This window comes from Carex rostrata, chromosome 1 (genome assembly GCF_964058835.1).
Source record: "Carex rostrata chromosome 1, lpCarRost1.2, whole genome shotgun sequence".
NCBI lineage: Eukaryota > Viridiplantae > Streptophyta > Magnoliopsida > Poales > Cyperaceae > Carex > Carex rostrata.
The window spans coordinates 9456898-9599036 of NC_135918.1; the positions used below are offsets into that span (position 1 = coordinate 9456898).

The window sequence follows — 142139 nt, forward strand, 5'->3', positions numbered from 1 at the left end:
CCCAAGGACACGGAACGCGTATCCACTGCATTAACTCAAAAGAGAATCTTTTCAGTTTAATGCATGTCCCGCCGTTTGATCAGGACCGGGTCTTTTAATATTAGTGTGGATCTCAATCGGACGGTTCATATCTATTAACGCACGGTAGGTTAATGCAGAGGACACGAATTCAGGACACGTGGACCTTTTCAGATATGTACGGTGAATGCATTAAGAAAATTACATGGCACGGCTGCTGCGAGCTTCGGCACGACACGGACACGGACACGGATCTGTCGTGTCGACGGATTGACATGCTGTTGGAACTTGGATGTGCTTACTCGAGTGTTGAACTTTGACTCGTAAGTTGTGAGGTACGACACGGAAAGGAGTGTCAACTAAATTATCATCATTAAATTGATTTATACGATATTTTACCATAATGCTACTCTTTACCATAATTTATAAAGCATGTTACTGCTGGTACCGTACCAGTATCCTATAATCTTGGTAGCGCACATAAATAAAACATTAAAACACAGAGTACTATACGGAGGGCAAATGTGACCAAACACGAGGTGAGAAATGGGACAGTACAGAACAACACAAGTCGGCACGGGGCCACGGGTAAGTGTGTGTGACCAAACACAAACAATTTTATTGTTTGGATTCGGATAATTGGGAGTTCGAAGGCCTCGTGCGTGGCAACTTGTGATTACCATATATTTTTCCATCGATCACGATCCGACGGCTCAGATCCAGTTTGCACCTGAAAATATTACATCCCCACATAATTGTTCTATAAAGTCCATTTTACCCCTCCAAATGTTATTAAATAATGATTATATGCGAGGTAGGGGAGTGAAAAAGTTATTAAAATTACTAAATAAACCCCACTGGATCGAATTTAATGGCTATCTAGTTTATTGATTTTTGTCTCTTTCGTCGTCTAAGTAATGATTATACTATTTCTATGAATACCATGAGGCGAATTCAGAATTTTTATCAGAAAGGGACAAAAAAATAACGAATCTGATTTAAATATTTAATCGGGTTCAAACCCATTAGCTAATCGGATATTAGATAAAAAAAACAATGCTCTAGTTTCTAATTTTCAATGCTCTGACTTTTAATTTTCAATGCTCTGACTTTTAATTTTCAATACTCTGACTTTTAATCCTAATTATCAATTAGAATTCAACAAATTTATTAAATTTAACATTAATTACAAACCAAAAGTTCAGAGGAGGGCAAATAAAATTTCAAAGGGGAGCAAAGTCGAACTGAACCTATCAATTTGTATAAAACTTCAAAATTCAAGGAGAGACGGTTGCCCCCCTGGAGTACACTGGGTCCGCCCCCAAATACCACCCCCATATTCATCAATTAAAACTAAATTCTCTCAAGCAAACAAAGCTCTAACAGTCCTCCGTTCTTATATTGTGTTCTTATATTAAGCACGTAGATTTTATGATCTTCTATTTTTATACTAAGTATGTAGATGTTCTGATCCGCTAACGACTGTGATTAAAAAATAAATTTTCGTATTGAATATCAGCCCTCTAATCAAACAGTATACCTTTTTATTGTATGTATCTTTTTGATATTTTTCTAGTGTAGAAGTCTAATTATTATATGTATCTTCTTGATATTTTTCTAGTGTAGAAGTCTAATTTATTTAGACACGTATTCACCACATGCAGATGTCATAATTTCTTCATTTTTTTTAATTCTTTTTCTAAATCCCCTTATTTGATTGTTTGATAATCAGTTTGTTTCCATTTTTAAAATATCATCTAAGGATATATATTCACAGTTATAGTTGAAATTCTTAATTTCGTTGTATATTATTTAAGGATATAGATCCACGCGTAATAGCAATAGGGAGTACAAATCCACATTAATAGCAATAAAGATACGGATCCACGAATAATAGCAATAAGAATCACATATCCACACTAACAGCAAAAAGTATACAAATTTTTATACAAAAGGACTATAATAAAATAGTAAAATAATAACTTACAATATTTTATTATAATAGAAAATACTACACAGAGTCAATGTTTGTATGAATTAAAAATCCTCCAGCTTATTTTCTATAAAATACTAAATTATGAACTTGCTCTTTATAATGTCTACATTTTAATATATTTTAACATTATTCATAAATATTATTGAATAATTATTACTTTTGTTAGTTTATTTTTATAATTTTTTTTATTCTCTTATAATATATTTTTGTTGCAGCGAACGATCTCAATTCCAGTCTCACCATGGTCAGCCTTAGAAGTCATGCAGCAAGAAATTTGAAAGGTTCCCGAATCGAGAGCACAAATCCATAATAATAGTAATAATATTTTTTTTGAATTCGAAGTTCAAATTAACTAAATATCACTGCACAAATGTAGGATTTTAGAGAAATGACATGAACGCGTCTCCAGTTGATTCTTGACTAACAAATTAAATATCAATTTTTAAATTTTCTATGAACACTGACAAATTTTCTAATCTTAATTTTGCCTTAAATGTAGTCCGTCTCAAGTCTGGCAAACAACGAGGAGAAAAAATAAAAACAAAAATATTGTTCACTTCAAAACCTTCAAATTATAAAAATATTATCTCGAAATTTGAAATTATAAAAACACTACTTCAAACTTTATTAATTTGTAATTTTGTCACTTCAAATAATTAATGACTAAAATTTTCTTCTTTTTTCTCCTCCTCCTCTTCTCCTGCGGCTGATGTAATTTGAATGAATATATGGTATAATTTGAAAAATGATTGTTTGATAGAATGCATTTGCATTGTTTGCCATGAAGTCTGGTGAAATTGAACATGAAGTCTGGTGAAATTGAACATGCATTTGCATTGTTTGATAGAATGCCTGAGAGAAATGTTGTCACTTGGACCTTGATTATATCTGGGTTGGTTCGGATTGGACGGTACAAGGCTGGGCTTAATTGGTTTCTACTCAAGATGTGCACTTATGAGCAATGCAATGATGGTGTTTGACGAAATGCCTCAGCGGAATTTGGTTAGTTTCGGGATACTGCTTCAATGGATTGTTTGAATCAACCATTCAAGTTTTTCATCAAATGATGCAAAGTGAAATACAGCCAAATGAACATACTTTAACTAGTGTTTTAACTGCATGTGGGTCCCACCTAAGGCAAATAACTGACAGTGTCTACTGTGGTTCTGCCTTAATCGATTTTTACTCGAGAAATAACGATCGAGCATTGCAAGGGTTTTTCTATAATATCTTCATGCATCAAAGGTGACCGATTTGAAGATGCTCTGAAATTTTTCAATGGAATGATTTTTGAGAATCCATCAGGCCAAATGAGTATGTACTTTCGGCTGCTCTGGGGGCTTGCAAATATGTCAATGTCAGAAAGCAGCTTCACAGTTTGGTTATAAAATATGTTTAGTCGTGGCAAAATTATTTGGAGGTAGGAGGAGAAGAAGAGGAGGGTATTTTAGTCATTAATTATTTAGAATGGCAAAATTATAAATTAATAAAGTTTTGAGTGGCACTTTTACAATTTCAAATTTCGGAATAATATTTTTACAATTTGAAAGTTTTGAAGTGACAAATAACTAACTTTTTCTTGTTTTAATGTGCAAAATCGTTGTCAATTTTATTTTAATTATTCGTAATATTTTTGGATTTTAATACTACTTTATCATTTTTTGAAATAAAAAAAATACAAAAAGCACTTCTAGTCTCGTGACATAATTTTATCGACGCCGTGTTTTATTTTGGCATTCTTTTTTTTAACACATACACTCGGAATCATAGTGACAAATGAATTATTCGGGTTCGGTTCAGCGAGATCAAAAATTCGTGATTCGGGTATAATTCGGGTATAAGTCGGGAATGATTCGGAATTATCCGGATCAGAAATCTCATTCCTGCAAGGGAGCAAAAAAATAATTGTTCTTGGAAAAATTCAAGAAAAATTCATGAATAATTCGTAAAATTTGGGAAAAGTTAGTAAAATTCGGGAATTATTCGGGTTTAATTCGGTCAACCGAATAATTCGGTGTTCAGTTCGGCATCACCCCAAAAAAGAATTAAACGGGTATAATTCGGATATCTTGTCACTATGCTCGGAATCTATAGCAAGTGCTGTGCTTGTACGACACGGCACATCTGAGTGATACTCGAGCGCCGACACGTACAGATATACATGATACAAGTATACAACACAAACTGTGAAGTGATATTATTTTTCCCGGAATTTTTATTAATATTCATTTAAAAAAATTTGGAGAATTCAAAAAATATCAAGACCTTCAATTCAATATGAGGCCCGCAAATTGAATTGAAGGCTCCAAAATTTAAATATCAGTATATTACAGTGTATTTTTATATTTTTTGATGTTTTCGTATTTTTGAAATTCTCTATAATTTGCAAAAAAAATTTACAGTGGTATTAATAAAATTTTCGAATTATTTTAATTATTAATAGTTGTAAACTTGTAATTGAATGTGTGAACTCCAAAACTAGTCCCAGGCGCGTGTCTGAGAAGAATTATCTGAGCTAAGCTAGTTTTCTTGCATTAATATTTTGTGCTCATAGATCTCTCAAATATGGAAATTGCTAATATGCTATGTGTAGCATAGAGGGTCTTCGTGCAACGGCTCAATATTTAACTTTTTTAAATTTTAACAGTCGATCCGAACCGTTCATCTTGTTCTCCATATTAATATGTGTTTAGAGACCAAATTTATATTTTTTGAATTTTTTTTACTATTCTTTTAAATTTATTGAAAATCGCTATTTTTTATAGTCCAGATTTACTGAAAACAGCGTAGCAAATTTATTTCCTCCAAGCTGACGACCGTCGAGAATCGAGATGTACAGAGCGCCACAATCCTCATCGGCCATGTACAAGTCTCATCTGATGGAGAAGGTTTTTTTTTTTAATGAAATTCCTCACATTCTAAAATCATTTAATTTTAGGCCCTGTTCGGCTGCACAGTGGGAATGGGAATAGAAAAAGTTTGAACTAAAATTTACTGTTCACGTGGGAAAAAAAAATTCAGTCTGAGTGAATTTTCATTTTCCCACGTGAACAGTAAACTTTAGTTTGCAGCCGAACAGGCCCTCAATCATTCCTATTATCCTTCTCTATCGGATTTGTTGCTGGTATTGGATTGATGTCTAAAGTATCATTTTAGAGATAGGATTTGCAAAAGGGAAGGATGGTACCAATCAGTGTTGTCAAAAATATCCGTTTAGGCCAATAAATTGGTCGATTAGTCGTTAGCGGTGATCAAACTGTCACATATTTTTTCGGTTAATCAGTCGATTATTTTTTATTATTACCGATTATTCTCGATTATCTCCGATTAATCGCTTGGCGATACACCGTCCATCCGACGACCGCATACCATTATTTACAACACTGGTACCAATATCAGTTTTTTTTTTTTTTTTGTCTTCTTTCCAGGTAGATGTTGTTCAAAAGAGGAAACATTTAACAGTTTGGACCGACTATTTGGACTTTAAAAATTGAAAAACTAATTAGTTGCATTATAACTTTAGAACAAACGTTTTAATATTAACAAACCTCTATATACTTATATTTATATGGAGATAATGAATAATATGATATAACTTTTATTTATTGCTCATATATATTTGTTTAGTGGCATTTTTTATCTACAGTACGTACCGTATTCGGAATACAAATAATTTTTCATTTAGTTTATTAGATACAACCGTACAAATAAGAATAACCTTTTCCGAGAATATAATAGATAAGAATATGAAAATACTTTCGTTTTTGTACTTATTGACCCTCCTACTTCATACCATAGTCATAAGATTCGCGAATTAAATCCGAATAATTCTTTTTTTTTGTGATGCCGAACCGAACGCCAAATTATTAAGTTGACCAAACTTTGACCGAATTAAACCCGAATAATTTGCCAATGTTACGAATTTTTCTGAATTTTACGAATTATTCGTGAATATTTCCCATAACATTTTTTTTTTTGCTCTCTTGCAGGCTGAAATCTCTGATCTCAAATAATTCTGAATTCTGAATCATTCTCGAATTATTCCCGAATCACAAATTTTTGACCTCGCCGAACCAAATCTGAATAATTTATCTGTCACTATGCTTCAGGCTATAGCTGAGCCTGTTAAAAGACCCATTACATAAATATACTATTAACGACGGTATATAGAAAATCAGAGATCCCTTGACCTTCTCTTCACTTTGTACTCTCCGCCTCGACTGTATTTTACCCGTCGGACTCCCCGAGGTAGCCACCGAGCTCTCTCTCTCTCTTTTCTTCTCCAATCCTAGTTTCTGCTCCCAGATTCTAGCGCTTTTTCTCGCAACAATGCAGTCTTCTCTGTCGCTTTCCCTCTCTCTTTCCTCCCCTCTCCCCACCAAAGCCAACCCCTCTATTTCCAATTCCATCCGTTTCTGCGGGTTGAGGCGGGAAGCTCTCGTCTCCAACCTCACACAGCGGATTCAGCAATCTCGGGTTTGGGTTCCACGAGCATTGCCTTCGGCCAATGGCAGCTCCGCTTCTGTTAAAGGAGGATTTGATTACGATCTTGTCATAATTGGCGCTGGTGTAGGCGGTCATGGGGCAGCTTTGCACGCTGTTGAGAAGGTATCCCACTTTCTTTCCTAATTTTTATTGCTTTTGCTCTGATTTTGGTTTTGGCTGGGTTTCAGCATGTACTGCTATTGCAGGGTTTACAGGGTTTAAGGGATTTCACTAATTAGTGCAAACTCAATCTTTAAAAGAGGTGATGAATATCTCTTGCCAACTTATCTCTGCAGCAATAAGTTATGCAGTATTTTGAACCTTTTGCTTGAGCTCTAATTGGTAGAGTTTAGATATGATTTTAGGAGATAAAGACTTCTGTTAGATTTCCCTTTTTACTCCTTGTTGTTTCACCAGGGTAAAAAATAGAGCTTTAGTTTGAATCCAGTATTTTCAGAGCTGATTTGAGGGAGTAAAGTCTTAAAGTAGAGATGATTTAGTGACTAGCTTGTAATTCTGACAGATTCTGGACACCTGTTGCAATTGGAGCTGAGCAGCTCTTTAAAGTATCCAATCCATAGTAACTGTTTTTGACTTGTGGTACTTCACAGGGTCTCAAAACAGCAATAATAGAAGGGGATGTAGTAGGCGGTACATGTGTCAACCGAGGATGCGTACCATCCAAGGCTCTCTTAGCTGTCAGTGGCCGCATGCGCGAGTTACATGATGAACACCATATGAAGTCACTCGGTTTACAGGTAAATGGCTTTACAGCGACTAATTAATAAAAACTTCATAGTTTTGGGACAGTACATGAACCTTATATGTACTGCCCAGTAGGATACTTCCCTGCGAGACCTACCATTTTTGCTTGACATTCGCTTTCCTTTATGGGATGGGATATATTGGCAACCATGACAACTGACATCGAAATATGTCAAAATAATAAATGTAGATTATATATATGTTATTTATCATTTAGATAGATTGTTTATCAAGTGTGGTATATCTGACAATCTTTTGGTGAGCAAATGTCGATAAATCTAAACCGTTGATTCTAAATCACTTGATATTTGATCAATTGGTTGAAGTATCAAAATACACGACCATTTAAATCATACAGAAGTTATTTACAACTATGTATATATTTTTTATAAGCGATTTGTTGGTAGTCAGTGTTGTCAATCAAATAAGTTTGTTGTAACCTATCCCTTCCTTTGTTAACTTCTGTTTGTACCAAGATATGTTTCCAAGTATTTCTTTCTCAAGTGGTTGTATTATTTAAAACTAGTGATATAGTTACATCATTAATAGTCCCTCTTTCATGATTTATTGTTTTGTGCCTGCTAGGTGTCATCAGCAGGATATGACAGACAAGCAGTCGCTGATCATGCAAATAATCTGGCATCTAAAATCAGAAGCAATCTGACTAATTCAATGAAATCATTAGGTGTTGACATTCTGACTGGTGTGGGTACCATTGTGGTAAGCTTAACACTTCCTTTTTTCTTTCCACCTAAGGTTAACATATAGGTTGGTTCGAGTACATTTCTGGTGCCAAAATGTTACGGAGACATACTGGTGTCAGATAATTCTCGGTACTGGTTTGAAACCATGTCAGGAAGACACAAATTTTTGTTTTCTAATAGTAGTCATTACTTGTAAAGGTTCAAAACAAGTATTTTTTATATTTAAAAACCTGCCAAGAATAGATGAATTTGAGGAGGTTATTGATACTTCCATTATTCTGAGCAAACTTTTCAGGGTCCACAAAAAGTGAGATATGGAAAAGTGGGGCTCCCTCAGAAAGAGGTCACTGCACGGGACATCTTAATTGCGACTGGGTCCACACCATTTGTACCAAATGGCATTGAAATAGATGGTATCTTATTTTTGATTGTATGATTTTTTTATGTTTTCAACTTCCTATGCCATCGCAATAATAGTCTACACTTGAGATTAGAAGCATTTCAAAAAGAGAAAAATAAGCAAAAGTTGAGTCAAAACTGTTATAAGAACAACACTCCATTTCCCAATAGTACCAACACATCTGGTATTATAAAGACAAATCCAGCAAAAATGGTAAAACAAAGAGCTTCGTTTGAAGATCAAGATTTTGCATTGGTGATTTATAGGGAAAACGGTATTTACAAGCGACCATGCACTTAAAATGGAGTGGGTACCCGACTGGTTAGCTATAGTAGGAAGTGGCTACATTGGTCTCGAGTTTAGTGATGTCTACACAGCTCTTGGTAGTGAGGTCTGTTATATTATCTGTCTTTTTGCAAACTTCATGTGATATCTTGCAGTACTTGCACATAACAACCAATATCTGTCGGCTTCTCTACCGAGACAACAATTTTTGTCATATTTATAAATAGCTAAAAGTGCATTGCTTTCAATATTGACAATTTTGCTCCTACAAATATGATGTTTGCTTTTAAATTAATCCAAATAAGCTAAAAGTCAGAAAAATATCGGGGTCTGAGTATGTTATGCAGTGAAATTGATTTGGTTTTGTTGAGATCAAAATTCTGTTGCAAATTAGTTAGTTTTAAATTACCTGTAACTCCCTAGTAATGGAGTGTTATTTGCAATTAAGTGTTGATGGTCAGTTGCAAATATGACCATGTGAGAAATATAGGGTCTTTTAGGCAAGCAAGGTAATTTTTTTTTTTTTAAAGTGCCTTTGCTTCTCATTTTCTATTATTTCTTTTACTTACAGAATTGCATTTTTCTTTCCATGTCCTTTTGATATTTGAATATCCCCGACTCCTTCCCTCCATCCCCCCCAACCCCCACCTCATTTACCAACTATGCACTTCCCTGTCATAAATCTGTCCAATCATTTTATTTATTTGATTATTCTTTTGGATAGGTTACATTTGTAGAGGCTCTTGATCAATTAATGCCAGGATTTGACCCCGAGATTGGCAAGTTGGCACAAAGAATTCTCATAAATCCTCGCAAAATCGATTATCACACTGGCGTCTTTGCTAAAAAGGTACACTCATGTCCATTTCTTAGTTTGATTATGAAGTTATTTTTTACTCAAAAAATAATTATATTTTTATTATTTTAATTCTGAATAGATTACACCTGCGAAGGATGGGAAGCCTGTCCAAATTGAGCTTATAGATGCAAAAACAAAAGAACCGAAGGAAACGCTAGAGGTGATTATTGATGCTTTCACGTTTCTTTAGAAAATAGTTATGTCACGAGCAGCAGAATAACGTTTACACCCTTGCAAAATGAGAATATCTCATATGCCTTTTTAGAAGTGAAAAAAGTAATCGGACATGTTTCTCCCCTCTAACTTCCTTACAAGTACCAAAAGCTCTTCTCTTTCCTCACTTGCACATGGATGAAAACAAAAAGTTAGGAAAGATGGCTAGTTTATGCATCTTTGGAAAATTGTTGGGAAGAGAGGCGAAGAATGACTATTTGTTGAGGAGCCTGTGTGGTATTTTCCTATTGTTTTGTTGGGGTATGCACATTATATTGCTTTGCAAAAGTAGATCTGATATATTACGCATAACTGAATGTGCATTATTACATTTTGAATAAATGCAAGGCATGATCTACCCTCACTCTGTCAAATAAAAAAGTAATATATTCGTAATCATTAAGATAAATGGAAAAAGCTCTAACATGCGTTCCTGGTTAGTAGATTACATTGCTTAATTTGTAATTTACAGGTAGATGCAGCACTAATTGCCACAGGAAGGGCTCCTTTCACAAAAGGCCTTGGCTTAGAAAATGTAAGCATCTCGACTTTCTTCTTATCTTTGATCGCGTCATCTTTTTACAATATTCTGAGAAAAAAAAAAATGTGTCACTACTGTTAAGTATAGCCCAAGTGTCACCTATATTGTTCTTTGAGTGAGTCTATGGTACTATGCATATTACGATTTGGCACCGTGCTACGGCTCTATATTAGAGTTTTCAAATCCTGACGGTCGATCCGAACCATTCATCTTATTCTCCATATTAATATGTGTTTGGAGACCAAATTTTACATTTTTTGAAATTTTTTTACTATTTTTTTAGATTTATTGAAAATCACTGTTTTTGGATGGTCCAGAATTTTCAGATCAAGTGATTTTCTAAATATCTAAAAAAATAGTAAAAAAATTTCAAAAAATGTAAAATTTGGTCTCCAAACACATATTAATATGGAGAACAAGATGAATGGTTCGGATCGACTGTTAGGATTTGAAAACTCGAATATAGAGCCGTAGCACGGTAACAACCCGTGATATGCATAGTACCATAGGCTCACTCTTGTTCTTTTGCTCGTGTGTGCCTTTTTTGAACTAATTTTCCTTTTTTATGCATTGTCTTTTAAACTGGGATGAATTTTTAGTTATCACGTACTCTTCTCTTAGAATATAAAATCGAGTTGCTAACTTGAGTGCATCTCAGATAAATGTGGTCACACAGCGTGGCTTTGTACCTGTTGATGAACGGATGCGAGTCCTTGATGCTAACGGCGATTTGGTATCTTCTTTCCTCCTTTTTTTTTTTCCTTCTTGTGGCCAACTTAGTTGAAATGGATTGCACTATAACCTTGAATATTACATATTGGATTGAATAACTTGGAAACGGAAGGAAAATTTATTAAACACTTAACCAACAATCTCAGTTTCAGCTGACGCATACCAAGTACTGTTACCAAATCATGCAGTTTGACCCATAAAGACTTAATTCACGTAACATTCCAAATCTAACTAATGAAGGTCTTAATTCTGCAACCAAAGCTTAACTGAGATCAACATGTCTACTTGGCAAACACATTTGTTATCATTGGATTACTAAATGTTGTATAGGTCCCTCATGTGTATTGCATTGGAGATGCGAATGGGAAACTGATGCTTGCTCATGCTGCCAGTGCTCAGGGCATTTCTGGTACTTGCTTTTCTTTTCACAATCATATACTTTCTTCCGAAAAAGAATTATTGTCGACTCCAATGCAAAGTCTGAAGTAGGATTCTAGGTATGCAATTAATGTTTTAACTTTTAACCATGATGACCTTGGTTTCATGCTTATAAAGGTTGATATCTAAATCAAGAACCTACGCAAAATATGAACCACAAGAAAAATGTTGAAAGCACTCAAATGGAGCCGTGTCTGGGCCAGCTTGAATTGTACCATAAAGGAGGCCCTAATTTTAAACAAAATACATGTCGAGATAAATAGCCGACTAATATTCAGAACTGGCCAGACTAGCGCTGTTGAGATCAGAGATTGTAAAGCTTTGTCCAAAGTGATATTCTGATGTCAATTTTCTTCTAATTATCTTTTTACAGTTGTTGAGCAATTGACAGGCAGGGATCATGTGCTAAATCATTTAAGCATCCCAGCTGCTTGTTTTACACATCCTGAGATAAGCATGGTTGGCCTCACTGAGGTATATACACATTTCAGACCTGTCTTTGTTCGAAAATTGCAAAAGGCCCATAGTTTATCTGATTATCTCAGATGGGCCCTTCTCCTGTCATAATTTGGAAAAATAAATCCCTCCTTTAGTCATTGATGAATTTTAGGAGTAGATTATAAATGAAAGATTTTTTTTTATTGAATGGAACAAGGACCTTAATTTCTTCAATCTTGAATCTGTGCATTTAGAGTAAGCCTGGCAGTGATTTTGAGGTTTCATATTATCTCTTTCTCATTGTTTAGTAACAATCTATAAGTGAAAATCTAATTTCTGAGAAAGCAGAATACTGTAGGTACATTCCTGTAATTCCTTAGTAAAGTAAAACATCTTATGCAAATATGGAAATGGTTGTTATCATTAATTCTCTCCTCAATCAAGACTTCTCATGTTAAATGAAATATCAATTTTTCAGCCGCAAGCAAGGGAGAAAGGTGAGAAGGAAGGCTTTGAGATTAGTGTTGTTAAAACTAGCTTTAAGGCGAATACAAAAGCTTTGGCTGAGAATGAAGGCGATGGTCTTGCTAAGGTAATTTATACATATATATCCAGCTATTTGCAGTATGTTGTTTGTGCTGGTTTGACTTTTATAGCATTTACACTTATATAAATGTTGATCTAATTACCTCTCTTTGTCAGCATTTGCAAAATAAATAATGATTTCTTTGTAAAGTTTAGGGTATTTCTTGCAAAAGACCCATTAATAATAAATAAAAGTACAGGAAAGAAAAAAATCAAGCACTGACAAGCACCACGAGTCTAATTGGATAAACAAATATTTTCAAATAAATGAACTACTGTTACTGGAAAATGAAAATTACAGATAATATAGTGTATAATTTATCTTTATACAGATGATATACAGACCCGACACAGGAGAGATTCTAGGAGTACACATTTTAGGCTTGCATGCAGCTGACCTCATCCACGAAGCCTCTAATGCGATGGCTCTTGGCACCAAAGTCCAGGTACATGCACAATTATTCTGGATTCTCATAATTTTGGGAGATACTTTCTTTTCACGATTTAAGTTTTTGGGGCATCATTCTAGTCCATATTTTTTTCTGGTTATTTTTGTCACTGTGTGACCTCGACAGTTGTTTATCGTGACATCTTGGCTTGTACTGAAAACTACTCTTAAGTACCCTTGTGTCATGGTAGAAGACAGTGGTATTGATCCAAACGAGAAAAATGAGAAATACAAGAGAGAACAATGTAACTTTTTGGCAAATCTGACTGGTACATAGGTTGAGTATGGATCAGAGAACTAAACGGTACTCTGATGTTTAACGTTTTCTTTTAAAACTGCTTGCTGTTGTTGTCCTTTTTCTTAAACAGGATATAAAGTTTGCGGTGCATGCCCACCCAACCTTGTCTGAAGTATTGGACGAGCTCTTCAAAGCTGCCAAGGTCTGAGCTACCTCCTGTAGTTTTATGGTTCAAGATATGCACTGGTATACTACTGATTGTTATCTGAAGAAGTACCATAGAGACACCAGTATCTACTGTTACCAAATCAGAAGTCATGTAACTAGCCAGAAAAACTAGTCCAGCCCATGCAAGACTGTTCAGTTATGAGACTAATTTGCTACTTTACCAATTGTAAACTGACTTCTTTACCCATCTTTGAAGCTGGCAATTATAATTTTATTTTCTGACAGGTTAACATCGGTGTATCTGTAAATGAACCAGTTGCAGTATAAATGTGATGAGCAATCTGAGAATAACCATCCTTTGGGTGCAATATTTTCCTTATTTGGTGCAATGAGAAGCCTCCTATTTGTTTCCTAAATTAGGTACCATTCTTAGCTGATGATATTTGTGTCTAGAGAGATTAAGAGAGAAAATGACCTACCATTTCATGAGATTTCATGATGCGATTTTGTATTTCCTTTTTTGCCCCAACAGAACTGACGCTCAGTTAATACTATCAGTTTTATGTAATAAATTTCCTCATGTTTTGCTGAAAGTTTTGCGTATTGACAAGTCAAGTCTACAGTACAGGTTATTGCCTTGTGCTATAACAACAGGTTCTCTCTGTGAATAATTTTTTGGATCCCGTACGGAATTTAAAATGCTGATTAATTGTAGCCAATGAGAAATTATTGTTTATCCTTGTGTTTGTTGAGAATGGAAGAAATCCTAGTACCTAAACCGAGCACATTTTATTGGTTTGAATTTTGAAATCGAGGTTATAAACAAAAGGATTTAAGAAATCACAGAATTCGAACTAAATCAACCTGTCGGCGGGCTCACCACCCAACTATTCAGAAATCAACACGTAGCATAGTAATCGGACTATAATAAGGTTTAATTAGTTCTAATTGATCACAAGCAATCAAGGTTGATCCTTAATGCACATGTACAAAAAGGAGATCGGTGGGTTTTTTTGTAGCATCTTTCTTATGGCAACCTGTGCAATTCCACAGTACTAAATAATATTAAGCCTCAAAAAATATCGTTTTTTTTTTCATAAAGAAAATCAACTCTGTTAACCCTTGATCATTTTGAATTATGCAAAGGAGTAGTAGCCTAGTGGGTCATATATGCATTAATTTAAGGTGAACCACACATATGATTACGGCACGAGGCCACATAAGATCAGCACCAAAAGGTTCATTCCTATCCTCTCCATCTATCCATAATTAACGTGTTAAATTAAAAGACCTGTGATGGGTTTCCTGCTGGGAAACAAAAGATTAAGAGGACTTAATCAAGGCACACAAAGGCACCTCCTGGTGCCGCGTGGCATGTGGTGGTATACCATTTGTCAGTTGTCAGCATCGTTTAGCTGGATTGATGTGCGAGCAACCCAACCTAAGTCCACAGCAAAATATAAACAAAGCAATAAAAGGAGAGGAATAATCCAGAGTGTCTTTTTAAGAGAAAAAGAGAAGAAACTGAGAGGTGGCATGGGGGTACGAATATAAGTTAGCTAGTACCGGTGCATGCATAATTGCATATAGACCCAGGATTTTCGTCATGGCAGCAAAAAAATATCGAATCAGGTTTAAATAAATTATCGGATTTAAATTCAATAACTAATTGGGTACTCGATAAAAAAATAATACTTTGACTTATATTTTCCAATACCCTGACTTATAATTTCTGATGCTTTAACTTATAATTATAATTACCAATATAATTCAAGAAATTTATTTTGATTTTAACACTAAATTTAATCCAAATTACAAATTAAACATTCAGAGGGTAAAATTTTTTTTCAGAGAGGAACAAAGTCGATCGGTACCGATAGATCATCACTAAAACTCGAAATTCAGAAAAGAGCGACTCCCTCATGGTTCTATACTGGTCCGCCCCTGCTTGTCAAAGGAGAAAAGGATGTATATTTAGACCAAGAGCAGACAAGGAATTGCAAGGGATTGAGAAGGAGAGGAGCTGGGGTGGAAGTTTAAGGAATCATGTGGCTGCATGTGCTTCTTATGTTAGGAGAACATGCCCCCTCTCTCAAGCAACCTGTTGTACCTCATGCCATATTGCCACCTCTCTCTCATCCTTTTAATTCATTCGCTGACATTACATTAATTTCATGTTGGTTCCACAACTTAATTCCTTTTTTTTTTTTTCTTATAGAAAAGAAAGAAGAATTAATAATTGTCCATGCCACCTATAGTTATCCAATCAATCCTATAAGAACTCCCTTAAAGCTCTGACTAATTATTACTTACTACCACTTCCTCTGCTCCTCTCCCTTTCTCTTTGTTCTTGCAACTAGCAAGGCACCAACTAGCTAGCTAGAATTTCTTGAAAGGCACCTCTTACAACATGGTATCGACGACACGTTCTCTTTGTCATAGGTCGACAAGGTTCAATCAAACTCGAAACACCTCAGTTTTGATTCGAGCCATGCAACAAAGTACATCGTCGACATCCCTTAGAAGAAACAAGCAAATCATGGCAAGAAGCAATTACATTGGTAGTGTCATTTCTAGACGACGTGCAAAACAAAAGACGCAAAGGAGGAAGCTAGTTGTAAAAGGATCTAGAAAGGCGAATGTCTTTCAAATAGTTAAGAAACTTCAGAAACTGAGGCGGCTGGTGCCGGGTGGCAACTCGGACTCGACGGAGATAGATGATTTGTTTTGTGCAGCAGCTGATTACATATTGACACTTCAAATGAAAGTGAGGGTTATGGAATATATGGTTAGCATGTTTACACCCCAAGATCCTGATAATTGAGAGACAAATTAATTAATTAAATCACATTTTGTGCTTGGAGAGATTGATTATATATTCATTGGTTGATTCTTTGTTTTTGTTTGTTTCTTTATGAACTTTAGATTAATTTGCATGACCATGAAAAATTTGGAATTCATGGAGGTTACAACTTACAGCCTTTTGAGAGGATGTTGTAATTTGTACAGCATTTGAGAGAGATTTCTCACCGTTAGGGCTCATTCTTTGTTTTTTTTATACATTTTTGTACTTTATATTGTTTGCATTTTGCAAGTTAATTTCAAGAATTAATTATTTATTCATCATGTAAGTTTTCTTGTTGAAGTGTATTTATATCTATGTTTTGATATACATAAATATATATATATATATATATATAGGGTCTGTCTAAATTGCTGCTGGCAGCATTTCAGCAGAGGTGCTGCCGGGGCTATATTTAGTCGTGTGATGTCCAAACAACAAATCCAAACCGTTAGATGTTTAATCTATATTATAACCTACTTGGAGACCAAATTTTACATTTTTTGGAATTTTTTTACTATATATTAAGCTGGTTTGAAAACCGCTGATTCCAGTAAATTTCTGCAGTATTGAAATCAGCGGTTTTCAAACCAGCTTAATATATAGTAAAAAAATTTCAAAAAAATGTAAAATTTGGTCTCCAAGTAGATTATAATATAGATTAAACATCTAATGGTTTAGATTTGTCGTTTGAACAACAAAAAATAGAAAAAACAGTGGCAGCACCGCCGGCAGCAAATTAGCCACAGCCTATATATATATATATATAGAGAGAGAGAGAGAGATGTGCTATGGTGCATTGCAATGCATGGAGAGGTTTGTGCATTGGACCATAAATCTAAAATTCAAAATCCAAATGGCCGATCCAAACCGTTCATCTTGTTCTCCATATTAATATGTGCTCGGAGACCAAATTTTACATTTTTCTGAATTTTTTTACTATTTATTAAGTATTTTACAAAATTGTTGATCCAACGGTGGCTGCTGATTTTACTGTTTTGTTAAGCCACCGTTGGATCAACAATTTTGTAAAATACTTAATAAATAGTAAACAAATTCAGAAAAATGTAAAATTTGGTCTCCAAGAACATATTAATATGGAGAAGTACAAGATGAACGGTTTAGATCGATCATTTGGATTTTGAATTTTAGATTTATGGTCCAATGCACAAACTCCTCCATGCATTGCAATGCACCATAGCCCATCTCATATATATATGATTTACAAGGTGGAGAACATGCATGCACGTGATTATTTGTATACAGAGAAGCAAGACACTAGCCTTGCATAGTTTACAGTTGCATGTGCATTGGATTTGGCTAACATGTATTAATTCACTGGTGAACTGAAAAGGCTGAACTGGAATTAATTAACGGCTACCTAATTAACGTGCCAACATGAAATTAACACACTTAAATTTCATTTTGACGTACCATTAGCAATTAAGTGGCTAAATTATCTTCTGAACACATGCAGATATACGCAATTAAAATCTCACACATGCATTGACATTATAATATTGTGTATATATCTATTTATTTTTCAAATATTGTTTTAGCAATCAACCTCCAAATTAAGATAATATGAGGCAAACTTTGAAACAAAGATATATTTTGGATGCCTCAACTTCGAAATTAAGAAAGATAATATGAGACCAACTTTGAAACAAAGTAAAATATTTAAGACATCGAAAACATGAGATATTTGAACCATGTTCTTTCTACACACGCTACAAATTAATAAGAACCTCAAAAGAATGACACAGCTATGAACTAATAATTTCCTACTACAATTAATAATATAATCATTTATTGCGGAAATATTTCTCGGAAGCTTAGCTTTTGACGGTACGGAAGAAAAATCCAGATATATATATATATGAGTTAGGCTGGGGTGCTATGGATAGCATAGTGGCCTCCCGTGTTACGGTTCAATATTCAAGTTTTCAAAATCCAAACGGTCGATCCGAACCGTTAATTGTTTAATCCATATTGAAATGTGCTTGGAGACCAAATTTTACATTTTTTGGAATTTTTTTGCTATTTATTAAGATGGTTTCAAAATCGCTATTTTTATTAAAATTCTGCACCACTGGAAAACAGCGGTTTCAAAAATGCTTAATAAATAGTAAAAAAATTCCAAAAAATATAAAATTTGGTCTCCAAGCACATTTCAATATGGATTAAACAATGAACGGTTCGGATCGACCGTTTGGATTTTGAAAACTCGAATATTGAGCCGTAGCACGGGAGGCCACTATGCTATCCATAGCACCCCAGCCTAACTCTATATATATATATATATATATATATATATATATATAGAGTTAGGCTGGGGTGCTATGGATAGCATAGTGGCCTCTATGCTACGGCTCAATATTCGAGTTTTCAAAATCCAAACGGTCGATCCGAACCGTTCATCTTATTCTCCATATTAATATCTGCTTGTTGATCAAATTTTACATTTTTCTGAATTTTTTTACTATTTATTAAGTATTTTACAAAATTGTTGATCCAACGGTGGCTGCACAAAACAGTAAAACCGTTGGATTAGCGATTTTCAAAGTGGCTTAATAAATAGTAAAAAAATTCAGAAAATTATAAAATTTGGTCTCCAAGCAGATATTAATATGGAGAATAAGATGAACGGTTCGGATCGACCGTTTGGATTTTGAAAACTCGAATATTGAGCCGTAGCATAGAGGCCACTATGCTATCCATAGCACCCCAGCCTAACTCTATATATATATATATAGAGAGAGAGAGAGATGGGCTATGGTGCATTGCAATGCATGAACCCTTTTATGCATTGCACTCTAAATCATGGATTTAAAGTCCAAACGACCGATCCGAACCGTTCATCTTGTTCTTCATATTAATATGTGCTTGGGGACCAAATTTTACATTTTTTGGAATTTTTTTACTATTTATTAAGCAATTTTGAAAGTCGCTGATCTGATGGTCCAGAAAATTTTACTGTTCACAGCAAAACAGCAATTTTCAAAAATGCTTAATAAATAGTAAAAAAATTCCAAAAAATGTAAAATTTTGTCTCCAAGCACATTTCTATATGGATTAAACATCTAACGGTTCGGATCGGTCGTTAGGACTTTAAATCCGTGATTATAGTGCAATGCATAAGGGGGTTCATGCATTGCAATGCACCATAGCCCATCTCTCTCTCTCTCTATATATATATATCGGTTCCAAATTGGAAGTAGCTAGTTGCTCACAGTTAAAGTTTATTTTAGTGTGACTCTGCTTAATTATATATATATCTCCATTCTATTATTAAGCACGTTGGGTGTCCGATCCGCCAACGGTTATGATTGAAAAATTAAATTTTAGATTTAATCTCAACCCTCTAATCAAATAATATGTCTTCTTTTGATTAAATGCATCTTTTTTACGTGTAGAAGTCTAAATTTAGTTAGAGATGTACTCGCCACACGAACTGTCACACATATTGCACACGATAATTGGTGAATTAAATTTGAAGAGACTTCCGGTTTTAACAATTTTGCTCTTGGTTTCCTTATTTCTCTTCTTCATATCTCTACGATGCAATTATTTGATCTTTCCAAACAATTCTTTCTATATTTTCGACAATAAATATGGAAATTATCTGATCTTTTCGAATTTGTGGAGAAAATCAAGACTATAATATAAATCCTATAATGTTTTGTGTTAAATTCTCAATTTTGTTTCTGTGCCATTATTAAAAATATCACCCCAGGCAATTCTCAACTCAGGGATATGATTGAATATATGCTTTATTCAAGTCAAAACTTTCTCCAAGGATCACAATTCTGTGAGTTCCTTTTCTTTATTTTTTTTCAATTGATAATCAATGTTTTTTTAAGAGAAATGTGGAGGCCTTCCATTAACAAAGACACCAGCGGTGTCAGTATTACAGAGCCATATTATTTCCAGTGATTTAAAAGTAATAGATAATAAATGAAAATTATGAAATAAAACAATGTGAAACCAGCAAAAACTCAATATCTAAGGTTGAATTGAACCATCAACAATGCTTTTATTTCTGCAACAATCTCAATGCTAAGCAATCCTGGTGTTTTGAGTTCGTCTTTCGAAATTCTAATACAATCAATGTTATTATATATCTTGTTTGTAAGTCCTATAGATTTCAATAGCGACAATAACAAGAAATACAAAGTATATCCAATTTTTATTGCAATTAAGAAAAACACTCAATTGCAATTAAATATACACTGTCAAATTTCCTTTCCCAATTCTATAATATGTGGAAAGCTCAATTAGGCCTTACTTTTTATATAAAGTAATTAAGCCTTAAAAAAATGCTCAGTTTAAGAAAAAAAAATGTGAGTCTGGGATCGTTTGGTGGTATTGTTGGTTTTTTTATAGTTCTCTAACTTTATTTACAGGAGCCCAGCATGAAGTGGGTTGACTGGTAAAATAACAAATGTATTTTTCAACCTAAAGGAGCTTCAGACCTTGTACAAATCAAATCTGTACATTGCTTGCATCCATTTTTTTATGTTATATTTGATCTGTTTGTAGATCAAACGATCTTGTCTTTGTTTTCTAAGTGTAAATAGTAAGGAAAAATACATTTCTATGATTTCATGAATTGAATAAATTAGAATATATTTTTTTCACCATCTGTATTTAATAAAGAAATAAAACAATTATTAGTTCATATTCAGCTTCAAATTTAGTATATATTTTTCATGAGGAAGGTTTCAATACCTTATATTTTTCATACCTCATTATACCTCATGTTTTATATCTTCGTTTTCAAAGCTTTGTCGATCTGGACCTCTCAACATGATATCTATACTAAAATATGCTTGGGATGAAATTTTATAATTTTTGAAATTTTTTTACTATTTTTTAGATAGGTAAAAAATCACTGTTTTTGAATCATATAGAAATAATTATTTTGTACCTGTCTTAAAAAATATTAAAAAAATTTCAAAAAATATAAATTTCATCACCAAATATATTTTAATATAATTATTATTTTGAGCAGTTCGGATCAACAATTTGAAATTTGAAAACAAAAATATAAAAAATGAGGTATGGAAGGCGTTAGGTATTGGAACCCTCCTCATTTTTTATTTGTTTTTGTAAATAATTCTAAAAAAAAAAGATAAAATAAAAAATTGTGTATGCATCGACATGCAAGAAAGGTTGTTGAATTATAAGAGTTGTTGTTATTTCTTTTACTGGTATTTATTATTTACCTCTTTGTTCAATTTTTACGTTAAATTTTATAATGTCTCCGTTGCAACGCACGGGCAGGATACTAGTTTGTGTGTGTGTCTATATATATATATATATATAGACACACACACACACTAGTATCGTGTCCGTGCGTTGCAACAGGAGTATATTATACGATTGAATAGAATACGAAGAGATATTTTTATTTGACATTCACACGAAATTAAGAAAAAAATATATTTAAATGAAAATAAAAGACACAATGATAAAAAAAACAGAAATTCAAATAATAAATAACAATAAAAGAAACAACAAGAAATGAAAAAAAATATCAAATATAACATAAAAAAGTGTCTTGAAGTATCATTGTAATTTAATATCTCCTTTTCTCCATAAGCAAGACATGTCATTAAACAATTTAGAGGATAAATAATCTCTAAAGAAATAAAATTAGGAAAGACATGATTAAATAATTCAAATAAGGATTTTCTAACATATATATTCTTGATGAAAATTATTTTAACAATGTCTATTTCTCTACATATCATTTTCTCAACACGAAAGTTCTATATATTCTTCATTTCCTCTCCATATTAGAAAATATGATTGTTTCCATCACCACAAGATTTTTTTTTTAATGTAAATATTAGCACAAGATCTTATATTCATATACTCATAAAGATACAATAGCCTTAAACAAAATTCAGAAATATATGATTGTTTCTACTTTTATTATCGAAACTATAGAGGAAGAGAGAAAATGAAACGAAGGAAATGAAAAAAAATAAGGAAATAATTTAATTGCAAGAATTAGAGATAATTGTAAGAATAAATAAGGAAACAAATTGTTAGGAATTCATTCAATTTTAATTATGACAAACCATGTAGCAGTTTGTGTGACGAGTATATTTTTAACTAAATTTAGACTTCTACACATAAAATAGATGTATTTAATCAAAAGAAGACAGATTATGTGATTGGAGGGCTAATATTCAATTTGAAAATTCATCTTTCAATCTCAGCCATTGGCGGATCAGGACAACTACGTGCATAATATAAGAATGGAGATGATATATATATATATATAGAGAGAGAGAGAGAGAGAGATGGGCTATGGTGCATTGCAATGCATGGAGGGTTTGTGCATTGGACCATAAATCTAAAATTCAAAATCTAAATGACCGATCCAAACCGTTCATCTTGTTCTCCATATTAATATGTGCTTGGAGACCAAATTTTACATTTTTCTGAATTTTTTTACTATTTATTAAGTATTTTACAAAATTGTTGATCCAACGGTGCCTTAACAAAACAGTAAAATCAGCAGCCACAGTTGGATCAACAATTTTGTAAAATACTTAATAAATAGTAAAAAAATTCAGAAAAATGTAAAATTTGGTCTCCAAGGACATATTAATATGGAGAACAAGATGAACGGTTTGGATCGGCCATTTGGATTTTGAATTTTAGATTTATGGTCCAATGCACAAACCCCTCCATGCATTTCAATGCACCATAGCCCATCTCTCTCTCTCTCTCTCTCTCTCTATATATATATATATATAGAGTACGGCTAACGCGCTTCCTCTAGTATATCAACAATATGCTTCCGGTCTCTAAAATCTATTGAATCGGTTTCAAATGAAAAATCCGAACGTTCAAACCAATCTTCTTAAGAAGAGCTTCGTTTCCATACAAAAAAATTTAAGTTTCGAATTTATTTACTATAAAGTCAAGCGGTCAAAAAATGAAGGATTTTGTGCGCATTTTAATGCACTATTTTGCTCATTTTTTGACCGCTTGACTTGATAGTAAATAAATTCGAAACTTAAATTTTTTTTGTATGGAAACGAAGCTCTTGTTAAGAAGATTGGTTTGAACGTTCGGATTTTTCATTTGAAACCGATTTGATAGATTTTAGAGACCGAAAGCATATTGTTGATATACTAGAGGAAGCGCATTAGCCGTACTATATATATATATATATATATATAGGGTCCGACTAAATTGCTGCTGGCAGCATTTCAGCCAAGTGCTGCTGGGGCAATATCGTAATTTGTGATGCTCAAACAACAAATACAAACCATTAGATGTTTAATCTATATTAAAATATACTTGGAGACCAAATTTTACATTTTTTGAAATTTTTTTACTATTTATTAATCTGGTTTGAAAACCGCTGTTTTCAGTGACAAACCAGCTTAATAAATAGTAAAAAAATTTCAAAAAATGTAAAATTTGGTATCCAAGTAGATTTTAATATAGATTAAATATCTAACGGGTTGGATTTGTTGTTTGGGCATTACAAATTACGATATTGCCCCGGCAGCACCTCGGCTGAAATGCTGCCAGCAGCAATTTAGTCGGACCCTATATATATATAGCTTATCTGATTTGTCACTCTTCTGTCAACTACCTATTTAAATTAATTGAGAAATTCTTTCTATCACCACGATATCATCTACTTAAAATCATTAATTATATATCTCAAGAGATGGGCTACGGTGAGTTGCGAAATAAAGCGACTATTTTACTTCACACTCATATTTTGCGATTTTAAAGTTCAAAACGTCGATCCAAACCGTTCATCTTGTTCTCCATATTGAAATGTACTTGGAGACCAAATTTTACATTTTTTGGAATTTTTTACTATTTATTAAGCAATTTTGAAAGTCGTTGATCTGATGGTCCAGAAAATTTTACTGTTTTTTACTGTTCACAGCAAAACAACAATTTTAAAAAATGCTTAATAAATAGTAAACAAATTCCAAAAAATGTAAAATTTGGTCTCCAAGCACATTTCAATATGGATTAAACATATAACGGTTCGGATTGGTCGTTTGGACTTTCAAAATAAAAATACAGCGTGAAGTAGAAACGCGTTTTACTTCGCAACTCACCGTTGCCCATCTCTATATCTCAATATCATTATATATCTCAATATATGGGTTGATAATTAATGACACATCGAAAATGAACACCTTAGAAAAAAAGAAGAAGATGATTAGTAACAGTGCTAATCTTTGCCGAGGATTCCTGAGTGTTATGGGTGTATTTTCATATGCATTATTTAGAAGTGTTTTAAACCAATTAAGTATATTTTGTAAGGCCTTGGCATCTATTGCCAAGTTTTTTTTTTCTTTTTCTAAATCTTCAAAGTTTAAAGCAGTATATACCGCAAAGGAACTGATATGATTGATGCACTTTTTAGAGTATGTGATGATACTTTTAAGATTACAAGTCTAATTTATGTATCTTTTAAGATCACAATGTATTTTTTGTATTTTTGTATTTTGTAGAGTTAGCAAAAATATAATTACGTACAAGTATTTGATGATATTTTTAAGATATTTCATGTTGGACCGATCCAGTTCTGTACATTGAATTGGTTGCAAATACAATTGTTAACGAATCTAATTAATGTTTTCAATTCTGAGTTCTGACAGTTCCATCAATTGCACAATCATCCATGCATACATAAACTATGATGCTTAAAAGACAATAATTAAACCATTAGTAAGAACTAAGAAGTGAGATTGTCATTTATGGAACATGTAAAAAATCATGTCTTCAGTTACAAAATTGTTAACTAAACATACACCTAACATAAAACTAATATCCACATCCACATATCTGATGCCTGACCTCACATCGCTCATACAAAATGTATCATTTCATCTCATACAAACAAAACACCAAATAGAAAATTATTCAAACCGCCAGATCACACAGATCAGATCATACCCAGTCAAATGTCATACCAGTAACAGTAAGCAAACCTAAACCTAACATGAAACAACAACTACCTCTTCTTTGATGGCCTCTCATCACCATCATCATCACCATCATCATCATCATCACTATCATCATCACCATCATCATCACCATCATCTTCATCATCTTCATCATCACTATCATCCCTACCCATCAGCCTGAGGATCTTTCTCTTAGAAGCACTGGGCCTGGACCAGGACCATCCAGTAGCAGGGGCTCGATCTTCTTCTTCTACTTCTTCTTCATCATCCTCTTCTTCTACTTCTTCCTCTTCCACTTCTTCCTAATAAAACAAAATACCAACAAATATATATAGACGTTAATAGCTTGTTTAGCAACATGTAAGAAAATTTTATATATAGAGTGGAATTAATATATATATAGATGCAAATATGGTTGAGAAATTGTTCATCAACTATAAAGAACTCAGAAACAGCCTCTGATATTTTGTATCATTTCCCAACGATATTGCTAACAACTTAACGAACACAAATGATTTGTATAAATGCCCAAAATTCGCATCCTTTGACATAAAAAGGGCTAAATTCTCACTTGCAACAAATCCGAAGCTAATTTGACATTTAACCGGGGTTGAACAGAATCTGATACAAATTTGAGGGGAAAGAACTATTGAACAGAATTATGAGATAGATACCTCTTTGCATCATTTTCAAATACCTCTTAAATACATTTTAAATGGAATGAAAAAAAAGAGAGGCTGGTTTTGGATCAGGCGGACGTGCAAATATCAGAAACAACCTCTGGATAAATTTATTTTGCATCACATCCAAAACAATCTTACAGAATAACGCACAAAAGAAGCAAACTTGAAATTATTAGCAAAATTCCTTGAACAGGCTATATACTTGCGTAAAATTCACACACTAAACTATTCAAATCCTAAGGTAAAAATTATCACTAGTCGATTTTCATCAATAAAGTGAAACTGTCTCAGCAAAACTTGATAGATTGCAAAATATCAGAAAGCAGAAAAATTGATACCTCTTCTTCTTCTTCTTCTTCTTCGTCTACCTCAGCATCCTCCTCTTCAACTTCCTCCTCCACGTCATCAGCCTCATCTTGCCCATTCTTTTTCCCGTCAACAATCTTGATTTTCTTGCCTTCCTCCTTCAAAGCGGCTTTCTTTTTCTCTTCTTCAACCTCTCTCTCGTTTTTCTCTACATCAGTTGTTCCCTTCATATTAAAACCCTAATTTGTTTCAAATTTTTCGATTTATTGATTTTGGCTCTCTCAGCTTTGGGGCTAAATATAGGCGAAGAGAATATTACACACTTATTGGATATATTCCGATGCTTTTGTGACTACATTTGTGGGGTTTTAGAGACAGGAGAAACGCAACTGCACTCGCTTAGGGTTCTAGCAACATGGTACGATTAATCTGGACCATTAAATTAAGAACAATCCCTCGGATCGATGACTTGGCGCACATCGGAAGGACATAACAATAGATATGCATTAATGTACATCATATCCTCTGCATTAATACACCTTTTATGTTTATCTACGAACCGTCCGATTATAATCAGGAACAATCCGACCCCGTCTGCAATGTACGGAGACCTTTAATATTCGTGCGTATTATAATCAGACTGTACAGATCTAAACTCAAACGGTGGGTTAATGCAGAGGATATGAATTCGAATTGTGGCACCCATGCAACAAGCTTCCCGATGGCAATCCCCGAAAGCAATCATAAACATTCGGTGCAGAAACGATTTCTGATTGGGTCCCACGTGAAGTAGAACTGAAATTTTATGAAATCATGCACCAAGCACATACAAGAACGGTTTTTCTTAGGAAAAAACGGAACAACAATTAGTTATTGCTAGGGCTGACGTAAGCAACAATTAGTTTGGCTCCCCTATAACATACAGCCATACATGGAATCCTTGGTTTTCCCAATAACAAATTTAGAACATTCTTGTTTCAGCCATTTGACCAGATGCTTCATATGATTACATGCACTATTATCTTGTAATAATAATTTTCTTCCCTTAGATATGTTGAAAACATGTTTTAAATTTTTGCCTATAAATAGGCATGGAGGGACAAAAATGTAATTAAGCCAGCACCGGGAAAGAGGCGGTGCAACTGTAGAAATGAGGTCTATCATAGACAGATTGCACCTGGAATGTACCAGCAGATGACAGAACAGGTATGTACTGTGTATAATTTGTGTGTTTGCTCTCTCAAATCTTTATATTGTATGGGATTGCATTTTGTCTTATTTAAATGAAGCTAGCCTTTTGAATTATTGCAATTATCATCCCTACGACAGTATGCCTGACATGCATGTAAGTTTCATGATTTTAAAGAGTTGTAAAATCTTAAATTATCCTCTCTACTGGTCTTGAATTTTCATACTGCTTCAGTCAAATTAAATAGTACTTTTGACTTGATTCTTATTCAATCAAGGTAGAATTTTGTTGAGATTTATTGTATGTTTCGGTATTTCGGATTTTTTTAGGGTCCTTTTGGTAAAAATGATTACAGAATAGTTTAGGAACTTGAATGAAATATGTAACACCTATATAGACCCAAAGAGAACCAAATAATTAATACAATTCATTTTAGAACTATTTTACTATTTTTCAATTAATTTGTCAACAGAATATGCTCGTTTGAGCTCCAATATAATAATTCAGGTGTAATTACATAATCATGTGGTCTGCTTACAAATTAAACTTTGCTGTGTTGTAGGAGGTTTTGTTCTATGAATATGGAAGCCTCATAAGAATTGAGTTGTTTGATTAGTTTGTGTTGTGGGCCAAGAGAAGCTTAGAATTGAGGCCCAGAGCTTTCTCGGCCCAAAATAAAATGAAAATATTTTCAATTTTCACTTCCCTCCTTTGACCCGCGCAAGCACCCAATCGTAAAAAAAAATGGCTCTTCAATTCCCCGCCTCCCAATTTGCTTCCACTTATAACCAAATTTCATCAATTTTCCCAATTCAACTGTCACCTCTTCCCTCTCAAATCCATCCATCCTACAAATAACCTCTCAGTCTCAAGACTCAACCCATCGACCATGGCTCTCTCTTGACAAGGAAAAAGAAAACATCATCGCTCCTCCTACTGCCTCCAACGACATCAGCTGATCAATACCAGAAAGAGAAAGAGAATCAGAATTCCGCTTGAAGACATCACACATTTGTTCGATTTCAATGCTCCTCCTCTCTAAATGGTGAAGCGGAGGGTTTTCAAGCCGGTGAAGATGACTCCTAGAGTTTGTCTAAGGAAAGAATTCAGATAACGACAACATCGATCTGTCTCTATTTGTGTTATTTAGTTAGTTAATAAGACTAATAGATTTGGAGAAGAAAGGCTGTTTTTTTTTTTTTTTGGTAAGAATATGGATTCATTTGGAGAAAAGATAAGATAAAAGATAAAACCTTTTCCTTAATTTGGTGAAGGTTATGCACGTACAATTGAAATTGTTCATAAAAGTGTTTATCAAAATGTGATTTTTCACTTGATTACTTGAAAATTGAGCCCTGATACTATTGATAGGCATAGGCCCCGTCAAAAAGTTCCTTCCCAATCTTTCTACATCTACTTTCATTCAAAAAATATTCTGCTCTAGTTGTCCTCTCACCTCCACAGTGACAATTGAATAATTCGGGTTTGATTCAGCGGGGTAAAAAATTTGTGATTCGAAAATAATTTGTGTATAATTCGGAATTGATTTGAAATTGATTCGGAATTATTTAGATTAGAGATTCTAATCCCACAAAGGAGCAAAAATAAAAATAAAAAATGTTCTGGGAAAATTAAAAAAAAATTCGTATAATTCGAATTTTTTTTGTAAAATTCGCAAATTATTTGGTCAAAATTCGGTCAATTGAATAATTCAGCGTTCAGTTCACCATCACAAAAAAAAAAACAAATTATTCATAAATCTTGTAGTTATATGCTCACACCTCTGGAGTATGGACTTATAAATTTTCCCCTTCATGTTTAAAAAAAAAAAAAAAAAAAAAAAGTAGAAGATGGAAGTCATAGAACATTCATTTATGGAAATAGTAAATTGTGCATTAAGACTTAATTATTTTCTTTAATAAAAATGAAAATAAGTTATTATTTTTAAACATTAATAAAATAACATGTGACCGCTCACTTTGAGAGCATTGCTTTTAGTTATTAAACCAAAAATGCATTCTCAATTTGTACCATCATGTTAGTTTATAAACATATATTGGGCTTCGTTTCCAATATAATATGATATAAAAATGTCATTAAAATTTCTCGAAATCAAGTATAACATAATAAGCAAGTATGACGATATGATATTTAATAATTCAAATTTTTGCTAGATATGGATTAATGGATCTATGTTATATGTATTATGTTTTACATAATTTTCTATTTAGATCATGGCCATTCAATCAAAATCCGAACCAATCCAGTCAAAAAGAGAACACATGGGACCGCCTTAATAGTCGTGTAGATTATGATTGTATGGTCCAGATCCAAACAAAAATTTGAGCGTCCATCCCTGTTCGACCCATTTCATACTAGTATAATTTGAAGGTATGTTATTCTGACATTTTTCCAAATCAATATAAAATATAAATCGAGGATTATTTTAAGGTCAGTGTGTTGGGTTCGGGTCGGATATATTCGGGTGCTGTAAATCCGACTTTTAACTTGGGCTTGTTACTGTAATTCGTAAGGCTCAAAGAAGCCCATATTATATGATAATTAGGCCGTCCATCCAAATTCACATCCTCTCCGGTAGTGTAAAAAGGAATTTTTTATAATTAGTGGATCCAGAACGTTCTTTTTAACTTTGAATGAATCTCAAAGTCCTATAATACTGCTCCCTGTGCTTGCCCAATTCTCAAAGCGCCTGAGAATAAATCTCAAACCGTTAAATGAAGAGAATCTTTTACATATATTGGAGAGGATACTTGTAGCTCATCCAACTTAAGATCTGAGTCTGCCACCGACATGGTATAACCGTCCTGGGCCCCACAGGAGCGAGCGCCGCGTGACAAGTATAGGGTATCATTTCATGACGTCAGCCCTAGCCGCATCCATATTCGCTTCTGGGGTACTTGGTCTACTATGGATGCTCCGGGAGCACAGAGTACCCTCATAATTATGTCTCACTTAATCACGGGACCCAGATCAATGTGTGATTCCAGGAGTCTGAAGCAGAAGTAACGCCCGGCCGCTTACGTCTGCCCTAGCAATAACTAATTGTTGTTCCGTTTTTTCCTAAGAAAAACCGTTCTTGTGCTTGGTGCATGATTTCAGAAAATTTCAGTTCTACTTCACGTGGGACCCAATCAGAAATCGTTTCTGCACCGAATGTTTATGATTGCTTTCGGGGATTGCCATAGGGAAGCTTGTTGCATGGGTTCCCCAATTCGAATTCATACCCCCCTACATTAACGTACTGTTTGATTTTAGATCTGGACCGTCTGATTATATTTCGCACGAATATTAAAGTTACCCGTACATTGCAGACAGGGGTCGGATTTGTCCGGATTCAGATCGGACGGTTACTAGATAAACACCAACGGTACATTAATGCAGAGGATGTGGTATCCCACAAGTCAGTGTAGATGGTGTGTACACCGCAGAGTTCTGTGCATATCTAGTGTTATATCCTTCTGATGGGCGCCAAGTCATCGATCCGAGGGATTGTTCTTGATTTAATGGTCCAGATTAATCGTACCATGTTGCTAGAAGCCTAGAACCCTAAGCGGGTGCTGTTGCGTTTCTACTGTCTCTAAAACCCCACAAATATTGTCACAAAGGCATCGGAATATATCCAATAAGTATTTAATATTCTCTTCGCCTATATTTAGCCCCAAAGCTGAGAGAGCCAAAATCAAAATAAATCGAAATTTGAAACAAATTAGGGTTTTAATATGAAGGGAGCAACTGATGTAGAGAAAAACGAGAGAGAGGTTGAAGTAGAGAAAAAGAAAGCCGCTTTGAAGGAGGAAGGCAAGAAAATCGAGATTGTTGGCGGTAAAACGAACGAGCAAGATGAGGCTGATGACGTGGAGGAGGAAGTTGAAGAGGAGGATGCTGAGGTAGACGAAGAGGAAGAAGAAGAATCTGGAGAAGAAGAGGAAGAGGGAGATGAGGTATCAATTTCTTTTCTGCTTTCTGATATTTTGCAATCTATCAAGTTTTGCTGAGACAGTTTCACTTTACCGATGGATATCTACATGTTATCGGATCTAATTTAGAGCCGAGTTTTGCAATCTAACTATTATTTTCTAATTGGAAAAAGCTATAGAAAATCGACTAGTGATAAATTTTTACCGAAGGATTTGAATGGTTTAGTGTGTGAATTTTACGCAAGTATTTTGCCTGTTCAAGGAATTGCTACAAATTAAATTTATCCAGAGGTTGTTTCTGATGAGAGGTTTGTGTCCTCTTCATGTGCTGGATATTTGCACGTCAGCCTGATCCAAAACCAGCCGTTTTTGTTTATTTCCATTCCATTTAAAATGTATTTAAGAGGTACTTGAAAATGATGCAAAAAGGTATCCAGAGGTTGTTTCTGATGAGATAGCAGTCTCATAATTCAATACCTCTTTCCCCTCAAATTTGTATCAGATTCTGTTGAACCCCGGTTAAATGTCAAATTAGCTTTGGATTTGTTGCAAGTGAGAATTTAGCCTTTTTTATGTAAAAAGATGCGAATTTTGAGCAATATACAAGTAGAGTTAGTGTATAAAAATTACTTGTCAAGTTGCTAGCAATATGGTTGGGAAATGAATCAAATGATGTGAAATATCAGAGGCTGTTTCTGAGTTTATAGTTGATGAACAACTTCTGTTCATTCTAATCTGATCCCGCAACCATATTTGCATTTTCTTATTTTCATTTGGTTGTAGGTTTTGTTGAATGTGGTAACAATCGCATCCTTTTTTTCTGAAGATGTGTACCAAAAAGATAATATCTGTGATGTTGCTAAACAGTTATTAATGTCTCTATATTTGTTGGTATTTTGTTTGATAGGAAGAGCTTGGAACAGATTACTTGGTGAAACCTGTGGGTCCCGCAGAGGAAGAGGAGAACTCGAGTGATTTTGAGCCTGAGGATGTTGAGGATGAAGAAGAGGAAGAAGAGGAGGATGATGAAGAAGGGCCTGGTACTGGAGGGTCCAGTGCTTCTAAGAGAAAGAGATCTGGGGATGATAGTGAGGATGGTGATGATGGTGATGATGATGATGATGATGATGATGGTGGTGGTGGTGGTGATGATGGTGATGAGAGGCCATCAAAGAAGAGGTAGTTGTTGTTTCATGTTAGGTTTGCTTACTGTTACTGGTATGACATTTGACTGGGTGATCTGGTGGTTTGAATAATCTTCTATTCAGTGTTTTGTATGAGATGAAATGATTGATTTTGTATGAGCGATGTGAGGTCAGGCATCAGATATTATGTTAGGTGTATGTTTAGTTAACAATTTTTTACTCTTAAGACATGATTTTTTATAGTTTTGCCTCAAATCTCACTGTACCAATAACTATTAGTCGTATATTAGTATTTAGACAGAGAGATTATGTTTATGTCTTTGCATCAAATTTCCGGTTCAAAAGTTGTTGTTCCTTTTATTTATAATAAAAAAAAGGCACATTCCAAAGTTCGAATCCAAAAGTCTAAAGAGAAGTTATAGATCGGTCATTCGAAATAGCTCTTCCTAAACTTCATAAGTTTGTGTGTGTGTGTGTGTGTGTGTTTTTTTCCATTGAGTTACTTCACTTATGCATGATTGGTATAATCATCTAGACCTATATTGCCATTTGGTATTTAGGACGCGATACAGGCCAAAGGCTAAAAAAAGTTCAATTTTCTGTCAAAACGCATGTCTTTTATTTTAGTTGAAAAGGTTACAAAGTAACTGTTACATAAGAGTAGGTAACGAGTGTTTGTGAAAATATATAGTTAAACAAAATTAAAAACACAGGGATTTGTGCATCTTGTGGCATTTTTGCTTAATTGAAGTGATAGGAGTTTAGTGATGATTTTCTTGGTACGCATATCACAGTTGATAAGGCACTGAATTCAAATCAGACAGAATTGACTCGACCGGACAAGAACAATCCACAACAGTCATCTCTAAACAGAAAAAGAGGAAGAAAGATACAATACATCAAACTAAAACTTGAATGGCGAATTGAGAGAAAAAGAAATAGAAAAATAACAATCAAAGACATTTATTTCTTCTCAACACTCAATTTTAAAGACCTAACCGCTCAAAGTAAACAAATGCAAAAAAAAACACAAATCAACTTAAGAGAGAGTAAGAACAACTAGTCAAACAAGATGCAAAGACACATGCTAGTTTAAAAAAATGTCGAAAATCATCGCCTAATTGATAAATTATGAAGACGCTAGCGAAATTGAGAAAAAAAGTCGACAAAAAAAAATTAAACACAAATTGGATTCATTCTACTATTCCAACTTGAGAGAATGTATTTATTTAAATAAAGGGGGAATTTCACATATATCCCTCAAAAACTTCAAAATTACGTATTTCTTTCTCTAAACTTCAAAAACTCCCATATTTACCAATTTTATTGTATTTTATATTAAAACTCATTCTAAATTTATGAAATACCTATTGTACCCTTCATTAAAAGTATAAAACACTGTACTGGAGATGGGAAAACCATGGAAGATACACGGTTAAATCATATTACCGGGTGTATGAGACATGACCACATATTATAGACCAAATAGCTAGCATATCGTGCCTCAAAGCACATTTGCGAGTTATGATATTTGGTCGGCTCATGCCTAAGAATAGAATCTTGACTATTGACAATTTAGTCCTTAGAGGATGGAAATTGGTTAATAGGTGCTGCCTGTGTAAAGAAAATACAGAATCGGTCTGTTCAGTGACAAATTCACGATACTGGTTAGGCAAAAGTTGCAGGAAGCTAAACCAACGTTGCGACAATACAGCTTCTTTCATCAGGGACAATACTGCAATGCGGTGTTAAGATAAAAAATGCAAATGGTTAAAACTAAAAGGGTACAATTGACAATGGTGTTCAACATATGGAAAGAAAGATGCAAAAGAATTTTTCAAGACAAACAACGAACAAAATTGCAATTGGCAAGGGAAATCATGCAAGAAGTTGGTCTTTGGTTTCCTGAGAAGTAAAATGCACTATTTGAAAACACTGGGTTCACTTCATTTTTTTCTTTTCTTTAGTATTATCTTACAATGGCTTTACTTTCTTGTTTTCCTTTTTTTGTTTAGTTTTTTCTGGTATATTTTGATCATTGTACATAACTTTATTACATCTTTGGTGTAATTTTTAATCAGAATCTGGGAGCCTGACTCCCTTGCTTCACTTTTAAAAAAAAAAGTATAAAACATCCCATCGAAATCAAATTCAAATTTGAATAAGATTATTGCGTGTTCGCTTTAAGTTTGTGCTAATCTAGCTCGCACAGATCTCAAAGCAATTTTGATCCGCATGCATCACATTAAGATTTGTGCACATTGCTGCAATATTCGTGCTGATCTAGCACATACGGATCTTAAAGCAATTCAGAAGGTCGATGAACCTTCAGATTCAAATTGGAGTCAAATGGATGTATTATGCTTTTTAACAAAAGAATAAATAGATAAGTATGTAAGTTTTTGAAGTTTAGATGAGGAAATATGTAAGAGTGATGCTTCTGTGCATACAAGGACCTATTTGTAAAATGAACATATTTTTACTTTCAAAGTTCAAACAGTCGATCCGAACCGTTCATCTTGTTCTCCATATTAATATGTGCTTGGAGACCAAATTTTACATTTTTCTGAAATTTTTTACTATTTATTAAGATGAGTACAAAAAATATCAAATTCAGACCATTGAATTTTGTACCCATCTTAATAAATAGTAAAAAAATTCAGAAAAATGTAAAATTTGGTCTCCAAGCACATATTAATATGGAGAACAAGTTGAACGGTTCAGATCGACTGTTTGAACTTTGAAAATAAAAATATGTTCATTTTACAAATAGGTCCTTGTATGCACAGAAGCATTTGCCAATATGTAATTATAGTATTTAAAGGGGGAGATAGTAATTTTGAAGTTTTTGAGGGGTATATGTGAAATTCCCCCTAAGTTCTATTCCAGTCGAATACAAATAGAGGAGCACCCTTTATCGATTCAAAACCCGTCTGAATTCGACATCTCTCTCTCTCTCTCTCACAATGCAAAACCCGTCTCCATCTCCGTCCCCGGCAACTTTGATCGGAGCTCCGAGCAATCCAACAACTCAAACTGGAGCTACGACCAACAAGGCCAAAGCACCAGCCTCAGCGCCTGCCGACACTTCTCTCAAGCGCAAGCGCGGTTTCTTCCAGAAAGATCGTAATTCCCCTTCCTTCCTTCCTTTTTTTTTTTTTTTTTTCTAGATTTTGCAACTATTTGGTTTAGTAGTTGCCAAATCTCTTTAATTTCTATCATTAAATTTCTTAGACTTTTGTGGCGATGGATTAGAATAGTTTACGAGATTTGGGTTCCCAATTCAACATGCTGATTGCAATTTCTTATGAATGTTTTCTAAAATTTAGATACTATTCTGTTGAAAAGCACAATTTCTAATGCATCTTGTATAAACCTAGAGTAATATAATATTGGTCCCTGTCTAGAGGAATTCTGGATAGAAGGGCATAGAAAGAGCATAAAAGGAAAGATTTGAGAATTACTTGATGTAAGTGTCTCAAAAGGAAATTTAGGATAATTCCTCCATAGTTAGTTTTATTTCCAAGTTATATTTGTATTTTCTCTATGATAATTACTTGATAGCATACAATAATATTATAATTTTGCAGTACAACACTTGATGTATGGCTTTGGAGATGATCCAAATGTAAGGATTTCTAATCTCGATATCATTTACATTTACTCTTAAGAAAACACAAGAAACAATTGTGCCATTAACTTTGGGTCCGGATCCCCTAAAGTAACCCAACTTTTGGGTTTTGGATCGGGACCGTCCGATTCGAATCCGTCTCTTGAGATCGCCTCGGGATTCGGATTCGTTACTCGGGATGTGTGCGCTCCACTTCGGATGGATTGTCGCAGATTCGAATTGGACGGTCCCGATCTAAAACCCAAAAATTGAGTTACTTTACTAGATCTGAATTCATAAACTTTCAGAGCTGGTACTGCTGTGGTATTGATGCACCTCTCATATTTGTGAAACAACTATTAAGATTCAGTTAAGTTTTATTTCTACGGTTGTTTAAGCCAGCTTTATTTAGTCCCTAATTTTCAGGAAATATATCAAATTACCCATTTATTACTTGGTTTAAGTGCTTGATAATACTGCTGCAAATTTTGTTCCAGCCTCTGCCAGAGACAATTGCATTAGTGGAGGATATAGTTGTGGAATACATCACTGATTTGGTACTATTTTTTTCTCTTCTTTTCCTTGTGATTTTAGTATATTTTCGAAAGGAAGGGAAGCTCATACATAAATGGAATAGGGAATCAGGTCAAATAACCTCTTGTACTATACCCAGAAGAGATTAAATCGTGCTACTAGTATCTATTTTTAGTGTCACTTATTTAGCTGCTAAACTCTGGTCCTCAAAACTCTTAGCCAGCTTTGACTTGAATTCTGATATTGTAAAATACTGTGTGTGAAACTGTGAATTAGGTTCAGAGTCATGACTCATGAGCTTAGGGTATAGTAAATTTTTATTACAAATAGCCCTGAAAATTGAGAAATATTTTGCACAGCCCCGCAGAAATTTGAAAAGATCTGTGTGAGGGCAGGTTTGCCATGCGCACTTCTTGAACAAAATAGGGTGGCGTAATGGTGTATGTTTAAACTGTTTTTCTATTGCTTCTATGGTTAGATAAGTGAAGTTGCCCAAAATATTTACTTATTGCACTGGTATTGCATGATGAATTATTTGAAATTTCTTTTAGTTAGCGTTAATTGCTATCAAATAATGTCATCTGTCAGGTGCATAAAGCTCAGAATGTAGCATCTAAGAGAGGGAAGCTACTCACTGAGGATTTTCTTTATCTTATCAGAAAGGTACTTCTATTGATCTATAAGAAATATTTTTCCTTTTTTCATGTATCTATAAAATTGTTGAACAAACGATCAATAATTTGTAAAGAAAGGTTTTGTGCCCCTACAAAAGCTCAATAAATCAGGCATATCCTATTCTCTGCATAATAAGAGTATCTATATGCTCCTCAAAGCAATGGAAAATACCAGTTCCACCTCTTCTAGCATTGCATCCTTTCGTATATATGTATGTGTAGGTCATTTTTAAGTTTATATGTGTATATACATATTTTTTTTTACAAAGAAGTCTGTCTTTTACTTGGATTTTTTTTTTCTGATTTCATCCCTCTTCAAAAATCCAGTATTTATGTTTTATTTTATTGGTTAAACAGGATTATCCAAAGCTCCATAGGTGCACAGAGCTGCTCTCAATGAATGAAGAGCTTAAAAAAGCAAGGAAAGCTTTTGATGTCAGCGAAGAAAACCTCGCAACTGCTACTGATTAAAAGGACAGAGATATAAAGCTACTGTTACTGACAGAATTTTCTAGCTGGGAGATTTGTATGGTGCAGCGCACTTTCCAGAAACTTTTTTTTGGTGACCATGACAGTAGTTTTTTTTTTAAAAAAAAAAAAAAAAGTTATCTAACTGGGCTTGTCAGAGATGCAAGCCGCAACACTGATCTGTAGTAATTAGTATAAACACCGCTCTTGATCTGTTGGAAAAGTAGCTTCACTCCTGGCCTAAATTGCTGTAGGCTGTATGTTTCTATTATTGCTAGGAACACAAATGATTATAGAACAAACATACTCTATACAAATAATTCCAAACATTTAAAAGAAAAACAATGTCAGACTACGGTAAGCCCAGGGTTTAATGTCTCTTCAGAGGGTAATCAAAATAGAAGCAAACTCAGATCATTGACCTGGCAAATCACCGGCCTGTACCAAACTCAGGCCATGGCTAACAGTAGTACCAGTTTACTGGCAAACCAGCAACTAAGTACCAGTTGCAGCTAACTGCACTAACCACATATTTTGTACATATCACAAGACATTGAAAGAATGAAAATAGCTTGTCAGAAGCAGCAAAGTGCAATTTAGCCCCCCTATTTTTTCACATTTTTGTCAGGCTGCGGCTAATAGCAGTGCCCAAGCAAGCTAGTATCTGTTCCATCTCAGTTGTCTTCAGTAACTCACCGGAAGACAATTAATTGAGCAAGGCTCCTAAATTTTATTATATAACGGATTGGAAACAAAATATTCTCTAACCAGAGTCTAGCAGATGGCTGAAGTAATTACATCTGAACCTCTATGATCATGTAGCCTATTTTTAATTCGTAGTAAATACTCTAAGCTATCTAAAAGACAACTAATATTATTATGATGAGTAGAATTAGGGTGTTTCTAGGTTCATCCAAGTCTCTTTGTGAATTCAACTTCTAAATTTATCGGATTAACTTCAAACGACGAATTCAAACCGTTAAAATTCTTTTACCTCACGAATAATGTGTCTACATGTGAAAATTTTAAAGTTTCATTTCTTGGCTCTATGTAAAATTAATTCGAAATTTTAAAATTTTCACATGTAAATGCATCACTCGTAATGTAAAAGGATTTCAATAGTTTGAATTCATCATTTAAAGCTAATCCAATAGATTTTAGAGTTGAGTTCACAATTATTGGTGAATTTAGGAACACCCTAGTTATACTCTTATTATGAAATAAAAAAAACCAATGCATTTCTTTTGCTTAGTAATGTTAGGAAAGCATAAAATTACTTGCGATTCTATTAAAATAAAATAAAATGCTTCACCAATAAGCATTGAAGATTGATGAATAAATTTCCTGGATCTTGCAACAAATGGTTCGTATCCTATATAAAAGAAATTCTAAGTTTAAAGACTGTAATGGAAACATGAAACATCCATCTCCTCGGCCAATCAAGCCCGTGCTTAATAATTTGTATATTGACGATATTAAAATTGGAAATTATTTTCAAGGGTTTACGCAATTGATAATTTAAGTAATTAACTGCTTGATTGCAAGAAAATCTCGATTGCGGTTACTCGACTACTATAAAACACATAACACGTACACTCTTCAGCATGTCCCTTCATATTGTATGAAAAAGAAAAAATAACATCTGAGTTCCTACAATATCCAAAATTCTCTTTTCAAATACAACAAAAGAGAGAACTACTACCCAGCTCCCCACAGACTATATCTGAAAAAATTCCATGTGCAGTACATGTTTTCTTCTTCTAAAGTTAAATTTGTTTTTCTTTTCTTTGTTTTTGTTCTTTATGAAAAAATAGCCTTAATCTTCGATTTTTGATCTTCAGAAAGCGATTTAGGGAAGAGAACCTCAAATGTCACATACAAATCACCTTTTTTGTTGCTCTGGTACAGAGGCATACCTTCTCCTTTAAATTTTCTTACTTCTTTTGGCTTTGTGATACCCTAAATTAATAATAAAATAAATGTTGATTAGGACTAAAATAAAAACTTGGAGTTCTAGGGAGCAAATTGCAAATGGTAAACCACACATACCAAAAGGAAACAATGGTCCAACAAGAAAATTTCATGTGGAACACCAATAGAACCATGTCATGTATAACAAAAAGAACATATTTACCTTCTGTAGTTGTATTTCAAAAATTGAACTATTTACCCAGCATATTTATTCCTAAAAATGTGCAATTGGGAGAAATGAAGGCATATATGCAATTGACCCCTAAGAATTGCAATATTACCAATACTGCACTTCTTACATAACCAAAAACAAAAGAAATTTAACAGGCAAAATTAAATTGTAAGTGGTTGGTTAACATTTTTAATGTTCTTTTTTTTTTTTTTACTCTAATAACAAAAGAAGCAGAACGTAGAAGGTACCTGAGTGCCAATTTCTACAAAGTGCCCATCAAGATGCCCAAGTTTTTTCTCAAAACCAACTAGAGCTTGAAGCTGGAAACCAGAAATGATAAGATATACCGCATCAGTTCAATTAAAATAGACAGACGGGGTTTTGACAAATCCTTACTGTTTTATTTTGCATAGCAAAGTTGGTAATTAATAAACAAAAAAAAATCCCATAATATCAAGATTCAAGAACTAAAAGCCTCTTCAGGATAATGAAGAGACAGTACCTGTTGTTACTTTTTCTTTATTTTTCATGAAGAGAGCCTGGAGTGAAACTTTTGATGATGTCTAGGGCCCTACTTGAATTCATTTAGTTTTAATAATCTAATGGCTCTTTTTTTATAGTAAAAACTCCATAACTGTAGCCACAACTAATTGAGATAATTCATTTCTAAAAAATGAGCAATTATGAAACAATATGATACCAATGAGATAGTGATGGTGGTGTGTAGGTCGTTGCCTTCTCTCCTAAACCGGTGATGTGGTGCCGTTCTTATTCTGAACTGAAAACAAAAAGGGATACAAATAAATCAATATTATTTCTCAGTAATTAGAAAAAAAAACTAACTAATAACTTTACAAAGTTCACAATGGTCTGATCTCATATATAAAAAAGAAACCTTGAGATCGCCAGCTTCTCCGTCAACCTTTGGCTCTCCATCTTCATAGAACAAAACCTCCTACAACACAGCAAAGTTTATTTTTAAATTCCAAACTCAGTGAATATGCAAGGAGTTATAAGCAAAAACTAACATGTGATCTGCATTTATAATTTATACATTAATTTTTCTGCTCTCATTTGTGTTTATTGTAGGTTCTTCTTTTGTTTATATTCATCCGGCCTCCTATCTAAGCATTCATTTATGTCATTCATTCAATCATTCAATAAAATTCTTTTTGAAGTTCTCATCTACATGAAATTTGTTCATTTATCACTTGAAACTATTTTTCATGTCATTAAGCATGTACAATCATAACTTTCAATGCTTGTAACAAGCAATTATAAGGAATTATGAGAAAGATGAGGTACCAAATTAAAAATTCACTCCATTCATTTTGTGCTTCTGTTTTCATGCTTTATTTTTTAATGTTTGTTCAAAATCTTCTGATCAGACCTTAACCATATGTCACCCGTTTATTTACGATGTATTTGCATTTTACTGGCATAGATATTTATTGCTTGCAACAGATAAAAATGACGAAAAGTGTAGTTAACGAAATAAAGATTAGGGTTCTTTGCATATATAAACTACCCAATATTTGTCTGTTTCTGTATTTCAAACTCAAAACTCTTTACATCTAGAACTATTTTTTTCAAGATTGCAACATTGGTAACTCTTTCCATCAACTTGATGATACATTGTTTCAAGAAACAAAGAGAAGTTTATCTAAACTAAATTTTGAACTTAGTTTAAGTGAGAGCTGAGTCTGAACCTGCTATCTAACGGACTTGTAAGAGTTACAAGGATGATGACATTTTGAAAAAAAAAAAAAAACCTAAATATCACATATTTTATCAATAAACATTGTACAGAACAGGAACTAATAAACTAATGACTGAACAAATAAATTAAATAATTAGAAGTTCTGTTGTACCTGACCATCTTGCATCCCCTTCTCTATATCAACTGTGATAAAATTACCTTCTCTCTCAAACTTTACATTTGGGCATTGTTCACACACCTAAACAACAAAAGACACATTGAACAACCTAATCAAAATTAAAGTATACAAATAAATTGACAATGTGTTAGCAGAGATATAATAAATACACTATGTTTCTCCGAATAGCCATGTGATCATACAAAAAGAATCTACATGCAGTGTTCTCATTATTAGCATGCAAGCAGACCACAGGATTCTGTAATTACACCTAATTATTATATTGGAGCTAAAAGGAGCATATTCTGTTGACAAATTCTACCTTGATTGAATAAGAATTAAGTCAAAAGTACTATTTAATTTGACTGAAGCAGTATGAAAATTCTAGACCAGTGTAATCAATCCTTACTCATTACATCTTCCAACCAAAGTTAGCAGTCGGTTTGCTTCTTGAAATATTCATAAACAGTAGAGAGGATAATTTAAGATTTTACAACTCCTTAAAATCGTGAAACTTACATGTCAGGCATACTCTCGTAGGGATGATAATTGCAATAATTCAAAAGCCTAGCTTCATTTAAATAAGACAAAATACAATCCCATACAATATAAAGATTTGGGAGAGCAAACACACAAGGTATACACATTACTTACCTGTTCTGTCATCTGCTGGTACATTCCAGGTGCAATCTGTCTATGATAGACCTCATTTCTACAGTTGCACCGCCTCTTTCCCGGTGCTGGCTTAATTACATTTTTGTCCCTCCAAACCTATTTATAGGCAAGAATTTAAAACATGTTTTCAACATATATAAGGGAAGAAAATTATTATTACAAGATAATAGTGCATGTAATCATATAAAGCATCTGGTCAAAAGGCTGAAACAAGAATGTTCTCAATTTGTTATTGGGAAAACCAAGGATTCCATGTATGGCAGTACATAGCAGATAAAACACAATGCTGGACTGGCAGTATGTTACTTGGGACATATAATTTTCCGAAAATTCCAAACTTTGTACTAGTATACAGGAGCCAAACTGCAAGTCTTTTTTTTTTTTTTTTTTGCTTGAAAAACTGCAAGTCCCACTGAAGGTGTATTGCTAGATGTGCAGTCAAAACCTCACGGTTTACTCTTAAATTTTTTAAAAGCAACTATTTTGACTAATATGACATATAATTGCTGTTCAGGAAAAAGAAAATAAAATCAATAATAATACCTTCAAGGTACCACCCATGTAGAGATCTTCAAGAGTAGCTTCCAATTCAACAATGACATCATCTCCTTTAGCAATTACCTCTTCTTCCTCTTCCATTCCACCGCCTCCTCCAAAAAAGCTGAATATTAAAATAATATTATATAAAACCAATTGTCCTTATAATGCTACAATTGACCTCGCAATAATGCATGTACTGTCAAATTTCCCAATTTAATCAGTGTCAAAATAGTGCTACAATTGACACTAATAATAATGCAACCCATGATTCTGTATTAAGAGTCAGATATAAACCTATTTTTATTGAGGTCAGATAATAAAAAACAAAAGTACCAAATTTTATTTGAGATTATAGATCAAGAAATGGAATGTAGAATTATGCAAAATCATAACATTTTATAAAATATAGACACAGACAGTCCTGCATAAACAAATAATATTGGCGAATGCAAGAGACTTGAGGACTGCAGACAAAAAAAGAAATGATAAAAGAACAAAGCTGTTACCTGCTAAATATGTCTTGAACATTCATACCAGGCCCCCGGGACCCACTGTTAGCAAACTGCTTGAGACCCTCCTCACCATACCGGTCATATATCTTTCTTTTCTCTTGATCTGACAACACCTCGTATGCTGAAAAATCACAACCATCAACCCGACTTTAATTTTGCGTGAAGACTAATAAGTATGAACAGGAAAAGGCAGCATGGTATATCTCTCTTCTCTTGAAATGACAGTATCAAAAGTTAGTTTGTCGTCACTAAAAATAAATAGGAAAAACTAGTATTTTGCAAAGCACCCCACATAACAAAAGAGGTATTCAGTACAGAGTTGTTAATAAAAGTACAGCCAAGTTAGGACCATGAAGAAGACCCTATAAACTATCCATTTTTCCTAATTTGGAAGTTTAAAATTATCATACATCAACCAAATTCAACAACTGCGACTTATGCACATGAAGGCAAGGAATAGCTTAAGTGAGGCTTACATCTAGGAAAAAGGTAAATTTAAGTATATAGCAAATCATATGATCGGTTTAATTAATTACTCAGTTAATGATGCAAACCACACAAAAAAAAAAATGATCTACATACCATTACTAATTTCAGCAAATTTTTTGTTAGCCTCCTCATTTCCTGGATTTTTGTCAGGATGATATTTCAGTGCAAGCTTCCTGTAGGCTCTCTTGATCTGTTCCTCAGGTGCGCCTTTTGATACTTGAAGAATATCATAGTAACTTTTCCTACAAAATAAAAAAAAAATCATCAAAAATCAACAAATTATAAACATAGAATTAAGAATTAACTAAATGCATTAGCTTTCAGCTTAACAGCACAATTTATTGGCAAATCAGACATTTGCGTAAATCAGTTTGACACCTACAACTGACGCTAGCTACCTGCCAGAAAGCAATAATCACACAATTCACAAAAATGTACATAGATAGTGACATTGGAGACAACATACCCTTCCGAAGCGATAATGTAATGCAAAAACAGTGTAGAGAGAAGCCACAGCCCCGATCTGTAAAGAGCCATCAAATCTGAGTTCAGGACACTTAATTATCCAAAAATCTGAGTTTGATAGTCTGGAATAGTTGCGCGATTGAAGCTAGGGTTTCGTCATATGCGAGGGATTTTTTCTGATGGGGTTTTTTCTCTCTTATTTTTCGACTTTGTTTTTTGTCAGTGCATAAAACTTATGTTTGGGAAGTGAAGATCGCAGGGGAAGAAGAGAAGTGCCACGTCGGAGCTACTTTTCAATGCGTGTAATAAACCAATGAGAAAGGAGAAGATAGGTGTTTTGGCCAATAAGAATTCGCCGCGTGTTACAATTTGTGCTTGTTTGGCGTAAGTGAAGTCGTCGGAAGACGAAAAAGTCTTCTGGATTTTCTGTGCCATGGTCCTGTCTCCTCGGTGAGAACCTTGTCAGAGATAGTACTAAGAGTAGTGTTATTGCTCGAGTATAGTTTGTGTGGGTCCTAATATCCAGCGACTTGATACAGTTTCTGGATCAGGACCGTGGAACAGAGAATCGGTATTATAACTTTCGTTGAGACTTGTCGCCATTCGGCAACGTATGCGGTATGCTGCCGATGTAGAATTGTAAAATTGAGAATGATCAACTAACTCTTCTAGTTTATTCCAATTATGTTAGGTAAATTTAACAATTAAATTAATAAAGTGAATATTCATTAAAACAATAATAAATAATAGAAAATGATTATTATATCTTTATTGAATTTTACACCATGTTGTATACTAACTAACACATAATTAAAATGCATATTTATTTTGTGAATGCAAAATTTAATAGATAAAATTATGAAATAAAAAATAATAATACAGTTAAACAACAGAGTGTTTTACAGGAGATCATAACGTAACTACACAAATTATAAATAGCATCTCCAGCTATTCATCAGAATTGGCAGTGCAATTCATAAAACAGTAAATGAACAAATGTTTAGGGTACATTTGGAAAATTGTTCTATTCATTTTTCTCTAATTTAGCCAATTCTAACTGTTTAGGGTACATTTGGATGAGAGTTAGAATAACGAAATTTGAGACTAGTAAATAAGAATAGAGAAAAAATAGTGATTTTTAGATTAGTGTGAAAATAATGCTATTCGGATTAGTAAAATTGTTGTTTGGATTGTACATTTGGAATAGTGAATAGTTGTAACCGATAAATAATAGTGTTAATAAGGTACTATTTAAGAGAAAATATAGATAAGTGGGGTCTTAAATGAATTGTCACAACGTGAAGATAACATAAAGTAGTGTCAATTTTGTCATTTCGAAAGTGTGTTGACGAAAATCCGAGAAATTATCATTTTTTCCTCTCTCTTTACATTTTCGAATGGTAACTATTCAAACATTTATAAAGAATAAAAAATAGCAGCTATTATGACTATTCTGAATAGCAAAAATGTCGTTTGATGCACATTACTATTCCGAATAGCCGCTATTCTATAATAGCATTTATTCTTGACACATCCAAACATAGCCTTATTAATAGAAATCTAATTTCCTTTAATTTCTCTATTTTGCACCGGCCGAACAGGTCCAAAAGAGTTCAACCTGTGAGGATCTGTTCATCTGAAATCGGTAGCTAAATAATTAGCAATCAAAAATTTGTATAATTTTCTCCTAAATAATTCTAACTTAAATCTAATATTCACAGTGCATTTAATTGTTATGATATTTTTTTGAAAAAGTTTTTTTTAAAAAAAAAAGTTAAATGTTATGATATAGATATCTAAAATTAATGGTTTAAATAACGATTATAGCGATATAGCAGGACGGTTAAAAAAAAAGCGATTGCACTAAGTAGCTAGCTATAGTGCCGAAAGCTAGCTATATATCGCCCATAGCGCCATAGCTTTTAGGGTTTGAAAAAGCTATAGCTAGTTATTTAGAGCACTGTCTAAAATATATCATTCACGTTACGAATTTATAAATTATAGTTGTATTTGATATTAGTTAGATACTAAGCTGTATCGAATTTGTATTAATTTATAATTTAATTATTTATCGTGAAATCATTGAAATTTCGGTACTAACAATTTTAGTAAAATATTAAGTTTTAAAAGCAATTCGAATTTAATACACACTTCATTTAATTATATTTTCTAAGTATAAATATATTTTAAGTAGCTATGTGTATCGTAGAAGTTATATGTATGCTTTTTAATACTAACAACAGAGGTGTAGCACAGTGATTGAAACATATTCTTGTGGAGGTTTCTAGGTTCGATTCTGAAGAGTAGAAATTAGAATGCGTGTACACGTCTACGGACTTATGTTAAAAAAAAAACAAAAACAAAGGTTTTCTCAGAAAAATTATATTTATTGAGGACATAATGTTGTTTGTGTTAACACAGTGTTGACATAACTGTTTATATCAACAAAAAGTCACATTCATGTCAACATAATGTTGCTTGTGTTAACAGAATCTGTTCAGCATAAAATTCTTCATTATCTAACATAACATAATGGTTCAAGTATATTTTTGTTTCTTCACTATGCGTTTATTTTAAAATTTTACCGACTTAAAATTTAAAACTTAAATGTCAAAAGAAAATTATTAGACATGATGAACTTTTTTTTTTTTTTTTTTTATGTACATAGACTATGACATTTCAATTATCTTGATTGTCAACAAGAAGTTGTAAAAATACACCACAAATAATTTATAGATAATAATTTTTGAACTTACTGATTCATATAAAAAAATTGATATTTTTTATGTATATGTCAAAGGATTAAATAACGTTTATCTCGTCACAACGGAATGGTTAAAAAAACGACGCTATGGCCATATTGCGCTGTTAGAGCGCACTATAACAGCGATAGCGCCGTAATTTTTGTAATCCAAAAATATTATAATGATGCTATAGCGTGCTATTTAGTACCCTCAACTATATGTAGATAAAACAATATAAATCTTACATAACGATTTTATTTTGACGTATAAGTTTTGAAATATTTATTATTAAAAAAAATGTGAAACTACGGTGAAAACATTATTTCAACTCTCCTCCGTTAAAATTTATCAGATTTTTAAGATGCCATGATTTACATCATGGAAAAAAAGTCACTGTTAATTTGTAATCTTTTTTTTTTATTAAATTTATTAGTGCCCGTCAAGAACAGGGCAGAATTTAATATGACCTCCTCCAGTAACAAATAGTGTATTCGAAAAAAAAAAGCAAAGAAAAAGAAACTGTCCTTTTTCTTCGAATGCATTTGAAATTTTTTGAACGGATGAGGAATTGTGGAATGCATATAATATTTCCTGTATTTTATCCTTTTTATTGTAATATTGGAACAGAGCTAACATCTCCTTTGGACGAGGGAAATATATGATTTTCAGATACTATCAGGACCGTTCGTTCTTAATTGAATGATCTGAGCTAATCTAGATAAAAAGTTAAAAACACAGTTTAATTGTTTCATGAATAATGCCATTTAATTACAAATTACAACAGTAACCCGAACGGTTAAAAATTCAATATATAAAAATATGTTTTATATCAAGTGGTGAAACTTTAACGATATAAAATTAGTAATTCTTAGTTCATAGTTATTATTGGCTAAATTCTATATTTATTTATTATTTAAGTTGGGAAATATAGAAAATGGGTTACGAATAGACCCGGTCTAAACGAACCCGTACCCGAAAGTACAAAACCATTGTCAAGCTTTTCCCACTGGATCGACAAAGAAAGAAGAGGAAGTCCGTCTCCGTGCTAAGTAATCCAATCCTTCGATCGAGAGCGAGAGCGAGAGAGAAACAGAGAGATGAAAGAGATAGACTTAAACGAGTCTACGCGGCCAGTGGAGGTCGACCATCGCATCTCTTTACCGTACTACTACCGTATCGCCGACAACCTTCTCCGACAGGTGTCTCCCATCCTCTATCTATTCATCTCTCCTTTTTCTTTTAGGCAGTAAAAGCAAAATTGCAACCCCATTCAATACTGTAATTGCCTACTCTGTACTGGTATAGGAAGGAAATTATGAATATTTTCAGTAGTCATTTAATCCACTAGCATTTAGTTCAAATGTCCAGATCTTTCTTCTCTGTGTGTATCCAGCTTTAAAATTTTTATAAGAATTTTGTTCTTTCAGTCAGGTGTGAGTCTATTCTTTTTAACCGAAGTCATAAAAGTAAAATTTAGCAAAATATAGCAGGAAAAGAAAAACATTTCCTTCCTTGCTTATTTGGACGTAATTGTCACATTTTTTCCTTTCTCGGAAGAATCATTTACCACTTATTATGTGTACTGATACTATGTCATTGGGTTAATTCCCTGTGTCTGTACTGACCAAGCTTTTCAAGGATTTATACGTATTAAGCTGTCCTGTTGTCTTTTAATAAATTACAGCAATATTTAGTATTGATTTGATTACTTTGTTTTGTTTAATAATATAACAATGGTTCCATTAAATTGTTCTCATATCCTCAGTTTAAATTTTTATTTAATTACAGGCCAAAATTTACCGGGAGGAGAAGAATCTTATTGATCTATATATTATACTTGTCAGATGTTCAAGGTATTAGTTAAAGCTTAGATGTCATAGCGTGCATTGTTTAGTCCCGATTCTGTTATGCTCCTTTATGATACTGAAATTTATGTTTATGCCTCCCAAAACTGAAAGTACTGCCCACGCCTCTCCAAAACCTTGACATCTATAGTAAAATTGGGACAAAAGGGGAATAAAATAGCATTTCAGTAAAAGCTCTTTGGAGCGAGTAATGGCAGTACGTGACCAAATACGTAAAGGTGAAGAAATTCATATAATATCGCTTAAAAGATAGTGTTCAAATATCTGAGCAACTATTGGATGTATTTTATGGGCAATTTGGAAAAGGACTTGGTTATCGGGAGCTAGATGAGAGGGGGTTTTAGAAGGGTAAAATTTGATAATTTTACTGTCTCAGATGCAAGCACTTTGATCAAATTGTTGCTGCACTCGTTTCTGTATGGAGTGAGAGAGGTCACTCTCTCAGAAACCTTTAGCCTGTATAAAAAGCAAACAGAACCAAATTTAAAGCTCATGCCCTTTTAGTTAATGCAATTCCGGTAGGCATATTTTAACTTGCACGATTCTTATGTGTGAACTTTCTCAGTTTGTTATGTGAGACTATACCTGCACACCGTGACTATGGGACCTTCAAATCAAGAGAGAAGTCTATTTTTAGAAAGGTTGGCATCTTCTTTGCTAATTGCACTTCTGATTGATATGGTATTTGATACCTCAATTCTTGCTTAAGGTCAATGTTATCAGAATTAAGTCACAGTTACCAGTAACCAGGCAATGAACTTATGTATGGACCCACTAAGCTACAATTTTGTAATCTGACATGCAAATTAGCCCAGAAATAGCAACCAAAAAGTAGGGCTGAATGAAATTGGACTCGAATGAAAAAATGAACAATGAAATTGATGAGTATTAATGAATTTTCTAGAAACTTCTGGATGTTATAAGTGAGCTGGAAACCATAAAACCGGCAGTTCATCAACAGATCAACACACACAACGAAGCGATAAAGCTTCGGAAAGAGACTCCTTCAAGTCCTAGCAGCAGCACTTACACTTCTACTGTCTCTAGTCCCCAAAATTACCAGGTACATACTTTGTGCAAATCTTTCTTTGTAAGAAACCAGTATATGATAATATACAACATATCCTCCCGTGTCTTCTTTTTACAAAATAATGCCATAATTTTTAATTTTGTATAACAAAAATTCAGACATATGCTGGAAATGTACATGGCAGCTCGAGCAAGCAATCTCTTCATTTAAGGAATCAAGTGGTTCCTTTGGATCAATTTCAGAGACTGTACGTGTGTTCTTTTCTTTTTGAAACCTAATATAATTTAAGGAGCCCAGAAACACTGGTAGGTACTGGTTTATGTGAGTACCAATATATTAAGGGACTGGGACAACCATCTCTTCATTCGGCAACATACCAGTACACATATGAATCAATAATTTTGAACCTGCACAAGTTGGGTAGCAGTTGATCTTAGATTGATATATTTATATGGTTTAGCACCATCAGTCAGGTCTGTTGCAGGTGCAGACCAGCCTAATTGCAATTTACGAGCTCATGAATGTTGAAGAATGCTATATAATTAAAAAAAATTAACTTTTCAGATCAATAAATATGCCTTATCCAAAGGAAGAAACGCTCTCCAGACACTCAATATTAGGTCCAAATGGGCTTCGAGGTAGCTGGACAGGTCCAGTAACTGGTATTAGGGTATAATTCCTTAATTTTTTTTTATTTGTACTCTCTTGATAGTTTCTTATATCTCGTCTTTTTGTTGGCTGAATATTTTTTGCTTGATTTATATGTCCCATAGGTCCAATATCCTAGCAGTGCTGGATTAACCCAGATTGACGTATCAGGGTAAGGAATCTGTGCCGATAATTTCCATGACTGATTTTGAAACACACTAGTACACCACATGGTACTGTACCAGTTAGGTATCCTTTTACTCAGGGACCCAGGCTTTTGGTAGTATAATATGAAGTTCTGTCAAATTAAGGTTTCAAATTGCCCCTTAGGTTTTCTTGCTATTGGCATCTTTTGCTCTTGCACTGTAACAATCATTACTGTGAGCACTCTTTATGCTTACATTTTAGTAATGTCATGCCCTCTAGGGTCCTGATGGAACTGGCATTTACATTTGAACAAGCAAATAGGATAATTACAAAAATATTGCACCAGTAGCTCCTGTAATGTTGGTAAAGTTAAAAAACGTAGAGAATAGAAAAACCCTACAGGTCCTTTTTTTTGCTTTTTTAGTTTACTTCCCGAGAGCTACAAACAAGAGGGGTTGAAACCTGATACTGCTCCCGAACTCCCTCCTGGAAAGAGCAACTATGATATCGAGTCAGTTCTATCTCTAGATGATGGAAGATGGTCCTCTTCCCCTACAGATATCTTGCAAGAAATGGAGACAGCAAACCACCTGAACATTCGACAGCCTTCTCCCCCTCCAGTTCGGGCAAAGGTGCAGCAAGTATCCAGTTTTATCCCTCCAGATCGGGTTGCCGATCCAAGGCCTGGGCCCGCTTTGTCTGACTCTGGTCGGTACCAAGATCTGCATGTGGTATGCTATGATTAAAATGATTTATTTAAATTTTTATACTGTACTAGTCTGTGTATTGATGGTATGCATGATTAACATGACTAGTCAGTAACTCGGCACCAGTTGTCATACAAAAAGACCACTGGATTAATTGAAATTGCTACTCTTAATCATAGCATTCTATGTAGCACAGTCATGGACACAAGTGTCCTACATGACATGAAACGACAAGGCATGGCATGTCATTTTCCCTTTCATCAAAATGGCATGTCATTTTCTGTTTAATTCCTTTTGGGGTTTGGGAGTGTCAGTGTCATGCTGGATATGGACATGACACAACTCTAGAAGTGGGTGCTTTACCTAGGTAGTAGCCTATACTAGTGTTAGTATAATCATTGCCCTTTTGGTAATGAACAGTACTTCACTATTAATTGTGAGAACCTTATATCTGCACCGTTCAATACCTGTGCTTGTTAGGTTTGGAAACAAGAGTGCCTGGTTTGATTGGGTTGTGGCCTTGTGGAGTCAGGTTTAAGTCATTTTGGGTCCAGGTCATCTTCTGCTGTGTGTGTGTGTGTGGTGGGGGGGGGGTTTCTTTTGGGTATGGTCATTTTTAGGAAACGGTTTCAAGTCTCATTGGGCTTGGGTGTTGCATTTTTTGGGGTTAGGTTCATTTTTTTGGTTTCTCCCGAGGAGACTTGATTTGGAGTTGCATTTTTCGATTTCAAGTTTTGCTTCAGTTTATTGGCAGTCAGATTTTTGGATTGTTTCGCTGGAAGGGCAGTCTTGAATTTAGGTCAGATCTGTTTCAGGTCACAGTTCAATCGTGATCGAGCTTGTCTGATTCCAATCAGGTCAGATTGGTTTTAGATCATGGTTCAGACAAGACTACAGATCAGTTGGTTGCGGTTTCATTTGTCTGGGTTGGGTAGAGATTGCTAAACTTTTGAAACAATTGGATTTAGTTGGGGTTCTGCAAGAGTTGGTTCAGAAACACTCTAGTTAATTAGAAACTCTAGTTTATTGTTCTGTTCAGTTCTATAATTTTGCATCTTGTGTTCCTTTTTTTGTCCTTTTAAACAGCCAGTTAAGTTAATGGAGTGCTTTCTGAGGGTGGCGGAGGCTAATACTTCAAAAAATTTGGAAACATGTGGAATTCTTGGTGGTTCTTTGGTAAGAGTTGTAAATGGAAAACAATTATTTAGTCAAAAAACTTATATCAGAATATCTTTTCGTTGTGTAGCTTTTTTAATCTTCATTTTCCTTGACCTTTGTTTTTATAATGTAGAAAAACAGGACATTTTTAGTGAGCACTCTTATAATCCCAAAACAGAAAGCAACATCTGATTCTGTAAGTTTTTACTTTTAAGAAGTTAACTTTTAGTTGATCCAACTTAGACAGCTCATATATTCTATATATAATTTTTTTTTTTTGCTTATGTTTGGAACTCATATCTTAGTGTAATAGTACTGTTATTTGGTTGCTTGCCAACCTGTCCATACTTCAAACAAAAAATATTCTGTTCAATTATTCTCACTGAGGGTAGTTCTATGATTCTGTTCAATCATTCTCACTGAGAGTAGTTCTAAAATTATTCAAGTGGTTGGACATCTCCCGGTTAAATTGAGAATAAGCTAAAACTAACTCCAAGAAAAGTATTTTTGGCATGGTCACCATCTCATTCCTTCTGCAATTTTGTGCAAAACAAATCCAGAAAACAAAAGAGCATGTTTTCACCATGTAGAAACTTAATTTTCAAGCGATTACATTCCCGAACAAAGCCCAAAGAAGGGCTAACTTTCTTGATCTTCTCCATGCAAATGTCCATACTGAGTTAATTTTTTGCAAACTGTAGTGCACAGCTACAAATGAAGAGGAATTATTTGAAGTTCAAGATAAGAATTCCCTTTTTACACTTGGCTGGATTCATGTAAGTTTATTTTCTGTTTTTAAGAAAATTGTATTTGCATTGTGTCCCCTTTTATTTTCTCCCAGTCTTTAGATACTCTAGTTCTGGATATTATATCCTTTTGTAGTTTTTTCTTGCCTTGTTGGGCAGGCCTGGTAAATATAAATGGATGCTTAAGACTGCTGAACAATTAAGGGAATATCTGAAGAATTGAGTTTAGGTTAAATTGGATGATTGAGGGTCAGTTTGGGGGGGGGGGGGGGGCGGTGTCATTTGCCCTTTGCGAGCAATTGGGATGTTGAGAGCTAGATTAAGGTTCACGTGCATTGTTGAGTGTTGATTGGGAATAATATTAGCAATGATGTAATATTATGGCAAATCTGGTGTAAATTTGGTTAGGAATTTGAGAATTGAAACATTTGCAGTATAATTTAAGGCTGCTTAGCAAAATTGAGGGCTGAATTGAGGTTTGCTTGAACAATTGGCTTTACAGGAACAATTTGTAACATTTTATTAATTTGTTTGTTTATTTTCTTCTCATAGACACATCCTACACAGACATGTTTCCTGTCATCAATCGATCTTCACAACCATTATTCATATCAGGTAAATTTTAAATTCATTTTTATTGGATGTTTTCTAACTTAATTTGTTGTATTGAAAAGTCTAGTTTATTATTCTTTCTGTATGTGTAGGTGATGTTGCCAGAAGCAATTGCAATAGTCATGGCACCAACTGATACTGAGAGGTATGCATTTTTGTGTCGGTATTGGGCTTAACTTATTTTGCAATGTACAATAGTGCAGGGGCACTACCTGGTACTAGTATTGTGTTATTGTAGTTATAAATCACTACCATCACCTTTTCTTTTGTAACATAGCTATAATATCAGGTCACCAATTACAATGTTGGTACGATGTTATCCATGTCATGATATCAGTCTGGATAATAAAGAAAAGAAGTTTGCAAAAAAAAAAAAAAACTCATGAAGAATATGAGGAAAACCCCACTATAGTTGAGAATACACATCATAAATTAAACAAAGATCATTATTATTTTGAATAAGGATTCTTTTTTTTTTTGTCAACTTATAATAGGCACGAAATTTAGTTTCTAAAAAGAAACCAGGAAATTTTACCAATAAAGATAGTTGTTTGTCATTTTCTTGATAATTTTGGTGGAATTTTGCAAATCCAATAAAATAAAATAATTCAAATACATTATTACTCTGACAAGCTTTCTTCTTATTTTTGTTTTTTCCTGTTCTTATATTTGGGTACACAGAAAGCATGGGATATTTCACTTAACAGATCCCAGTGGCATGTCAGTCATGCACGACTGCCAAGAAACTGGGTTCCACCCGCACGAAGAACCACTTGACGGAAACCCAATATATGAGCACTGTTCCCATGTTTACATGAACCCTAATGTCAAATTTGACCTAATTGACCTTCGGAATTTGTAAATGAAAATGTACTACGTATGTATGGATGGATTTTAAATTTGCGGCTTGATACTTGTTTGAACAGAGTTGTTTGCTGTTTGTTTTGTAACTTCATACAACTCTATGGAAGCATGTGTATAGAATTTGCTGAAATGTATCATGATCATTATTAAAGGTTATAATTTATTCTTTGTTGCAAGATCTCGAGGAACTTGTTGGTTGAAATTCTTCTCCAAATAACTTGGTCGTTTGCTATGTTGCAATGATATGTTATGTATATATATCTAGGTACACTTTCTTACATTTACAGAAATATATGCTCATATGAAGTTGATGAACTAATTTCGAATATTTTATGTGAGGAGGGTTCAAATGCCTTCATCATACCTCTATTTTTAAAAACTTAAATAACTCGAAGTTTAAAACTTAAACGTCAAAATAAAACCGTTAGATATAATCTATGTTATTTTCTCTCTTTGGTCATAAAAAATTATCACATTTTGATTTTTTGTTTATGTGAATCAATAAGTTAAAAAGTTAACGTCTAGAAATTATCCATATTAGTATACATTTTTACAAGTTCAAGATGACAATCAAAACAAAGTTGAAATGCTATAATTTTTTTATACATGCATAAATAAAATGATATAGTTCATATTCAATGGTTTTATTTTGAATTTTAAGATTTAAATTTTGAGTTATTAAAGTTTTTAAAAATGAAGACATAATGGAGACAATTTTTAAAAAATTGAGGCATTTGAACACTCATCTTTTTTAATAGAATAAAAACTTTCATACTATAAAGTATTAGACCAATTGTTCTTCGCTTGTGAATTCAGTTGGGAACACAGAGACGAGGATATTATTATTCTTTATAAAATTTATGATATAAATGCCGAGATGTGCTTTGTTCGGAATTATATGTTCCTATTGCAGTATTGTATATTTAGTTGGGCTCATCTATAAGCCCATCCCATCGGCCCATTACCCATAATCAGTATCACTATTCAGGCATTCAGCGGAGCTGGAACGCAAGATCTCACTTAGTCCCACAATAAGAATAGACTGCGCCGTGGACTCCCTAACGCCTTATATAAAGGGAAGCAGCGTTCCATTGCAACTCATACCTTTCTCGGCCTTTTGGCTAAGATCAAGTGTAGTATCTGTTCTTATCAGTTTAATATCTGATATGTGGACCATGTGTTCACAACGATATTAAATTTATTTTTTGTGGGGGAGGGTCCACCACAGTAGCTTGCTACTGGGGCCCTCGAGCGTCGCCCTTGTGCTGCACTATTGCATGGGCCTGGCGCACCCCAACCAAAACTAATCTAAACTTTTATTTTTGTATTCGAAAGGATTTATAAAAACAAAGTTATAATTTTTAATTTTTTATACAACTTATATTTTAATCGAAATGTATACATGCTTTTGTTATACACTTGTTTTCCAAACAATCAACTTGCTGAACTTTATTTCTGATTAACATAATGTAGCGCCTTTTTTTTTTTAAATTTTAATTTTGCCAAATTTGCCCGGAGTAGGGGTGAGTAAATCGCTCATAACTCGTGAGCCGCTCATAACTCGCTCATTAAAAGTTCGCCTAAACTCGCTCATTTATCCGCTCATTTAAACTCGCTCATTAACAACTCGCTCATTTACTTAATGAGCGAGCATGAGCATGACCCAACTCGCTCATAACTCGCTCATTAAGCATTTGCCACATCTAATCCTTGCTACATTTAATCCTATGTAATTTTGTGTAGCATCAACCTTGTCTCATTAAGATTGATAAATAGTAAACATAGTTTCATATTTGATCCTGTGTAATATAGTGAGCATAATGTAACATTTAATCGTGTGTAATATACTAATATTCATAGTTTCATATTCATTTTTTTTTGTAAATCGGTAGAACCAAAACCTCCGCCTAAATCCCAAAACAAGTAATAGTCATAACAACTCGCTCATTTAAATAAATTATGACAATTTGTTGAATTTTGTTATGATGACTTTTAACAAATTTTGTTATGCATGGGTACACTATATAATTTTGTTATGAGTCATAAGTCATAACTCGTGAGCCGCTCATAACTCGCTCATTAAAAGCTCGCTCATTTACAACTCGCTCATTTATCCGCTCATTTAAACTCGCTCATTAACAACTCGCTCATTTACTTAATGAGCGAGCATGAGCATACCCTAACTCGCTCATGCTCGCTCATTAATCACCCCTAGCCCGGAGGCTATTGCATAGTCCCTTCAGAGTACAATCGCAATCAGTTCCAAATTAAATCACTATAAGCATAGAATAGTGGTTCTACTAATTGCATCTGTCTAAGCTTCGATAACGTTGTCATAACTTCTATCACTGATCTTCACTAAAAATTGATTTGGTTCCAGGTGGTGTAATAAATGGAATAATAAGCTTCCCAAAAAGCAAGGCACCATACATAGAGTAGAACTAGGGTGTTCCTAACACTGAATTTGAGCTAGGATTATCAACATCTGTTCGCTTTCTTGTATGACATACATTCAAGAGTAAGGCTTGGGTGCTATGTATAGCATAAGGTTATCCGTGCTACGGTCTCAAAAACTTATCGTATAAACTTCAAACTTTGATTTAAGTAGCTTAATAAATTGGTTATATAATAAACTTATAGAATACTAATTTTTACTTTTTTTTAAGATTTATGAAAGATGGTAAAAAATAGTCTAAAATATTAATAATTTTCTTTTGTTTTTAGGTCATCTTTCATAAATCATAAAAAATAGAAATTTTTTTTTTCAAAATAGTAAAAATTAGTAACTTACAAGCTTATTATATAACCAATTTATTGAACTACTTAAATTAAAGTTTGAAGTTTATACGATAGATTTTTAAAGCCATAGTACGAAAGTCCTTATGCTATCCATAGCACCCAAGTCTTACTCTACATTAAGAGTACAAAAATTATAACTCCGTGCTATTTATGTACTGATCAATTATTAAAAAACAACCTCAATTTTTAAGAAAATTACAGCAGGACCTCAATATAAACTCTGAGAAAAATCAAAGCATGATGACGTAAAAATAAATCATAAATTAATAATACAAAAGAACAGAAATTACCTTTTGCTCTTATAAAAGTAAGCCAATTGGTTATATATTTTATTGGAAATTTTACATTTCCCAAATAATAACGAGAACCCATATCCAATGTATATGTAAGACTAATTATGAGAAATATGCAGAAGTGAATATTCAGTCGTATACTAGGAATAGTTGTACAATCATGTTATTAATAATCATTTATATAATTAAATAAAGTAAATTAACAATAACATAATACATATTAATTATTATTTCTTAATAAGGTTTTTGCTCACAAAATTTATAAATCAATTAAAAATTAAATTAGGAAACTGATTTTACTGATGTTTAATTTTGCTTAAAACAAATTACAAATATTTATTGTTTATAATTTTGTAATAATAAAAATTATAGTTGTTTATCAAATATTTTGGATTCATTTTTGATATAACAACAAATACTATTAATTAAACTGCAATTTAAATAAGTTAATTTAGTTATATGTAACGAAAAAAAATTAGCTCTGACTTTGATTTTTTTTTTCTCTCATCAATTTGGAATGAAGAATGGATTCCAATTCCATTTCATACAGGCTCTTATCCGAACATTTGGATATTTTGAAATTTGCAAACCACTTCTGATTCATTGAAATTTTGGACATTTTATCCTACTTAGCCCAAAATCTATAACAACAAGTCTTGGAACTTTCTCCATTCATTGCTTCAAAATAGAGGCTTCCCTCATTTATTTATAAGGGTAAATTTTACTGGAGATCACTAAACTTTGTCCTCTGTCACGATTTGATCTTTCCATAGCCACTAAACTTTTAATTTATCTCAATCAAGTCACCATATAACTTTTTCATTCAAAATATTAACAAAAATAGTCTCATTCCATTCAAAATATAACGGAATATGCCCATTTCATTCAAAACTTTAACGAAATATTCTCATTCTGTTCAAAATACTAACTAAAAAGTAATATTTTATTAATTTGTTTGGATATAAAAGTTATAGGGTGATTTAATTGGAACAAATTAAAAATTCAGTGATTATAAAGGGACAAATCAAATTTGAGTGACCAATTTGTAACAAAGGACAAAATTTAGTGACCTCCAGCGAAATTTACCCAATTTATAACATACCTCTTGATCTCCTCTTCCTCTTATCTAAAGAACAAACGAGAAAAGAAGTGCCTTTTTGTTCCCGGGACTATTGAAGAGAAGCAAAGCTATTTCAACATCAGAAAAGAATAATAGAATAGAATTTCAACATGAGATGAACAAAATATTATGATATAATTCCATTGACACGCAAAGCCAGCATACAATATATTTAAAGCCTAACATCAACATTTGATCCAGATTTGATCATAGAAAAAAAAAAGAAAAGGCGCTGGTACATTATGTTCATCTGGAAGCCCATCCCATCGGCCCATTAAACCCATAATCAGCCTCCAGGCATTATTCAGCGTTGTGCTCAGCATTCAGAAGCGGAGCCGGAACGCAAGCACTCACTTAGTCCCACAATAAGAATATACTGCGCTGTGGACTCTCTAGCGCCTTATATAAAGGGAAGCAGCGTTTCATTACAATTCATACCTTTCTCGGCCTTTTGGCTAAGATCAAGTGTAGTATCTGTTCTTATCAGTTTAATATCTGATATGTGGACCATGTGTTCACAACGATATTAAATTTATTTTTTGTGGGGGAGGGTCCACCACAGTAGCTTGCTACTGGGGCCCTCGAGCGTCGCCCTTGTGCTGCACTATTGCATGGGCCTGGCGCACCCCAACCAAAAATTAATCTAAACTTTCATTTTGTATTTAAAAGATTTATAAAAACAGGGTTATAATATAATTTAAAACTTGGTTGGTGATTGTTTCAAACAAGCAATAAGTCCCCTATAATAAAATAAAAAGCAAATAGTTTGTTTCAAACAAGCAATTTTTTATCACATTTCTAGATAAAAATTCTCTCAATTTAAATGTCTTCTAAGTTTTAGATGAGGTTATTTAATTGAAGCCGATTCAATGTTGGACCAAAAACAAAAAAGTATCTTTAGATATTAGAGACTTGGCAAAGCTCAGAGAAGTGATGACAGTGTCCTCGCAGGATTTCATTTGTGATGTTCATGTTTTGAGCCAACAGAATGACAGAATAAACATAAAATATAAATATACATACAAATTAGCTTTTTTCTTTACTTTGTGAATAACAATAAGCATTGCTATTAATTAATTAATTAATTAATTGCACGGTTAGTGTCATAGATTGCCAAAGGAACTTATATTATTATTGGTTGTATTAAGTGGATTCAACTTGGATTAAATCTCTAATTATAAATAAATAAATAATTCATTCGCGTAATGAAAAAGAAAAAGAAAAAGAGAGACTTATATATGTTAATTAGTGTTTATTTGAAATTAGGCCATGCTAATCAATATTTTCAAGCAACATCTGTTGACTACGGTACGTAATATTTTCAAGAAAACACATACTGAGATTAAAGAAAATAGATACTGTTTAGAGAAAATTTCAAGAAAACAGTATTGTAATGTTCAATAGAAAACTTCATGCGTACCCTACCCTGGTTTATAAAATTGACAAATTTTGCGCAAAAAATATAAAAAAAGTATACCAATTAGATAAGAAAATGAAGTATACCAATTCAGTTATTTCGAATGCTTATTAGGAGCACCTAAATATAATACCCATTAATTGTTACTTAAAAATTAATTATTTTTTTGGAGTTTTAAGACGTACACGAAATTTGGTCTTAAAATTTGTTATTACTGCCATTCTTCAAATAATATAAAAAAGAAAAATGTGGCAGCTCTCTCTTTTCTTCACACACACACACACACACACACACACACATATGTAGATCAGGCAGAGAGCAGAGAACAACACCTAATATATAGCCATAATTCAGAGAGAACTATAAGAAGGAAAAAAAACAGAAAAAAAGAAAATGGCAAGATCTGAGGTCTTGATAGCACTAGCTATAACTGTGTTTGCTGCTCTGGCATTTGCCGACGATGCGGTTGTGCTGACACCAGAAAACTTTGACGAGGAGGTCGGTCAAGACCGCTATGCTCTTGTCGAGTTCTTCACTCCTTGGTTCGTCTCTCTTGACATCTCATTTCAATAATATTAATTTCTCAGTTCCAAAATTCTCTTCTTCTTAATATGTACTGGTACTGGTACTGGTGCTCTTTCTTTTAAACACACATGAAATGAGACACATCTTTCTCTTGTCAAATATTAATTGAATTATAGGTGTGGACATTGCCAGAAGCTTGCACCAGACTATGAAAGGCTCGCCTCAAGCTTCAAGAAATCTGATACTGTTTTGATTGCCAAGGTTTTCACATTACAAAAGAAATAAAACAACAGAAAGTCTCATTCGTTTACAATTTTATACAGTACTTAAAATAAATGACATTAAATTTCATTTTTTTTTCTAAATTTGTGTATCAATTGTAGGTTGACTGTACCGAATACGATGATTTGTGTGCCAAATATGATGTAACAGGATACCCCACAATTCATTGGTTCCCTAAAGGATCCATGCAACCCAGAAAGTTAGTTTACATCTGATCTCTTTATCTACATTTACCAGATTAAATTTGTTAATCTGTTCCGAATTTAATCCAAATTGATTTATTGATATATAATTTCAATCTGTCAGTGGCCTTTGTTCCCAAAAGAGGGGCTTTTGATCAAACTTTAATTGTAATGAAATTCTATGCAATATCTGAACATCAAATCCCAATTAATATTGAAAATTCTTTGTATAATTTTTGTGCTCAGGTATGAGGGAATAAAAACAGCAGACGACCTTGCCGATTTTGTAAATGCTGAAGCAGGTGATGATAATTCAGTAACTGAAAGCTGGTATATATAGTAGTTGTTTGATTGTTTGATATAATTGTGTTACTGTTTGCTGACAAGTTTGTAATTTTTGTTTTTTTATCAGATACTAATGTGAAATTGGCATTTGCTCCTTCCTATGTGGTAGAACTCACCTCAGAGACCTTCGACCAGGTCGTATATGACGAAACAAAAGATATACTTGTGGAATTTTATACCCCTTGGTTAGTACATTCTTTCCATTTTTAATTTTTGAATTTTGCCAAACCGTCTTTCGAAATTCAGAATTTTTATTTTGTATGACAGGTGTGGTCACTGCAAGAAATTTGCTCCTGTAAGTTGGTCAGTTCTTAATTTATCTGCTCATTTTAGATATATTAATCATTTGATTAATTAAATATTAACCTTTATGAATGAATAACAGATATATGAGAAGGTGGCCTCGGCTTTTAAGCTGGATAAGCATATAGTAATTGCTAATGTCGATATTGATCAACACATGGCCTCTCTCTCTCTCTAGCTAGGTACTTCATAACATGATGACAGTAAATGTGACATAGCAACTAATGATCTGGTACGATTTGTACAATGGCAGGTACGGCGTGAAGAAGATTCCAACATTGAAATTCTTCTCAAAGGAAAACAAAGAAGGAGAATTGTTTGAAGGGGAAAAGGAAATAGATGATGTTGTCGAATATATCAACGAGAAATGCGGTACCAGCCGTGACTCAGAAGGTCAGCTCACCTCACAGGTAAAACTAGCTCTCTCTTCTTTTCTGGTAAATGACTGTTCTTTTTTGCCTTAAGAAATTGAAGGTGCATATTTTAATAAATGAAAGAAAGTAAATACACCCTCAAATAAAAAAGAAGAAGAAGATGAATTTTAAGACAATAGAATTCTGTAATTTGTGAAATAATTACCAAAATGCCCATACACTGAAGCATCTGTTGCACATTTGTAACTGTAAGTAGGCTGGAATTATAGAGAGCTTAGATGAACTGATAAAAATGTTCGAATATTCAGTTATTATATTTATAGAACCTATTTATGGAATTCCTGTTTGAGTAACCTATTTATAGAACTTATTTATGGAATTCCTGTTTGAGTAATCTATTTATATAATATATATTCATATATATTATTTTTAGAGAAAGGTTGCAGGAATTAGGTACCTATTTATGTATTAACCGCCCACTCATCCCCACTCATATCGTTGATGGATAGAATGAGTGTTGGGTATAAATAAGAGTTCTGACTGATCCTCTCTCTGCATATACTCATATACAACCATTAAAGTATTTTTTTGCTCTCCATCAGCAAAAGTGAAACAGAGGGAGAGAGAGAAATCGACCCGGCGCAACCTCGAAGGATCTAGGGTTTGCGATCATCGTTGAAGTACTTGCTTGTTGTTCATAATGAATACTAGAGGTACGCTTATGTATTACGTTTTAATTTAATTATAGTATTTAATGTAATCTCATGTTGTTTCAAGTTCTTGGGACCTTTAATGGTCTTTTGCTCTTATGATGCATTTTCTAATGCATAATTAAAGATGATCAAAGTGCTTATGTTCATGTAGTAATTCTACTTACATGTGGTATCAGAACCAGGTTGGAAACTTCATAATATTCATTAAATTTCTGTAATTAAACTATTATAGATTAATCTATAAAATTAGAACTTATAAAATTGATAATCCCCAATTGAATTGCAAGTTTCCGGGGAAGTTAGGGTTAGACTTGAAAGAATTGTTAATTTATGTTAATTAGGGGTTTAAATCTCCATTAAAGATCAGAGCAATAATTTTTTAGAAAATAATTCAAAAACTGAATTTAACTTTCACGATCGTAGTAAATTTGAATGATTATTATATGCGATATAATATTTAATTATCATATAGATATTGAATTGAATTGCGTGTTAATTCATAAGGCATTAAGGATACTCCCAAAGGTAGGTCCCCCGCCCTTACGATTAAACACATTAAAAGTGCAAGCAACTTCCGTTATTATGTAAATTGTGTATGCCCAAAGGTAGCACAATAGAACACCAACGAAATTGCTAATTAAAGTGCTTCAATAATGTAGTTTTATTTATTTTTTCTTTTATTTTATTGCTATCGTATTAAATCATGAGACATTAAGTATACTCCTAAAGGTAGATACGTCGCTCTTATGATTTACACATTAAAGTTGCAAGTAATTTACGTTATTGTCAATCGTGTATGTCCAAAGATGACACGATGAGACACCAATAAAATTACTAATTATAGTGTTATATAATATATATTAGATATATTATATTATTAGGTTGTAGATCTTAACTTGTTAGGATCTAGTGTTATATAATATATATTAGATATATTATATTATTATGTTGTAGATCTTAATTAGCCCCAAAGGGTGATTAGGGTTTATCTTACGTCACTGCTCCTAAATCTGAATTAATATCTGAATTAAAGTTAAATTAGAAGATTCAAAGCATTAACGTACATCTTCTAATATCTCTTCCAAATTATACTTACATGAAAGCCTCCTTGCCTCTTAAAGTGTTCTTTCTTTACTATCTCCCTAATAAATGTTAAAATAAGGATAATTACTTAAAGTTTAACTAATAATAAATAAGAGAATTTTTTTTTTTAATTCAACAAACTTAAAAAAAAAAAACCTCAGTAAGAGCTGTTGTACTAACTTAAGAATGAAGCAATGCCTAGGAAAGTCGGAACTCGTAGCAGAGCCAAATGCTCCCTGACTTTCCTGGTTGTGATTTCAAGACTTAGACAACTGGCCGAACGGGTTATGAAAATAAATAAAAGGATATTAAAAGTTTCACGTAAGGATTTTCTTTAGTTTCTTGTCATATTGTCAAGTTTGATCTTAAAGGTAGATGCAAAGAAGCTTTATCCTAAAGAATTAGAGTAATTAATTTACAAAATAAGATGAAAATATCTATTTTATAATTACCACTTGAAATCTAATCATTCTTCATAATTTTTCTTAATAAAGGTTTCACTCCTGCCGGTGCCGGATTCGCATCAATGGTTCAGTCAGTTGTGACTTTTAATGGACTCAACTTTACAGAATGGCATGAACAAGTGCAGTTTGCACTTGGGTCAATGGATCTTGAGGATGCCATCCTAATCAAAAAGCCCGCTGCTCTTACTGACTCTAGCAGCGCTGAAGAAAGGGCTCTAATGGCCGGTTGGGAGAAACATAACAGAATGGCATTGATGTTTCTTAAGATGACTGTGGCAACTAATGTCAAAATTTCGCTTCTGACTGCTGAAAGTGCCAAGGACTTTTTTAGAAAGTGTTAAAGCACAATCTCAAAGTGCTGATAAGAGTGTTGCAAGTACGCTAATGTCAAAACTGACCACCATGAAATATGATGGCAGTCTTACTATGCACCAGCACATACTTGAGATGACATCCTTAGCCTCAAAACTCAAGGGTGTCGGGATGACCGTGGAGGAACCATTTTTGGTTCAGTTTATAATCAACTCTTTGCCTTTTGATAAGTGGAAAGTCTTAGAATAGTCTTAGCTTTGGTAGCTCATTATGACTTATCTTTAAGTGTGTTGTAGTTCATTTGGAATGGTCCATACTGATCAAAAGGCAAAGAGTTGATTATAAACTGAACCAAAAATGGTTCCTCCACGGTCATCCCGACACCCTTGAGTTTTGAGGCTAAGGATGTCATCTCAAGTATGTGCTGGTGCATAGTAAGACTGCCATCATATTTCATGGTGGTCAGTTTTGACATTAGCGTACTTGCAACACTCTTATCAGCACTTTGAGATTGTGCTTTAACACTTTCTAAAAAAGTCCTTGGCACTTTCAGCAGTCAGAAGCGAAATTTTGACATTAGTTGCCACAGTCATCTTAAGAAACATCAATGCCATTCTGTTATGTTTCTCCCAACCGGCCATTAGAGCCCTTTCTTCAGCGCTGCTAGAGTCAGTAAGAGCAGCGGGCTTTTTGATTAGGATGGCATCCTCAAGATCCATTGACCCAAGTGCAAACTGCACTTGTTCATGCCATTCTGTAAAGTTGAGTCCATTAAAAGTCACAACTGACTGAACCATTGATGCGAATCCGGCACCGGCAGGAGTGAAACCTTTATTAAGAAAAATTATGAAGAATGATTAGATTTCAAGTGGTAATTATAAAATAGATATTTTCATCTTATTTTGTAAATTAATTACTCTAATTCTTTAGGATAAAGCTTCTTTGCATCTACCTTTAAGATCAAACTTGACAATATGACAAGAAACTAAAGAAAATCCTTACGTGAAACTTTTAATATCCTTTTATTTATTTTCATAACCCGTTCGGCCAGTTGTCTAAGTCTTGAAATCACAACCAGGAAAGTCAGGGAGCACTTGGCTCTGCTACGAGTTCCGACTTTCCTAGGCATTGCTTCATTCTTAAGTTAGTACAACAGCTCTTACTGAGGTTTTTTTTTTTTAAGTTTGTTGAATTAAAAAAAAAAATTCTCTTATTTATTATTAGTTAAACTTTAAGTAATTATTCTTATTTTAACATTTATTAGGGAGATAGTAAAGAAAGAACACTTTAAGAGGCAAGGAGGCTTTCATGTAAGTATAATTTGGAAGAGATATTAGAAGATGTACGTTAATGCTTTGAATCTTCTAATTTAACTTTAATTCAGATATTAATTCAGATTTAGGAGCAGTGACGTAAGATAAACCCTAATCACCCTTTGGGGCTAATTAAGATCTACAACATAATAATATAATATATCTAATATATATTATATAACACTAGATCCTAACAAGTTAAGATCTACAACCTAATAATATAATATATCTAATATATATTATATAACACTATAATTAGTAATTTTATTGGTGTCTCATCGTGTCATCTTTGGACATACACGATTGACAATAACGTAAATTACTTGCAACTTTAATGTGTAAATCATAAGAGCGACGTATCTACCTTTAGGAGTATACTTAATGTCTCATGATTTAATACGATAGCAATAAAATAAAATAAAAAATAAATAAAACTACATTATTGAAGCACTTTAATTAGCAATTTCGTTGGTGTTCTATTGTGCTACCTTTGGGCATACACAATTTACATAATAACGGAAGTTGCTTGCACTTTTAATGTGTTTAATCGTAAGGGCGGGTGGTGCGCGCAAAGCGTATGCACAAGTTTCAGTACAAAGATGTACTTTTTAAACCTTCAACACACGTTTGAGTTAAATTGCAAGTGCACAATTATATCAAAGTAGTATTTGAGGTGTCGATCCGCAGGGAGAATGTTTAATTACTATGCTTAAACCTTAGTAGTAAATTTCAGAAAATAAAATAAAATAAAGTGCAATAAAAGTAAATGAGGGGGGGTTTGTTCTAACAATTCCTAGATTTGGGTTCAATACCTGAATAGAGAGTTTAAAACAATAAAAGTAAATGAATGAAAAAGAATTGATTTGTTTTCAAGATTTAGAGATCTAGGGGTCTTTGGTCTACAATCCCTTGCTTATTCTATCTATTCGGTATTTGTTTGAATTCATGTATGATTTGATGAGGTTTCTAACCTAAAATGTTAAAAAGGGTCACGGTCGTGAATTAATAACGTGCCTAGATAACTTCGGACTTCACGGTCGTTCTTCACCCTAATTATCTAGACCCATTAAGCTCTTGTTAGCCTATATTGACTAATTACTTAATCAATATAGGTGTCCTAAGTAGGGGTTTGACTTCACGGTCGTTCTTCACCAAACCCTAACCCTTAATTTCTATAGTTCCGGTTATAGGTATCAAAGTACGGTCGCTTCTAACCTAAAACCTAAGATATTTGTGTTCATAATTTGGTACTCTCCTCTCATCCTAACTTCTTTGGATCTTTTGCCTAACAAACCGATTCCAAAGCAGGACTACAACGATTTCAAGTACTAAACTATGTAATCAACACAAATGATAAATCACAGAAAATAACAATCAAATCCCATAAAACAATCATAATAAAAACAAATAACCGAATAAAATAGAATTAAACAAGTTCATGCATTGACCTAAACCCTTAGAGAGAGATCTACTCCCTCATGGAGAGATCCATTACAAAAATTGGCAAAGTAAGAAGAAATGAAATAAAGGAAGTAATTACACCCTTTGACAAATCAAAAACCTCTATCTTGCCGACTTCTTGCTCAGGAAACCCTTCTTCTCCTTGCTTGAAAGCTTTCATTTTCTCCAGAATTTATCGCTAAGTATTGTGTATAGAGAGAGAATGAAAGAGGAAGGGATGATGTGTGGAGAGGGAGAGAATGAGATGAGGATGGATGGGAAGAGATGATGGATGGGATGAGATGAGATGCCTTCTTTTATAGCCAATGATCATGCCCAATTAAGAGGCTAGGAAGTGGAGTTAGTGGGTGCTATATTTGGATTGTTTCTCAGGATGTCTTGTCCATGTTTTGCTGTAAAAACGTGTCCATCATGCGCCAAAAATAGAAACGCTGTCCAAAAACGTATATTTCTGGCTGTCTGCGAGTTTAATGCATCCGACCGACTCCAAATTTCCTTTTTTAGTTTCTCATGTTGTAGATCTTCTTCCTAGCTTTCCAAAAAGTGGTCGCAAGCCTTAATCGGAGTTACGAGTCAAAAGTTATGGCTATTTTAAGATCAGGCTCCCGTTATGCTGACTGCTACAGTGCGTCCGCACTGCTACAGTACCATCCGCACTAGGATCCGCACTGCGTCTTCACCATCTGCTACAGTGCGTCCACACTGCTACAGTATCATCCGCACTAGGATCCGCACTGCGTCTGAACCACCCGCACTGCGGTTGCATCGAGATCCGCACTAGGCTCGGACTTTTCCTGTGCGACCAGAGTGCGGCTGCATCGCGATCCGTGCGTCCGCATCGATATCCGTGCATCCGCACGGATTTTGATGTATAGCTTATTATATCTTTTTAAAATTGGCGCGCGTCCAGAAATCCATCTAAGTACTTATTTTGGCCATATCACAAACTGTGTGTCCGCAATGAGTAGTTTCCTTCGGTTTTCTTCATTTTTCTTCATTTCCTACAAATTAAAACCAAACAAACGCAGTAACTTGATCCAAGGTGTATTATATTCACTTTATATTCAAAATACAAGATATTTGGTGTTATTTCGTAATAAAAATCAGATCGAATATGTATATAATTTAGGCCTATTAAATTCCCCCAAGCTTGAACATTACTTGTCCTCAAGCAACATCTAAACTTAAACTACAATTCGATCTCTAATTTAACCCCATATCAAGTATATTTCTTCAATTGAAAAATTTGTATGACCTTGACAAAATTTAAAAATCTCAACGTAAATTTTTACAAATCTAAAGTTCAACCCTTGGCTAATTATGCTTCACCCCACAATTTGATTACTCTAACTTTAATTTCCTTAAAGATTTAGAATTTGTAAACTTCGGGTATCTAAATTTAATACAAAAAATGCACTCTTATTTGCGAAAATTCTTTAAAAATCCCTCAAGCTTGGATCCAACTTAGGTTAGAAAGTCGCGGACTTCATGTGTTGATACATGCAAAAGTTTTGGAAAATTTTTGAGCTCAAAGACATCCCGTGGGATTGTACCAGTACTCTTTTTTTATTACTTTGGGAGATGAGCTCAAAGGCATCCCGTAGGATTTATTGTGCCAGTACTCTTATTTATCTCCATCTTTTCTTTTGTTTCACTTTGTTTTTCATTTTCATATATCATGAATACACACATCCCTAGGCATTAAATCATACCCATGGATATCCCGATCTTTCTAAATCCATTTTTCACAAACAAGTTGCATTTTCAAAAAAATAAATTTAAATCCTAGGTTTCCAATTTCTTAAACCTTTATTTCCACAAAGTTTTTCGCCAAATTATGTGGTTAGTTCAAATTATTCCAAGGGTATTCCTAAAAACTTATAAAAATTTGCACTAAAATTTCTAATGTTTTGTCAATCACTCAAATTTATCAAAAATTTCCTTTTTGCCAATTTTTAACACAAAAATTAAACATGATTTTATACTTTATGCATTTTCAAACAATTAAGTCCAATTATGCAAGACTCTATTTTTCATAACCTCATAAAACATCTTGACAAATTCGCAATTTCAAGCAATTAAGTTCAAAATCACAAATCCTATTCATGGTCAAGTAAAAATAAGGTTATAAATCCTAAATTTTTGAAAAAATAGATCTAAATTTCATGCAATGCAAGATACAATTTCTTCCCATCCCCCAAGCTTAAATTAAGCATTGTCCCCAATGCGTAAAAATAAACAAAAGTAAATAGGAAGAAACATGGATTACTCTATTGGCGGAAGGTGGTGGTGGTGCGCCTCAATGCTTTGGTGGAGGATCGGGAGGACGGCCTCCCCATTGCTTTGTTTTGTTCAACTTCTTCTTCTCGCTCCTGTTTTTGAATATTTCCATTAATTTCATGGATTTTGCTTTTGTGAGCCAAGCTTGTTTCGTCTTGTCGACTTCTCGAGGTTTGTCGGTTTCAGATGTTGCCACCGACTTCTTTTGCACAAATTCTCTATTAACCTGTGAAATTTCTATCATGCAAACTGAATTTTTATTAGGAGGTATCAATGGCTTATGAAAATAAAATTTTTCTTTCTTCTTCCCAACGGAGAAAGAAAGCTCCCCCTCTTTGACTTTGATATTTGCACCTGCAGTTGCTTAGAAAGCTCGACCTAAGAGAACGGTCGAATGATCATCCGTTTCAATGACAACAAAATCTGCAGGAATCTTAATCTTACCAATTTTCACAACCACATTTTTCAAGATACCAAGTGGAGATCGTGTCGTCCCATCAGCAAGAGTTAGTGTCATATTGGTTGGTTCTAAAGTACACGACTCAAGTTTGTCATAAACCGATTTAGGCATGAGACTAACACTTGCTCCTAAATCACACATTGCATTTTCAATTCTAGTTGTGTTTATAGAGCAAGGTATCGAGAAACTACCCGGATCTTTCATTTTGGGAGGTAAATCGGTAGAAAAGATTTCGCTACATTTTTCATCTAATATCACATGTTTACTTTCCTCTATTGTGCGCTTTTTGGTCAAAATTTCTTGTTGGTCCAGTTTATGCTTCACTAACCTTTGGGGAAAGGGTACAAACCTGAGTGGAGGAATATACTTAGGAGTTTCAATAGATTTTACCTTGGCCGGGTTGGAATTACCCGGTTCTTGAGATTGATTTGATGCCGGTGTGCTTGCATTGAGAGGAGCCGGAGGCGGTTGTGTCTCCTTTGGTGGTTGTTGTTGCTCTTCTATGCTCAGCATCTTCGATCCTTGGTATTCCGTGCCGCTCCTCAAGGTTATGGCATTTGCGTACTCCCTCGGGTTGATGTCGGGCTTGCCCGGAAGTGTCCCTTGTTGACGAGAGGATGAAGATGCTTGTTGTGCTATTTGTGTTTCTAGCATCGAGGTCTTGGTGTCTAAGAACTCAAACTTCTTGGTCAAGTCCCTCAAGGAATCCGAAACTTCCGTGTTGGTGTTCCTTTGATATGCCGTAAAGTCGCTTACTTGGGTCATCAAGTCTTGAATCATCTTTTCTATGTTGCTATTTTGAGAGGTTCCTTGATAAGAGTTTTGGTTGGGCCGGCTTTGGTATTGGTTGGAATTGTTGTTCTCGGTCTTCCACTTGAAGTTCGGATGGTTCCACCTGTTGTTAGGGTTATAAGAATTTGAATTGAAATTATCATTTTGCCTAACCTTGTTATAGATTGGGTCGTTCCTCTTATCTCCCTGATTATAGAACATAGCGTTTGCTTGTTCTATTTCGTCCCCTTCAATAAGGACTTGACACTCGGCGGTGATATGGGTCACCTCTCCACATATGCCGCATGGAGCCTTCTTCGTCATAGATTTGGCACTGTGAATTTGTGCCACTTGGTGTTGCAAGGCTTCCATCTGTGTTCTCAAAGCGGTAACTTCATCGACCTTCACCATGCCCGGTGTGGTTTGGGCTCGTGCCCCTCGCTCGGCCGTCCACTCCCGTTGGTTGATTGCCATATCTTCAATCATTGCCATGGCTTGTGCCGGATCCATTCGTGACATGTTACCCCCTGCAGCTGAATTTAAATGAGTTTTAGTTGCTATTGTGCAACCCCCATAAAAAAATTGAAAGAGCAACCACATGTCAAGGCCATGGTTAGGGCACAAGCGTTGGAGCTCCGCCCATCGATCCCATGCCTCAGTTAGAGACTCCCCCTCGGCTTGCTTGAACGTCGTGATCTTTGTTCGGAAATGTTGGGTTTTGGATGGAGGAAAGTATTTTCCTAAGAATAACTTCTCCATGTCGTCCCATGTCTCTATATAGTCACGGTTGACAGTCCTTAGCCATGTTCTCGCATTGTCTCGGAGGGACAAGTGGAAGCATTTGAGTTTTAGGTGGTCGAGATCATCTCCTTCTCGAGCAAAAGTGCCACAATGCTCTTCGAAAACCGCCAAATGGGCATGCGGGTCTTCGTTTTGGGCTCCCCCAAACTGACTTTGGCCGAGAAGGTGGATGAGAGAGGGCTTGATGTCGCGTGGATCTTGGCCATGAGGAATGAAACCGAAACGGGGGCCTTGTTGACGGTTACGACCATTTCCGTTGTTGTTGTGGTTGTTGTTCCCATGGTGAGATTGTTCGTCATGGTGGGATCTATGTTGGGATTGGTTGTCTTCGTTTTCCATGCTTCGATCTTCTTCTTCTTCAAAATAAAGCGTTCCTAAAGGGGTTCTTCCAAAGTTCATAGAACGCTAAAAGAATTAAAGTTAGTTCTCAAATAAAAAGAAAAAAAATCTGAAATAAATTTGTAAAGTAAAAACTTAGTATTTAAACTATACTCCCCGGCAACGGCGCCAAAAACTTGGTGCGCGCAAAGCGTATGCACAAGTTTCAGTACAAAGATGTACTTTTTAAACCTTCAACACACGTTTGAGTTAAATTGCAAGTGCACAATTATATCAAAGTAGTATTTGAGGTGTCGATCCGCAGGGAGAATGTTTAATTACTATGCTTAAACCTTAGTAGTAAATTTCAGAAAATAAAATAAAATAAAGTGCAATAAAAGTAAATGAGGGGGGGTTTGTTCTAACAATTCCTAGATTTGGGTTCAATACCCGAATAGAGAGTTTAAAACAATAAAAGTAAATGAATGAAAAAGAATTGATTTGTTTTCAAGATTTAGAGATCTAGGGGTCTTTGGTCTACAATCCCTTGCTTATTCTATCTATTCGGTATTTGTTTGAATTCATGTATGATTTGATGAGGTTTCTAACCTAAAATGTTAAAAAGGGTCACGGTCGTGAATTAATAACGTGCCTAGATAACTTCGGACTTCACGGTCGTTCTTCACCCTAATTATCTAGACCCATTAAGCTCTTGTTAGCCTATATTGACTAATTACTTAATCAATATAGGTGTCCTAAGTAGGGGTTTGACTTCACGGTCGTTCTTCACCAAACCCTAACCCTTAATTTCTATAGTTCCGGTTATAGGTATCAAAGTACGGTCGCTTCTAACCTAAAACCTAAGATATTTGTGTTCATAATTTGGTACTCTCCTCTCATCCTAACTTCTTTGGATCTTTTGCCTAACAAACCGATTCCAAAGCAGGACTACAACGATTTCAAGTACTAAACTATGTAATCAACACAAATGATAAATCACAGAAAATAACAATCAAATCCCATAAAACAATCATAATAAAAACAAATAACCGAATAAAATAGAATTAAACAAGTTCATGCATTGACCTAAACCCTTAGAGAGAGATCTACTCCCTCATGGAGAGATCCATTACAAAAATTGGCAAAGTAAGAAGAAATGAAATAAAGGAAGTAATTACACCCTTTGACAAATCAAAAACCTCTATCTTGCCGACTTCTTGCTCAGGAAACCCTTCTTCTCCTTGCTTGAAAGCTTTCATTTTCTCCAGAATTTATCGCTAAGTATTGTGTATAGAGAGAGAATGAAAGAGGAAGGGATGATGTGTGGAGAGGGAGAGAATGAGATGAGGATGGATGGGAAGAGATGATGGATGGGATGAGATGAGATGCCTTCTTTTATAGCCAATGATCATGCCCAATTAAGAGGCTAGGAAGTGGAGTTAGTGGGTGCTATATTTGGATTGTTTCTCAGGATGTCTTGTCCATGTTTTGCTGTAAAAACGTGTCCATCATGCGCCAAAAATAGAAACGCTGTCCAAAAACGTATATTTCTGGCTGTCTGCGAGTTTAATGCATCCGACCGACTCCAAATTTCCTTTTTTAGTTTCTCATGTTGTAGATCTTCTTCCTAGCTTTCCAAAAAGTGGTCGCAAGCCTTAATCGGAGTTACGAGTCAAAAGTTATGGCTATTTTAAGATCAGGCTCCCGTTATGCTGACTGCTACAGTGCGTCCGCACTGCTACAGTACCATCCGCACTAGGATCCGCACTGCGTCTTCACCATCTGCTACAGTGCGTCCACACTGCTACAGTATCATCCGCACTAGGATCCGCACTGCGTCTGAACCACCCGCACTGCGGTTGCATCGAGATCCGCACTAGGCTCGGACTTTTCCTGTGCGACCAGAGTGCGGCTGCATCGCGATCCGTGCGTCCGCATCGATATCCGTGCATCCGCACGGATTTTGATGTATAGCTTATTATATCTTTTTAAAATTGGCGCGCGTCCAGAAATCCATCTAAGTACTTATTTTGGCCATATCACAAACTGTGTGTCCGCAATGAGTAGTTTCCTTCGGTTTTCTTCATTTTTCTTCATTTCCTACAAATTAAAACCAAACAAACGCAGTAACTTGATCCAAGGTGTATTATATTCACTTTATATTCAAAATACAAGATATTTGGTGTTATTTCGTAATAAAAATCAGATCGAATATGTATATAATTTAGGCCTATCAGCGGGGGACCTACCTTTGGGAGTATCCTTAATGCCTTATGAATTAACACGCAATTCAATTCAATATCTATATGATAATTAAATATTATATCGCATATAATAATCATTCAAATTTACTACGATCGTGAAAGTTAAATTCAGTTTTTGAATTATTTTCTAAAAAATTATTGCTCTGATCTTTAATGGAGATTTAAACCCCTAATTAACATAAATTAACAATTCTTTCAAGTCTAACCCTAACTTCCCCGGAAACTTGCAATTCAATTGGGGATTATCAATTTTATAAGTTCTAATTTTATAGATTAATCTATAATAGTTTAATTACAGAAATTTAATGAATATTATGAAGTTTCCAACCTGGTTCTGATACCACATGTAAGTAGAATTACTACATGAACATAAGCACTTTGATCATCTTTAATTATGCATTAGAAAATGCATCATAAGAGCAAAAGACCATTAAAGGTCCCAAGAACTTGAAACAACATGAGATTACATTAAATACTATAATTAAATTAAAACGTAATACATAAGCGTACCTCTAGTATTCATTATGAACAACAAGCAAGTACTTCAACGATGATCGCAAACCCTAGATCCTTCGAGGTTGCGCCGGGTCGATTTCTCTCTCTCCCTCTGTTTCACTTTTGCTGATGGAGAGCAAAAAATACTTTAATGGTTGTATGTGAGTATATGCAGAGAGAGGATTAGCCAGGACTCTTATTTATACCCAACACTCATTCTATCCATCAACGATATGAGTGGGGATGAGTGGGCAGTTAATACATAAATAGATACCTAATTCCTGCAACCTTTCTCTAAAAATAATATATATGAATATATATTATATAAATAGGTTACTCAAATAGGAATTCCATAAATAAGTTCTATAAATAGGTTACTCAAACATGAATTCCATAAATAGGTTCTATAAATAGAATAACTGAATATTCTAACATTTGTGGCCGCAACAAATGATGAGAAAAATAAAACTTTAACCAAGATAGAAGAACCAGGTTTCCAAACTAACAGGACCTGCTACCAGGTACTTTCTCACATCATCTCTATCTCCTTAATTTGGTACTATCTATATATGTATATATATATATGTATATATATATATATATATATATATATATATATGAGGAGGGTTCAAATGCCTCCATTTTTTAAAACTTTAATAGTTCAAAATTTAAAACTTAAAAGTCAAAATAAAACCATTGGATATGATCTACATCATTTTATCTATGCACGTGTAAAAAATTATGACATTTTAATTTTATTTTGGTTGTCATCAAGAGCTTGTAAAAAACGTACTAATTTGGATGATTTCTAGACGTTGATTTTTGAACTCATTGATTCACATAAAAACAAAATTGAAATGTGATAATTTTTTATGAGCACATAGAGAAAATAAGATAGATCACATATAACGATTTTATTTTGACTTTTAAGTTCTAAATTTTGAGTTATTAAAGTTTTAAAAAATGGAGGCATGGTGGAGGCACAAAAAATGGAGGCATTTGAACCCTCCTCATATATATATATATATGAGTTGGGCTACGGTGAGTTGTGAAGTAAAGCGACTATTTTACTTCACGCTCATATTTTACGATTTTTAAAGTTCAAAATGTCGATCCAAACCGCTCAACAAGATCTCCATATTGAAATGTGCTTGGAGACCAAATTTTACATTTTTTGGAAATTTTTTACTATTTATTAAGCCACTTTGAAAATCGCCGATCCAGCGGTCCAGAAATTTTTACTGTTCACTCGGATTTTCAGATTTTTCAAGTGGCTTAATAAATAGTAAAAAAATTTCAAAAAATGTAAAATTTAGTTTCCAAGCATATTTTAATATAGATTAAACATCTAACGGTTTGGATTGGCTATTTGAACTTTGAAAATGAACATATTGCGTGAAGTAAAAACGTGTTTTATTTCGCAACTCACCGTAGCCCAACTCTATCTATATATAAATATGCTTGAAAACTAAATTTTACATTTTTTAGAATTATTTTACTATTTATTAAGCCACTTTGAAAATCTGAAAATCCGGATGAACAGTAAAAAACAGTAAAAATTTCTGGACCACTGGATATATATATAGAGTTTGGCTAATATCAAAACGTTTGTTCCGGAACCGTGGTGCAACCAATTAGTTTTCTGATTTTCAAAGTTCAAACGGTCGATCTAAACCGTTAGATGTGATCTCTATAGTGCTTGGAGAATTATTTTTATAATTTTTGGAATTTTTTTACTATTTATTAATCCAGTCTTAAAATCGCTGATTTTAATAAATAGTGAAAAATTTCTGGATCATTGAAAACAACAATTTTAAAACAATCTTAATAAAAAGTAAATTTTTTTTAAAAATATAAAATTTGGTCTCCAAGTACATTTTAATATAGATTGAATGTTAAACGGTTTGGATCAAGTGTTTGAACTTTGAAAATGTAAAAATCGAAGCGTTTATTTCACAGTCTAGGAACAAACGTTTTTTTTTTTTGAGACAAGGAACGAACATTTTAATATTAGCCAACTTTGTAAATTATAATAAAAGCTTACGAAGAAATGTTTCATAATATATATATAGATAGGCTAATGTGTTTTCGGTAGCATATGGGCCGAAATACACACGGTCAAAATTTAAAATTTCAAAATTCAAAAAGTCAATCTGAACCGTTCATCTTGTTCTCCATATTAATATGTGCTTGGAGACCAAATTTTATATTTTTCTGAATTTTTTTACTATTTATTAAGCCACTTGGAAAATTATTGATCCAACGGTGGCTTAACAAAACAGTAAAACCGTTGGATTAACGATTTTCTGAATTTGTTTACTATTTATTAAGTATTTTACAAAATTGTTGATCCAACGGTGGCTTAACAAAACAGTAAAATCAGCAGCCACCGTTGGATCAACAATTTTGTAAAATACTTAATAAATAGTAAAAAAATTCAGAAAAATGTAAAATTTGGTCTCTAAGCACATATTAATATGGAGAACAAGATGAACTGTTTGGATCGATCATTTGAATTTTGAATTTTAGATTTATGGTCCAATGCACAAACCCCTCCATGCATTGCAATGCACCATAGCCCATCTCTCTCTCTCTATATATATACTGTATTCCGTTTGTAAACCTTGAGTGAAAAATGTTCTTTATTATTACTACATAAAAAAAATATTGTCTTTAATTAATTACTGGCGTAACGTTATGCATTTCATTTTTTTTATTTTAAGCTAAAAAGCTTGAAAATATCATTTTCTTATAAATCAAGCCTAAAAAAAAAATGATTACTTTAACAAGTTTTATTTCTTTTGTTTTTTTACGAAATACTACTTACCAAATCAATTACAACGAACTGCGTATATGGAAGCGAAAATCAATGGCAATTTATGAAAAAAAAAAACATCAAACCAAATTAGGCTTGGAAAAAGAAATACAGAAAGGTTTGATACCAAATGCAATTTTAAGTAAGTAAACAACCTAATTTGATGTTATGAATGGTTTGATATCAAATTAAGGACTAATTAAAGGAAAACAAACAAGAAAAGAGCAATAGGCGAGCATGTGATATCTGGGTGATTTCAAAATTCTTTGTTGTTTTTGTAATAAACATATATAATAGTAAACTTTTAAAATTTTGTTGAATATATATATAAATTATAAAGTAGTTTGTGTAGCCCTTGATATAAGCAGAGAACCAATTAGATTTTATTGCTACTTAATTATTACTCGTACTATCTAATTCTTCAAATTGCATTTGATTAAAATAAATAATTAGATTGACATGAGGACTAGAAGGGATTAAGCTGAATTAATTACTGTGCATTATTTTTATTTCTATTTCAATTAAGCAACTTACATAGATTTGTTCAGCATCAACTTCCAATTAAATAGAGAAAGGGGAGGTAGTACAATTGGCTAGGAATAAGTCTTAGAATTGTTGTACCCAAAAGTCGAGAGTTCGATTCTCCCTCATGACTTCGCAACTTCTGCGAAGATTTAAAAAAAAAAACTTCCAATTAAATAGCAAGGAGAAAAAATGGCGGAGAGAAATTAAGATGACGAGGTCTCATATTTGGCTACCACTACTAGCTCTAGTCCTCCTTCTCTTTACTCATTCGGTCATTGCGGTCGACGGTGATGTGGTTGATCTCACGCCCGACAACTTCTACAAGGAGGTCGGTCAGAACCGCAGCACTCTCGTCGAGTTCTTTGCTCCTTGGTACGTACATATATACTCTTTTAGTTCTTCAGGAGAGTTCAAATGCTTTTATTTTTTTATTTTTTTGTATCCATCACGTCTTCATTCTTAAAATTTAAAACTCAAATGTCAAAATAAAACCGTTAGATATGATCTACATCATTTTCTCTATGTACATGTATAGATTATGATATTTTGATTTTGTTTTAATTAGTATCAAGAGCTTCACAAAATTCATCGATATGGATAAATTATGAATGCTGATTTTTCAACTTGCTTATTCATATAAAATGAAAATAAAAAATAATAACTTTTATGTGCATATAGAGAAAAACATAATTTAAAAAAAAATATTAGTAGAAAATTAAAAAGTGGAGGTATGAAAAAAATACAAAAAATAAAAGTATTTGAACCTACCTTTTAGTTCTTTATCTGTTACTGTATACATGACTCATACTAAAATGTGTTATCTTAATATTATATATATATATATATATACGAGGAGGGATCAAGTTACAACAATTTTTGAGTTACAACAAGTTACAACAAATATTTTTTACATTTTCAAAATCAAAATCGTCAATCCAAACCATTAGATGTGATCTCTACAATAAAATGTGCTTGGAGACCAAATTTTACATTTTTTGAAATTTTTTTACTATTTATTAAAATGGGTACAAAATTCAATGATCTGAATTTGACTAGTTTTTGTAATTGGCTGATTCCAAACATGAATCTGGTATATGATATATCACGTGACAGTTATACTGAGAATGGGGTTCCATCACTGTGGTTCGTTCCGAAAGGAAATACAGAGGTAGAAGAATATGAAGAGGCAAGAACAGTAGATGACATTGTCAAATTCATCAATGACAAATGTGGGACAAACCGCCATTCCAACGGTCACCTAACCTCTCAGGTAAAACCCCAAAATCAGGAAATTATATATCCTTTTTAAGCATATATGCACCACAATTAATTAATTTCTGTTTATAATTGAAGAGTATATATGTTATAAACTTGTAATTAGGTTGGAATAGTAGAGAGTTTAGTAGATGCTTTGGTGAAGGAATTTGTTGCTGCAGCAAATTAATGATGAGAGAGAGCAAATTTTAACAAAGATAGAAGAGGAGTTTAATAATTAAATTGTATTTTTATGATAATATTAATTTGTTGTATTTTTTAAATAAGATATGGTAAGGTGTATGTGAAGGTGGCAAAGAGTATGATTGCTAAAGGTGCTGACTACTCAAAAGGTAGAAATTGAAAGGCTTCAGCGCATGTTAGAAAAGGTACCAATTTTTTATACAATAAAAATAAAAAATCTTTCAGTTGATCATCTTTTGTAATTAATATATTTTGCTTCTAAATTGAATTCTAATCCAAATTTTGTATTTTTGTTTTGCATATATTTTGCAGCCCATCAGTCCTGAAAAGGCAGATGAATTTGTCATCAAGATAAACATTTTCTCAACTTTCACTTCTTAATTAATTAATTAATTAATTAATTAATTTTTCTTCTTTTATTTTGAAATTTAGTGTTCTGGATTTGAGTTTAAACAAAAAAATTAAGTTCTTTGTACAATATGTGTTTTGTTCTCTTTAGTATGTAGTATGTACTACTAAAGAAGCTGTATTTTCTTTTTGTTGATTAATTTTACTGTGACGGCCTGACATGACAGGCCTTCTATTTAAAATTAGCTATATATATATATATATATATATATATATATATCTTCAAGTCATTCTTATTGTAAGTCAAATACACATTGAAGAGTTAATTATATAAAAATTTTACGTTGAGAATAAAATTAATCAATTTACGGTATCCATAATATTTACTATAAATTATATAAAATATTATATATAAATACAAAAAGAACATAATAAAAAAAGAGATGATCAATTAATTGATCCTCTATTCATTGTACTTAACTCCACTCCTAAGTACAACAAGTAATTATAATTGAGATTTGGTTTAGTGGCAGATGCAATATCCTCTGTGTAGGAGGTCGCATGTTTAAATACGAATGGAGAACTTAGCTTTCTTGTGAATATTAAATAATTGAGTTATTTGATCTCCAACATTTACTAAAAAAAACAAGCAATTTTATCCAGTATTAATAATCCGAATTTACATGAATAAATTTATATGTAGTTTTTTAAAATTATTAATTATTTTATTTTATTTAGTGTAAAGTTAAGCTGTAAAATATAATGAAAAATAAATGTGTAATCTTATAAACTTATGTTTTTGTGCCAAATTAAAAAAAATTAAAATATAAATACATCATTTGTAAATTAGATTAGTTTTTAAAAATTTAAATTCGTCATTTAAAGTCAATCTAATTGATAAATTTAGAATTAATCAAGTTTAGTAACTACCACTTCACTCATAATAGTTTGTTTAATATGTAGATTTACAATAAAGAATGTGTATAATTAATTGGATTTGTATCTAGCAAACGTTGAACTTAAAACTATATTATGGATCCGAAACAATTTTTAAAAATACATCGAGAGCCGTGTTCATTATATTCAAAGTATAAGAGGTACTTTTTCATATTGTTGACTTGTTTCATTATTTGCTCCTTACTCTATCATGTATGGTACCAGATATCCATACTCAATTAATATTTTATCAATTAGTTTTGAATTAAAAAAAGTAATTTGCTTTGATTTTATGTCACACTCCCGATCCGGAGGTGCGACAACAACCTACCGTGTCTATTTACCATTCAATATATGTAACATATAATATGACATGGATATTTTTATGCATTGTCAATAACATCCATTATATTTTGTCACATCTCAATTTCTTTACAATAATTATCTGACATTTTATAGTGGATGATGCTAGGGATATACTCTTTGCACCCTGTCAAATATAATAAATCCAAATCCCATACGTTTATGTGGCCCTGCTATCAATTATAACCCGTAAGCGTTTCTCTGACTTTACATAATGAACCTGTAACCCACAAGGAGAAACGAGTGAGAAATAATAAATGATTTCTCAGTGCTGATTGCCACTCAGATGATTGGATTAGAAGGAAATCCATATTTAGAATGAAATCAACGTACGAGAAATAAACAGTTCATTTCATAATGACGAATGCAAATGCTCAATAACAATATCCAATTGAACAACAAAAATTACATAAATAAATCAAAACTCTAAGAATCTTATCAGAATAAATGGTTTGGGTCAAAATATTTAAACTATAAAGTTTGATAATGTTTGTGACCTAATCTTTACAATCACTAAGTCTGATAACATTTGATTTTTTAACTTTACAATTTCTAGTCTGTAACACTGACAGATACAATAACTTGTATCTGTCGTGTCAGAGCTTATACCGTTCTAATTATCCTGACAATTTGTTAACAGAAACAATCCGAAATCAGTATTCAATATTAATTCTTTTTCATAATACGAAACAATTTGTTAACGGAAACAATACGAAAATAATATTACAATGCTGTCATTATCGGAATTGTTTAACTTAATTAACAACATTGTAGGAATTGCTTATTCGTTAATTTATCAATATTTATCGGCCCTTAATTGGATCAGAAGATTAAACAGAAAAAAAAATAAAAGAGATAGATACCTATATACAGTTGTACTTGTACAACACAGACTGAGAAAGAAAGAGAGCACAATCATTATAACAATTAAGTGAACGTGAACAAATTAAGCATTAGTACTGTACTGTGCTATTCGAAACTGGTTATAATTCGAGTTCAAGCCTAGCTGCTAAAGAAATTAATATGAATATGAGAGAAAGATAGGCAGGCATCAAGCAGATTCACCAATTTCTAACCATTGAACTACGGACCTTTCTTTTCATTTGAATCCACATAAATATTATAATTTGCTTCTCCACTTTTTCTTAATTTCATGGTTTAACTAACATATTCTAATATATATATAGCCATATAGGGTGAGGGAGAAAATATATAGAGTCGATCAGGAGAGGAAAAATATCAAGTGCCGACGCTGAACACTGAACAGTGAGCAAACAAAAGTAATATAAAAACAGAGCAAAATATCAAGTGCCGACGCTGAACAGAGGAAAATATCAACTGCCGACGCTGAACAGAGAGATTTAATTTGTCTGTTGTCTTGCGAAGAGAAACAAAGAATAAAATGAAAAAAAATGGAATGATGATTATCCACAGGGAGAGAGATAGACACGTACGGTAAAAACAAAATAAATGACAATGAATTATCATGTGGGTCCCACATAGTTATTTTAAAAAACCCTTCAGTTTTCTAATTTTATGGATCAATCCCAAAATTTTGATTAAAAAGTATTAATATTTTAGAATTTCCAAAATAATAACATAACTTTATATCAATCAAACATAATTCTCTTTTAAGGGAAAATTTACAGTGTTCCATACAAACTTTTAAAATAATCAATATTCTAATAAAAACACCATAATAGCCAATATTCTCATAAAAATTTAACTTTCTTATTTTTATCCCCTTTGAATTATTTAACTTTATATTTAATTATTTAAAAAACTAACTGACTAATATGTCCTTAAACTTTGACTGGAGGTGTCCATTCTAATTGTTTCTTCCTCCCTGTGCATCTCTCTCATACAGCAACATCAAGATGTTGCTGGAAAGGAATAATGCGAGGAAAAAATGTTCCTTAATGAAACTAACAGAGATAAAGAATAAAAGTTCCATCGTATTCAATATGTCAAATTTTATCTAATTCGGCACCTCTTTCAATTTCTTCTCACCTAAATATTGCACCAAAAGAAAAAAACAAAAAGTGAAACGAGTAAACAATCAAAATGAAACTAAATGAGACGAATCCAGCTGGAAAGGAGACTGATTTCCTTAGCTCCATTTGCTAATCTCAATTGGCATCACATCAGAGATCTTGTGTTAGTTAATTTATTTTTGCTTGAGTTTCACCTGCATCTGGCTCAGGACTTGATTCAACGGCGGTCTCCAGATGAAACAAAATTATTATAAATGATAGCAATCAAGAGGTAGGTCTAAAATTTAATTCTTTTTCTTGTCGGAATGAAGCTTAAAATTTAATCCTGTGAGAGCGGGTGTACACAAAGGAATTTTCTCAAATTTAATCTCGTGAGCTGTTATGATTAACCTTTAGTTTTAATCACTGGGTGTATATTTACTATTAAGCAATTTGATAGGGCTGAAAATTGGGCTGAGAGAGACGGGATGGAGGAAGAAACAACTAGAATGGACGCCTCCAGTCAAAGTTCAAGGATATATTGGTCATTTCAGTTTTTAAAACAATTAAATATAAAGTTAAATAATTCAAGGGGGATAAAAATAAGAAAGTTATTTTTTTATGAGGAAATTGGCTATTATGGTGTTTTTATGGGGATATTAGCTATTTCAAAAGTTTGTATGAGTACACTGAAAATTTTTCCTAATTTTAAATTATCAATTTCACAGTAATTCATGTCAAATTAACTTAGTCATCCTTATTAATCAGTTCAAAAAAATAATATTTTCATTTCAAATGTTACTACTCACTGAGAAATATATTCAGATAATTCGTATATTATTTTCAGTTATAAATTTTATTATATATATATTTTTATAGTGTTACATTTTACTTGACCAAGGAAGTTAAAATGTTGCTCTTATTTTGTATTATGTAAACTCAAAATATAATTCGTATAAATTGAAAATGTGGATGTGCATTAAAAATTTATTTTGATAGAAAACTCAAAATATTTTGTATTATCAACACATCTACGCATTTAAAATTTACTAGAATAAATGTGGATGTGCATTTGAAATATAATGCTTGATTCAAAAATGAATCCTTGATTAAGAATATATTTCGATAATGCTAAGCATCTACATCCTAGCAAATCAAATGAGTTTTTAAAAACTGTTAACTATCTTTTAAAAATTAAAATTTCTAAAGTTTCTAACTCTCACATCTCTAAAATTTATTTTAGAGTTTTTATTAAATCATGTCAACAACAAATTAAAAGAAGAAATAATAATCATTTAATCAGCATGAAATTTATAAACAGTTTCTTAATAAAAAAATTTAGTGCATAGTTTCTAAATAAGGAACTCTCTCACATAAACTTGAAACTGAATTAAAAACTATAATAAAACTTAAACCGAATACGCATTGATTAATAATAGGGATTGAATTTCTAATGTAATTAAGATAGGATGAGAGAAAATAATTCCGTCATAATATAGGTAGGTAGGGATTGAATTTTAATGAAAATATAAGTATTGTAAATTTGTAATCCATAGGGGCATCAACGAAATATTACCAATGTAATTTGCGACTTCGTGACTCAGTCGCGAGTGCTTTCTTTCTTCGCTTATAAGACACCGCACCGAAGACTTCACATCTCATTTTCAAGTCAGAGACGAGAGGGAGAGGGAGCAAAGCAAGGCAAAAAAATTAGAATAGAAAAAATGGCGACATCTCAGATCTGGATAACCCTTGCTATAACCCTACTTTTCCTCGCTGCTCCGGCGATCGCCGACGATGTAGTCGACCTCACGCCGGACAACTTTGACAACGAGGTCGGGAAAGATCGTGGCGCCCTCATCGAGTTCTTTGCTCCTTGGTTCGTTACTTTAAACCTTAAACCACTCCATCTCTCCCTCTAATTCTATACATAAATATTACCTGATCTGATCTGCCAGTTCCCCGATCCGATCTATAATTCTATTAGTTTCTCTTTTTACCACCATTTTGGTGTTTAGGTCACCTTGAATCAGTTCAACATGACCTATACTGATCGGATGTTCTCATTGAATTTCTGCTTTCATTTAATATCCTTCCTGATTGAATTTCTGCTTGTTTAATTTGGCGAGCTTATCTAATAATTTCATTTCACTCGTCATCCTTAAATTCATTGGCATTTTGTAGTTCTAATTATTATACAAGTTATCTTATTAAACATTGTACTATAGGTGTGGCCATTGCAAGAAACTTGCCCCAGAGTATGAGAAGCTCGGATCAAGCTTTAAGAAAGCTAAAACTGTTTTGATCGGAAAGGTAATTGGTTTCCCAAATCTGAATGGCTTCAATTTTTTTTATTGTACTAGGTGTAATATATACTATCCAGTAAGGTTTTGCTCGTTGTAAACTCCTTTTTCTTTATTTTGATATAGGTGCTTACATTTTCTAATATGTCGCACTAATGTAGGTTGACTGTGATCAACACAAGGATTTGTGTGGCAAATATGGAGTTTCAGGGTATCCCACAATTCAGTGGTTCCCTAAAGGATCATTGGAAGCCAAAAAGTTAGCTCACATCTCTCAAATTTTCACTTCTTTGATTAGATTTATTTTTTTATCATTTTTGTAATCTTTTCCAAATGTGAATCCAGCATTTGACTCTCAAATTGTAGACATGAACTCCTCCGTACTTCTATTTATATACATATACTTGAGTCCCATGAGGGTATTGTAGTCCAATTTTCTGTACATTTAATGTTTTTTTTTTCAATAGCATGACGTCTGCAGGTAATTTTTGTATTCAGTTTCTCAAACTTTTAAGTTTATTTATTTTTGCTTTATCAGGTATGAGGGACCACGAACTGCTGAAGCGCTTGCTGAATTTATAAATACAGAAGCAGGTAGTGTTTTTAGTAATGTGCAATTTAATTATTCCTCAATTGTAAAACTCAGATCTGCAATTAGGACTAGGTCAAGTATAGCTTTTGCATCAATTGTGAATTACTCTTGAAATAAGCTTGATTCACCCTGTGTATCCTCCAGTTGTCACTTTACCGCCTAAGTAATTGCCTTCACTGGCCATATTAGTACAGAAAACTGAGAATGTACTCTTGGATTTTGTTGATTGATTTCATTTCAACAGCTAACAAAACTATAATTATTGTCTTTCTTAGGAACAAATGTGAAATTGGCAGCAGCGCCTTCAAGTGTGGTGGTACTGAGTCCAGAGATCTTTGACCAGGTTGTACTTGATGAAACAAAAGATGTCCTTGTTGAGTTTTATGCCCCTTGGTTAGTACTTTTTTCCTTTTCTTCTTGGTGAATAGGTTCTCATTTGATATTTACACAATTGTGTTAAACAAAAACAAGAAAAAAAAATGATTGCTAGCTGATTTAATGATGTTTTATATGAATGGCAGGTGTGGACACTGCAAGAGTCTTGCTCCAGTAAGTTGATCAAATTACAATTTGACACATTGTATTTCTGTGCACAATCCTTGTTCTTAGTTTGTCTTGTGTGTAATTCAATTTCATCTACCAATTAACAGATATATGAGAAGGTGGCCTCAGTGTTCAAGCCGGATGAGCATGTAGTGATTGCTAATCTTGATGCTGACCAACACAAGGACCTCGCCGAAAAGTTAGTTCTTCTTCCCTCTCTCTCTATCTCTCTAAAATTTGGCAGTGGCTGCCAAGTACAATTTCATTAAATAAACATAAAATTACATCCACCATGGCACATCAACAACATCAACCACATAAATCACTCACAAGCTACCTAAACATCAACAACACACAAACATCAAACAACCCACCAAACACTTCAGATAAGAACAACAACAACACAATGGATGAGCAAAACTTACAACCGTTGGGTCTTAGTCAACCACCTTCTCAAAGAACTCTCCAGCTGTATGTAATTAATTGTCTTGTGTGACCCACATCAACATTGAAAGCTTGTAGATTGATCATTTGGTATGATCTATGATGTGACAGGTATGGTGTGAGTGGGTACCCTACTTTGAAATTCTTCCCCAAGGGAAACAAAGCAGGCGAAGATTATGAAGGGGGGAGGGACACAGATGACTTCATCAATTTCATCAATGAGAAAACTGGTACGAGCCGTGACTCCAAGGGTCAGCTCACCTCTCAGGTAAATGTCAATCTGTCTTTCTCGTTAAAATGTCTTCTTTCTTTCTTTCTTGTCAGTTCATTTTCTTAATATGCTGAATAGTACATTTAGAAAAAGATAAAACATTTCTGATACTTGAGAAAAAGCTCCTATCAGTAGTTTGCCTCATCTATCATCAGAGGTAGCGTTTTTTATATTTGCAACAGTTCATTTTGTTTTACACACTGTTTCTCATTGTAAATTTGGAAAATGGAAACCACATCAAACCTTCCCAACACCCTCCCCCTCAAAAAAATAACTATTATGATCCCAAGTAAATAAAACAAAAAGGGCAGCTTTAAGTTGAAACAAACATATTCTTCAATTCAAATAGCTTGTTATTTGTCATACAACTAAGTTTAATTTAGAACTGGTCTTGTTTGTGAACAAGGTGATGTTTGGTTTTCTGTATAGGAATATTGTATCAGGGAATTATCAAGATTGTCATTGCTAATTTATGTTTTCATGCTGAATGTAGGCTGGAGTAGTTGAAACCTTGGATACATTGGTGAAGGAGTTCTTAGCTGCGGCCAATGGCGAAAGAAAGGAAATTTTGACCAAGATTGAAGATGAGGCTTCCAAACTGACTGGACCAGCTGCCAAGTAATTTTTCTTTTTCTTTTTTTGACCATACCTCTTTTAACTGCGTGTGATAGTAAAAGAGGCTATATTTTGAGAGGGATAAGGGGATAATTTGTAACACCACTCACACGAGATATAGTTATCCCCTTATCCCTTCACTTCATTTCTATCCCAAATATAATTAAATTGGCAAAACTTGTTAATGTTGAATTTGAGTTGCATGGTGTTCGGTCTCATTAACAATATGTGCATTATCTCTTACTGTTGTTTTTTGCTATTATTGAATTTTTGAATATTTTTAAACCAGATATGGTAAGGTCTATGTGAAAGTTGCAAAGAGCATCCAGACAAAAGGCACTGATTATGCAAAGAAAGAAACTGAAAGGCTTCATCGCATATTAGAAAAGGTACCAAAAATTGAATCAAACATTGTCATTTACATGATCATTTTTTTAATTAATGTTAAATTATGATCCTTATATGTGTGTTTTAAAATTCTTGTGCAGTCGATCAGCGCTGCCAAGGCAGATGAATTTACCATCAAGAAGAACATCCTTTCAGTATTCTCTTCTTAATTTGGGTTTTAAATTTTGAATTAGTGTTTTAGTCAATGGAGAAACAACTGTAGAACTTATACATTTGTTGTACGAGTTGTTCTTTCTTCTTTCTTTTTGAACTGTTTTACTAATTAAAGCCCCTTTTTACATGTGCTTATGGGAACAAGAAATAACATCTTTTTTTTGGTGGAATAATTAAGTCTGGGAATAATTTTGTTTTCGTTTTCAATTTTGAAATCCTTACAAGATATTTGGTTTCTTTGAACATTATCATGTCTCATGAGTGTACTGAAACCCCAAGAGAAAGTAGATGCTTAATTTTCTTCATAGTGAATTCGGCTCTTTGACGTTGATTCAGCATTCTTACAATAAACATTAAATATAAGAGTTGTGTTCACAAATCACATATTTAAAAGCGATTACAAGCAGATACATGAAGAGAACGTACAGGAAGCATGATGGCTTGGGTGTTTAAATTGAACCGATAAAACAACTAATCATTAAAGAAAAAACATTACTTTTTGTTAATTTTAAAAAAATTAAGATGGGTTTAAATAATTTGTTTAGTTCAGTCTAATCGGTTTTAAATCAAACTAAGCAATATACATTATGTCATAATTTTCGAAAGCAAAATTTAATGTTTTGTACGGACGGAGGATGTATAAAAATTCTGATCGGTTTAGTTTTGTCGGTTTTAAAAGATGAATCAAACTAATTTATTTAACTGAAAAAATCAGACCGTTTAATCCGAACTTTCTCGATTTGGTTTAAAACTAATTAAACCGGACCGATGAACACCCCCTGTGAAAGAAATATGACTTTCACTCACAATGTATTCTAACATGTACATTGGCCCAATCATATATCTAAAGATGTCAAGCTATCTTTTGATCCTCAACTAAAATGCAGCGCAATTTTTACAAGTAAACAAATTTACAGAAGCAAATATGTTATATGTGACGTTCTGATGTTTTTACAGAAAGAGAAAAAAAAAACAATATTCCTAGTGAAAAAGAGTTTGAAACTTAACCCTCCTTTTTATGCTACCAAACCTATCATACCCAATACCAATCTTACTGTGCATTAGCTTGATTGCTAAGTCAGCATTACCGACCTTTCTAAGCGCATTTATCATTGCCGTTCTAACCCGACCTGGTATCTCTCTCCCTTTCCCAACAATCTCATCTGCCAGTTTACATGCTTGTTTAAATCTCCCTGCTTTACACAACACATTCAACATCTCTTCATATGCATTCTCTACCACCACCCCCATGGGTGCTATTTCATCAAGCACCTTACATGCAATGTTAAATTTCCCTGATAGGCACAGTCCCCTTGACAGAACCCTAAATGCTGTATTGGTTGGTATAATGCCTTTTTCATTCACCATCTCATACCATAATTTGATCGCCTCTTCGTTTCTGTGTTTTGTAAAAAGCCCATGTATCAGCACGGTGTATGTGTAAACTGTGGGGTTGAAACCATCACTTTCCATCCTCTTTGCATGGGCTAAGGCATAGTCGATTCTCCCTGCCTTGACAAGAGCATCTATCAGGGTGTTGTAACAGAGAGAATCTGGCAGAAGCCCGTTGTCTGGCATTTCATCAAATAGTTGCTGTGCTTTTTCTACCATACCAGCTTTGCCAAACGCATTTATCAGGCCGGTATACATGGCTACATTTACCATCACCCCTCCTTCCTTTTCACAAAACCTGAAGTAATGCATGGCATCATCTAACTTACCAGAATTGCAGAGACAGTTTATTACCACACCATAAGTTACTCCATCTGGGGTAAAGCCGTCAATTTTCATTCTCTCGAAGAGAGAAATGGCTTGATCTTCCATTCCACACTTTCCAAATGAGTCAATGAGAGCATTGTATATGGACACATTTGGTTGGTAACCTTTCTTAAGCATTTCTTCAAGCACCTTAAGCCCCTCAAAAGGCTTACCGTCCTTGCACAATCCCGTAATGACCAAACCATGTGCATGAGGATGTATTTCTACGCCTCTTTCTTCCATCTCTTGGTATAGTGATACACATTCATGGTACGACTGGTCAGCATAGTGGCATTGCATCAGAGAGAGAGATGTGACATTATCAGGCAGAACTCCAGCTCTCTCGTACATACCCTTAAACAGTTCTACGGCCTTTGCGTTTTGTCCACTATTGCAATAACCCTTGATAAGGATATTATAAGAGATTACATCAGGCTTTTCATTCATCGAATAAAACACCTTCTCGGCTGAATCAACAAAGCCAGAGTTAACAAGACATTCCATCAAACAGTTGTAGTGCACCAGAGATGGCTCCAACCCAGCACACTTCATCTGTCGCCACACCCATAACAACTCTTCCACCAGACCAACAATTGCTAGGCTCTTCATGAGCTCGGTCGAGGCATATGATGTTAAGCTTAGACCAAGACTTGTCATTTCGCACACTAACTGTTTGATAATGCATCCAGGCCAGGCATCATCATGAAAATGTATTTTGTGAGAGGAGGGCAGGGAAGAAAGAGCACGAATGAGAGAAACATAAGATTGAATAGTGTGATCATAGTCGTAATCCTCTTGGATTTTCGTTCTACTTGGATAATAATGGCGGTGTTGCAAGGACCAGCGAAAAAACTGGAGGGGTCTGTGAGGATAGGAATGGAAGGGAGAGAGGCGGAGGAGGTGAGATTGGAGGGATTCGGGTTTGGATCCGGATCCGGATTGGGGTTGGGGAATGAGGCATGGAGACGGAGAAGGAGAATAGGGGGAACAGGAAATGATTCTTGCTTTCGGGTTTGGTGAGAATATGTGGCGGATCCGACCCATTCTCCACCTCTATTTGCTTCTAACAGCCATGGGTACTTACGAGTCAAAAGTGTTCTGCTTTAATATAACTTTTTTTCCCCATCAGCTGGCGGAGACGAGCATTAAACAGTCGGAGAGACAGGGTAGAGTGGAAAAATGGAACGGCGGAGCCGACTCTGTCACGGAAAGGTGCGGCTTGCGTGTCTCGTGCATGATCATTCGCGTACTGTGATTATTTTTTTTAAATTTAGCACGTCACGTCACGTAAAATATCTAACCACAACATGACACGGCACGTGATCATGCGAGTCACATGTAATTGGGACCATCAGATCTTGACCAAATAGTAAATCTTGAATAAACTAACTTAAATTATGATAAAATCGCGAGTCACACAAGTCACGTTTAATCACGGCACATTTGAATACGGCGTGACTATTCACGTGTCGTGACCATCTCTTGACATTTTGATCACGACACGATATGTGAAAAATTAATTTGATCACGGTACGGCACAGCACAAGATCAAAGTTACGACGTGTTAGTCACAACATGACACTTTTTTTTTTCACTCTATATAGGAGTCCAAAGTGAGTAAATGGTTCAAAAAAAATATGATCGTTCAAACTGATCATTGTTGCTTCCAAAATTTAAATTTTTAATTCTTAAATGCTAATATAAATTTCAAACAAAAAAATTCCCATCATGATCTTATAGATGAGTGATGAGACAAGGTTCTTGCTTCTATTTTATTGTATATTTTGAAAAGAATTAGGATTAAAATATTTTATTAGTTTTGTGCTTCAATTATATTCCACATTCTTATTTTTGTTTTTAAAGTCTAGATAGTTAATTTAAACCGCTCAACATAATCTCCATATTGCTTGGAGATCAAATTTTATACTTTTTAGAATTTTTTTACTAATTTTTTAGATAATTATAAAATAATTGTTTTTGGATGGTTCAGAGTCATATGAAAACAGTGCCTTTGTACCTCTCTAAAAAATTATAAAATATTTCCAAAAAAATAAAAAAAATGGTTTATAAACATATTTAACATGATCATGTTGAGTGGTTTAGATTGATTATTTCAACTTTAAAAACGAAGATAAAGATGTGAGACGTGATTGAAACACAAAATCAATAAAGCATTTTAACACTACTCCTTGAAGACAGAGGTGGAGTTACACTATATGAATGGGAACCAATTGATCCTCATTTAATTTCAAAAATTCTATACTTATATACGATTTTTTGTGTAGTTCAAAATAAAATATTATGAATACTGTAAAATTGACTCTCATTCGAAATCTAGATAGAGAAAATTCTTTATTATAAAAACAAAGATATTAAATAGTTGGATGACTTGAAATCCAACCTTTACTAAAAAGGGACAATTATATATGACAGTAGTTCATTTTCGCCATTCATACAAATTTCATTGCCTAAGACGTACAAGAAATACATATTTTGCATCTGATAGGTACAAAGGGACAATTATATATCATGAATAAAAGAGTTCACATTATTCACAATAACTTCACCATGTAAGAGCAGACACTAAAGCACATTAGAAACATTAATTTGAGTTACTAAATGCAAATGAATCCAATAAGGGAATGCAAAAACTGATTGAAGCTACAAAGATATTGGAAGAAATCATAATATATACTTTTTTGTAAATTGAAAATGATGAACATAGGTAATTTTTTTTTTTAAATAGTACATATGTTACAAATTATACATTTTATTTGAGAAACACGAGAATTTTTTCATATCACTTAATTTATAAACATATAATCACTCAATTTATATATTTTAGAATGTTTTTTTATTGCAAATATTTTTTAAAAATGAAAATAAAATCAGATTTTTTTTTAATAAAACCAATAAAAGGGTTATTACTTTACCCCACTCGTATTTGTTACCTTTATCCTGCCTAAAACGAATAAATAGACAAAACTGATTAGATTTTCAAATCTAATTTCGACAATTGTATAATCAGATCTTTGATTAGTTCAAAATGAGATCAAACACAAACTCTAAAGAATAAAGATGAGGAAGAACCTAGCTGTGAGAAAAGAACCACTGTTAGTTCAAAAGGATCAATATAGCACGAGTTAACCAAAAGTAGAAGAATATGGAGGAGGAGATGGAAGTGAAACAAGATTAGCGATGGAAGTAAGAAGATGACTAGATGGAAGGAAATATTTGGCGAGAATTATTTCTCTTGTGATTAAACGCTTATGTAAATTCAACCATGTTAAATATTAAATGGAAACCTCTATTTGAAACTAGAGAACAATTTGGTCAATATAAATTTAAAAATAATTAAAAATAAAGTTTAATAATTAAAAAGGAATAGGAAAAAATAAAGTTTTTATGAGAATATTAGATATTATGGTATATTAATTGAGATATTGGCTATTTTGAAACTTTTTATGGTACACCGGAAATTTTCCCTATAATATAAATTTCAATATTAATGAAGTCTGATATTTGTCCTCACTAAATTTGTTAATTCTCAATACATTAAAACCCAATACAATTTGACATGTTGTATTAAATATGAAAAATTGATATATCTCAAGAAGTAAATGTTTAAAAATTTATTTTTGGACGCAAATAGGCCGATTTTTTTATTTATATCCAAAAATTAAATTAAATTTCAAAAACTAACCGAACCGGCTGTCAAATTTTAAATCTACCCAAACCGGTTAACCGTTAACCGGACCAAATTTCCGGTTAACCGTTAACCGGACCCAAACCAGGGGTCCGGTTAACCGGATTCATTGGTTCGCTGAACCGTTAACCGAACCCAATTTTTTTTTTTTTTTTTTTTACTTTTTTTTAAAACAGAAAATTTTAAATTTTTTTTTTTTCTATTGAAAATATACATGAAAATTCGTATTTAGATTTATCAAATTTACACCAAAATTTTTTGTAAATCAAATATGAAATTTAAAATTATAGAAAAATACACATACACATACACATACACATACACATATACATATACATATACATAAATAATATACGGTTACCAATTTTTTTTTTTTTTTTACTTTTTTTTAAAACAGAAAATTTTAAATTTCTTATTTTTCTATTGAAAATATACATGAAAATTCGTATTTAGATTTATCAAATTTACACCAAAAATTTTTGTAAATCAAATATGAAATTTAAAATTATAGAAAAATACACATACACATACACATACACATACACATACACATACACATATACATATACATAAATAATATACGAATTTGATATTTCATAAATAATATACGAATTCGTATATGTATATGTATATGTATATGTATATGTATATGTATATGTATATGTGTATGTGTATGTGTATTTTTCTATAATTTTAAATTTCATATTTGATTTACAAAAAATTTTGGTGTAAATTTGATAAATCTAAATACGAATTTTCATGTATATTTTCAATAGAAAAATAAAAAAATTTAAAATTTTCTGTTTTAAAAAAAAGTAAAAAAATAAAAAAATAAAATTGGTAACCGTATATTATTTATGTATATGTATATGTGTATGTGTATGTGTATGTGTATGTGTATGTGTATGTGTATGTGTATGTGTATGTGTATGTGTATGTGTATTTTTCTATAATTTTAAATTTCATATTTGATTTACAAAAATTTTTGGTGTAAATTTGATAAATCTAAATACGAATTTTCATGTATATTTTCAATAGAAAAAAAAAAATTAAAATTTTTCTGTTTTAAAAAAAATAAAATAAAATAAAATAAAATTTGGGTTCGGTTAACGGTTCAGCGAACCAACGAATCCGGTTAATCGTTAACCGGACCCATGGTTTGGGTCCGGTTAACCGTTAACCGGAAATTTGGTCCGGTTAACGGTTAACCGGTTTGGGTAGATTTAAAATTTGACAGCCGGTTCGGTTAGTTTTTGAAATTTAATTTAATTTTTGGATATAAATAAAAAAATCGGCAAATAGGCTGCGCGACACAATTTGTTGTGCTTTGAAGATTAATTGTTGCCATCATTCAATTCAAAATTTAGTGATGCGGTGATCAACAAAAAAAAATGAACTTTGAATTGCACCATAATTATTACAATAATTTTTATGTATCAAACAATAGATCCGTACTTTAAAATTTTATTTTAAATATATTCTAACATTTACCATTTATGTAAAAAGTTGGTCATCTATAAAATGTTTTGTATATTTAACAATATTTTTATCACTCATAAAGCCAAATAGAATAGATTGATTAGTATTACTTTTTGTTTTTATTTTTAATTAAATATTATTCTACAAGATATTCCTTATTCATAACAACAAGATATACAATAGAATTTTCAAAAAAGTTTTCCAAATATTTCTCTTGAAAAAAGTAAACCTTTTTCCCCCAAATGGAAAAAATGAATTTTACAAATTGGATATAAAAGGACAGCAATGAGCCAATGATAGAGAGAACAAACAAGGAAATTTAAGTAAACAAAAAAAAATTATGAATAATAAAATTGGATGCAGAACATCGAACAATTCAGTTTATCAAATAATGTAAAATTTATTTAGTCGCGTCTAATTGATACAATAAATGAAGCAATTTTCTTTTTTGTTCCGAAAGTTTAGGGATGAAAAAGGATCGGATACAGGTAAAATTATATTTGTTTCCGTTTTATTTTTCGAATACAGATATAGATTGGATTGGATATTTATTAAAAATTTATAAATATTATGAGGGATCCAATTACATTCTTTTTTGGTGACACCGGATTACATCATATATTTACAAAGTTCAAACAGTCGATCCAAACCGTTCAACTTGATGGATATGTTAAAATGTGCTTGCAGATCAAATTTTATATTTTTCTGAATTTTTTTACTATTTATTAAGATGGGTACAAAAATTCAACGGTATGAATATAGCGATTTTGTTAAATACTTAATAAATAGTAAAAAAATTCCAAAAAATATAAAATTTGATCTGCAGACACATTTTAACATATCCATTATGTTTAACGATTTGGATTGACTGTTTTAAATTTTAAAACTTTGAAAATGGAGAGTGTAATCCGGTGTCACGGTGTCACCAAAAAAGAGTGTGATTGGATCCCTCCTCAAATATTATTATGAAATACTAAAGCTCATTATCTAATTAAAATGATGAATAAGATAATATACTATAATTATAAATTATATGGAGTGTGGCTAATTTGCTACTGGAAGCACTTCGACCGAGGTGCTTCCGGGGCTATATTAGCATATGTGATGTTCAAACAACAAATCCAAACTGTTAGGTGTTTAATCTATATTAAAATCTACTTGGAGACCAAATTTTATATTTTTTGAATTTTTTTTACTATTTATTAAGATGGTTTGAAAGTCGCTGTTTTTTATGGTGCAGAATTTTAATAAAAACAGCGATTTTCAAACCATCTTAATAAATAGTAAAAAAATTCCAAAAAATGTAAAATTTGGTTTCCAAGTAGATTTTAATATAGATTAAACATCTAACGGTATGGATTTGTTGTTTGAACATCACATATGCTAATATAGCCCCGGAAGCACCTCGGTCGAAGTGCTTCCGGTAGCAAATTAGCCACACTCAATTATATAATATATATCTACTATTTAAATATGAATATTTAAAACTAAAACATAAAATCATACCGTATCTGTATATGTATCAACACGGAAAAGATACAGATATATGTATTTTAATTTTTCAAAATTAAATAAGAATCAAATACGAATCGGATATTATCCGTTCCGTTTTCACCCCTATCAGGACCGAAATGGAATTATCCAAAATTTCAAGAGAATGAAGACAATTAAATTCCAGGAATGCCCCCTCCTATTTTTAATTTTTGTACCGTTTGCCACCCTTAAACGCCGCCAGTAAATTAGTAAAAGAGGTTAAACAATTATATGCCTAAATTTAGAGCTACTCTTTTACAACGGTTAATTAATGGCAACCAAAAGCAACCATGCCGTGCGCATGCAGATTTGATCAAGTCACTCTTTGTAACAAACCACTTATTTTTGGTAAAGATATTAACAGAGTAATTCTGACTTAATGCAGCGCAAGAACTATAGAATCAAAACTACATTACGTATTGTTTGTGCGCTGAATAAAGTTAAAACAGCTCTGTTAAAATCTTTACCCCTTATTTTTTGCTAATTCTGTTAATATTTACATGATTGATATCTATCTGCTATATATACCTGACCTACTATTGAGTATTGACATGCCACAAAGAATGCTTAATTTTCTCTTATAAATTGTGGTCCCAGCACCCCATTCCAATTCCATTTGTAAATTAGTTAAGCCTGATATCTATCTATCTGGCTTACAAAGGGGCCCCACCTTCCATAGGCCCCATTCCAACACGGCAACACCATAATTTTGTATCATTCATTTTATTTCTTTCTTGTAAAGAAAAATATGGAGCAACAAAGGAACAATGGCATGGCCAACAATGCCATCGTAGTCGTTCGCCGCAAAAGTGGCATAAAAAAGCGCGGGCTACAAGCCTTATGGGCAGTCATTTTGTTGCAATTTAAAATCCGAGCTCCCAAAAAGGCGACGATAGCTGCCTCTAAGGGTATAAAAAAGGAGAACACGAGTGAATCATCCGACAAAAGTGAAACCACGTGGAAGGACATCGTGGGCGGTATTCGACCCCTACATCTGCAGCCGCTCGAATACCGCTCCTCTATTTCCTTGCCACCACCGCCTCCACCACCCTCCTTTGATAAAGAGATTTACCATGACGTGTCATTGCCTCCTTCATCCCTAGAGCGTTCGTCCGATTGCATGAGCAGCCGTTATTGCTCTGCCGTGGACCTACAAGCTCTAGACAACACAGAAGGCGCAATTGACGTGGAAGGAGGATCAGATGTTATCAACACGCAAGCAGAGGAGTTCATCGCCAAATTCTACGAGCAGATCAGGCTGCAGAGGCTTCAGTCGTTGAGAGAGAGTAATTCGCAGACCGAAGATGGTGATTAATTGTTAAGAGAGAAATGTTATGATTCTTTTTTTTTTTTTTTTTGAATTTTGATTTTGAGTGGTTTTTGTTTTGTTTTAGGTGAGGATAAAATTGCTGTTGCATAAGTATCTTTTTGATGTTATATATGTGAAAGCTGCAATGTCTTCAAAGAGAGATTGACAATTGGTATATTAATTAATTATGACTTATGAGATTAAGTGATATTATTATTGTATATTAAGAGCATTGGAAATTTATTATTAATAGAGAATTAATTATGCATATTTCTTTGTAAATGTTGGTTTAGTTTCCTACATGCTCTACTTTTTCTGATTCTTGTAACTTCTTTAATTTTGTGAATATTTGATTACTCGGAAAAAAAATGAAAGTTTTACCTCACATCCTTGCGTTTATATATGTAGAATTAAACCATTAATTATCTTGGTTTGTCATCCTTAATAAGTAGAAGGCAAACAGAGAATTGAAACAAAGTTTTCCTTGACTAAAATTAAAAAAGAGCAGAAACATGGCTAATAAAATTGTTAATGATCACATGATATAGAACTTAATTAATTTCTAACAATTAAACTAGGTTGTGCGCATGCTACAATCAATTTCCGGCCGTCTCTGCGGCTGACATCTTACTTAGCCTACTGGGTGCAGGTTTAGCCTCTTTTCCCGTTATTCGTTTACCGGTGACCCGACAACGAGCAGACCCGAACAAAGCTCTCTGTGCAACTGCTCCGGAATAAGGGCTACTGTTGTTGGATTTGCTGTGCTCGGTATTGTGCGATCCTTGATTTGTGCGTTGTTGGCTTGCTGCTGAACCTGCCTCCATTGTTTCTAATTTATAATTTCTAATTTCTATAGAGAGAGAATCGAGAGAGAGAGATGGTGTTGGTTTTAGCCTTGTTTGGTTAATATCATGGTTTCTAGCTACTGTATTGTATTTATAGAGATTAGAGACAGAGCAACAATAAGGTTCGGGTTTCGGGAAAATGGGTAATTGGAAATTGGAAATTGTATATGCGAACCTTTATTTTAGAATTAGATTAAGACGGAAAATAAATACTGACGCTAATTTTAACTCATCATTAAAATAAATTTCAGATTCTTTTGCGAATTTATCCAACTATTTTAAATAACGCAGATACTAATTAAGCTCAATGCATTATTAAAATAAATACAACTAACAATCTGTTTTGTGATATGGAGAGAGATGCTGCAGAAACTCAAAAACCTCCGAATATTCTACTGGTAGAAATAAAAAAAAAAAAAAAATGAACTACGAAACTGGTTTCCGAGACAGGACACGGTAAATTAGGAAAAGAAAAAAATAAATAGGACTTTGATCTTGTTTATGTTTACTGTTTATTTATTTATTTCTTTTCTTTTCTTATTTCATTTTCTAGTTTTCTTTATTTTCAGTTTATTTCTTGTATTTTTTTTTATTTTATTCAACTCAATCAGAGTATTGAGTTGAACTTTTGTATCATTTGACACATTTTGTGTCTGATTAATGGAATCTGAAAGCTTGACTCCTACATTTCTGTTTTTAAAAAAATGAGTAAGTTTAAGTTCGCATTGAAGTAAAGACGTTAAAATAAAGATGCATTAGAATAGAGGAGTTGATTGTGTATTAGGGGTGAAAACGAAACGGATACGGAGCGGAAAGTGGTAAAATCATATTCATATTTCTTTTTTCATTTTTTGGATACAGATACGGAGCGGATGTCAGACAAATACAAATACGGATTTGAATCAAATCGGATATTTATGAAAATAATATAAAAAATATTAAAGTTCTTAATATTTATCTAATTATAATGGCGAATAACATAATTTTAATATAATATATATTAAAATATACAGATAATTGAAACATAAAACTATATTAATAATACATATATTATTTTCGAATACGGATTGAATACATATTGGATATTATCCATACTGTTTTCACCCCTATTGCTATTGGTATGGATCGGATTTGATATTAAAAGATTTAAAAGCTCTGTTTTGTGGGAGCAAATTAAATAGGTTGACAACTTGACATAGATTCCTAGGGATGACACATGGTGAAAAGTTATGGTGGGGGATTGGATTATTCCTTGGAGATCTTGCAAGATAAGAAAGAGAAAGATCCACCGACAAGTGGGACCCACAATCCGGCCATTTGTCATGAAGAAAAATATAACGAGTATAAATATCATGAAATACACAATCATAAAAACAGCAACAACTCATGCTAACACATCTAAGAGATGTGTCTCTATATCTTTCTCTGCTTTATAGTTTCTTTGTCTTTGTTGAATTGGATCATTCCTCGCCGATTTCTAAAGCATTCAAAAAGAAAGAAATACTTTGAGTGGACTATAAAGGTGAAGGGAGATAAGCAAAAGAGAAAGAGGGCGGTCCGGTCCCTAGATTCGGATTTCAATCAGAGAGAGAATCTCGTATGGAATCTGAGTACTTCCCCAATCATCACAACTACCACCTTACCTTCCTAACAAGGTACAGAAATAAAATATGCTATCATCTCACAGGAAAACGACTATATTTATGGTTACTGAGCAAAGCTAGGCTGTGATGTGCTCACCAAAGCACAACTCCAAAAGCATATTGAATCGGCTTTAAATGATAAATTCATGTACTTCACAAGTGATGCATATAAATGCAAAATTTTAAAAGTTTCGAATTCATTTGCTACAAAGTCAAGCGGTCAAAGAAATGAACTTTTTTACAAGTTGTTTTATATATTCATTTTTTATCGTTTCTTTGACCGCTTGACCTTGTAGCAAATGAATTCGAAACTTTCAAAATTTTACATTTACATACACCACTCATTAAGTACATGGATTTCAACGGTTTGAATTTTCTGTTTGAAGCCAATCCGATATGTTTTCGGAGTTGTGCTCACCAAGCCTTCTTAGTGAGCACATCACACCCTAGCTTTGCTCTTATTACAATATATTAATTAATCATTTATAATAAATTATCAAAATGATAAAACTAATTTATAATTATAACTTTTGACATTTAAAATGTAATGCGCATAAAATATGTTAAAATTTCATATAAAATTTCAATCTGAAAAGGTACTCTCGGAATGCAAAGCCCCAAACTACAATACTTTGCCTACTAGGGAGATAATTAAAGTTAAAGTGGAAGAAAAAAAATGGGAAATTGAAAAAAGAAAAAAAAAAAACAACCATTGAAACATCAAATGTGTTTTATTTTTAAGAAGCATTTCCTATAATAAAAGCAAGCAAAAAAAAAAAAAAAAACCAGGAAACAACAATAGGATTTAACGCAAGTTAACTAAAAATTCCTATTAAATTTCTATGTACAAGAAAGGAGCACAGGTGTGTGATAAAATTAGGGAATAGCAACCAAGAAAACTTATAAACTATTGGATCAAAGAGCTAACAATGAAAGAACAAAAAAAAAAAAAAAAAAAACAAGAAGAGGGTAGGAGAGAACTACAATTTGTAGTATATGCCTTTGATGTGTAAGACCCCTGCTACAAGTCCCCAGAAGAGCACCTCCAGCAAAACAAATGCTAGAGTTCCCCATCTTTTTGAGTTGCAGATTTTTTGTAGAGCAGATTCTGTCAAACTTACCTATACAAAAGCAATGATTATGTAATATTCCCACAGAGATTATGTTCCATTAATGAAAGTGATAGTGGATTAAACGTATCACATTCACAAATTTCCTGTGAAAAATGCATGTATATCAAGTTGATATTATGAAAAAAGAAAATTCACTTTCTCCATTTGACCAACCAATGTAGAGCTCTGTTTCCAATATTTGCTCTGTTTTAGCAAACAAAGGCAACTATTCAATACTCGTAAATTTCACATCACATGGTTTCGTGACTATCAAAGGAATTATATATAACGTAAATTCAAGATTATAAAAAAATTCCAATTACAATGATAGTTATAAAAAACTAAATGAGAGAGAGAGTACCAGGTTATTTGAAGGTGAGTGCCAGTAAAATCCTTGTAGGAAAATGGGAAATATTTCTGATGCGGCCAAAATAAATACTATCAGAGCATTCATCCCCATCCATTGAAATATAACTAATGGCGCGGTAAATTTTATAATATCAACCTGAGTTAAATCAACAACAGGGGTTATATGTTAAATATGTAAAGTTATGGAGCACAAATTATGGGATCAATTTACAAGAATAACCAATGATTTGTATTGTACTGAACCAGTGCAGTAGTTGCCCAATGTTTTTGGCCAATGCACCTTAATTGCAAGAAGCAAGTATAACAGACCACAAATAGTGCATGTTTCCCCAAATATGCAAATCAGCCGTAATTAAGACAGAATTGACTTGATTTTACCCACAGTTAACGCTTACGTGTACAAGCCTCTATTTTAACCTACTTTGGTCAAATTAACCCTCAGCTGTGCAAATCATGTTCAATTTATCAGCAATTTTGCAATTAGCCTCAATCCAAAATACAAGCAATAAATCCTCAAAAATTCCCATAAAATATGTGCTATATAAGCGGTCACACTGCTATAAAACCAGCTGATGCCCAGAACCAGAAGAACAGAACATACAAACTTACCATGAAGTATATAAATATTAGCGCAAATCCTGATACCCCGGCAGTAAGAAACATGTAGCTGACTGAATACAATGGCTTGCTAAAAGGCATACCTAACAAAAGTATAATAATTACTGAATTACATGAAGAAAAAAAAGTATATTTGTCTAGTGCTACTATTGAACCTTGACATATGATGCGTGCCCCATTATAATTTGGATTTTGGACATCAGAAAACTGGAGAAGAAAGGGGAAAAAAAAGAAAAGAAAATCAGAAAAAAAGGAGAGAAAAGAAAAAGGATGCCCGGATCACATGTTTGGTTAGGAGATAGGAGATAGGAGATAGGAGAGAGACTGGGGGTTTGGGGCTCAAATAATGGGTTTCGGATATAACTGGATATCCATTCCATTTACTAGTTAAAAAAAATTATTTGTTTCCGCATTCGGATCTTTTCTTCTTATTTAAAAAATATCCAAATTAGGATCTGCGAAATTATCCGCTCTGTTTATCCGAATTCAGATCTGAAGTGAAATCGGAGCAGATTAGGATGGATATTTCCAGATTTGTTTTCAGGCCTAATCATGACTCATGAGATTAGTTGTAAAATTGATTTTACCTAAAAGTTGCACTGCATATGCTAAGATTATGAGGATCAACGAAGAAACCGACCATAGAAGTATTCTTTCAGGGTGTCCCTACAAAAACCAGTAACTTCTGTCATATATACTAAGTGAAAAAAGTAACATAGCACTGCAAGTAACAGCTCTAACTTAAAGGTCTAAACTATTTCATCTGTCGTATGCTATAGTTTTTTCGAAATGACTTAAAAGGCATTTTGAGAGAACAAGGATCAAAACATTTTCATCTTCATAGAAAAAGCAACCTAAGTTCTGCGAGTCCTCGTCAAACAGGAGAAAGAGAACTTGTGTTTGCTTTATTTTTCCTGATTTTATTATTGGTTCCTTATCTTTATTTCATTCTGAGTCTCCCCAGTTAATAAAGCACCCACAAAAATGGAGAAGGAAAAATGAAGAAACTCAGAAGGATAAAGATGGTACAAGTCTGGTACACAAGGAGCTTACAGGCAAGAAATAAGTCAAAATGCTACAAGAGATATCATCTACGTACCTTGTAATGGATGATAATGTGGCCAAAATACAACCCAACAAAGCATGACACTGCTGCCATTATTGTACTGCCGGCAAACAAATCAAGATAATGGTTAGGCAGAAAAGACTGACAAGGTACAAGTGCCAGACTTAAAGGGATCAAAATGTAATTTAGGCCACTCCTGGACAATAATAAAAATCAAATTAGGTACCTACAGGTAGATACCGAACCAGGCAATTAAGTCTTACACCATTACATGACAGTATGGATGAATAGAGTAATCCTCGTATAACACTGAAATGATTTTTACAATCAAGGCATACTCAACTGGGAACCGACATTACAATTTTAATGTCACATGTACAACATCATGCTGATATGGCTACGATTCTTCAATGTCATTTGGATATACATCGACTCTTAAACCTTACACAGGCTCTCAGGTCACCTCAACTAAGCAATCAGACAACAAAAGAGCACAAAATAAACAAACCAAATTAGGATTGATCACTACTCAGCTCATGGTAGATCAATACCTTAATAAACCCTCGGGATCGAATGGTGCCAAGCACCAGACAGGTGCCCCTGAGGGGAGAGGCCCATAGTCAGGGGAGTTGACACTACATTCCTGTCATGAATGTGTAATACAAACAATGTTCATTAGACTCTGTGCTATATTCAACATTGAACACAAGGTCACTGAGGTTGGATTGATCAGTTAATGCTTACATGCAAATCAAGGCTTATTTATCAGGATTAGTTGCACCAATGAAGTGTAGTGTTATTAAGCTTTGTAGCTTTGTTGCCCAACAAAGGGCTAGGATTAGTTGTGTATTGGGGCCTAGTAAGTGCCTGAGGGTAATTGAGGCGTAATTTCAAAATTGAGGGGAAAGGCTTAACTTGTACTTAACAAGGGCATATTTGAAAACATATTATTACTTCCTAGTTTGTTAAGAGATAAAAGAAAACAAAGTAAAACAAGAACCTTAGTTCTTTTATAGACCGGGTGCATGTAGAGATGGTTTTGTCCAAGGACAAACCGGTCTACCAATCCCACTGCATTGCATGGAGGGTCCAGGCTACCTCTCACTCCACATTGCACCTGAAATAAAAAATAAAAAATAAAAGATAAAAATAAAGTTTAAAAACTACAGAAACTGTGACAAATTGCAACAAGTGAAGTACAGCCAATAATATGCACAGTAAAAAATTAAAAAATAAAGCCCAAAGAACATACAAGTACGGTACCGTTTGTCCCTAAATTGGAGAAGTTCTCGCTTTGAACTTGAAATTCCCAATCTGGTACATAGAGGCCCAAAAGCAAGCCAACATAAAGCATAGAAATTATAACAGCAACAGTCCTTCACAATTGAAAAGAGTGGCAGAGGCATAAGGAGGGAGTGAAAGAGAGGAAGGGAGGGAGAGAGAAAGAGAGTCAATTAGATCCAATTTGATTTCAGAAAGAAAAAGAAAAAAAAAAAAACAGAGCAGGTCAATTAGATCCATTTCGGCAGCCTTGGCAGCCACTGCCAAGATTTCAAGAGTGAGAGAGAGAGTCAATAAAATCCATTTCAGCATAATTTCAAATTTACCCTCTTGGGTGAGAAAATATCACCCTTTCAGCCTAGCTATCCTATACCATTTGCTTAAAAATGATGGTTCAAGACATGCTTCCCCATCCTCTGATACACTATAGGAGGACTTCTCATTTTACAATTTATGAGTAGAAAGTCTAAGGTTTTCTAGGGGTATTCATGAAAATCAACAGAGAATTAAGTTAGAAAAACTCACCACAGGAGATAGTATTTCCTGACAAAAGAAATAGCAGAGTCAACCGAGACATTTCTAACGAGCCAAATCTCTGAAATTGCCGCAAGGAAGTATCCTATTGCAATTCTCTAAGTATGATATACAAAGTTAGTAAAAATGTGTTTAGAAGCTTCCAAACAGTCACAGGTCAGGATATTATTCTTATTGCAGCTAGTCAAAAGTTGCTTGGTATTTTTCGACCTTACTTGTAAGACACCAAATAAACGGATTCGGTCTATGTCGACTCCATAAGTCAGATTGTTATGCCCGTGAAAAAACCCACCTAAAGTTGAAGACAAAAAATTCAAAAAAGGCATCAAATTGGTGAAATCCAAGATGAAACTACAAGCATATAATTGATTTCAGTAGTCACTGTTGTTTCCATGATATGATTTGTATAAATGTGGAGTAAACTGAGGTATGTTTTAACCAAACTTGTTTCTTGATTATTCTTCAGACGATATTCGCAGGATTCTATGGTACAGAACTGACATGAAGGCAAGATATCTAAAAGAGAGAAGGAGCTAAGAGAAAACCTTGAATTATCAAGCCCAAAACAAAGAGCTTAATTGTCCTTATAATAACCTTCTTTGTAGCACTTGATTTGCTAGAAATTTTCTGACACAAAATAGAAGAAAGAAAGCAACCAGGTCAAGAAATAAAGTACATTCTCAGGCAAACTAACTAACTGGTACAAATATGAACCAGACCAAAGCAACCGGCACTGATACATGCCAAACTAAAATTAGATCCCCATGTAATTACTAACATACTAGGTAATCATATGCCTGGTACAGTTGCTACTATGCTGGTATGATGACACTGGTACAGAATAACTGACCCTACCTTAAACACAAGTGCAATAGAGACACCGATGATGAACAAAAAAGATGGCATGACATAATCTGCGAGGGTGACACCAAACCAAGGTGCATGATTAATTGACGGAAATGCCCCTCCAGCATCATCCACCAATATCATTATCTAAACATTTTTGAAAAAAAAAAAAAATGTAATGTAAATGAGAATCAATGAATAAAGGCAAAGGTTATTAATTTTGACTAATCAATGAATAGAGGCACATATTTGACTTTTTTCTTTCCTCGTTTAGAATTGGACAAGTGATGAGAGCGTACAGCAACTGTGAGACCACGAAAGACATCGAGAGAAACAAGGCGGGGGCTCTTAGCAGGATGCGTGTCAGGAGGTGGAGATGCGATGGAGGCGGTGGCGGGTTGGTGTTCAGGTGGTTGCCATGGAAGGATCTCGTCGTCGATCGGCGGAGGTGGCGAAGGAGGCGGAGGAGTGGAGGAGATGAGAGGGATGCGCTCTTCATCTCTTTCTTCTCCGGTGGTGGAGACTCGCGCTGTCTCCATTTGGAGTCCAGACTCCAGAGAGAAGCTGGGCAGAAGACGAGGGGGGTTTGACTTTTGACTGTGGGGGAATTTCATGTATACCCTTAAAAACTTTAGAATTATGTATTCCTTCTAAAATTCATTATATAATATTTACCCTTCTAAATTAAGAAAAAAAATCACAAATTTATCCATATAATTATTTTTTTTTATTAAAACACATTTTATATTTATTAAGTACCTATTTTGTTCTTTATTAAAAAAAAAAGATATCTAGCATGTTTAAGAAAAATATCAGTGTGCTAATGATTAGTTTTTTTTAAGACAAATGAGTCATTTCTCTACTTTTGATGCAAAGTATGCTTCCGTACGCACCGAAAGTAAATAAACAATCCATTCACCCTTGAAAATTGACTAATTAGAAGATTGGTATTTTTTTTAAACATGTAAATAGAGTGATGCTTCTGTGCATACAAGGACCTATTTGTAAAATGAACATATTTTTATTTTCAAAGTTCAAACAGTCGATCCGAACCGTTTATCTTGTTCTCCGTATTAATATGTGCTTGGAGACCAAATTTTACATTTTTCTGAATTTTTTTACTATTTATTAAGATGGGTACAAAATTCAATGGTCTGAATTTGATATTTTTTGTACTCATCTTAATAAATAGTAAAAAATTTCAGAAAAATGTAAAATTTGGTCTCCAAGCACATATTAATATGGAGAACAATATGAACGGTTCGGATCGACTGTTTGAACTTTGAAAATAAAAATATGTTCATTTTACAAATAGGTCCTTGTATGCACAGAAGCATTTGCCTAAAAGATAATATGGAGGTTGTTGGAGTTTAGAAGGGTATATGTGATATTATGAATTTTAGAAGGATAAAACATAATTTTGAAGGTTTTAAGGAGTACACATAAAATTACCCCTTTGACTAATGCACGACTTTCACAGAAGGGTCCCATTTGTGCATTAAATTGTGCATTGTGAATATTGTGTTATTTATGAATATATTTATCAGAGCATTAATATCCAATCTCTTCGTCAAAATATTTATTTTTTATTAGGGACGATTCTAGCTTGCATTATAAAAAAGTAAACATTCTTTATTTATCCTTTTACTTTATTTGATTTATTATTAGCCTTATACAAAAAATGATCAATTTTCTCTCTTAAAGACGTGAGATTTTATTTTTTTAACATTAAAGAAAGAGAGATAAGAATCATACTCACAGACATTAAAATTTTAAAAACTATATCTTCATATTTCATAAAAAAAAAATAGAGAGAGAAAAAAAAAAGTGATGCCAACAAAGAGCTAGAGCACCTTAGTATTAGAATTTACTTATTTAGCATATGACGCAATAACTCTGTCCAAAGAAAATTATATAAAAGAAATAATTAAGGTTCTAAATAGCGTACTATAGTATTCCTATAGCATTTTCAGACTATAAAAGCTATGACACTATAAATACTATAGCAGTGCAATATAGACATAGCGTCGTCTTTTTAACCGTTCTGATATGACATGATAAACGCTATTTAAAACCTTTGAAAATAATGCTTAATTTATTAAATGAACTAGTAAACGTCCGTTTAGGTTGATTAATCGCCCGATTAGTTGTTAACGGTGACCAAACTGTCACCGGTTTTTTTTTTTTAACAATCAACTTATTATTTCCGATTATGTCCGATTATTCTCAAATAATCACTTGACAGTACCATATCCGTCTGACAAGCGCATACCGTTATTTACAACACTAACATAAACATGATAAACGATATATTGACTTATGTAATACAATAAAAAAAATTATAATTTTGGACGATGACATTATTCAGGTTTGAAAGCTGATTTTTTGGAGCATAGATCTGTGCAATCTTTCGTGCAGCAAACTTTCTGTCTCTCTGCACAAGTTAAATGATCTGAATTATTGAATTATTGAATTATTTATTAGTAGCAGGCGATAACCTGCTATATTAGTACACTAATAAAGAAGAAATATTGAAAGATATGGCAGCGATTTTCACATAGATACAATATGCTTCATGAGACGAAACTTTATACTTGACAACGTTAATATATGAATACGATAACATTATTTTTATAAGAATAAGCAGAATAATATTTTTTTAACGAATCAAACAAAGATGGAGGAGCACTTAAAGATGGTCAACTGATAAGTTTGTAGACTAAATCTTCCTTTTTCCTTAGTAACATTTTCTTTTATTCTTTATTATTATCACTATTTTGCAATTAAGAAGCCCCAGATCAGATGGCTACAAAATCGAGAAACAAAGTTGGAAGATCATGACTAGGCCTCTAACAAAGTTTGACTAGCGGAAAGAGAGATAAAGAGACAGACAGCTTTTATTCAATCCAGTCCCTGTCTAATTTCGTTATACTATTATAGCCACCTCCCGTCTGGCCTCTTCATCGTCAAACTCAAACGTGCTTTCATACATACACTCTCGTCTCATTTCTCCTTTCTCTCCTCGCATTTACAATAAAAATCTCACTGCATCTCATTTCCATTTTTATTAAATCTTATTACTTCTTTCCTCTTCCTCTTGATATAGGAAATTAATTCCTATATAATACTAGTTATGCACTTGATCGCTCTTTCCTTCGTTTCCGTCTTCAGCTGAACACACTTTTTTGCAATTCAATTCAATTCAGTCTCCGCCATTTTGTGCTACATCGATCGATCATGGATGTTGATCAGCAATGTGTTAAGCCAAGAGAAAGACAAATTGATTTGGTCACAATCAGGGCTCAAAAAGCAAGTTCGGTTTTTATTCTCTCTCTCCCTCTCTCTATTTAAAGTTTACTTTGAACTATCTCCCTTGAGAAAATACAAGCAATGTAAAATTGCTGCATAAATTAATTTTGCTCTGCCTTCTCCTCTTAAACTCAATTTCAGCGGCTATAAGATATGAGGCGGCCACTTGGCTCAGAAAAATGGGTGCTACTGAATTGCCAGAAACACCCTCTGAGGAAGAATTTAAGTTCTTTCTTAAAAATGGCATTGTTCTTTGCAATGTGCTTAACAAGATCCATCCAGGAGCAGTTTCTCAGGTTATATCAACCATGTTACTTCTTTATTTTTTGAAAGTTCTCATTCATGTCCCTGGAAAACATCAGAATATAAATGTCCATCAAAAGCAAGTGAACCATCCTCCATATCCTTCCTCACAAATTAGTCCCTATATTATCTATACATTAAGCAGATACATGTGATATTTCTCTTTTTATAAATAGGGTATTTGTTTTGTTTGAAGTTTTCTAGGGGTGTTGATAAATTATTGTAGTTATTGTTCTACTTACTATTTTGTAATATGTATTACATATGGCCATGTTATTCTTCTTGAAATACTATGTTGCCAAAATTTTTATTAATAGGAAATATAATAAATAAATATCGAAATTGAAGAACGCTTTTGGATTTTTTCGAGATATAGGGAAAACGCGGTGATTAATCACGGCCTCTGGCCGTTATGGTTTATCACGGACAGGATTAGCTATACTAATCACCGCACATATTAACTTTAAAAAAAAAAAAAAAAATTATGTCTGTTACTATCAATCACGGCCAAGCATACTATAGGCAATTGCTATCAATTCATAGGCAATTTCTGTCCGTGATTATCAATCACGGCCAGGATTTGTTTTTTTTTTTTTTTTTTTTAGTTAATTAATAAGTACGGTGATTAGCATCGCTAATCCTGTCCGTGATAAACCATAACGGCCAGAGGCCGTGATCAATCATCATGTTTTCCCTATATCTCGAAAAAATCCAAAAGCGTTCTTCAATTTCGATATTTATTTATTATATTTCCTATTAATAAAAATTTCGGATGTTATGTTGACATAAGATGTGATGTCTACATGTGAAGGTGGTAGAAGAGCCTGTGGGGTCCACTGGACCAGAAGAAATTGCAGCTCTCCGTGCGTACCAACATTTTGAAAATTTGAGAAATTTTGTAGTCGCAGTTCAAGATCTGGGTTTACCTACTTTTGAGCCATCTGATCTCCAACAGGCACATTCTTTTTTTTTTCTTTTTTTTCTTCTTATACATATATTTCCATAAATTTTCAGAAAATTATACTCTGATACTGGTATGGATGTCAGCCTCTCTTTGATTACCAATTTTTTAGGTAACTCAAATGTGGTCTCTGCTACTTACCAGTTTTGCCCTTTTGGGCTCTGGGCAGCACTTGGTACAGCCACTGGTACTCCATACCATTATGTTGTAGATACCTTGTTTATGCTTTTCCTAACTCCTATCTGAATAATTGAGTTGAAAGATACCGATCTCTTCAAACAAACCCAGGCCTGTCTCAAAATACAAAGAACTATCAAAAAGGAAAGAATCAATATTTCTTCTGTTATATAAATTTTACGGTGAATTTTTTTTTTTTTTAATTTCAGGAAGGAACAAGTCTCGGTGTGGTGAATTGCATCTTGGCACTCAAGTCATACATAGAGGTTAATAAGCAACAAAGACCGCTTCCACCCAAGAGCCATGGACAATCTACACCCTCCGTCCAAGGGAGACAAGTCATGCGGAAATATTCAGGGCTTTTTAGGAGTTCCTCTCTTAGAGACTCAAATTTGGAAAAGAACACTATAAGTGTGGATTTTTCAATAAAATCTACGGAAATGGTAGGTAAGATAATTTAATATACATTTGTTTTTTCAACAGCATCGCTGCAACTGCTTGTGCTACCTTTATCCATCCCCCACCCCTCACAATAAGTATTCTGGCATCTTGATTTTTTTTTTCTATTTATTTGTATCAATTTTATATTAGAGCGGCGAGGCCAAGCCAAGTTTATTTAGCTCAAAGAAAGAGGACCTCAAAATAAAATGTGCTTCTTTCGAGTGGCAAAAGAAACAGATTCAGGTAAATAATTACTTAAATTAATATCCTATTGAACTGTTGCTACAGTGGCAGATGTAGCAATAGAGAATGAGGGTCCATTGAACCCTATTCCTTCTCAGAAATTCTCTATCGATGTGCATAGTTATACAAAATTATTACAATATGCTTATTTGACCCCATACTTGTAATATTTTTAAGACTGACCCCCATATTTTTCCAAAAATTAGTAGCTTTTTGTTTATATTGACTCCCATAGTTCAAACTCCTGCCTCTGCCCTTGGTTGCATAGTTTCCACAGAAAACCTTTATATTTTTATATTTGCCCATATGAAACTAGGAATATTATAACACCCGAAAGCTAATTACACTGCATAACTGCCCTTGTTGTGGTTGAATATAACGGGGAATGAACAGCAAAACGGTTGTTTGGAGGAAAAATCCATGAAAGAATCCTGGTGGAGCAACATGCAAATAAATATTGGAAGGTAAACTAGGAAAGTTGCTATATAAATAATTTGAGCAACATGCAAGCAAATACTTGTAGGATCTGAAACATGGTCTTCAAGACTTGAAAAACGGTGTGGAGCATATTGGAAGGCAACAGTTTGAAGATATTGCTAGACTTGGTACATAACCTTCTCAATTTTTACAATTAGTAGTAATTTTTGTTCTTCTAATTATTTGTTGTTTTTATACTGCATATTCTTATTTCATTGAAAACCTCAGAAATATTTCATATATCTTTATGAAACAAGAATGATATCACATTATACCTCTCCGATACGATGTTATTTAGAAAACAAAAATTGCCCTCCACCGTCCCCATGAGTGATAAAAGGAGGGGATCCATTCTTGTTTTTTTCACTCTGTTGAAAAATAAGAGTAGAAGCATAGGGTGCACTTGTATGTTTCATCAGGTTGTACTGGATTTTTTTTGTCTTTTCTGAAAACCGGAATGTATTGTTGTATTTGCTTTTTTGTTTAGGAGTTTGTTTATTTGCTTATTTGCTTTTAGGAAAGAATCTGCATGAGGTTGCCAAAGCTGCATCTGGTTATCAAAAAGTATTGCAGGAGAACAGGAAGTTGTATAACCAAGTGATGGATCTCAAAGGTGAAAATGAGGTGTTTAACTTTCTATCATTAATATTTTTATAGAAAATGATATTTGCATCACAACTTCAAGAGGTCAGTTTTGTTTAAATGCCCCGTCGCTTCATTTGACCAATAATATGAACAGAAATCCTACTGCTGCTGCTTTTTTTTCCTTTGAAAATAATAACGATATTCTTGCCCTGAAGATTAGAAGTTATTAAGTTTTTGTTTATTCACTCATTGTAATAGGAAATATAAGAGTGTATTGTCGCGTGAGGCCATTTTTACCTGGACAGTCCAAGGACCCAAGCACGATTGGGCTGATTGAAGAGGGGAAAATTACAATTGTTACTTCAAAAAATGGAAAGGAAGGGTTCAAACCTTTTAATTTCAATAAAGTATTTTCCGCTTCTGCCACCCAAGGTTGGTAATTTTCCTTTTATCTTTTACTGTAATTATGTATAAAAAACACCAAAGCTTGACTGTTGAAGTTTACTTCTTTTTTAAAAAAAAAATACTGACAGAGGCTGTCAGGTTACAATAAGGCATTTCGCTTATTTCTTTCAGAATTCTACATCATTGTCATTTTTATATGCAAGATTTGAGTGACCCTTGTTATTCGGTGCTTTCCTATATGTGGTGTAGTTCTTTCTAATAGTGCCTATTATTTGTGCATTGTTTCAAGTGATTATACTTTCTAGGCATAGTTTTAGGAAAAATGTTCTTTTAGCAGTAAATAACTCTTAAATGTTATTGTAATAAATAGCTTTCCTAAGTTCTCTGGTTTTTTGGAAGCATAATATGTTACTTTTCTAATGCTTTTAAATTTCCTATATCTTTTTTCTTTTGTAGAAGAAGTATTTTCGGACATGCAACCTCTCATTCGTTCTGTATTAGATGGGTACAATATTTGCATATTTGCATATGGTCAAACTGGATCTGGAAAGACTTATACAATGGTAGGTACCGAATAAAGAGAAGCTCTTATTTGCTTTTTCCAATAAAACCCCATTAGTACATATAGAATAAAAAAACAATAATATAAGTTCAAAAATAAAAAATCTTTCTTGGGTGCATGGCTTAACTTCTTCACAGACAATAACAGTGCATGGCGTTGTTTTGTCTTGGAACTAACTGGAATGGCAATTGCCTAGTAGAAATAAAATAAAATATTCCTTTTCTTTATCACTACTAAATTGTGAATTTTAATCTTGTCTTTTACTTGCTTAATATATGCAGAGTGGTCCTACAGAAATTACAGAAACAAGTATGGGGGTAAACTATAGAGCATTGAATGACCTATTTTATATTGTAGAGAATAGGAGAGAGATTTTTTCTTATGAAATCTCAGTGCAGATGATTGAGATATACAATGAGCAAGTGAGAGATCTCCTTTCCAAAAATGCACTCAATCAAAGATATCCTTCTTTAGCATTCTATTTTGATTAGGGTTCTTTTATTTAGTAGAAAATTTACAAATATAATGATATTATAATGTTGACAAAAATTTACAATATGTAGGCACTTATTTCGTATTTCATTGCATTGATTAATGCTATGCAAATAGGAAAATCACATTTGAGCCTTACTAACCATAGTTTTTGAACGCAAGACACTGAATAAGGACCACCTGAGTACTCCACAGGACATTTAACAGTAATCTAATTCTAAATTTTCCTGCCTTTTGGTTGGTAAGGTCACTCAAAACCTTCTGCATAATCCTTCTATGGAATCTCCTTTACTTTAAAAGTACATTAGAAATAAGGAACAACCCACAAAATGGACTTGCTGTGCCTGATGCAAGTGTAGTTACTGTACAATCAACTGCCGATGTGATAGAGCTGATGAAATTAGGTCAAGGAAACCGTGCAGTTGGTGCAACGGCTATGAATGATCGAAGCAGTCGGTCACACAGGTTTCATAGCTCTGTCTCTTTCAGATTTCTTATCGTCTTTTTGAAGGTTGATGAGTATGTACAACCTGTTTCCATTGATATGCAAACATCAGTGTTTGATACATATAAACTTACAAAAAGACAGGATATCTCTCTCTTTGAAAAATTTGACAAAGGCTGTCCAGGATCTCTCTCTCTGTCTTTTTGGTGTTTTTTTTTTCCTTTTTTCCTTGAAATAATTCCTCTTTATTATTTTTTTTATTAAAACAATAATATCTTTTTTAATTTTCTAATTTTAATGGTTAAACCCTCTCTCTCCTTTCATCCCCTCAAAGAGTAGCATTTCATTCTGACTTGCATTTTACTTCAAATGCTGTAAAAATATTTCACCAACTCAATGAAACTATTTTCATAGTTGCCTGACGATTCATGTAAAGGGAAGGGAATTGACATCTGGCACGATCCAACGCGGATGCATGCATTTAATTGATTTAGCGGGAAGTGAAAGGGTCGAGAAATCAGAGGCCAGGGGAGAGAGGTTGAAGGAGGCGCAACACATAAACAAATCTCTCTCTGCTTTAGGAGATGTTATTGCTTCTCTTGCACAAAGGAGCTCTCATGTCCCTTATAGGAACAGCAAGCTTACTCAACTGCTACAAGGGTCTCTTGGTGAGCCTTTTCTTTCTTCTTGCTCTTTTTTTTTTTTTTTCTTTTTCCTTTGGAACAAGGTGGCTGATGCTGCCAATTTTCATTAAGAATAAGAAATGAAGTTTTTGATAGACAAACTAAAGAGAACATCAAGCAAAGCACCCTGCTTGTAGGACTTGTTGTTCTTAAAGTAGATGGAAGATAGGACCTTAGACCAAATCTGCATAGCCACCTTGTAAAACCCACATTAAAACTCATACTGACTTCATTACGAGTTAAGACTTGTACATACTTGCTGGCACCAAACAATACAACCATTTCTTGGCTTATACAAACTCCTTTTATGAGTCCTCTTAAAAAACTAATTTATTTTGGATTAGTCCCTATATTATATTGCTTGAACGCCTACAATATACAAATCAAAGGGAAAAAAAGAGCATAGAACTTGACATGATAGATAACTAACGGTCTGAATTCAACATGCCTAAATGCTGAAAGTTGCTTGAATTTAGCAAGCCTCTCTCCCTCCTCCCTCTCTCTCCAGTAAGTGCATAAACAAGTACAAAAAAAATTCAATGTGGAATAACGGCTTATCCCTTTAGATGCATGTTTGTAGCTGTTTGCTTGCTTATACTCATGGCTGGAGGCAAATGCAAAGTCTTTTAGAAATTAACCCCAGCAAACTCAAAATTAGGGGGTGGAAGGGGGGAGGGGGAGGAAAACACTAAAAGCATCCCCAAGTACCGTAGTTTTTCATGTTTGGATGCCCCCAAATTTTAAATTTTATCTGGTCGTGCATGACAAACAGCTGTAGGAGCACTGGAGGAGGGATAATGGTTCTGACTTAAAATTCACATGGCAGGAAAACCAACATTAGATTTTCAACCAAGTAAAAATCCAGCACCATTTGCAATAGGAAAAGAATCCTTGTATGTCGTGCTTGTAACAAGATACTTGAGGCCTTGATGCATTGTTTTTTAGATTACACGGTTTTGGTTTGTAATGTGCTATTACTTATTTACTGCAATTTTTTAGGAGGGCAAGCAAAAACACTGATGTTTGTTCACATCAGCCCAGAGATCAATGCACTTGGTGAGACATTAAGCACTCTAAATTTTGCAGAGAGGGTTTCATCAGTTGAGCTTGGTGCAGCACGTGCAAATAAAGAAAGTGTTGAGGTTAAGGGGCTGAAGGAAGAGGTTTGGCTACTTGACCTTTTTTTCTTCTCCGCTAATTGTAAACAAAGTAACAAATATGCACATCAATTGCTGGTCTGCATGTTCACTTGTTCTTTGTGTAATCTGTCTCAATGACCTTAAGTTGACCAAACCCAAGCTTTGCGTGTTCATTCAGTGTGAATGTATATCATCCTTTTTGGCAGGTCCCTTCAGATTAGGTTCAGGCTTTTTGCAAAAAGTATAAACTGTAGTGTAATAGTAATGACGATGTAAACCAATAATGACTGCGATGACGGTGACGAAATAGCAATAGCAACAACACATACAATATCTAAAAGTGAAAATTTTAATGATACTAATGGCATTAGCAAAAGTAAGTAAAACTAATAACTTACAGTGCCAGGTCTACGTGTCAGTGATGATTTATTTATTTTTCCTCCTTTTTACAATATACAATATGGTAGAATGAAATTCATAAATGCACATCGATATCCTTTTGGCCACAGAGTTGTCAATTAGCATACTGTCAAAATACTGAGTTTTACTTTAGTCCCAGAAACTGCTACAAGTTTTGAATATGACGCATTTTCAGAGGGCATAAGTCCTAAAACAATATCTTTGCTTCTATGTATTCAGGTTGCTCATCTAAAGGAAGAGTTAGCTGGAAAAAATAAGGAAAACGAGATACTTAGAAGCATGATTTCAAGTCTTAGGGTTTATGAGGCAGGCCCTACTGCATTATCAAAAAGGAGTCCCGTCATACCACAACTCAAAAAGACCAAAATTATGCAGGTGCAATTTTGCTTGTATTTTTGTAATGAATACTCGATTTTTATCTTGGTTTGTACAGAAGAAATGCATGCTTCAATGCAGGCATGGAACTTTATTTTGTTTACAGGTAATAATTGCATGCACTGCTAGGAATAAATATTTGGGTTTTGCCATATTACCCCCTTCCCAACACCCCCAAGCTGGATAATTATTTGTTTTGTCAGGTGTTCAATCATATACCCGAGGGTCATTTTTTAGGATAATTACTTAATTAGGGTTCCGTGGAACCAGTTGAGGCTATTGAGGCCTATTTCTGCAGTTAATCAAATGTTAGGGCTTAATTATATTACTAAAGGTCTAATTGCATTACATTCAAGATTGATGGACCTTAGCTACCAAATTCCATTAAAAGATTAGATTTTTGCACCTGACATTTCTACCGAAGAGATATGTTTTTCTTTACACACTTATTTCCATCTTTATCAGGCTAAAGGGAGAATTAACCCACCATTGCTAAGAAAATCTAATTCTTACACGGAAGATAAGCTATCTACAGATAGTGATTCTTCTTCTACATGGAGAGGCAGTTCTAGTAGCTTTAATAACAACTATAATAATGCATCAAACAACCAAGAATTGGGCCCAGGTTTTGATGCACTTGAGATGCATGCATCTGATCTTTGGAAGAAACCTCACGAAAAAGTAAAAAGGAGCTCCTCTGACCTAAGGTGAGTCTAATACCATGCCAATCACGACTATTACAGGATATTTTATCATTTTTTTTCAAATGTCATGGATATTGTTTCTGGGGTTGGCTTATGTTGTGCCTGCTTGGCTTTATTTTTATAATCAATTAATTGAATATGTAATATACATATTTTTTTTCTGTTTGCTCTTTTCAAGGGAGTCAAAGATTTCAAGAAACCAACATTTATTGCCATCCCAAAACATCGCAAACGGATCCAAGCAAACTGTGATCCCAAAGGGAAGGCAGGCCAGTACATCTATGGGTACCAGTGTAAAAGCTTTACCTAATAATGGTAAATCTTGGAAATGAGAAATTGTGATATTTTCATAACTTAACAACAGAAATGAGGTTTTAGCACTGCTAGCAACAGAAAAAAGGTGCCACATATGAAGTATAATGGTGCTGCACACTTTCTAGAATTACGCCCTCCTAGTTTAGAAATATTGTACCATCTGTACATTGTATATAATGTTGTACCTTTTTTGTTACATTCATCTTTGCAGTATATTTTCAGTTTTAGTCCTATCTCTTTCCAAATTGTAAATCTCCAATGAGATTTTTGTAAGTTGAAATATACAATAGAAGCTTGCGCATGGCAATTTTTTGAACATCATGTGTGTATAAACTGGAATTAAAGAGAACAATAATTTGAGTAATTAGAATTTCTAAAATTTTGTTTGTATAATACAGCTTTTCTTTGTTGTCTAATAAACAACTCTCTTCAAACTCCAGGCGCACCAAACCAAGCTGATAGTACACCAGATTATTAATCTGACTAGTGCATATCAAACTTCCAGAGATCAAGAAATTCACTGATTTCAGTGCAATTGGTTGGTACTTGGTACAGACCCCTCAACTAATGTATCAAACAAAGCACAATGCTAACAAAAGAAAAAACATTGCTTTAAGCACCCATCTGTCTGCTCACAATTCTAAACCATCAGGCAGCAGGCACAAGATAGGATACAAATAACCAAATAAACACAAATCACAGTAGTTGAATGGCTACTCCTGTGAGGCTAGCAATATTATGATGTAACAGTTGCACTAGAATAAAGTATTATACAAATATATGAAAATATGATTTGGTCATAATACACGGTCCACCCAGTGATGGATATAGAACAATCTGTTGGTTGCGTACGCTTTTAAGCTTTTATTCTCTTATTAAAAAAAAAGGAATAAGATTACAACCGCCTTTTATAAAACCCAATTCTACTCTCCTACAGAGTTTTCAGATCTTCTGTATCAATGGTGTTGAGCCAATCGTGTAGTACACTTTCTACAAGGTGTCAATGGCATCTGCTATTGTGGAGAGAACGAGCTCTTGTACAAAACAGGCCCTCCGAGTTCTCTCCTCTAAGTCTTCTTTTGGTACCAGTGGCTGAGTACTGAAAATTAGGTTTGCGGTGAGATTTGCAGTTTTGCAAAAAATAAATAATTAATAAATAAAAATATAAACTAAAAGGATAACGGAGAAATGCCAACTTTATCAAGATTGCACATGTCTCCTCAGTAACCGACTCAACTACAGATTGATCAGATATTGCACTGGAACAAACAGAAACAATGATCACCGTTAAGCTTCATACCAGTACAGCTATTGAAGACATTAAGTAGGTGGATTTGGCTAGCAATTATACCAGGCTGCAATGATAAAAGTACAACCACGAGTGGCATGGATTGCAGTCTCATTTATACGAATAAAGAGACCAAAATGAATCAGTTGGTACCAGTACACTAATTCCCAACTGAAAAGCTTATAACTTGTACCTCTGCAAATGTTTATCCTCCAAAGAGATCTGAGCAATATCGTCCACATCGAGCTGTCCATGAACATCTTGCACAGATACCGATGCATCATTGGTGTCATCTGCCGCCACAGGTGGTAACAACTTAGATACAAAGGATGACAGTAACGGGTCAGGTCTGGAACTTGACCCATTACCAATGAGAGAATGCAGACTATTGACCTCCCTAATGTTAATGTCCCTCAAATCTTTTCTTGCAAGAGAATTTGTAGAGTATGAGCCATATAGATTGCTCCTTCGGCTTCTTCTCCTCTTTTGAGCGTAAATCATTCATTAAGGAAATCAGACATGACCAAAATACTGGCTTTTCTGGTTTGTTGCAACTTGCATATATCACCCATTTCTTTTCATTAACCCACAAGCTCATTACAGGAATCAAACAGAAAAATAGAAAAGAGAGAAAAGTACATTACTTTTACCATGTGGGTAATTCAGTGCAATGGTCACTACTGAGATTCAAGATTTAAAAAAATCCTTGCCTGTAACTATTCCTTCAATACCTATACTAGTAAAGCCTTTGTTTTGTACAGGAATGGTGTAAGAGCAACAATATATAAATAGAAAGAGAAAAGGATATCTTGTAGAAATTTGCATGGTGCACAACAATATGTCCGACAATATCCGTACCTACTCTAGCTATGCATATTGGACATATCTGCACATGGAAAATATTAGCAACTAGAATTGAAAGGGGGAAAAAATTCAATGGTTAGATTGTATTACACCCGACCTTGATGTGAGTCTCAGTTGCACAGTTGAGGATTGATTGAGAACAAATTGAATTAGAATGAGGATAAAATGCGCATGTGAGTCAATCAATGTAGTACAAACTAAACTTCAATTGATCCTCAATTAGCCAACACAGTACAAACTGGTAAGCTCAATATATATACCAAACTAAGCTTCAATTTAATCCTCATTTGTGCAATGAGAACCCCGTTTGAAAAGTTGAACAAATAAGAAGAATACCCCATTTTTGGCCTGAATCGGGTGCTCATCATCTATGTGAAAGCACAATTCCATGGTATCCATTTCTAATCCACAAAAGGGGCATGGTATTATTTCCAATTTGAATTCCTCTTGCTCTAAATCCGCCTCTTCGTATCCCAAGTACATATCTACAAGCAGAAAAGTAGAGAGGAAAGGGTTTTACATATTGATGCAGAAATAGAATTAAGGTGAAAGTGAAAGTGAGGAGATAAGATGACTGACCGAATGGAGGTCTGATAGAGCGCCTGGAGATGGTATGATTCCAGGAATCGGAATCCATTGAAGAAAAAGAGTAAGCTTGGATTGTGAAGAGGGAAACAGAGTAGTTAGCTTGGCCTTGGATTGTGAGAGAATTGGGGAGAAACAATCGAAGAGAAGAGAAGAGAAGAGACGATACGAGCTTTTGTTTGTTGTTTTGTTTATAAATAAATAAAGCCGTGTAATTGCTGTGGTTGGAACCGGAGCAAGTGTTTGTCTCTATATATATATATTTTTTTGGTGAATCGGGAAAGAAGTCAAGAAAGAGACGAGAGAGAGAGACGAATCTGGCAGGTTGCTTCCTCTCAACCCTCATAACACGTCTCCTTATCATTGACTCAGAAGAGAATCTTTTGACTTAATATATCTCGGCCGTCTGATTTTAAACAGAATCAATTCCATCGTCCGATTTTAACACTGGAACTCTTTAATATTAGTGCAGATCTAGTTTGTACGGACTTTAAAGAGATCCGATGGTTCAGATATATTATCTCAAAAGATTCCATTTCTGAGTTAATGCAGAGGAATGAGGATACGAAACTCATAATTCATTTTTGACCTATAAAATAAAAATATAAAAAATATATATATGTTATCACGTAAACAAAGGTCATGTATATAAATAAATTAATTTTTGTAGGAGAGTCTCCTTTACTTAACTAATATAGTGTCGCAGTTTTTAATTCAATTTTAGAGATATAAAAAAAAATTATGCAGAAAAAATTCTCATTAAAAAATTATTTATAAATTTCACTTTAGCCACACAAATTATTTTTTTATTTATTACTGATGTGACTTAATAAAAGCTATAAAATTAATTTCAAAATTGTGAGAGTTTACAGACATTAGAGATCTTAATCTTTAAAAAGTAATATACAGATATTTGAAAATTCATTTGATGTGCTGGAATTTAGATGGTCTTAGCTTTCAATACATAAAAACGTAAGTGGAACTCGTAATTGACATCAACTTTTTTTTTTTTCTTTGGCAGAGAAAATTGATATCAACTTAAAACTTTATTGTTCTGCACTGTAAAGTTTGTAAAGTAGCTTACAAAACATTGTATAAAGAGCAGAAAAAAAAAGAGAGAAGAAGGCTGGTGTAAAATTGATAGTTTTGAGGCGGTAGAAATTTTTGTCTAGAAATGGGGATTTAGTTAAGTAGTCAATTTTAGAATTTACCCATGATTTTTGCTGATTAATATATATGGCAATTTGTAACTGAAACTCAATTTGAAATTTGATAATAATATAGATGGAAGTTACTAAAATTTGATAAAATATATTTTTTGTTAATTAAAATTAGAGATCAAGTCATCTAACTATTTGATATTTATAAAAAAAAAATGTCTTTTTTAAGTTTTGAATTCGGACTTTTCATTAAAAATATTATTTTTACCACTAGTCCTCAATTCTTATAAAATTTACGGACCATCACAAGACAATAATATTTGATGAACTCAGATATTTTATTATTTAATAAAACTAAAGCTGTTAAGTTCCATGCTGATAGAACGTATAGTTGAACCATTTTTTTTAAAGGAGAAATTTCATGTAGCTCCTTTAAAAAATTCAATATTATGTATTTTTTTTTCTCAAAAATTGATAATATTATATTTACCTTACAAAATAGTAAAAAAAACTAACATATTTATCCATTATAACTCTAAAATATATTAAATATATCTAAAATTATATAATAAATTTGATCATTATATTCTTCTATCCTGGCCAAGACGAAAGCAAATAAACTAGATTTGAGGTGATCAGCACAGCTACTACAAGCCTGGCTAGTGGCAGAACATAGTGTAATTGAATGGAGGCTGAGCCACCCCTATTAACTGAAAATTTTCATTTTGGTTCTTTAAATTTTTGAAATTTATAAAATAAAATTATATAATGCATATTCATCCAGCTTCCTCCATCTCAACTTTTTAGTTCCGCTCCTGAGCCCGGCTGAGTGGGCCCGAGGTTACCAGTCACCAAACAAATTAAGAGATGCAAGAAGTGATAGTAGAGAAAACAATTGTTGAGCAACAAATAATGCAAGTACCCATCCCATTTGAGTAATGGAATTAAGCAGGACATATAATGCTTTTCTTTTGATGTAATTAAGGATGGTGGTTCTTTTGCTGCTAATGCTATATAAATTATCTTCTTTTTCTTCTTCTTTTTCTTTCTCTTTTTCATTATATATGACCTTAATGAGAGCATGCCACAATATTTTTTTTTAAGGTTGGGATGAAATGGGGAAGGAATAATGATGGATGTCCAAAATTCATGACAGCGCAAATTGGAGGGTTCAAATGCATCCAAATTTTTGTGCACCCAAATGCACCCTGTCTTTTTTCTCCGTTTTCAAAGTCCGAATAGTCAATCTGAACCGTTAGATGCGATCTATATATTAAGATGTGCTTGGAGACCAAATTTTACATTTTTTGGAATTTTTTTACTATTTATTAAACCACTTTGAAAATCGCTGATCCAATGGTCCAGAAAATGTAAAATCAGCGATTTTCAAAGTGGCTTAATAAATAGTAAAAAAAATTCAAAAAATGTAAAATTTGGTCTCCAAGCACATCTTAATATATAGATCGCATCTAACGGTTCGGATTGACTATTCGGACTTTGAAAACGGAGAAAAAGGATTTGAAAAATATGGTACATTTGGGTGCACAAAAATTTGAGTGCATTTGAACCCTCCTCAAGAATATAATAGTCAAATATTGTTATTTAATTAGTTTTAGATATATTTAATAAATTGTAGAGTTATAATGGGTAAATATGATATTATAAATTTTTCATTAGAAGGTACGTAATACTGAAGTCTTGGAAGGGGAGACATGAAATTCCTCCTTCTTAGAAAAAATAAATAAATTTAAGTTTTCATATCTGAATTTTTGAACAGAACAAAATTAGCTTTTGGATTTCATTCGTATAAAATTATTTTATTATTTTTAGAAACGCAATGTAAGGCCTGAGAAAAGAGTTTACGAACGCTGAAATATTTTACAAACATCAGAAATATATAATCTACAAAATCAGGTGAACGCTCGTAATTTGTCATTAAAATTTAGAGAAAATTCCTATTGTGCCCATGCAAAAATTTCAAATAGCTAATTTTCCAATGAAAACACTATTACAGTCAATATTCCCATTAAAAATAATATTATTTATTCTATCTCCTTTTAATTGTTTAATTTTTATCTAGTTATTTGAAAAACCGAATTGACAAATACGTCACTTCCTTCAATCCGAGTGATCTGAATGATTTTTTTTAAAATCTATGTCAAAGTTGATTTTTTTTTTTTAAATCTATTCAAATAAAAAAATCAAAGTCATGAAATTCGTCACATGACTATTCTTTATTGATAAAAAGAAATTCGTCAGCAAAATCAAGATCATGAATATTCTTTATTGATAAAAAAAATATTCGTCACCACTCCATCTGGAGTCCGAATCTGTTGTAATTCTAGGAGGAATTACAGGATCCTGAAATTTCAATATCAACCATCAATTTTTTCCGTGCACAGATCTCAAAAACATTATAAAAAAAAGTAAGTTTTCTGCACACATCTCGAAAAAGACAAATAGTTAAAATTAGAATTGCAAGGTCATGAAATTCTCCTAAAATTACAGCAGATTTATTTTCCTCCACCTGGTATATCATTGGGGGTGTTCGGCAGCTAGGATTAAGAGGCAGAGGCTTAAGAAATTAAGCTTCACTAAGGAACTCATGTTCGGCAATATAGATGGATTAAGAATGTAGGATTAAATGAGTAAAATATATTATTTAATATGAAACTAAACATAAAGACCAAACTACCCTCAATAATATATATATATATTTTAAACGTGTAGTAGTGATATAATAGCTCTGACATGCTTTTACATTAACCAAACTAAACTCATTTTTTATCTGATGCAGAGGATGAATACAAGTATAATTCATTTTATGAGTATATATATAACAATAATTTATTCCAATTCGATCCAACATCTGATACTGCTTTTATCCATCTTATCTTTTCTTCAACTCGTTCTTTACATACAACAAAAGATATTTTACTCCTACATATTGCAAGCAAACATAGAATTGAGCGTAATAAACCAATAACAACCCATAATACAGCAGAGCATTCAACCATTTTTTTTTTATGGAACAAATCAATCCTTGACCAAAAGGCACTGCGCACAAACAAAAAGCAGTGAAGCTCTGTGTCTTTGTGTGTCTCTGTCTCCCTCTTCGTCACCAGCAAATCAGCCACTCAAATCACTCAAGCAAGCACAGAGAAAGGAAGAGGTGAAGCTCTGGGGCGGGATTGAGACAGAGATGATAATTTCGTAGCCAAAGAACAACGATAAATAAATGCAAAAGGAGAGACCATTTCAGAGAGGAAGCAAGGAAAGAGAAGTATCTTGACAGGTGTCTATGGAAAGAGCATTTCGGTGCGAATGTCGTAGGGCTATTGGATAAGAGTTCCGGTTATTATATTGTCGTTAATCTTCGTCGGAGATAATGGTTTTCTTTCTTTGCCGCATCTAGGGAATCGTGTTATTGAGAGAGAAGAAAGACAATAAAAAAATGAAAAGAAAAGAACAGTATCCAAGGAGGTCACTTTTTGAGGCTAATATTGTCTGAAAAGTTCGTATTTTAGTTGTTAAGGAGATGCAAAGGAGATGAAGTTCTTAAGGAGGCATGGAGGTCGCCTTAGTTAAGGAGGCCACTAATCTCCATAAAGGAACACCTGTTCGGCAGCTTTAAGAGCATAAGGAGTCTAAAGGAGGCCTAATCCCAGCTGCCGAACAGGTACATTGAGACTCGAGAGTACCAATTGTCACACCTCACATGACTCACATAGTCACATCAATCTAGAATTTCAGAAAATATTGTATATATCATCTTTTTTTTTAAATGAACGTTAGCTGTTATACACCAGTAGCAAGTCCAACTAATAACATACCACTGTATGCTTGAGAAGGGGTGAAAACGGAACGGACAGTGGTAAAATTATATCTATCTATATATATATACAGAGTACGGCTAATGCGCTTCCTCTAGCATATGGGCCGAAATGTTTTCGGTGAAAAGTTGAAATTTCAAAATCCAAAAAGTCGATCTGAACCGTTCATCTTCTTCTCCATATTAATATCTGCTTGGAGACCAAATTTTACATTTTTCTGAAATTTTTTACTATTTATTAAGCCACTTTGAAAATTGCTGATCCAACGGTGGCTTACCAAACAGTAAAAATCAGAAGCTACCGTTGGATCAGCGATTTTCAAAATGGCTTAATAAATAGTAAAAAATTTCAGAAAAATGTAAAATTTGATCTCCAAGCAGATATTAATATGGAGAAGAAGATGAACGGTTCAGATCGACTTTTTGGATTTTGAAATTTCAACTTTCCACCGGAAGCATTTCGGCCCATATGTTAGAGGAAGCGCGTTAGCCGTACTATATATATATATATATATATATATATATTTTTTTTTTTTATACAGATACGAAAAAGTGGTTGGAACGAGTTGTACATATAGTTATTTTATATATATCTTACAATAAATGTTAAGATACAAAATAAATGTCAGTTTTTGTGATAATGATATTCTGTCTTGTTTTGTGCTACTTTTCACCTCTTCTTCTTGTTTTTCTGTCTTGAGATGATTGTTCCGGACTGGTTGATTTAGTTTTCAGTATGGTTTGATTCAGTTGCCTGCTCAGCTAATGGGTGACTGTTATGATCCGATTGATTCAGTTCTCGGTCTGGTTTGGATTCAGTGCCTTCTCGACTGTAATATACGTACAGAGGACACTATCGCTAGGCTCTCATCACTCTAATCAAGCAAGGATGATCAATTTGCATCTAAATGATGCACATAACCTTGTGCGTTTTTTGTTTTGTTAGCTGTATGTTTTTTACAGACACTAGTTGTCTAATTTTATGTAACAACTACTTTGTAACATTTTCTATTAATAAAACTACTTACGGATTTTCAGCAAAAAAAAAAAAAATTTAAATCCGGGTTAAATCGGCTCACATTATCACATATCTAAATATCTAATTTGAGTATTTATTTTGGCATCCTCTCACCGGAATAAAGAAAAGAAAAAAGAAAAAGAAAATTACTTTTACTTTATTAGGGTTTTGGTTTTCTTCGTTTCCCTCTCTGGACTCTCGACATATAAAATAACAAGATCCCCATTTTTCCCTTCCTCGCTCTCATTTTCATTTTCATTCCATTCCATTCCCTACTTTACTTTCTATTCCATCGCTACTCGCTAGGGTTAGGGTTTCCATCTCTCATCTCATCTCGATATCATCTCTCTAATAATATGTCGCTGAGGCCGAGCGAGAGGACGGAGTTGAGGCGTAGCACCTTCAAGGTCGCGGTCGACGCCGACGAAGGTCGCCGCCGACGTGTCGAAAACCTTGTCGAGATTCGCAAGTCTCGCCGTGAAGAGTCACTCCTCAAAAAGCGCAGAGAGGGATCGCAGAACCAGCAATTACATTCTGCATACAACACAAATGGCGATAAGAAGGTTTGTTTTCTACTAATTTCCACATATGTTACCTTTTTCCCCATGTAGCGTGAATGCTATTTAAGTCTTGTTGATATTACTTCTAAAGTTTTCAGGTTTGGTTCCTTAAATTTGGGTCTTAAATAGTCTCGTTTTGATTATAATCGTTATGTTACCGGCCAAGGACCTTAACTGGTACTCGAGATGACCCTCCTCGAATGAGGCAAGGTCAAATTTCACCTTTTCATTTCTTAGCCTACATGAAGAAGATGACTGTATCTCTTCAGTAATATTTTATACTCATACTTTATAAAATGTGTTTCATACAATAATGCCTTGATAGCACTTGCAGGTAGAGAACTTGCCAGGCATGGTGTCTGCGGTTTATTCAGATGATAACACTTTGCAACTTGAGGGTACCACTCAGTTCAGGAAGCTTCTCTCCATTGGTAAAGAATTTATCTCCATTCAATGATTCTTTTAAGAAGAAATGCAACAGGAGTTTCGATCTACTTTTCAAAAACCTCAACTTGTTCTCTCTTAAAATGTGTATACTTAATGCTTTCTTGATTATTGTTGATTCAGAGAGAAATCCTCCCATAGAAGAGGTTATTGCAGCAGGTGTTGTCCCTCGACTCGTGGAGTTTCTGACGAGGGAGGACTACCCTCAACTCCAGGTCAATGTCATTATTATGTATTATTTGCAGTTGTATTATTTATTTAGTCCACATGCAGCTTTGAAACAAGAACCATCATTGTATCACACACACACACACACACATATATTTAAAGAAAAGGTCATGTTGTAATTGCCTTCCTTTTCTCAATTATTATGTGATCTGTGGGGCTGTGGCTGACGTTCAATTCGTACCTCTTTAATTTTCATGTTTTCATTGGAAACTATGCTTGCTTGCTTGTTTCTTTAATTTGTGCAAAAAATTGATTTCCAACCTACAATACTTGTCTAAATTAAAAAAAATAGATGTAACTGTGATTTTATTATTTTGGGTCAGTTTGAAGCAGCATGGGCCCTGACGAACATTGCTTCAGGCACATCAGATAATACCAGGGTTGTGGTTGAGCATGGTGCCATCCCTGTCTTTGTCAAGCTTCTTTCCTCCCCTAGTGAAGATGTCCGGGAACAGGTACCTTTTTTTAGTTGTTTTCTTTTTCCTGGTTATGCTAGGGGGTATAAATGGTGAGGATTTGAAATGTAAGGCATTCTGCTCCAAATAAGTTAGTTTTACAGTCATCGAATTTTCTTGGCTTGTATCAACCGATTTCTACAAATAGTGTTGTATTTTTGCTTTTAAGGGATCCTGTCTTCTATCAGTAGTTTTTAGGCAATCTGTAAAAGGGATCAAAATGGAAGGATTGGTTCACCAATATTTAAAAATCATAAAGTTGAAATGAAGTTTGGATAAAACTAGACCAATTTTGTGTTTTTGGACAGGCGGTTTGGGCATTGGGAAATGTGGCTGGAGATTCACCGGCACTGCGTGATGTGGTGCTTAAATATGATGCATTGCTCCCCTTGCTGCTCCAACTAAATGAGCACGCCAAGTTGTCTATGCTCAGAAATGCCACCTGGACTCTATCTAACTTTTGCCGTGGCAAACCTCAGCCTAATTTTGAGCAGGTTTGCTTTTCCTCTTTTACTTCTTCTATCTATTTTTTTTAACACTTAAGGACGGGTGCACACTGTACATGTAATAAGAAAAGACTTCTTATACGATGCCATTGCTTTATCCTTTATAAGATATTCAACCCAATGTTGTTTCCCTGACATATATAACAGTGATTGGAGGGTACTTTAGGTTTTATTTCATTGTTTTATGACGAGTAGGATTTGGAGGAAATGAAAAAATGTTTATCTTGTGCCAGTAGCCTTTATATCAACTTCATTTTCTTTTTACCTTTTTGAATGACATTAGACAAAAGGTTTTATTTTTCAAAAGATTATTAACCGAATTTAAATTAGATCATGATAGTCAATGTTGAGGTAGATTGTTGTGATTTTTTTAATTTACAACTCTAAAGGAACTTATTTGTTGTTGTTTTCTTCAGGTGAAACCAGCATTGCCAGCTCTCGAGAGACTGGTACACTCAGGTGATGAGGAGGTTCTGACTGATGCATGCTGGGCCCTCTCTTATCTGTCCGACGGTACTAACGACAAGATCCAGGCTGTGCTCGAATCTGGCGTCTGCCCCCGACTCGTTGAGCTTCTGATGTCAGTCTGCTTATATCTCATATTTTCCTTTAAATTTTCTTATGTCTTTAAATTTTCTTATGTAACGGTCAGATGATTTGTATCAACTACTGACACTGTTCTGCTGAGGCAGGTCAGTACATAATACGTGTTAAAATGAACTGCATGATGTTTTTACATTTGTATTGTATCCTTTATTCAGGCATCCATCACCTGCAGTGTTGATACCAGCTCTTCGTACTGTTGGCAACATTGTCACTGGTGATGATCTCCAGACTCAGGTATGTTTTCTTTCAATTTTATCCTAAGAATGCTGAATTTACATCAGGGATCTGTGGTATTGAAGAAAGCATTAAAGTTGCATGATGGTCATTCTATTTAAATGCAGTGTTCATTGGCACTTTTCTCAGTTTAAATTGTTTAAAGATAAAATTTGTTGTGTAATGCAGTTTGTTATAGAGAACGGGGCACTACCATGCTTGTTGAACTTCCTGACAAACAACCACAAGAAAAGCATCAAGAAGGAAGCTTGCTGGACCATCTCTAACATCACTGCTGGCAATAATACTCAAATTCAGGTAATATTAACTATATATTTTTTTCACTAGTAGATTGTACAAAATCGAACAACCATGAGGAGGAACTGTGTTTAGCTATTTGTTTAGTAAGTAAATTTGTTTTTTTTTATGATTAATGAACATCAATATCAATAAAAATGTAGGATAACTTGATAGTTGCTTCCCTGGACAAACTTTACAGTATTTGAAGTAGCCAAAAATTAGAACTTATGTGAAAGTTTTTTCGGAGATGTAAGTTGCAGTGTCAGTTAGATACAATTGTTGTTAAATACAGACATTGCATCTTAAATCATTTGATGAACGGTGAAAACATGAATGAGATGTTACTAATTTCTAGTAGCCATCGAAGTTGTATGAAGTAGACCCAAAAAAAATCATTTTATATTTGGACCTATTCCAACAGTCAAGATTGTCATGTTAATTCCATTGTCTATTGATATCTGAATTGATGAAATATGTGGGGTTTTAGTAAGAGATCAGTGGTATTTTGGGATAAAACTTTTTTTGAAAAAGAAAGAAAAACATCCTACTGACCCAATAGGAAGACCTTATGTATAAATTTAATACGTCAGTCAGGTGGTTTTCCACAGCCTTGGATTGAAACAGATCTAAACCTGAGAACGCATTGCATGCTGAAATCTATCAGTTGTCATAAGATATTGAGACTGCTCTTTTCTTCAGAAAAAATAAAGAAAATCTATTGCCTATTGAAATCCTGACTAATAGAAAATATCTTGCAAGTAAATTAATGCGTTGTATCAGGTGATTTGATAGCCTTATGATTGGATAGAAATGAATACCTAATCTGCGAAAATAATACATGCTGAAAATTACCAGCTGTATTGAGATCCTAACCCAATATAAAGGGGACCTTGTGTAAATTAATGTGTTGTATCAGTAATTTGCTAAGCCCTGTGATTTGATCAAAACAAATATATAAATCCAAGTATGCATTGATAAAACAGGCTGTTATAAATGCTGGAATAATACATCCTCTAGTGGAGCTTCTTCAATCTGCGGAATTTGACATTAAGAAAGAAGCTGCATGGGCCATCTCTAATGCGACATCTGGTGGAACTGCTGAGCAACTTAAGTATGCCTCTAATCATTATCATTGTTATTGTTATCTTTGTTATTGTTTTATTTAACACAGACCTTGTACTGTAGATTTGTACATATGTTGACATGTTGGAATTAAGCTTGAATGGTGAAGTCGTAAAAATTAGATGTAGTGAATGGAGTGAAAAGAAAGGAAACATAATGGCTAGATTGAAACTTAGAATTTGGTTGTATAGTTCAGTTCAGTAGTAATACCAGAAATAGACCAGAGCAATTTATGATTTTAATTTTATTATATTGTACGGTACAACCTACATCAAAACTTTTAATTTTCTTAATTTATTTATTGTCAAACACAGATATCTTGTTTCCCAGGGATGCATTAAGCCGCTGTGTGACCTCTTGGTCTGCCCTGATGCCCGCATTGTCATTGTCTGTTTGGAGGGGCTTGAGAATATCCTCAAGGCTGGTGAGACTGACAAGAGCACCACGGATGTCAATCTGTTTGCTCAATTGATAGACGATGCTGAGGGCCTTGAAAAGATTGAGAACCTACAGAGCCATGAGAATGCTGAGATCTATGAAAAGGTACCTTGTTTATTGTTCCACATGCTTGTGTTATAATTTTTTATATTGCTTTTGTTATTATTAACATATGTATGTGTGTATTTGCCTGGGGGAATTACTAACTAGTGTAAAGGCGTATTGTGATTCTGTAATGCCAAAAGGTATTTTGGTGGGTTCTTGTTTGCAATGAACACCCAATTTCTTATTATGTTTGTGACATCTAAGTGCTTGCAGAAACTTTTAAGTGAGTGAATTTGCCCAATACACGTAAAATTGTGTTCTAATGTGCATATTTTAACAGGCTGTCAAGATTCTGGAGACATACTGGCTTGAAGAAGAGGAGGGAGATGAGAGTGGCACTCAAGGTGCTGATGCTCAAGCTGGGTTTCATTTTGGGGAGGCAAATCAGCCACAGGTGGTTCCAGGCGGTTACAACTTCTCTTTCTGAGGTACATTGTCAAAAGTATTTATAATCTTGTAATTGTGGTTCTATTGTTGTTGCTTTACAAATCCATTCCTGTTGGATACATTTTTTGCCTAGTACCATAATAACAGTAAGTCCTGGACAAGTCTACCTGTCAGTTAGAGTAACAATATCACACCATCAGTTCAAGTTGCAGTCTATCTTTCAGGCCATTTGGTCTATATCACAAAATGCAGTTAATGCCCTGAGAAGGGTTGCAACTTCCAACTTGAACCTATGGTCTATATCTGTTGGACTAAGTTGAATTATTTCCTCTTATGGTACAAACTTTGTTACATTTTGTAGATGCTGGCTACAGTTTGGAGATGGTAACAGTGCTGTATCCTAGTTGTGTTAAAGGGAGGTCTCGAGTTGATGAGTCATGTCATGGTCAAGTCCCGTCCCCAATTCGGTTTGTTGTCATGTTGGTGCCAATAAAGGCAAATTTTGGTTCTATCTGGTCCAAAGTTTTGTCTCACGAGTGCATCATTCTCTGCATGTGAGTTGGTCTGGTCTATGGTGTGTGGTCTGAGTTAATGGTGGTCAGCCGTGCTTGGTAATTCGATAAAAGTGTTTATCTCCAACGTTCTAAGTCTCATTTGCCCAGAATGCACAGAACAATGAGAACATGGTGTTAGTTTGTGTTGTTGTTCTTTTTGGGATTTTAGAGAGTTGGGGGGTCTAGGTTTTGTATAATTGGTTTGTCGGTTGGTTCATATTTGTCATGCTGAACTTGAGTTATAATAGAGTAAGCGTGGCAAGAACTGCTATTCGGATGTTTAAGTTTGTGATGTTCTATTGGTTTATAACTGGAGATGAGTTGATTGTTTGTTTGTCGTTTGTTACAGTTCTAGAATAGTTTCCTAGGTCATAGCTATGGTCTTTTAAAAGTCATATTAAATTCAGAGTTAAAAAGTTGTAGGTTTAAGCTTAAGTTTTATGTTGTTTCCTTAGGCAATCTTTAGGCGCTGCATAAACTGTTGTTTTTGTCATCAATATGATAATGCGTGCATTCTTGCTGCACAAAAATTTTGTCGGTGATGTTTCAGTGTAGAAAGCCATGTTTAGCTTTTAGTCAGCTTTGACAAAATTGTTCTGTATTACTAAGAACGCATTTACTATATACCTTTATATCAATTCTACTGTGAAATCAAAAATGCTTTTTATTACTGCTTGTTGGTTTTTAAGCTCTGAGGGTGATTTGAAATATAATTGTTGCGTTAGGACGTGTGAGGGGCCAGAGAGTCTGTGTGGGGCCCGAAAATCGCTACACAATTAGGGTTGTAAACGAGTTGGCTCGGGCTGAGCTGGGTCTTAGCTTAGCTTGTTAATTCTGTCCCGAGCCTGGACCGAGTGAACTGGACTTAGGTCTTCCGAGCAGAAAGCCTTGGCTCAGCTTGTGACAAGCCAATTTGAGCTAGCTCACTAGACAGAATTATACAAATTCAAAAATATAAAATAAGAAAATCCATTCATACATTCAAAAATATAAAATAAGAAAATCTATTCATACATGCAACAGCTAAATTCACTAAATATTATAAATACATGTAACAGCCAAGTCAATTCATGCAACAGTCTACTAAATATTATAAATTCATGCAATAACAAAGCCAATTCATATAATTAAATTCATACAACATATAAATCAACACAAAAATTAGCTAATGGGCCGAGCTGGTTATGGACCGAGCTAGCTCGGTCTGAGTTGACCTTCGGCTTAGCTTGTTTATTTTGGCCTGAGCCTGAGTCGAGTTGGCTCGTTAACAGTTCGGTCCACTATCGAGCGAGCCACGAGCTTTTTTGACATCCCTGAATCACAATAATGATGTTATTAGCATTTCATTTAACTGCACCTCTTAAGTTGAATATGAAGGGTATGTTTGGTTGGATTGAGAATAGGCTATTCGGAATAGTCTATTCAGTGTTTAGTTGGGTTAGAATAGCTAGAATAGTGAATCCAATTTTTTTGTCTTATTAGAATAGGCTATTTCTAAGGGTTCTGAAATTTGACTCTAATAAGATAAACAATGATTATTCTTGGTTTGGCAATTTTAACTATTCTTGATTTCGCTATTCTTAAGGGTTTTGAAATTTGTCTATTCTAACTATTCTTGTTGTACAATAGTTATGAAAAAGCTAAGCCGATTTCATAAAGCATTTCTTTCTTCAGTTGGATACCGTTTTGTTGGTACAGGTCTCTCAGCGAGATAAATTATTAGTTCTTAAAAATAATTTAATCTCGTCTTCGGGATTTAATAGAACAACGAAAAACAGTAATATGTACCGTCGTCTTTTGTTTGCTTTTTCAAAAGAAAATTAATTATTATTTCTTGATGGTTTCGTTATTTTCGCGTGCATTATTTTGGAAACAAACAAAAAATAGATTACACGGATGATAAGTTTATCACAACCGTAACAACATACAAGATTCTTATCAACAATCCCCCGCTAATTTCTGATTTTCATTATAAATGTAAAAAATATAAAAACTGTATGTACGTTTACTATAGTTACAACAGGTCATGATCTTCAAATTGTGCAATTTGAAAATTAATTAGTTTTTATGGAATGTTCATAAAAATTAATGATTTAATTTAATAGGTACTTCATTGTTGATCGAATGATATTAAATTGCTACAGATTTGATGAAAATTAATTGGTAATTTATCGAATACTTAGAAAAACTAATAATTCAATTTAATAGGTATTTGACTGTTGGTCAAGAGATATTTAAATTGCTACAACTTTGATGCTTGATATTATTATTCTTTTCTATTTGGGGAATATTTGAGGTATTATCGTGTTTATCAACTTTGATGTTACTCTCCACCTCCGCCACACTAGCAGCCGCCTTCGCCTTCTTGACAGTTGTGAGTTTTGCTGAATTCTGTGCTTTTAATTTTCTGAATTTTGTTGGTTGCTTAAAAACCCGTCAAATCAGTGTATTTAAGACTTGATTAAGGGAGTAGAACTAGCATTGCGCAGCATTGACCTGATTAAGGGATTGTCATACCTTCCATCTTAATATAACTTCTCGGTATATTCTTCAATGGGTCAGATCTGATAAATGGTGGTTTAGAAGTTGAGATGATTGATTTTTAAATGCAGGGCTTGAATATTTAGATCAGATCAAGTTGAAAAAAAAAACAAATCTGGTTGAGTTGACCATTAATTGAGTCTGTTTCATAATTGTAGTCTCTTGTAATGACATAAAAATACTGTATGGATATATATCCCTCTCTGCATCCGTATTTGCATAATTACATGTATAAAAAATAGTTGTATAGTATGATTTTGAAGTGAAGGGGTTTCAACTCTTGAAGTGAAGGGTTTTCAGCTCATGAAGTAATTAATGGTATGAATAGTTAGTAATAAATGGTATGAATAGTAAGTCAATGCATTGAGTTGATTTTTAAAGGTTAACCTTTTCATTTGCATGACATTCATTCTTTAAGAAGAAAAAATAGTGATAATTGGACATATGTTAAGGAAAGTAGCACTGTCGATATTTTTCTGTTCTTTTTCCTTATTGTTTTCTGTTCTCCTATTGATAGCTTATAGCTTCAAAATATTTCCTCAAACTTGCTGTGAGGTACATGAACAAACTTGATTCACAGCCTATAAGTTCTAGCAAAATTTACTTGGAAAATAAATATGGCAATGTAAGCATCAAAAATTAGAATTTGAGAACATATTTGAAACAATAAGCCTATGAAGAAAAAATAAAAGACAAATTTAAAATATTAACCATAGTTTCCTTAACAGAATGCAATTTGAGAACATATTTGCATCGAGCCTTCAACCTTCTTTTTTTTATATGAATATTGACTGTGGGGTGTTCGACAAAATGCAGGTAGAGAATAAGCTTGTTTGAAGAATTCTTTAAAGCTTAAGAATGGGGATCGAGCTGATTATGTTTGTTGTTTTTATTTGTTGTTAAGTATACTTTGATTGTCTTCTATATTTTAACCCAATTGTTTGTATTATTATTTTGCTGTTAAGTATACTATGTTTGATGTTAAGTATATTATGTGTTGTTAAGTATATTATGTTTGCAAATTTTGTTTGTATTTGCTTAAGAGTTAAGATGTGATTATTGTTTGTGTTTGCTGTTAAAATGTTGTTTTGTATTGTTTGTGTTTGCTGTTAAAATACATGAAGAATGCTGTTAAAATGCTGTTAAAATGAGACCGGGCATAGTTGGGCCAGGCAGGGTAAGGCAGCCCATGGGCTGTGGCAGGCAGGCGCAGGTTTGCAGAAATTGCCCACAGGCAAGCCAGGTATCAATTTCTAGGCTTGTTATAATGGGCCAGGCAAGTCAGGTATAAATTTTAATCAGGTAGGTCGGGTATGGGATTGGTAAAATACCCGTGAACTCGGCCCATTGCCATCCCTATATAAGACCAGTGGCAGATGTACATTAAACGTGCGAGGGTTAATTAGCTTTCATTATTTTTTTCAAAAAAATTATATTCTTACATGTTTTTCTATATAGTTTAAACTAAAAGGTTATAGATATCGTAAAATTAATCTTATATGTAACAGTATGAAAATTTTATATGATTCATTATCTATTTACATTTGATTCCCATAACTTAAAATGTGGCTCCAGCCTTGCACGAGAGACCTCATCTCATGTTTCTCCTAAAAAAGAATTTTTGTTTGTGAACATTCATATTGGTACCAATTGTTCCTCTTGAAGAGAATTTTTGTTTGTGGACATTGATCACGTTGGTACCAATGAAAGAAAAAAATTGTTATCGTGCAAGTGTTACAGTTTCTCCGTCGCATTTCTAAAGAAATTGCAAATTATTAACAAGTTAGAGCTTTTTTATTTTCGCAACTGTTAATTTGAATCTATTTATGACATCAATAATTTACAACGTTTGTTGACATCAATTTCAGAATGACCTGCAATTTGAATTTGTTATGTTTATGCGTACGTAATTGATTGGGTACAGCTTCTCCTACAAAAAAAGAAAGAAAAAAGATAAAAAAAGAAGAAGCAGCTTGGGTACAGCTTTGAGAGAATAGGCAAGGTGTGTCTGAAAGAAGAGACAGAACACACAAAGATTGGAGCCGCCGTTTCCTTTCCTTCCTTTTTGCTTTATTTATTTATTATTCATTGCAGAGTTTGTTTGTGCAGTTGGTATGGTATCCCCTTTTACTTGACATATTTAGGTCATGCGTTTTATGTTGCTTGCACAATTCGTATTGACCCTACTCTTATATTATAAAATCAATTGAATGTGTGAAATTCTCTAATTATTCCCCATAATCAAATTAAGAAGAAGAAAAACATCTGACTATTTCCCCAAAAAAAATTGATGTATCATTTCCATGCATTCTAGTCTAGTCTACACCCCCAGCCGTCACTTTTGCTTCTGCTTCTAGGGTTTCTTTTCCTTCTTCGGAGTTCGGACAACCAGAGAGACTTCATTCAGTTCGGTACTGATCTTCTGTGGCATAGATTCTATTGTCTTCCATGGTTTAAAAACATTACTAATTTGTAAGATTGGTAAAGTTAATTTAGGTCATGCAAAACTGCGATTGAAATTACAGTTGTCGTATTAGCATTGGTGATATGAATTTTAATATTAGTTATATTACAAAAAGAAAGAAACTCTGGTAACTGGTAAGTGGTAAGCAAAATTTTAAGAAAACCCATGAGATGAAAAGTGGCGAGCGACTTCACTTGTGACTTGACCCGACCGTGTTGCTTAAAGAAATACTTGAAAAAAAGGGTTGAATTTGTTGTGTTATGGACTTATGGGTACGCAATTGATTGGGTATAGCTTGAATTCACATCCTCTCCAATCCCTGATAAGTGATAAGGGATACTAGATCTGGACCGTTCTTTTTAAGCCCAATAACACCGCCCCCTATTGTAGCTCGAATCCCAAACAGATTGAGATTTAATCTGAAACCGTAAAAGCGAGGATAATCCTCTACAATACCTGAGAGGATACGAATCCGTACAGCTTTGACTCGCCAGTCCTATAATCCTATTGACTATTGAGACTATTGAGAGAATAGGTGAGGTGAGGTGTGTCTCAAGTCTCAACTCTCAAAGAAGAGACAAATATGGGAGCCGCCGTTTTCTTCCTTCCTTTGTGCAGTTGGTATGGTATATTGCATATTGGTATCCCCTTTTACTTGACAATTGACATACATATTTAGGTCATGCATTTGATGTTCGTATTGACGCTAATTTTATATTTTATATTTATAAAATCAATCGGATCGTTATTGTTCCTCATAATCAATCAAATTAAGAAGAAGAAAACATCTGTCCGTATCATTGCTCTAATTTTCCAAGTTTTGAGGATTCATTCCCATGCCAATATGCCATGCATTCTAGTCTAGTCTAGTCTACACCTCCAGCCGTCTCTTCTGCTTCTGCTTCTGTTTCTAGGGTTTCTTTTCCTTCTTCGGACATCCACAGACTTCATTCAGTTCTGTCCTGATCTTCTGTGGCGCAAATTCTGATGTATTCCAGGTTTGCAACCTCGTTCTTCACAGTAACGGCGTTTTCCGTCACAGTAGATCCTGACACGTGTTCAATTAGGTCAAAAGTCAAAGCGAAAATTTGCGAAGCAAAAACCCAAACGTGGGAGATAGAGGAGAGGTAATGGGAATGCCACTAACAAAGATTTGAGCAAGAAATGGTTCCAATAAATTATATATGTATCGAATGGTTTCAAAAAGAGTTATTAAAATTTAATATAATTTAGTTTCAACGGTCTTTTATTTCAGAATTATATCAAAATTTATACTCAGTAGTCAGTATATATTAAATAATAAATAGAATAATTTATAAATTCAATTTTTAATTTTCAAGATTTTTATGTGTGTGTATTAATTAAACGTGTGTATGTAAAGATTAATTAAATAATAAATATCGACATTTAATTGTTTTTTGAGGAATGATATTTAATTGTTAGTAGACTATATATATATAGCAACGTTCAAATGGAGGGCATTAACGTCACTTCATATTTTTTTTAGCCCCTGGGGTTTTTTTTGAAACTCTCTCATAAAAGGTTGTTACCTTACTAGGGTCGGTGCCGCCAGAATGATTTTCTAGGATCTTCTATATCAATACACATCGTGTCAAATGTGTTTCATATGAATTCACTAGTGTATATAATGACCCGCTACATATTTTTACACAGATATTTGATCTATAGATTCTTTCCCCTGGTTCATCAGCTGGTTTGTTCCAAACATATTTCGACCATCTGTCCTAGGAGAATTTTTTCAAAAAGAAAAGGGGGAAAGATTAATTTTTTTTCAAATTTGTAAATTTTGTAATACCATTCTATTGCATGCCTTCAGAGTTATTGCTGGTTGCAACCATATTTTAAGTTCTTCAAACCTTTGTACAATGTATATGAAAAAAAATGCAATGATCTTTGCTTTAATCATTTCTTAACACGACTTTGTCAGAGTACTATTATGACTATTGTTTATTTGGTTGTTTCTTGGACAGGTAATCAAGGGGAGCACATCCAAGCTGCAGTAAACGAGTGGCTGCCATAGGATCTGGAAGAGGTGCCTATTCAAATTGCCCCGATGGAGGATGCCAGGCTGATAGAGATGCTTTCTGATAACTCTGACTAGAGTGTTGGATAACCATGTCTTTAATTGCTTAGTTCAGCCACATGTGAGGGCTTTGTTAGTAGTATCTTACTTGTTTACCAATTTGTTGATTTGAGACTATGGTTGTGATTTCTGCTATGTGTTTGCAGCATGGACTCTGGATTTTTGGTTCGCTAGTTATTTCTCTGATTTTTGTGTATTTTGTAACAATGTTTTATGATAATGAAACGGGCTAATGCTTTTTAAAAAAATAATAATAATAAATTAAAATCACAAGAATATAAGATTTCCATTTCTTCTTTAGGGTATTTTTGGCTAATACAAATACCTTGTTGTCTAACATTTTGTGGGTACGAGGAGTAGACGCGTAGCATTTTGTGTTTGGTGTTTGGTGTTTTGGTATAGCTCTCTGGATTTGATGGTGTATTGGGCTGTACGTCGGTTGTGGCGGGTACGTTGCACCCGCGAAAGAAGATAAGAATGAAATGTTCAGACTGCTTCATTCATTGAAAGCTTTGGCGCCAAGCCGCCGCTTATATTTTTCAGATAATACAAACAATTTTATTTATGCAAATTCATGCAATCCATTAAAGAATTTGTCAAAAAAATAATGTTGCTGTTTAAAACAAAATTCACATATTCAAAATATGTATAATTATTCTTTGGAAATAAAGTAGATTCTTTCCCTAATAATAATACTGTAAGTAATAAACAATTAATTCATAAGCGAATGATTAATCTAAATTTTATGGATAATTTTGCGTTTTCATTAAAATTATGTACACATACTCATAATTTATTAAAAATAATTAATTTAATTCATCAAATTTATCAAATAAAATTATTTTAACTTGTTAATTAATAAAGTTTCATAAAATTACTAATTAAAAAGATTCAGATAAGACATGACAACATATATTACATATAATAGATAAATGTAGGAAAAATAATAAAAATAACCAACTAATCGACCATATAAAAAAATGGACAATTAATTAGTCTGTTTAAACAGACGATTAATTTAAACAAAAAATGGACAATTACTTAGTCAGTCCGTTTAAATAAAAGATGGACAATTAATCATGTAGTTTAAATAGAAAACAAATGATTAATCAGACCATTTAAACATAAAACAAACGATTAGCTAAAAAAAATAGACAATTAATTAGATAAATTGATAAATTAATCGATTTCATCTGCAAACAATATTCGGACAAATCTGAT

At 33.5% G+C, this 142139-nt stretch overlaps 13 protein-coding genes, 3 non-coding genes and 1 pseudogene across 26 annotated transcripts; 11 read left to right on the forward strand and 6 right to left on the reverse strand.

Moving 5' to 3' along the window:
- Positions 1-6240: 6240 nt before the first annotated feature.
- On the forward strand, positions 6241-13879 carry LOC144556987 (dihydrolipoyl dehydrogenase 2, chloroplastic-like). Of its 2 annotated transcripts, XM_078305517.1 has the most exons (15): positions 6241-6622; positions 7111-7257; positions 7850-7984; positions 8264-8381; positions 8635-8759; positions 9378-9503; positions 9592-9672; positions 10198-10260; positions 10925-10999; positions 11329-11407; positions 11810-11910; positions 12353-12466; positions 12792-12905; positions 13276-13347; positions 13599-13879. In XM_078305517.1, the coding sequence occupies exons 1-15, from the start codon at positions 6344-6346 to the stop codon at positions 13638-13640; spliced, it is 1671 nt and encodes a 556-aa protein (XP_078161643.1). In that variant the 5' UTR covers positions 6241-6343; the 3' UTR covers positions 13641-13879. The 2 variants fall into 2 exon arrangements, with proteins under 2 accessions (XP_078161643.1, XP_078161634.1); XM_078305508.1 differs by lacking the exon at positions 13599-13879 and having other exon boundaries at positions 6242-6622; positions 13276-13353.
- Positions 13880-25057: 11178 nt separating this feature from the next.
- LOC144557033 (uncharacterized) lies at positions 25058-26499 on the reverse strand. Its single transcript, XM_078305580.1, has 2 exons — positions 26140-26499; positions 25058-25420 (listed from the first exon to the last, which is right to left on the reverse strand). The coding sequence occupies exons 1-2, from the start codon at positions 26335-26337 to the stop codon at positions 25166-25168; spliced, it is 453 nt and encodes a 150-aa protein (XP_078161706.1). The 5' UTR covers positions 26338-26499; the 3' UTR covers positions 25058-25165.
- On the reverse strand, positions 25860-25930 carry LOC144566668 (small nucleolar RNA Z122). Its single transcript, XR_013515249.1, has one exon. It is a non-coding gene; the product is annotated as a small nucleolar RNA Z122 (small nucleolar RNA).
- A 4288-nt stretch (positions 26500-30787) lies between the features above and the next one.
- On the forward strand, positions 30788-32634 carry LOC144556913 (uncharacterized). The gene is made up of 2 exons (XM_078305419.1): positions 30788-31258; positions 32142-32634. Exons 1-2 carry the CDS (start codon positions 31037-31039, stop codon positions 32415-32417), a joined length of 498 nt encoding a protein of 165 aa, XP_078161545.1. The 5' UTR covers positions 30788-31036; the 3' UTR covers positions 32418-32634.
- A 2628-nt stretch (positions 32635-35262) lies between these two features.
- TAF13 (TBP-associated factor 13) lies at positions 35263-37901 on the forward strand. The gene is made up of 5 exons (XM_078305591.1): positions 35263-35505; positions 35970-36007; positions 36487-36546; positions 37112-37186; positions 37555-37901. Exons 1-5 carry the CDS (start codon positions 35346-35348, stop codon positions 37666-37668), a joined length of 447 nt encoding a protein of 148 aa, XP_078161717.1. The 5' UTR covers positions 35263-35345; the 3' UTR covers positions 37669-37901.
- A 1332-nt stretch (positions 37902-39233) lies between these two features.
- Positions 39234-44709, reverse strand: ATERDJ3B (DNAJ heat shock family protein). Of its 2 annotated transcripts, XM_078305567.1 has the most exons (11): positions 44583-44603; positions 44368-44551; positions 43995-44143; positions 43407-43533; positions 42904-43021; positions 42340-42456; positions 41680-41766; positions 40704-40763; positions 40509-40586; positions 40057-40128; positions 39234-39624 (listed from the first exon to the last, which is right to left on the reverse strand). In XM_078305567.1, exons 2-11 carry the CDS (start codon positions 44436-44438, stop codon positions 39466-39468), a joined length of 1038 nt encoding a protein of 345 aa, XP_078161693.1. In that variant the 5' UTR covers positions 44439-44551; positions 44583-44603; the 3' UTR covers positions 39234-39465. The 2 variants fall into 2 exon arrangements, with proteins under 2 accessions (XP_078161693.1, XP_078161687.1); XM_078305561.1 differs by having other exon boundaries at positions 44368-44709.
- Positions 44710-48089: 3380 nt separating this feature from the next.
- On the forward strand, positions 48090-55063 carry LOC144556998 (AMSH-like ubiquitin thioesterase 3). 2 transcript variants are annotated; one of them, XM_078305529.1, is made up of 14 exons: positions 48090-48309; positions 48899-48963; positions 49541-49616; positions 49880-50038; positions 50164-50252; positions 50570-50675; positions 50779-50825; positions 51225-51531; positions 52594-52683; positions 52799-52861; positions 53367-53441; positions 53964-54026; positions 54116-54168; positions 54705-55063. In XM_078305529.1, exons 1-14 carry the CDS (start codon positions 48208-48210, stop codon positions 54883-54885), a joined length of 1476 nt encoding a protein of 491 aa, XP_078161655.1. In that variant the 5' UTR covers positions 48090-48207; the 3' UTR covers positions 54886-55063. The 2 variants fall into 2 exon arrangements, with proteins under 2 accessions (XP_078161655.1, XP_078161665.1); XM_078305539.1 differs by lacking the exons at positions 48090-48309; positions 49541-49616.
- Positions 55064-55987: 924 nt separating this feature from the next.
- On the forward strand, positions 55988-56184 carry LOC144566578 (U2 spliceosomal RNA). The gene has a single exon (XR_013515228.1). It is a non-coding gene; the product is annotated as a U2 spliceosomal RNA (small nuclear RNA).
- A 3349-nt stretch (positions 56185-59533) lies between these two features.
- Positions 59534-59730, forward strand: LOC144566582 (U2 spliceosomal RNA). The gene has a single exon (XR_013515230.1). It is a non-coding gene; the product is annotated as a U2 spliceosomal RNA (small nuclear RNA).
- A 1155-nt stretch (positions 59731-60885) lies between these two features.
- LOC144557067 (protein disulfide isomerase-like 2-1) lies at positions 60886-80441 on the forward strand (annotated as a pseudogene).
- A 4744-nt stretch (positions 80442-85185) lies between these two features.
- On the forward strand, positions 85186-89216 carry LOC144557058 (protein disulfide isomerase-like 2-1). Its single transcript, XM_078305613.1, has 11 exons — positions 85186-85559; positions 85909-85993; positions 86145-86242; positions 86522-86577; positions 86851-86968; positions 87097-87124; positions 87226-87317; positions 87674-87830; positions 88327-88451; positions 88738-88837; positions 88937-89216. Exons 1-11 carry the CDS (start codon positions 85405-85407, stop codon positions 89003-89005), a joined length of 1083 nt encoding a protein of 360 aa, XP_078161739.1. The 5' UTR covers positions 85186-85404; the 3' UTR covers positions 89006-89216.
- A 685-nt stretch (positions 89217-89901) lies between these two features.
- Positions 89902-91868, reverse strand: LOC144557076 (Pentatricopeptide repeat (PPR-like) superfamily protein). Its single transcript, XM_078305624.1, has one exon. It carries the CDS (start codon positions 91809-91811, stop codon positions 89991-89993), a length of 1821 nt encoding a protein of 606 aa, XP_078161750.1. The 5' UTR covers positions 91812-91868; the 3' UTR covers positions 89902-89990.
- A 6200-nt stretch (positions 91869-98068) lies between these two features.
- Positions 98069-99021, forward strand: LOC144565906 (uncharacterized). 2 transcript variants are annotated; one of them, XM_078315751.1, is made up of 2 exons: positions 98069-98792; positions 98880-99021. In XM_078315751.1, the coding sequence occupies exons 1-2, from the start codon at positions 98234-98236 to the stop codon at positions 98903-98905; spliced, it is 585 nt and encodes a 194-aa protein (XP_078171877.1). In that variant the 5' UTR covers positions 98069-98233; the 3' UTR covers positions 98906-99021. The 2 variants fall into 2 exon arrangements, with proteins under 2 accessions (XP_078171877.1, XP_078171885.1); XM_078315759.1 differs by having other exon boundaries at positions 98073-98802.
- Positions 99022-102011: 2990 nt separating this feature from the next.
- On the reverse strand, positions 102012-107705 carry LOC144557087 (uncharacterized). Of its 5 annotated transcripts, none has more exons than XM_078305635.1 (13): positions 107408-107705; positions 107118-107255; positions 106808-106889; positions 106478-106554; positions 106254-106360; positions 105700-105823; positions 105448-105564; positions 104999-105090; positions 104481-104547; positions 103969-104047; positions 103373-103464; positions 102756-102899; positions 102012-102403 (listed from the first exon to the last, which is right to left on the reverse strand). In XM_078305635.1, the coding sequence occupies exons 1-13, from the start codon at positions 107645-107647 to the stop codon at positions 102263-102265; spliced, it is 1500 nt and encodes a 499-aa protein (XP_078161761.1). In that variant the 5' UTR covers positions 107648-107705; the 3' UTR covers positions 102012-102262. The 5 variants fall into 5 exon arrangements, 4 of the variants coding, with proteins under 4 accessions (XP_078161761.1, XP_078161755.1, XP_078161764.1 ...); XM_078305629.1 differs by having other exon boundaries at positions 104481-104643; XR_013512549.1 differs by lacking the exon at positions 103969-104047 and having other exon boundaries at positions 104481-104643.
- Positions 107706-110104: 2399 nt separating this feature from the next.
- On the forward strand, positions 110105-120238 carry LOC144557120 (kinesin-like protein KIN-14Q). Its single transcript, XM_078305653.1, has 16 exons — positions 110105-110421; positions 110559-110713; positions 111532-111675; positions 112068-112301; positions 112450-112542; positions 113066-113147; positions 113537-113632; positions 113863-114036; positions 114466-114572; positions 114853-115031; positions 115367-115528; positions 115923-116176; positions 117191-117354; positions 117970-118125; positions 118591-118832; positions 119008-120238. Exons 1-16 carry the CDS (start codon positions 110346-110348, stop codon positions 119159-119161), a joined length of 2472 nt encoding a protein of 823 aa, XP_078161779.1. The 5' UTR covers positions 110105-110345; the 3' UTR covers positions 119162-120238.
- On the reverse strand, positions 119847-122212 carry LOC144557112 (protein DEHYDRATION-INDUCED 19-like). 2 transcript variants are annotated; one of them, XM_078305651.1, is made up of 6 exons: positions 121876-122098; positions 121633-121781; positions 121241-121318; positions 120626-120924; positions 120341-120403; positions 119847-120243 (listed from the first exon to the last, which is right to left on the reverse strand). In XM_078305651.1, the coding sequence occupies exons 1-6, from the start codon at positions 121931-121933 to the stop codon at positions 120135-120137; spliced, it is 756 nt and encodes a 251-aa protein (XP_078161777.1). In that variant the 5' UTR covers positions 121934-122098; the 3' UTR covers positions 119847-120134. The 2 variants fall into 2 exon arrangements, with proteins under 2 accessions (XP_078161777.1, XP_078161774.1); XM_078305648.1 differs by lacking the exon at positions 120341-120403 and having other exon boundaries at positions 121876-122212.
- A 5871-nt stretch (positions 122213-128083) lies between these two features.
- LOC144556929 (importin subunit alpha-1b-like) lies at positions 128084-134479 on the forward strand. 2 transcript variants are annotated; one of them, XM_078305446.1, is made up of 12 exons: positions 128084-128454; positions 128786-128882; positions 129019-129110; positions 129447-129578; positions 129887-130072; positions 130501-130664; positions 130846-130924; positions 131093-131221; positions 132187-132314; positions 132640-132868; positions 133149-133296; positions 133617-134479. In XM_078305446.1, exons 1-11 carry the CDS (start codon positions 128248-128250, stop codon positions 133293-133295), a joined length of 1590 nt encoding a protein of 529 aa, XP_078161572.1. In that variant the 5' UTR covers positions 128084-128247; the 3' UTR covers position 133296; positions 133617-134479. The 2 variants fall into 2 exon arrangements, with proteins under 2 accessions (XP_078161572.1, XP_078161563.1); XM_078305437.1 differs by having other exon boundaries at positions 128130-128454; positions 128777-128882.
- Positions 134480-142139: the final 7660 nt, after the last annotated feature.

Coding starts and splice junctions, on each gene's coding strand:
- LOC144556913 (XM_078305419.1), top strand. CDS start 31,037: ATGAAGGGAGCAACTGATGTAGAGAAAAACGAGAGAGAGGTTGAAGTA. Junction 31,259..32,141: donor AAGAGGAAGAGGGAGATGAG/GTATCAATTTCT, acceptor TTTGTTTGATAG/GAAGAGCTTGGAACAGATTA.
- ATERDJ3B (XM_078305561.1), bottom strand. CDS start 44,438: ATGGCTCTTTACAGATCGGGGCTGTGGCTTCTCTCTACACTGTTTTTG. Junction 42,457..42,903: donor ACATGGGTGGTACCTTGAAG/GTATTATTATTG, acceptor GCCTATAAATAG/GTTTGGAGGGACAAAAATGT. Junction 40,587..40,703: donor GAGAAGCTGGCGATCTCAAG/GTTTCTTTTTTA, acceptor TTTTGTTTTCAG/TTCAGAATAAGAACGGCACC.
- LOC144565906 (XM_078315751.1), top strand. CDS start 98,234: ATGGAGCAACAAAGGAACAATGGCATGGCCAACAATGCCATCGTAGTC. Junction 98,793..98,879: donor TAATTCGCAGACCGAAGATG/GTGATTAATTGT, acceptor GTTTTGTTTTAG/GTGAGGATAAAATTGCTGTT.
- LOC144557076 (XM_078305624.1), bottom strand. CDS start 91,811: ATGGGTCGGATCCGCCACATATTCTCACCAAACCCGAAAGCAAGAATC.
- LOC144557087 (XM_078305629.1), bottom strand. CDS start 107,647: ATGGAGACAGCGCGAGTCTCCACCACCGGAGAAGAAAGAGATGAAGAG. Junction 103,465..103,968: donor ATATGCAGTGCAACTTTTAG/GTAAAATCAATT, acceptor TACTTTTGTTAG/GTATGCCTTTTAGCAAGCCA. Junction 102,900..103,372: donor TAATATTTATATACTTCATG/GTAAGTTTGTAT, acceptor GATTTAACTCAG/GTTGATATTATAAAATTTAC.
- LOC144556998 (XM_078305529.1), top strand. CDS start 48,208: ATGAAAGAGATAGACTTAAACGAGTCTACGCGGCCAGTGGAGGTCGAC. Junction 51,532..52,593: donor GGTACCAAGATCTGCATGTG/GTATGCTATGAT, acceptor CCTTTTAAACAG/CCAGTTAAGTTAATGGAGTG. Junction 52,862..53,366: donor AGAAAGCAACATCTGATTCT/GTAAGTTTTTAC, acceptor TGCAAACTGTAG/TGCACAGCTACAAATGAAGA.
- TAF13 (XM_078305591.1), top strand. CDS start 35,346: ATGCAAAACCCGTCTCCATCTCCGTCCCCGGCAACTTTGATCGGAGCT. Junction 35,506..35,969: donor CGGTTTCTTCCAGAAAGATC/GTAATTCCCCTT, acceptor ATAATTTTGCAG/TACAACACTTGATGTATGGC. Junction 37,187..37,554: donor TTCTTTATCTTATCAGAAAG/GTACTTCTATTG, acceptor TTGGTTAAACAG/GATTATCCAAAGCTCCATAG.
- LOC144557058 (XM_078305613.1), top strand. CDS start 85,405: ATGGCGACATCTCAGATCTGGATAACCCTTGCTATAACCCTACTTTTC. Junction 86,243..86,521: donor GGATCATTGGAAGCCAAAAA/GTTAGCTCACAT, acceptor TTGCTTTATCAG/GTATGAGGGACCACGAACTG. Junction 88,452..88,737: donor CTGACTGGACCAGCTGCCAA/GTAATTTTTCTT, acceptor TTTTTAAACCAG/ATATGGTAAGGTCTATGTGA.
- LOC144556929 (XM_078305437.1), top strand. CDS start 128,248: ATGTCGCTGAGGCCGAGCGAGAGGACGGAGTTGAGGCGTAGCACCTTC. Junction 130,925..131,092: donor GTGATGATCTCCAGACTCAG/GTATGTTTTCTT, acceptor TGTGTAATGCAG/TTTGTTATAGAGAACGGGGC. Junction 131,222..132,186: donor GCAATAATACTCAAATTCAG/GTAATATTAACT, acceptor TTGATAAAACAG/GCTGTTATAAATGCTGGAAT.
- LOC144557033 (XM_078305580.1), bottom strand. CDS start 26,337: ATGAAGGGAACAACTGATGTAGAGAAAAACGAGAGAGAGGTTGAAGAA. Junction 25,421..26,139: donor AAGAAGAAGAAGAAGAAGAG/GTATCAATTTTT, acceptor TTGTTTTATTAG/GAAGAAGTGGAAGAGGAAGA.
- LOC144556987 (XM_078305517.1), top strand. CDS start 6,344: ATGCAGTCTTCTCTGTCGCTTTCCCTCTCTCTTTCCTCCCCTCTCCCC. Junction 8,760..9,377: donor ACACAGCTCTTGGTAGTGAG/GTCTGTTATATT, acceptor TCTTTTGGATAG/GTTACATTTGTAGAGGCTCT. Junction 13,348..13,598: donor AGCTCTTCAAAGCTGCCAAG/GTCTGAGCTACC, acceptor ATTTTCTGACAG/GTTAACATCGGTGTATCTGT.
- LOC144557112 (XM_078305651.1), bottom strand. CDS start 121,933: ATGGATTCCGATTCCTGGAATCATACCATCTCCAGGCGCTCTATCAGA. Junction 121,782..121,875: donor CTCTATCAGACCTCCATTCG/GTCAGTCATCTT, acceptor TTCTGCTTGTAG/ATATGTACTTGGGATACGAA. Junction 120,404..120,625: donor GAGGATAAACATTTGCAGAG/GTACAAGTTATA, acceptor TGTTTGTTCCAG/TGCAATATCTGATCAATCTG.
- LOC144557120 (XM_078305653.1), top strand. CDS start 110,346: ATGGATGTTGATCAGCAATGTGTTAAGCCAAGAGAAAGACAAATTGAT. Junction 113,148..113,536: donor TGAAGATATTGCTAGACTTG/GTACATAACCTT, acceptor ATTTGCTTTTAG/GAAAGAATCTGCATGAGGTT. Junction 116,177..117,190: donor ACTGCTACAAGGGTCTCTTG/GTGAGCCTTTTC, acceptor GCAATTTTTTAG/GAGGGCAAGCAAAAACACTG.